Here is a 144179-nt window from a genome sequence, read left to right on the forward strand (position 1 = left end):
ACGGGGAAAAATATTTGACATTTCAAACATGTTTTCTAAGTAAGGTGTGCGTGCGTGTGTGTGTGTGTGTGTGTGTGTGTGTGTGTGTGTGTGTGTGTGTGTGTGTGTGAGGAGAAAAAGAGATGAGCAGTGAAGCAGCATGTGAAAGAGACAAAGATGCCCCACCCCTTGCGTCAAAGGCTCCAAAAGACTGATTTCTCGCCCCCTTTTTAAGTTTACTTTTTTATTTCATATCATTTTCATTTCTCAGAGCCAGCAGTCCCTGCTTAGGTAGCAATCAATATGTATTGTAAAAAAAAAAAAAAAAAAAAAAAAAAAAACATAAATAGAGTGGTGGAAACTTGAGGAAACATGCTTTGGTTGTGCTTTGTTTTTTTGCTGAATGGGACGTTCCATCCATGTAATGCGGGAGCAGATTTAAAATATAACACAGAGTGGATAGCTTGGACAGTTTCATACATACACCACAGCCCATTTTAACCACTAATGGAATGGGCATAGTGTCAATTCACGGCCGGTCCCAGCTGTAGGACTCACTGTGGCTGGTTTTTATATGAGGTGCCTTTGGCCCAGGCCCACGCCAGGCTAACCACACTGCCCTCGCACCACCACTCATATGAGACAAAAATACTGTACATCTCTCAGCAAACAAAGTTATGAAAAAGTATGATTCAAATGAAACAGCAGGGACTAATCTGCGCAGTATTTTTGTTTTTCCCATGGCTCCAGGAAGGATGATTTTTTTTGGAGCGATAACGTCAGCTGAGGAAATGAGAGATAAATCAAATGTCAGTACAATCTCGCTCACACTCCACCCTGAAGGATTTTTTTTAAAACTTGTTGATAGCACCACCTTCCATTCTTTGTACCTCTGGCTTCACCTGCTGCAGCCTCTGCTTTCTGCTGCTGTCACTGGACACATTCATTAGCATATCTGGTCATTTTCCCTCCTTGTTAACATGCACAAGTCTTATTCGTTTGTGCCTCAGTTATCAGCCTGTACCATATGCTGTGTAGGTGGTAGCAAAGAGTCTAGACAGATCCTTTGGCAACTCTATCTGCAGACCCCCTGAGACTTTCCTCTTAGTTGCTTCCCGACACAAGTTTATTCATCCCCTTCTATGTTTGATAACCCTCCCCTCCTGGGTGCTGTGTGTGTTTGTGTGCGTGTGCTTGTATATGAAGGTGCCCGCATGTGTCTGAATAGGGCAATGATGCACAGTCTCCTCTACAGGCATTAATCATTCCCTGGCAAAAATGTGACGTTGGAGCTGAATTCGCGTGTGTTCGGCATTTCTTTTATCTCACCTCTTGTAGGGCTGAATGCATGCGTTAAACCCGTGTCCACCTCTCCACCTGTACAACTCTGTATTTTTGGCTGTGTGATTTTCAGTTAATTTGACTTTATTCTGAGACACACGTCAGCTCTCTTTCTCTTTTTTAATTCTTTAGACACATGAGATACATGGACCCTTTGCCATTAATTGCTTGACAAAACAGCCACAGCAGCAAAGCACAAATCAGGGTAGCAGTCTAACAACATAGTACAAGCATGCTGATTAATTGATTTTCAAGAATAAAGCTTTTCAGTTATATTTGGAAAAAATGATAGCATTTAAAAATCACATAAAAATTAACAAAGAGCTTGTGTTTTTTCCCCAACATGTTATATTTGGTTTAACGTGTTTCCCTGGTTAACTATATAGATGCTGGAGAGTGCAAAATTAACCCCTAGACTGCAAACCCACAGTAGGAAATTCAGAGAAATGAAGTGGAATTGCCTCATTAATAAAGATGCAATAATAATGATAGTTACTGTAAAATCTGATAGAGTGGTTAGAATGAATAGCAGTGTTACATGTTGTTCTATGCAAAGCATCTCCACAGCAGCAGTGTGGATCTCAGGCGCCCTGCAGTGCCTGATGGTGGTTGCTTGGGGAGTGGTCAGTTATGTTCCCATAATTTGCATGGTCGACTGTTTTGGCCAGACAGAAAATGAGACATCCAAATAGGGCCGCAGAGGCCGTTTGACCTCTGGCTGTATTTACAGCATGTTTTAGAAGAGCAGTTTCGCCCAGAAGAAAAGTTCTGTCTGCTCCTGATGCTAGTTGGCTTGCATTTCTATCCTAACCCTCATAAATCCCTGGTGTTAACACACATGTCATTTTAAAGCTATTAAAAATGAATGCGGCGACAGTGGGATTTCTCAAGTTCATCCAGCTTTTTGTTGCCAAATGACCCCCAGACCTTGTGGGTTCCTACATTACGATATACTCAATAATTATTGATTGGTTTCTTTCCTGTGGTTTGTTTTCATAAAAGCCTAAATGGAGCTTGACTTACATGGGAATCAATAGTTAATGACCGACTGACAGATCTTTTCCTTTGTTACACAAAAACACCATATGGAGGATGTAAAAAAGCACTTGTGGTCACATCAGCGTTCTCATTAATTTATCAAAACCTTGTTCTTGACTGTCCTGCGTGTAAGTGCAGATGTAAGTAATTATATGACCACACACATGTAGTCCTCACACCCTATCCTGGTCTTTAGGGGGCAGCAGTTGGAACTCGCCCACCAGCAGAAGCAGCAGAGAAGTTACCACCACGACATCAGATCTCACCTGCAGGGGCACCATGATCTCAGCCGAAGCCAGATTTTGGATAGGGGGAACGGGCTGCCCAAACAGGCTGCTTGGGCTCGGGCCAGCCACGCAAGCTGTGAAAAGGTCCCGCGGCCTCGTTCACATTTCACCAGCACTGCATTTGTTCCAGCTCCTCTCCACTTCCCCTGCCATCTGTGGTCTTAATGAAGCTGTCAAGAAGCTGTCATTCATTCACGAGTGGTGGTCCCATGCAGCATGATTGCAAACATTTAGCCATTGGGGACAGAGTGAAGCCTCAAGCTGCAGCGTAAAGTTCTAGTTTTGCTGAGTAAACGACTTTCACCTCATCCTCGCTCGCGAACAGCTTTTTACCTGTGATGACATGGGGCTTTTTGTGTGTCCTTGTGATCCCCTTTTGAATAAAATCACTGGGTGTTTTATTAACAGAATGAGTAATGACAAATCACAGCATGTCTTAGAAAGTCTTGGATGAGAGTGGGATGTAGTTGTGAAGAACAATAGAGAAAGTCCTACTGTTTGTGGCAGAGGAGTCATAGCAACGATAGACCACTGGGAAGCTGATGAATGACAGAAGGGATTCGTGTTCGCAGAGTGTCACTCATGGCTACTATGGCGCTCGATGTATCCACGCCTTCCTGTTTTTACAGGAGAAGTGGTAACTCCCTCTGTCTTAAGACAATCTGGAGCCTGTGATTAGAGGAGGGCATGAAAACTCGACTCATTTAGGCAAAAGTGATTTTTTTTAAACAACCACAATGTGTTCACTCCAGAGGGAACAAGCTGCTAATCCTCAATCCAGGCACGAAAATGTCAAGAGTTGAAATCAAGCCACTTATTTTCCCCAAGGACCAACAAGATGGCTGTTTTCAGTTAATCTGACAATCATTATTATTATTTTTTATCTTTTCGGACTTGACATCACCCCACTCTCTTTCATGTGTTCATCTAAAGTTTAAAGACATGTTCATATCTCTTTGTTTTACCAACTAGTTTTCATTCCCACTCAAATATCGCAAATTTTGCCTTTTTTTTAGATTTTTTTTAGAGTTCCTGTTGATGCCTTGATTTAACGGCTGCAGTAGTACTGGACACCGAAAGCAGGCTTTTAAATCATGTGGCAGCATCAAAGGTCTAACATAAAGACAAAATCTGCAGTTCCTCTAGTGGCCACCTGAGGGTTTCTCTAAAATCTAGGTAGTCCATATATACTCCCATGTTAAAATGTTTCAGCAGAAATAAACATGTTTATAGTTTGAATGCAAGAAAAGAGTGTGGTTTCATGGGGCAATAGATTTGGTGGGAAACTAAAGGACAGTTTGGCATACAGACTCAACCAGCCAGTGATCGAACCACCAACCTTCCATTCCAAACTATCAGATGCAGCTATAGCTCACTCTTCATAAGTAGAAAGAATGACAGTGTAAGAATGACAGTATTTCTATGAAAAGCTTTAAGTCTTTAAACTACAGTTACAGGTGGTACATTCTTGCAGCCACAACAGTAGTAAAATAATAAGGATGCACTAATGTCATATCTGCTGCTGTTGGTCTTTTACACTACTGTGCTTGTAAATCTCACAAGCTGCTCTATTTATTTATTTATTTTACATCCTGCACTACTTCCGCAATTGTACATAGGTTTACTTTAAATATATTACTTAGTGTCCTTTATTTATTTTCATATTCTTCAGGAAATTAAAGTGTGAGAACCTTTTTTATTCTCCTGTGTGTCCTGTACATGTAGTGGATTGACAATAAAAAAAAAAAACTTTCAATCTTTGATTCTTGAATAAGAAGGCAAATGTGACCATGCTGCCACTGACAGAATTTTATGAGACTGAAAATATCAATAAAAAAATTGAGGATGATGATGACCCAAAATGTGGACCAAATTTTATTCAGAGAAATTCATAAACTAAGATGTAAGAAGTACTTAAACAGCTGGATATTTGCAAAGTTTCGTTTTTGATCTGTTAGACCCAAGAAAACCTTTAAAGGTCAACGGATGTGGTTCTTTCAGAGTCTTGCTGAAGTGCAGTGTTTCACTGTACATGCATACATGTTGACATGTTGACTACCAGCACTGTATACTCTCAGAGACAGGGGTACAGTAAAAGTCCATTTATGTCTCCACAGATACCATGTGCATCAATGTATCCCCAAGGGATTATTAATGGACCTCAGGGTAACTGTGTATACTCTTTTGAGTGTCAACTTACATACATAGTACATGTATGCAGTGAAAGCTTCATAAGCTTCAGTAACAGAGAGTCTGAGTTGTGGCTAATACAAAAAGAAATTTGCTAAAATATTCATTTTCTTATTACAATTCAAAGTTTAACTGTCCCCTAAACTGATTTCATTCATCCTAGTTAAGTAGTACATAAAAAAGCAGTTTTCATGTCGCACTAAAGATGCACCCAAACTGAAAACTGCCTCACTTTGAAGATGATGGTGGGTTGCTCGTGGATATTCCATGCTTCACTTGTCTAGCTAATCCTCTAATGTATTTATTGTCATGTGTCAGTCTTATGTCAATCAATAGTATGCTGTGCTCTCATTGATAGTTCCATCAATAACTCACCTGGATAAAGAGGTTAATCTCAGGTGCCACTCATTTCATGTCACTAGCATTTAGTTCACAGTGCCTTTTCTCTGGTTGTCCTGATTGCTCCCAGTGTGGGTGCAGATTTATAAAAGCACTCCACAAATGTTAGTCTCTTAAAAAATGAATATGTGACCCAATTTTGTATCTTTTTAAAAGGTCATTAAGACCTCCGTCATCTCTGGTCTCTGAGTGAAAATATGTATTTCCTGACCAGTTACTTTGCTACATGGCCTGATGTATGTGTTGTATTATTACCAATTATTAATACAAACCTTAAATCACTCTCCTAATGAGGACACACAGGCAGGCTCTTCTAGTGTTGAAGTTTTAGGCAGAGGGCAGAGCTGACATCCAGCCCAAAGACCATTTGACAGAAAAACATGGCCACTGTGATTCTGTTGTAGAAACATGCACTGGGACATGAATGAAGGCTACAAGGCTGACTGCTTCTCTCTGCTTCTGTTAACTGCTGAAGATCAAGCTTTGGCTGCTTGGCTACATACACTACAGCATACACTCAACTTGAACATCACTCCAGGTTCTTAGCTAGCTTTGTGTTAGCATGCTGTCTGTCCAGATGCTTGCAGAGAGTCTCTGTGTTAGCCAAAGTTTTCTCTGACCTGGCAATAGTTTGCACTTTACTGTTACATTCTTACCCTTTCATGGAATAAAAAGAAAACTAATGTCTATATTTTCACTCCTCAAAACTTGCAGACTGCTCCACTGTTTTCCTACATGCAAACCGTGTGCACAAAAGGAAAAAAAGCTGCATAGGCACAACAGGCACATTTGATGAGTTTGAGGTTGATTAGTGACTGTAATGTGATTACAACATTTTGAACAATCACACACTGAAAAATATAATGTGATTACATTAACATGTTTGACCCACAGGACATGTGGGCTACTGTAGTCCACATGTCCAGTGGTGTCTGACACTGAGATCTCAGCAGTTGATGGGCGAAGCCTCTGGTGATCTGGATGCTTGTTCTGGATGCTCGTTTGAGTTGGGATATCGAGAGTTTGGCAGCTGTTTGCGGGCAAGGGTTGTTCATGTTTAGGCTATGCCAATGTTTAGGTGGGTGGTAAGTATTAAAGTAACATCCGCATGATTGGAAGAACCTGACATTTCCCAGTGCTGGAACAAGATGATCATTGTTCACTTCATCAGCGAGTGGTTTTAATATTGTGGCTGATCATCCAGACTGCTACATAATCACCCTCCTGCAGTCCTCAGATGCTGAACTAAAGAGGAAAACAGAGAAAAAGCCTTGGGTGCGAGTTCAGTGTCCTTGAGGGGGGAATTTTAACCATGAGAAAGTGTCGCTTTTTCCACCAGAGCTTGTTGGGATTGTGAAAGGTGGAGGCAGTGGAGTCTTTTTTGTGAGTGCCAAATGGGGATGAGTAAGCGATCCCAAGAGCCAGAGGTTGTTCTGGGCAATAAGGAGTGTGGCCACACTGACGTTAGCCAGCGCTCTCCTTTTATAGAGGAGAAGGGTAGCATGGAGCCAAAAGAGGCAGACTGAAGCAGCCAAAGCTAGCAGCACATCTTAGCGGCTGTGGCCCATTCTCATCTAAGCCTGGACAGGCACCCACAACCGCAGAGCCTGGAACAAACCGCTTGCTCAGTCCCTTTCATTTAACCCATCACTCTTTCATTTCTCCAGCTTCAGCCTCTCTCCATCTCTGTCAGTTTTTGCCTCCACCTTTGGCTCCTGCTCTATTCGTCATTCTCCTTTGCGCTTTTTTTTTTTTTTTTGGCTGTCCCACTTGTCAATCTGTTAAACCTATCAGGCATTGCTCACAGGGCAAAAATGTGCCATAATGAAATAACATAGGGAATTACAGCATGTTGTGGGTGAAGATGAAACTGGTCTATTTATGAGCGCAGAACAAATAAACTAGCTTTGAGGGTACGTCTGGACAGCGTCCACCACAGAGTAGTGACAGGGCTTCAAAAAGCAGTAAAGCTGGAGGGAAAAACCATTTCACAGCCTAAGTCGGGTCGTTATGAACAAATAACGTAATGGTTGGCTTTAGGTTAGCAATATTTCTGATTTTAGACTGGGTAGAGTTTGATCTTACTCTTAATTAGCCAGTTTTCAGGTAGCATTAGCACACTTAAATCTGCTCAGTGCACCCACTGGATATGATTAGGAGAAAAGAAAAGCAGACACATTCTCACAGTGTATATTTCATTTTCACACAGACAGCTGGCATAAGGTGGTGGAGCTGTGACTACAGCTTGAAAAAAAGCTCTAAGAAAGCTCTAATATGAAAATATTAAAAATAATAGCAACGGCTTCTTAACCAAGCCTTTCACCCCGAGAATGCCTCTGAATAGACAAGAATGCCATGAAGCCAGAAGCATTGCACCTGTTGTTCTTTGCACCTGAAAGCAATGACAGGAAATGTAGCATGAAGTGTTGTTGCTATGGTTTCCTATAAAAACACTGGGTAAAAAGAGTAGTGGGTATAGTAAGTGCAAAGTGGCCTGATATACTGCACTCCACTGAGGCTGAAGTCATCGACCATGAGTCAGTGAATGGCTAGAAAAACATCAAAAAGAGGCGTTCACATTCGACGTTAAACATTCCTTTAGAGGCAGGGAGGGAAGGACTTCAGATACAGATACAAGGCAAAGCATTTCCTTATTGTTTGACTTTCACTATCTTTAAACCTAGCATATGCCCACATATCTGCACAAGTCCCTGACATTTAAGTGAGGACAGAAACAAAATAAGTATTGAAAATTGACCATAAGTAAGTTGACTGTGTTTAACTGAGATGTGTGGCAGCAACAACTCTACTGTACAAATAAAGAAGCAGCTTCCATAACTGTCAAATGAAGCTAATGCTGATGAGCCAAAAACTGCAGTTCCTCTGATTACCGCTCATGGATCTCTCCAGCAGTGAGTCAGTCTCTTAAGTTAAAATGTCCACTACTACAGCAGAAATCAGTATGTTCACAGCCTGATAACAAAACTGTTTTACTCGTTATAGCTAATTTCACCCTTCATAACAGCTGTATAAGAGGTGATCATTATTATAACTGACCCATTCGTATAGAATTAAGGCTTAAAACTAGGGTTTGGTGTCTGTGAATGATGGGTGGATGGTGACACAGGCAGCTGTAGCTTCTAGCTGTCTGCTAGGCCTCACCTCAGCTAATTGGGCTGTTTTGGGGATCCTTTTGTAGCATTTTAATGCAATTATCTGATCAAGAATTTGGCTGATCTGCGGTTAATTGTACTAACAAACTGTTCCAGTTTTGATGAGTGAAATTATCAGATTTTATTTGGATTTTACTAAACTAATCAGGCATCTTTGCACAATGCACTCAAACCTAACTAGCTTGCAAACCAAGGTAATTAGTGTTTGTTGAAAGCTGGCACTTCATCCTCCCACTCAGAATGGTCACTTGGAGACATAAAACAGTGGTAAAGGTTTAAAATTTGGACTATGGTAGAAACTAAACAGCCTCAAGAGCTATAGAAGTATGCCTATAAGATAATGTTACTTAACAATATTTAGCATACATCTGAACCATAGAGTGTGAGGGTTAATATTGCTAACCAAGCCTTTTCGTGACATTAACACGCTCTAATTTCACTTCATAGGAAAGCTTGTTTCGACCGCTGAAAAAAATCAGTTTTTTTAACCAGTCAATAAGTCAACAATAAGTCAAAATTTCAAGTTATTTTCTCAGTTTTAACTGATTTTCTCAAGAGCCTAAGTTAGCAAGCTGGAATTTTGAGACAATAACCTTTTTTTTTGCTCATGAATATTAAAATATGTTTTTATTTTAGTAGCAGGACACAAGCTTCTATACCATTGTACACCATGGTTCAGGTCTGTGCTTCTGTTTGCTGTTCAGCATCATTTTTGCTTTGCAGCCTTTCAGTGTTAACTATTGCTTGTGTGTTAGCATGTTACCTGTGCAGGTCTTTGGAGATATTTAATGCCAAGTTTGCAGCAGTGGTTCGTTGGTCTTAGCTGCCGATTAGCTACTTACACTTCTAATGCTGTCTTTTCCCAAGGTGGATTACTTTCATTAACTTATTAATGAACAAAATGAAGGAAAGCTGCTGTTTCTGGGTTCCAGGTGAAAGTTAACTGACTTTTTTTTTTTTACTATTTTGTACAATGGCAGGCTTTCTTGAGTTTTATGCTAAGCTAAGCTAAACCCATCTACACATCAGGTTAGAACTCAGACATACTTAGCTGTCAATACTTCACCATGATATTTCTTTTCCTTCTGTGTGACAGTGTCCTCACTTGAGCTGCAGGTCTCATAACAGGACAAAAAAAGCACAGCTGTCCTCTGGAGCGATGAGGACAAAGAAGGGGAACAAGCCACCAAAGCGTGCTTTTAGTGACACGGTGAGCGAGATCAGACTCTTTCTCATTACACACCACCCTCACTTTGCTCTAAGGATTCTCTTCCTCTCACACACACAGAGGTCAGTCATCCATCCAGATTACAACACCCGCTGTGGGGGTTGTGGGTGGGTTCCTGCCTGATACTGAAGGGAGCTCTCACTTTGACACTGTTATTTCTGGAGCGCTTTCGCCTGATCGTCATCTGCTTGGAGCACTTTCCACTCAAACCTGCACATTTAGCTCATGTTCACTAAAGCTAACATGCAGCATGACAAGCAGCAAGATGACAATAAAACTGGCTGTAATTCACTGCTGAAACATACTGTATGTACGCTCAATGTTTCCCTTAGTGACACTGTACTGAAAAATTTAATGTATATGAATAAAAGTTGTACATCTAAGGTGGAATGTCAAAACCTTTTTAGTCCTTTTCTATTAATTCCCCCTAAAATGTCTCAATAACTATAAATGTTGAGTTAATAACACTGCACCAATGAATAATACAGCATTTTATAATAAATATAAGACAGATTGAACAAACCACAAATGATTCTAAATCTTTGTGAATCATCCATACAACCAGTAAGTAAATTCAACATGCAATGTTAGCAGTAAATTCAACATGCAATGTTCCATAGTAAATCTTTTAGTTATTCTTTAGCAGTAAATCAAGCTTGAATTTTATCATTTGTAGGTCATGCATAGGTGAAGTAGCTGTGCTGATACATTTGAAAAATCCCTGTTTGGAAAATAGGTCAACATTAATCCAAAATCTTTACAACCATGTTTGGCATGCAACCACAAATCGAGGTCAGAAAATTCCTCTGGCTTGCAAATTCGAAAGCCGTGCTGTTTAACCTTGTCCTGTAGTTACTGTAAGCATGAGGAGTTTGCATGTTCTCTGCTATTTTTCAGCTGCTTCTGGTTGTTTTCACATTGGCCCGAGTGCAGCTCGTCATCTGTTCAATTTGGGTTTTTCATTTCAGTAATAAAGCTAAGCTATCATTAAAATAAATTGTGTGTATTAGATTTTTTTTTCTTTTTCAGGAGGATTTAATTTCAGGCCACTTTTTGTCTTGACCCAGAAGTTGGCCATGTCAGTAAAAGCTTCACCCTCCCTCAGGCTTTGCGAAGAGTGACCAGGAAAAAAAGAGTCGAAAGCTGTGGGGATAAATAGTAATAAAAAAAACACTAATAAAACCTGGGATGAGGCTGTAACAAGCATTAGCTCTACCTCCCGTGTCTGGCATCTCTTGCAGAGCAACAGATGGTAAACTCTGAGTGACTCAGCTGCAGCTCGTTCATGCATGGTCCTCTACTGGCACCTGCAGGTCACATGCAGTAAGGATCGACTGCGCTTTAAGTTACAAATAAGGGGAAAAGTTGCACTATTTGCCATCTTTTTAAATGCTCACTGTGTGCCACTTTTACACATAGCACCACTCTACCCTCAACACGCCCTGGAACTGCTTAATGAATCAACTTAGTGCAATAAGTGAGGTTTCGACAGCTATTGTGAGTGATGATGAAGAGATCTCCGCACAGCCTCGGGCTCTAATCATAAACACATGTGAGTCTTCCCACTATCTGGGCCAATTATAGGCTGCAGACACTAAACAATCTATCACAGGCGTATAGAAAAATGACCCCCCTGATACAAAAGGAGGGATGAAAAATGGCATGGAATGTGAAGAGGTGAGAGCAGATGGATTATGAACTATAAATGTATAACAAATGAACCGAGCAGGGGGCTCAGGACTGCCAGACCTTCTCAATCAATCACCACTCTAACAAGACGGAGGGCAGCGCGCTGTCGTCTCAAAGTGAAAGACTTGCAAGCGGCAAATTCCACGATCGGATGAGAGTGGCACACAAAACACACAAGTCTGCACACAAAAAGAGGAATGAGCAGTTGGAAGGTCTCTCTGCAGGATGTTTATGAGGCTTTGCAAGGTTAAGAACTCATCAAACAGCTCTGTCTGTGTCTGCTGTTCTGCACACCAGTGTTACAGACAGACAGATGCCATGTGGTCACTCCAACGCTTCAGGCCAAAGTCAAGTATCTCAGCAACAACTTCTATAGGTATTGCAGGGATGGGAGAGATGAACTTTTGTAAGTTAAGAGCATTTAATTATATTTGACAACTGAAGCTAAATTTGTCACAAAGTGCCGAAATATGAAATACTTACTTGTAGTAAATATACACCAAAAATAAAACCTGTGTTAGTTAACAAAAAAAAACATTCAACTTTGGAGATACAAATAGCCAACGAATACAAAAATTGGCCATATTCATAAATATGAATAAAACTCAAGTCATTTTTTATTCTGCTCTGTGTGAATGGGTGTAATCAACTCAGGATCACAGCCACACTTTAAACTTTAGCTGAACTACTCGGTCCCCCTCAGCCACAGTTTAGAGTATGATTTTCTTTTCTATTATTGATGTGGATGGAGTGCTGCAGCAATGAGTCCTAAAACTCAGATATAAATTGGGTCATTTCATAAAAAAATCACCTCCCACCTCATGCATGCTTAAATTCCTAGGGCCTTAAATTGTTTGAATTATGTAATGCGTCCAAAATATTTAAAAGAGCATGTAAATGCCAATGTCATCTGGCATACGATGTTAAAATGTAGGTTAGAAAAAGAGTTTCATATGATCTAATGTGCTTTGAATAGTCACCTATGCCCCATCATGATACAAGCCTTGAAAATTTACCCAGAATGCACTTTTCTGATGTTTCCTCCAGCAAATTATTAGAAAACTCATCAAACATCCAGAGTACCAGTGCTGGTTTCTTTTCCTTTGTGTCACAGATATTGAACTGCTGCACGTTATTCAAACTGCGATGTGTCCCATCATATTGATGTTCCCAGCTGGTTATAGAAAGAATCATATTGAACTAAAAACATATTTTGCCTTTAGACTGTAATTTGTTGCCTTTTTAACTGGAGCTTAAATATGGTTATAAGGGTTCAAAAATCCTGGAAAAAGTAACTTGAGCTAATGAACACCAAATTTTGGCTCAGTCCTATGTGCCTGTCATTCTAAAAATATTTACAACTTCATTAAATATGATAAAGTTATTGTACAAAGAAATAAAACAAATTATTGTGAAAAGATCAGGTGGGAATTTGCTTCACATTTGGTTGGTTTTATATGGAAATACCCAGTTACCCTTTTGCGGTTCAAGTTCTCTGTCTTGAAGTAATTGTGTAATTTTTTTTTAACTAGTTGCTAACAAGTAGTTCATTGAGACTGAGGAAGATGTTTGGGGATATCCAGGCTATCGTGCCAAATACAGCAACGTAAAGCCATTGACATTAAAGTCATGGGACCGTGGTATAGTTTGTTTACAGCCTAGCTTCAATATTTTACTTTATGAGTCATACACTTTTTGTTCAGCAGGATAATCTTTTCTGACTCTAAACTTTTATTTCTCACATATCTTATTTTCATTGATAACTCGGAGGCCTAGGAAAACTCTCATTGGCTTCTTGTCAAAGGAATTACAGTGATACTAACTTCCAGCACTTCCAATAATTAAGCGTGGATTTACGTAACGGAGAACACAGCAAATATTTTCTCCCGACCTCTCTCTCTTCAACCTGAACAGCGCTTTGCTCCTTCGCTGTTTACCTCCGCCCGCCCCTCCCTCACTAAACACACTTCTGGCTTTAATCCTCTTTGCTCCTGCAGACAGACTCTCCCTGCTCTGTTTCACTCACTGTCCACACACATATCCACTCTGCCCTCCCCTTCTCAGCCTCCGCCTCATCGTCCCCGCACAGATGACCTTACGGTCCAGCCGGAGCCCCCACCTGCCACTGGCACCATGCAGACTGAGCTCAGGGGCCCGTGTGGGGGTGGGAGCCGGATGGCTAAAGCGCCACATGCAGCCAATAAACACATTGTGCCGTGCTGTCCGAGTCCAACGAGTCACAATGAGCCAACAGTGTGTGTTCTGGGTGCAGTGATGTCCTGTTGTCGGGGCCTTAAAGGGACACAGAGGGAGGAGGAGGAGGGAGGACAGTGCATCCCTCTTCAACCAACCTCCTGAGGTATTTAGAGGTGAAGAATGGAGCTGTTAGCACAAGATATGCATAGCAAGACACATAAGTTCTTTTCTTTTGCAACCACAATACTTTTCCTCAGATTTCATGTGGAAATCGCTGCATTGGTTTGTTCCATACAGGGAATTTGGGGGTTGGAGCTTCATGATACCAAACCTCTCAGTAAACCCTGCAGCAATGAATGTTTTTTAAGACTGGATGACACAAAAGTAAAATGGCTAGTTTGAAAAAAGTGTAAGAAACTGGTAGTTTGATTCATCCCACATATCTGTGGGAGAACTCATGCTGGACATGCAATTGCGTAGCTCAAAACACTCATGTGACCAGCTGATACAAGCCCTATGTTAGTCTGTCTGTGTTGTGTGCCTGTATGTGTTACTATGGAGACACCTAAAGCAGTAGGTGCAACCACAAAGGCTGGTTGAAGTACTTCAGCAGGTGTTTACGTGTCTGTCTGGTGACTAATTTTATCATGTCAATATTACAAGTTCCAGTCAGGAAATTTTACAGGTGTGTAGCTGAGATCAGCTTTCAGTTCGTGCTTCAGTGCATAACTGAGACACACCAGCTTTTGCATTAAGGAGGAGCTGGGGTGGAAGCAGGTTAAAAAGCATTGGTTCATATGAGGTTTATAGAAGCGTATCCAGCTGAAATGAGTGGGACTGTGGCTGTGTTGTGTCATTGTTGCCCACAGGAGCTTCTGTTGTGCATTTTGGTGATGATTTGGTCAATCAGACCGAGTTCAGTGTTTTGATTGATTTTTCTGTCGGCTCTCAGGGTCACCAGTGTTCCTGGAATCAGCAGATAGTGAAGTTAGCTTTTCAGTGTTAAGGCCAAGAACTGTTTTGTGTAAACATGCTGATATAAAATATACACATCACAGTATAAGTATGCATATGTAATAGAAACCAGGATTAGCTGAAGAGTGAAAAAAAGCCTTCATAGAGAGAAAAGGGTAAAGTGTTTATTTAGCTGTGCTACCACAACTGCTCTGTCGTTGACACCTGTCTTTATCCTTGTGTCTCAATAACTCTTTTCTTGCCTGGACAAATGGTACAAGTCCATGCAGGTGAATTTTTGAAATCCCAAACTGGATTTCTTAAGGAACTTTAAGGTGGTTTGGAGCAGAGAAGTCAAAGATAATTCACAGGCCATCACTTGTCATTCAAACCACCAGTGCCTACGTTACTCCATAACTGCATTTGTTCCCCTTTTTTATTGACTTAAGTATCCAGCATTATATTGAGAGTTCATATTGAGAGTTGATCCAGCATTTGAATCCATCTGTTTAGCTTTGTGCAATTCAGCTGGTTACCAAAGTACTTGTGATTTGGCTTATAATATAATTTCACCTCATGAAGTATTGGAATATGTCTGTTTAGGATGAGGCAAGTCAACATCACTTGCTAAGGTTAAGAGATTCAGTCCTGATAATAAAATCTTGAGTTAAGGTTAGGCACTACATTTCTATTTTTTCTCTTTAAATACCTACATTTAAAATCATGCAATGCCACAATATAGGATTTCTTTTGATATGAAGCATCTTTTGAAAATGTGAAAATTAGCATTTAGCATATGGCTAAAACCAAAAACAGCCTCAGACCTAGTCGGTGGGTTTTAAAGGTGAAAATACTGCTTCAAGCACAAATACACTTGCTTTCCACTTTCCTCTCATCTTCCCCCTGGCTCAGATTTTGAGAGGACAGCAGTGTGAAACTGACACAGCCATTATCTTGCTCTGTCTCAGCCCTCCCTCCTCTCCGCTCTCCCATCTCTCACACAACAGGGAGGGGAGTCTCGTACCCGAACAAAAGGACGGCAGCCGCTTTGTCTAAAGATTCTGCTTTAAGGTCACCGGTTTGTTGTAAAGCCATGCAAATATTAGCATGAGCCATGGATTGGTGGATTGTCCGATTAAAGCTTTTTTAAGTTGTATATTTACATTTTCCATAATGAAACCCTTTAATACTCATCCACCCACCATTCACTTTGGAGCCAAAGTTGTGACTTTGACCTCCCTGAGGTGAAGATGCCATCAGTTTTAGTTATGTGGAAGCAGAGTCCTGGGTTTCATTATTTTTATGTTCAGCTACTCGTGTATTTGCCTGTGCGGGTCATCCATGTATCTTCCTTAGACAATTGCAGCCAAGTGGAAACCTTCCTGCCAGCACTCGTGTCACCTCCCAAGGCTCCGGTGTTATAACTCAGAGGAGCTTCTGCAGAGGGCCTTGCTTTACTGCATCACCTTCATTAACCACCATGCTGGAAGCTTCCCTGTCATCCCTGGGTCGATGACTTGCCTCTCAACTCCGGCTTAGCTTCCCCCGAGTTTATTTTTCCACTTATCTGTGGTGAGGACGGAGGGAGGCAGAGACAGAGGCAGAGGAAGGGGAGATACTCGGGGCTTTGGATGCGTTTTTTTAATCTGTTATTCTCCTGTATTGGCACGGGCGTCTCCAGTGTGGGGATTAAGAATCCAGACAGAGTGATGGAGCTCGGCGCTGACCCCGAGGGCGGCTGAGGAGTAGAGGAGGAGGAGGAGGAGAGGGGGAGAAACAAAATAAATCATCTCTGTGGAATGAAAGAGAGAAAGACTGAGACACAAAGAGGATTGTGGGTTTGTGAGTGTGTGACGGACAAAGACTGTAGAGAAGAAGCAATAGGGAGCAGAGAGAGAGAGAGTTAGCTGCTGGCAGTGGTAATGGTCTTGTTGAAGTGGGGAGCAGTCTAAATCCTGAAACATGACCTAATAAATCTGAAGGTTACCTCACAGCGCAGCTCTGTGGGAGGATCACACTTCATTTCCACACTGACAAATGCATCAGATGAATTAACAACAGTTCACAGTTTCTGGATCGAGGCCTATCAGCTCAATGCCATTTACCTCATCTCTCATTTCTTCCACTTTTCCCACGGCAGATAGATCGCTGCGTTGCTCCTGAAGGAACTGGTGTCCTGTGGTTTTTAATTGGTCTCCTATGACTCTGTATATGACCCAGAAAAAGAAATACGGAGTCTGTGCTTGTTGTTTCAGGTGCTATTTATTGTTGGAGCATGCAAACACAAGTAAAACTCCATTTCCCCTTGACCTGAAACAGACTGTAGCATCAACAAATTCTCTGGAATAAGCAGATTAGCTAAAATAAGACAGAAATCTAAACAGAAGGTCAACTCTGAGGCAAAGACAAAATTGTTATACAAATTTCAGGAGATTTTTAACTTTCAGAAGGATAGGTTTGACTCAAATCATCTAAGCTGATATGAAATATAAAACCTAAAATGATCTAACCCTTAAATCACAAGTTTTGGGTATTTTGTTTTGTTTTGTTTTTTACCTACCATCATCTCATCTGTGCACCAAATAATGTAGGTACGGTACAAATAGATAGAATGAAATGCAAAATTAAGCCCAACAAACATGATTCTTGAGCATATCTTCATCCTGCCAGTCTTGACTTAAGAGCTGATCGATGCTCTTTTCAAAACTGGTTTGTAGAGGAGATCGGATAATGGCACACGCTGTCAGATGGTCAGTAGCCAATGTTTTCTTTCTAATTTTTTAGACACTCTGAGGAATTGAACAGCTCTTTTAACTGGGAAATTCCCCAGAAACATTTTAGTGTTAATACCTAAAACACTCAGATTCACACATTTTTTGTTTCTGGCGTCACAGAGGTGATATTCATATTGTGGTCATGTCACAAGTACAGAAGCTCCACCCACCTGCTGGTCTTTTCTTTTTTTTTCTTTTTTTTCTTTTTTTCAAAATCAGCCAATTATAGGAAACCTGAACTAAAGGAGGACAAGCTAATAAAAGCTTGTTTCAGAGAGTGGATGAACTGAAGCCCTCTAATTCTAGTATAATCCGAGAATAAAAACAGGAAGTGAGCAAAATATGACATCTTTAAACTGATTAAAAAGGTTAAAGATTAAAAAGCAAAAAATTAAAGTCCTTCTGGCTGCTCAAGTTTAAATTGTCTTCATGTGAACACTAGATGGTGCTATTTTTTCCATCTGACACTTTTGCTTTTATGAAACACCATCTTATTTTCAGCAGTTAGGGTACATGCCGGTTACAGTATACATGAAAGCAGGCAGATTTAAACCCTCTGACCTCTGCTTTGAGTTTAAACTGAGCAGTGAAACTCGTGTTGCTGAAGGAAGATGTTTGCATGCGTTCTGGATGTGCTTTTTATGTCTTCAGTTGCCAGTTTTAGTCGTCTAGATGCACAGCTTATGCACAGACTCTAATTATTTAATGTAAATCCAGCTTGAACAGATATGCAGGCATCATCCCAAGGGAAAATATAAGAGTTGGAAGCAAAGAGCTCCTTTAAACTTCAAATAATCTGAGTTCATCTGTATTGGGATTCTGGAGAGCCCACAGTCTCTTTACCCTTTAACATCCTCCGTGTTTTGTTTCCCTGGGTTTCCTTCCCAGGCTTTTTATTTGTCGTGATTGCTTCCTGGCTCAAGGTCATTTCTTCTTGCTCAGCCTCCTCTCCTCAACGTATCGATGCCAGGAGAGCCAAGGTTCTTGGCCCGCTAAAGGAAAATCGATATCCCTGAGCGCTCGGAGCTTGTGCTCTAATATCCTCCGAGCGGCGCCTGCCAAAATGTTTATGCTGTGTTCATGGGAGATTTTCAGAGAGACACAGAGAAGAATAAGGAGTGACGAGACCGTATCACAGTAGCTCATGATTTACACTGTTCTCATTAAAGAGGTGCAGCTCCACTCAGTCTTAGCTCAAGTTTGGTGAGGAGGATAAATGTTACTGATCTGCAGGTTACAGGAGGGTGGATGACCTCGTTCTTCTGAGTGTTTATTTAACACAGACAAAGGGAGACATGAGCTTCCTCTCCTCCACGTGCTGACCGCTGGTGAATGGTCTGCCACAGGTGTGAGACCTGACAGCTCCCAGCTCTGCCAGATGGGCAACAGAGCAAACACAGGCCGTGTTAATCTCCAGTTGTCTTTTTGCCCTTGTGGCTGGTGGATGTGACTGTCAAGGGTGTTTGCATGAGGCGTATTGACGGTTTGACCTCCTGACTCGATAAACTCCTCTGTACTTCATCCTATGGAGCAGACAAAAGCAAGGAATGATGGGGAGGGGCGAGCTTTGGTATTCTGGTGGCGCACGTCTCCATTGTGGCCCTGTCACTTCGCTTTGGGAGGAGGCCAAAGGAAAGGTGGGGGTGCCTGGGGGAGGGGGGGGGGGGGGGGGGTTGGCCTTTGCCTGGTTAACATGCAAATGAAGCATTTAATGGGCCTGAAAAGGTCATGGAGGTCGAGCTCTGTGATAATCGAGAAAGAGATTAAAGCGCCATCGAAGCAAATGTGTGGGTGTTTGTGGGTGGCTGCGCAGCGTTGCAGCTGGACTTCTTTCTTTGCTCTCCAATGTTAAATAGAAGCTATTCTGTGCCTTTCCAGCTATTTATGTTTATTTATTTTTTCTTTTTCTTTTTGTATTTGTGAACTAAACGAGATTAGCTTTGCATGATTCACGAATTACTGGAAACTTTTGGACATGTTAAATATGACAAATCACCACTGGAACATATTTTGCATAGATAGAAGCAGAATAGCTTTAAAGCCTAGACGTGGAGAGTAAGATCGTCAGATTGTTTCAGAAACTGCAGATTTTATCTATCCAAAAAAGAACAATTTAAATCAATTACAAGATGAAATCATACATTTACAATTAAATTCAGTGTAATTAATAACAAATTTTAAATGGAACGTAACAACAGTACAAATAAAAAAAACATAAAAATACAATAAAAATGTTTTGTATGAAATATTAAGCGATTAAATAATTTTTTTAAATAAAACACAAAAGAAAATTTTTTATAAAAATATGGAAAAATCAAGTGTATCAAGTGATAGTAGATAAAAATCAGTAATAATTGGACATAAATCAAACCGAACAAAAGGAACAGATGGAGACGCAAAGAGAATTAGTAACACAACGAGTGACGATGGCTTTTCTCAGGCTTGATGGTGTGGGTGTGCAGGTTGTTTGGGGACAATCAATTTTGTATGATATCTCTTTTTTTTATTGATATGCACCCTGGGGAGGTAAAGGCCATCATGGCTCGTGCTATAGATGTCTGCTTGGTGGACGATTGATTGGTCTGGCATTTGATCTTGTGGCTCACAGTGTAGGATGGGGACACAGAGCCATGAGAGCACTCATGGCCACCCTGCTCACCATTCCCCACCTCTGTGGTCCCTCTCATCCCTTTCCCATCATTTATCCCCCTAGACCTGGTTACGTCTGCTTTTAAGATGATATTTAATGTATTTTTAATTCCATACTTAAAGTCTGAATGAAACATGACTTTGTGATAGAAACTAATTGCACTCAAAATGTAAAACTACAAAGGATAACTTGTTTCCAAGCACATCGATTAATCTTTGAATTTTTTCTTTTAAGAATCCTTGTTGTAGCATCACATTAAGGTACAAAATTGTCACGAGAAGTTCAAGAAGGCTCTCTGTGAGGTACAAACCGCAAGGATGGACAGAGAGCCATGCTGACTTATCAAAAGTAAGCAAAGGGACACCCACTCAATCAAAATAAAAATAAAAAACCTTCCAGATGCTATATAAGCATTTAAATGAGCCTGCATTTGCCAGTTGTCTGATATGTGTCACTTCATAAATCACTAAACGCACCGGACTGGGGTTGAGCTAGAGCAGTACAGGCTCATTGCAGTTATTCACCTTTGATGCTCCCTCTTATAGATTTTTTAGGGCGATTTGTGGTTAATGGTTCGAAGACTTCTACCTATGAGTCTCCCCTGCTGCAGATCCCTCTGTGAAATAATAAAATGATAATGTAAGGCAGAGAGGAGCTTTTAATTTGTAAACTGGGCTCCACTTCCTTCTCCGTGTGCCAGACACAGTAAAGGAAGAACCAACCAGTTCCATCTTCTACTTTGATCAGACACTTAATGCAGCTGGATTCCCAGCATATATTTTCTTAAATGGGAGGTAATGAAAAAGCTGCAGGTATTAGCACATAAAAGACTGAAGCACGGGGGGATGTGAGGGCTGTAAGCCGGTGACTGTGAATTAATGTGTTCAGTGAACATACTATGAATCATAAAAGCAGATGGAGCAGCAGGATGGATGTTTAACATATGTGGATGAGTGCTTTCAGCAGTCTGCGCTGCCACCGTGTGGCGAGTGAAGGTATAGATGAGAGCCCCAAAATGTGCCCAACGTTTCCTTCTTGAAATAAAAGTCTGCTTTACAAACCATCGGTCAAAGCTGGGTGAATATGAGAGTATTACAGGAAGGAGGAGAACTGCTCTATTGCCACCATTTCCACATGAAAGTCCATTTCCTTTCGGGAGTCTCAGAGAAGAAGAATGCTGTGGGGGGAGCGAGGCTGGAGTCGCTCTTATCACTGCCACCTCCTATAGGCAAATTTATAGAGACATTTCTCTGGCGTGCTCGGCCTAAACGTCAGATTTCTAATCCTGAGTAATCCTCAGTGAGAGGGTGAGGGAGGATGTATGAGACAGCTCGAGCTGTACCAGGAATGTTTCTGTGCATCAGCGTGAGGAAATCTGAGCGAGGATTCACGCTCATAAATCACCTTTTAATAAGCAGAGTGACGTTAGAGCAGCACGGGGATGGAGATGGAATCATCAGACTCATTTCAGCGTTGCTCATTTAAACCACATGGAAAAATGTTTCATAACATGACATTTTCATGGGAAACAGGATGATGGGCAGCTTGATGGGCCAGCTGCCAGCGTCTGTTCACAAATGTCTCAGTTACAGAAAACAGGGCTGGGATTACTCCCTCCTCCTTTTTCCTCGTGCAGGTTTTCTGAATGGGAGCTGGTATCATCAGCGGGATTTAGAGTGTAAACTGGGCTGTTACAGATCACAGCAGCATTTCAAAAGGAAACACAGATTATCATCATATGCTGTGCCATGTATGATGATAATAATTATAAAGTTTATCTGTGTAGCACTTATCAAAGCCAGTGATATAAAAAGCTGTACAAAGAACAGATAACACACAATAAACTGAAATCATGAACCAGGAACTACATTTTAATTTTTATGACAGGTTATGAAGGACATCCTGGAGTGAAAACTGAAAAACAGTGTGAAAATTAACCACAATAAAAATAAAAACTAGGCACATTTAAATGAAGCAACATTTTGTATAAATTCACTTTAACAGAACAAAATTCAAAACTGAACTGGGTTGAACAATAAATAAATAAATAGACTAAAAGAATAAAAAATAAAAATCATTGAATGATGGTAAAATTTCTAAAATTTGTTCGTCTTTAAGCTTCTTCAATCCAAACTAAGCTAAAATAAAATAATACACACACAAACAAGAACTAGAGACTGCTTTTTATCATCTGTTTCTATCTACTTCATCAGAACAGAATAGAATTGAAGGAGAAATAAAAATAACATTTGCAGAGATCTGGGGACCTTCTATAAACTTTGACTTTCTGTTAAATCCAAATATTTTACAGTCTTAATAATTTGTTCCTGTAAACCAAGCAGTGTTGGTTTACATATGTTTAGTATGAACAAAAATGGTTTTAGTTTCATGATGTTATACTAGGGTGACCGTATTTTGATTTCCAAAAAAGAGGACACTTGGCCCAGTCATGAAGAACTTTAAAAATACTGTTTGCTTAAAGAAAAATTTACCATATTTAAACGATGCCTTCTCTGTACAGTTAATGAATGGTGAAATAAAAAAAAAAAGTCATATAGGCTTTTACAAGTCAAGTGCAAAAAAAATAGGAGAGTTGCTCATCCTATGTTAGACTACATAAACAACCACTGAAATTAATTTGTAATGATGGATAACAATTAGTGAATCCCTAACTAAAAATAAAATGAAATTAAAAAAAGAATCAACAAGTAAAAATATAGATTAAGCAGCCTACACAAAAAGTACAAACTTCAATGTATTACAACAAAGCGTTCTGCATGAAGTGAAACATCTCATTCTGTGAGAAATAAAACAGAATAACAGGATATTTAAAAAATGGTTGTTCGATTGTTTTGTTTTGTTGTTGATTGGGACTTTAAAAAAGTATATCGGTAAAGTTTCTATCGTTGGGGAAAATCGGAATTTTAAACTTGTGTCGCGGAACTGTTGTTGAGCTGTTTCATTCGGATGCATTTGACCGGTGCACGCAACATGGAGGACGGTGTGTAAACAGAAGCGATGGACGCGGCTTAAAGGTTCATTTTCAAAGAAACTCCGCTGCTCTCTGATCGCATGAAGCCGTGAAGGTGAAGGTGGAGGTGTTCGGGTAAGTAATATAAGGAAATGAATGGAGTCACTTTGGACGCTTTTATTCCCCCTGCCCCCCATTAAATATGATCAGAAAAGCTCGCAGAGAACAAGACGAGCCGCAGAATCTGCTCGGACGTTTTCTAATTTACTGTTTTATGAAACATGAAGAGTGAGTGACTGTGTTCCACACTTAAACTACAGAAGTGGAAGTGGGGAGGTTTTTTATGCTGCTGTAGTTCAGGGGGGACTGTACCTGTGCGAAACTGTCAGGTGACCTCCGCGTGTGCATCTCCTCTCAGGGTCTGACTGATCTGAAATCAGCGGGGTAACATGCTTCCTGTCCGGCAGCTCCTGCGGCTCCGGCCTGGGGTTGCTGTCAGCTGTGCCACTGGGCAGAGGATCCATAAACTGGCCTCGGTGCAGAAGGTCACATCACTTACCCCGAAGAAGTTGCGAAGTTTGCTGTACCCCTTCAGCGAGCTGGAGGCTTACCTGCACAGGTGCGTAAAACAGGGCTGGTTCTTAGTCATCAGTAGTGGAGATTTTGTGAACGTGAGCTGGCATCATCTGCTGGAGTTGCACTGATAACTGTGAAAGATAACATCATCAAGTTTATTTGTACAGCACCCATTACAACGAGTAGCACAAAATGCTTCACAGAAACATGTAAGACACAAAAAAATTAAACATTACGACAAATAAAACAGAAATTATGCCACTGTTCTCACAACTAATTTAATTTAATTTAAAATATTTATGTATGTGTAAGTTATGGAAAAATGTACAGATGAAACTAAATCTGTGTGAAAGTTTTCATGAATCAAAATGAAAACAAAGACAATCAAGGCAGCAATACATGTGAACTCACTTTAATTAAATAAAAATACCTGAATGTAAGACAATGATAAATAATAAAGCAATAAAAAGCACTCTGAGAGTGCAAGCCTCCAAAAATCGGAGGGTAACGTGTCAGTTCTTTACTTTAATTACACAAACATAATGTAGGTGTAGGTAATAGATAATGGGTACAAGCCTGTAAATAACTGCACATGAATAACTTTATCTTATTATATAATATTACACTGCAGCATATTTCTAACTAATGAGGCACCTCATTGGTATCATTTTGACAGACTTCATTTTTAGTAAGGTTTTTATTGTAAAAGATTTGGAGGAACTATTTTTACCGTTTAAAAAATATAAATGAGTTTGCCAGTGGCTTCTGTTTCAATCTGTAGCATGTAGCTGTTGATACAGACATTTTCTAATGAAATTGAACCATATTTGTATTTTCAGGTCTGTGGACCGGACACAGTTCCAGCTTTTTGATCCCACTTTGGAGGACATGATTGAGGCAGAGAAGCTCTTCCACTCTTCACCGTCTCATAAGATCGATTACTATATCTCTGCAGAAAGGATGGAGCACGCACCCGATCTCAAACAGCCAGAGGTCAGAGGACAGCATTGCTCAAAACATTGTACATAAATCATGGACATAACTTCTGGTGTTGGGAGTGCCGTAAACATGCATTCTTTCTAATGGCCAGCAGGAGGCAACTCCTCAGCTTTTAAAAAGAAGGTCGTGAGAGAATACGCCTACTCACTGAATCTGTGACCTCATAAAACACTTTTCTGATGAGACCATGGTCTTAGTTGCTAGTGACCTCCATCTCTTATATACAGTCTATGGCCTATATCTATATCGAGTTTAGCTGCGTCCATCATGAATTTCTTTAGCCTGTCATTAATAGTTAATGTAAGGTGATAATTACCCAACAGTACATTGCAGGTTTGTTTAATAGGTAAATACTTGATCAAAGTGGATTACGGGAAGGGTTACGCATATTTCTGTTTGCTCTTAATGATATATTTAATGATAAAAGTGGGCTTTTTCCCCCCATGCATTTGTCATGACAACATGTCTTCTTTGAAACATGTTGATGCTTTGACTATAATTTTCCATTTCTTGTCACTACAATATAATTGTTTCCTTTCTGGTTCATAATTGCCATTTTTCTACTCTTACTGGGCACTCAAAGCACTTTCACAAAGTAAGCCACATTTACTGGACAAAGCCTCTTTGCTAACAGAGTGAGGGTAGCAACATTTCTTGCTGGAAAAGGTTTGAGGTGGAAATTTTGCCTCAAAGTGACAATGAAATCAGCTCAGAAGATGAGTCGGGTTGGATTACTCTTCCTTGCAGAAAAGTGACTCAAAACCACAACTGAATGATAAAGTAAATGTTGTAGGTATGAGGAGCACAAACAACCATTTAAAAAAGGATTCTTGTGTAAAATATGATCACTTTACTCAGTTATTTCAGTGGTCATTTGAGGTTTAACACAAAACACTTGTGCAGAATAATTTCCCTGACTCTGGGTCAGGTAGAATGGCTGTAAAGAAAGAGAATGTGGACTTTAAGTAGCTTATTCGTCCCTCCTCAACCCTAAATGGATGAAAAATGTAACCTAATGTCTCTTCATCCTCATGAATAATGAAGCAGAACTGAACATGGCTAATAAATCATCAGATTTATAACCTCATGGAGAAGAACGTTAAGCTCTGGCAGCGAGTGTTAACAGGACAGAAAAGTTCCGTTACCACTCGGCCTTCTCCAGAAGGCGAAGCGTTCAAAGCTCGATGACAGTGTCCACCTGGCAGGTGTGCCACATGGCTAAATGGCGCTAAAGGCGATATGGTGGCAACTGGAGCAGGAAAAAGATTCCAGGATAAAAATCGCAGAACTGTAAATTACAGCACACAAATCTGCAGCTGACTTCTTGTTGGTGTTTTCCAGGTGTGTTTTATCGGCAGGAGCAACGTGGGCAAGTCGTCTCTCATCAAAGCTCTGTTTTCTCTCACCCCTGAGGTGGAAGTCCGAGTCTCTAAAACTCCAGTGAGTAACTCGTCACTCCAGCTCCACACACTGTTTCCCTTTAAAGTGGTGAACAAACACAAACCTCAGTTATTTCTTTTATAAAATGCTGTGTTTACATTCACACCTGATTGTTGCTGATTTTCTGTTGTTCTTTGGCCGCTCTGGCTGTGAAAATGACTTAAAATGATCTGCTCTATACTATTAGATGGCTTTTTTTTTTTTAAATACTCTTAAAATTATGACCTTTTTTGGAAGTGGAAACTTCAAATTACACTTTGCATATTCAGTTTCTTTCTTACGGCGAGGGAGGAGATGTAAGAATTTCTGACCAACTCACTTAAACACAGACGAGGGTTAGCTTGTAGAAAAAAAATTTCTAAAAATAACATTTTTTTATACCTGCATCTAAGAAATGGAGCAAATTCTGGGAACTACTTCAGGTGGTACACATGAGTATGCCTCACTCAGTTTAACGCCTATTTAAGCTGCAAATTTCCCATCATTCCCTCTGCCATGACATAACGGGAGGTGATGAGTTTGGACCTTGGACAGGAAACTCTAATCTTCCTCTATTATAAATCAGTCATCTCAAACATTAGTTATCTTACTGAAAATGTATTAAAAAGATACTGATGTACTTTCAGTACCCTGCTATCATAAAAAATACTTCTCAGTTTGACAAAACTGAGCATAAAAGTTAAAAACATAAATTTTGCACTATAGAAAGTGTTGGTAATATGATGTGCACATTTTAATTGAATTTGTGTTGGTGTGGGGACCATTCAGTGTGTGTTCTGTAAATGTGTTACATGTAGAAAATAATAAAAGTCACTGTTTTACAAAGAGATTGGCTCAGAAGATGCACATTTGCCACAGGGATAAAAATAAGATAGAAACTGGCAGATAGAAACTTCACAATAAAAAGGCCCTGAGGTCATTTCCACCCTCATGGTCATCATCATTTTTTTTTGTGGAGTTTGCATGCTCTCCCTGTGTTTGTGTTGGTTCTTTCCAGGTATTCCCGCTTCCTCCCACAGTCCAAAGACATGCAGTTAGTGAGCATTGGTTAATTGGTAACTCTAAACTTCCCATAGGTGTGAATGTTAGTGTAAAGGGTTGTCTGTCTCTATGTGTTAAGCCCTGCAACAGACTGGCGATCTGTTTAGGGTGTATATAAAACTGGGCATACACTGTGTGATTATTATTATTATTATTTATTTATTTTTTTTGTCGTCAGTTGCGTTGTTTTGATCGTGATAATTTTGTGAAGCCACATCAAAAATCCTCAGATGAGTTTGCCAAAGTTCTACAAGTTCGCTTGTACCCAGATCACACACTGCACTGACATGCTACTCCATCTTTTCACTTCCATTTCTGTGTTTGCGTTATGAGGGTTGCAAACAATCGGCAAGAATCAGGATTTTTTCTGTTTATTTAAGACTTATCTGAAAATCAAAGTAAGAGTGGAAAAAATAACTAGACAAAAAATATCAATGGTTTTAATTTTACACATAATCAGCCTGATTATAGAGACTATGATGTCTACATGTTTGCATGTTTTCCCCATCTGGAACTTCTTACATGCTGCTCCTCCTTGTGATAAATAAAAAGACTGAAACTAATAAAAACTAAACATTGTAATTTAATGTTACAAAGTTGAAACACACTCACTGATGCTGCAATGACTGAGTTCATCAATATCTGGACATCATAAGCTTTGCCTGTGTCTTACCTTCAGGGTCACACAAAGAAGATGAACTTCTTCAGAGTGGGCAAAGCCTTCACCATCGTGGACATGCCAGGGTATGGACACAAGGCACCCAGAGATTTTGTGGATATGGTAGAGCCTTACCTCTACACACGGAAAAAGTAAGTGATGAAGAGCTGATGAAAGACTTGTTTGTGTTGTTTATTCATGATGTCTATGATGGAGCAATACTGAGGATTGCCTCTGACAGTTAGCCAAAGAAATCATGCTATGAAACTATCCTGAGGGGTTGAGGTAAGTAAGGAAAAGTTGTTTATTGCAGTAAAAAACCAGTTTGGCTAATGCTATCTGCTAATATAAGCCTATTTAGTTTGCTTTGTGGTGATTGGTCATTGCTGTTGTGATGTTTTTGGCAACAAAGACATGTTCACAAAAATCAGCGCTTTTCTTTCCAAGCTCTTTAGAGTACTATGACCTGGATGACTGAGAACTTTCACAGACAATATATACAAAACTTAAAAGGTGGTTGACAACCAACATTTTAAAAAGGAAAATGTTTAACATTAGTAGTCTTAAGCTTTTAAATGCAGTCTCTTATATTAATTTGATCCTTCCCGCTTATTTAGGAGTTCCTAATAAGTATAAACTAACACTGAAACTAATAAAAACTAAATGGATGTTCACCAGGTCTCAGGTGACACATCTAGGTTTGCGGTGAGCTTAAATGTCACTCAGCGTTTGTGCTCCTGTCTTTCTGATGGTGAGCGACCGTGTCTTCCTGGTGCGAACCTGGTGTTCACTAAAAAACCTTGTGTAACATGTCTTCTTTCAGCCTCGTGAGGACCTTCCTGTTGGTCGATGGCAGCGTCGGTCTGCAGAAGGCTGACCTGATTGCCTTGGAGATGTGTGAGGAGACCCGATGTCCGTATGTGGTAGGACTCTGGCTTAATTTCAGTTTTGTAATCATCAGGATGATTTGGTGCGAAAAAAGGTTTTAAGATCTTGCGGTTTGTAGAACAAGTGAAGCCTGGTTAGTTGATTGAAAGTAACTAAATTTAATCAGCTTTCCATCCAACTTCATCCGAGGCCGGGTCGCAGGGGCAGCAGACTAAGCCGGCACACAATGCACCCGACCCCTATGGCGCCTCCTGCGGGAGGATGGGCCCATGTCTCCTCTTCGGGCTGTGCCCGGCCGGGCCCCTTAATCAGCTTTCATGTGGAATATTTTGTGGAGTAAATGGTAAATGGCCTGTATTTATATAGCGCTTTACTAGTCCCTAAGGACCCCAAAGCACTTTACACATCCAGTCATCCACCCATTCACACACACATTCACACACTGGTGATGGCAAGATACATTGTAGCCACAGCCAACCTGGGGCGCACTGACAGAGGCGAGGCTGCCGGACACTGGCGCCACCGGGCCCTCTGACCACCACCAGTAGGCAACGGGTGAAGTGTCTTGCCCAAGGACACAACGACCGAGACTGTCCAAGCCGGGGCTCAAACCGGCAACCTTCCGATTACAAGGCGAACTCCCAACTCTTGAGCCACGATCAAGAGGGTCTCTTTGGGTTTGTGCTCTTTGGTGGAGTTGTTGAGCACTAACCAATCAATCAGCTTTATTCGCCACATGCAGGTTGCCCTGCAGTGGAATGGACCCGCCCCCGACCTTACACACACAACACAGACATCACATGGGGATACAGGTCGGAGATCGGTAACATTACAGAAAACCACTGAAATGTACACTACAATGGGAAAGTACAAGAGGAAAAAAAGAGACCTCTACTCATGCTGGACTCCTATGGGAGGACAGCATGAGAACAGGAAACAAAAAAACTCCTCTGCACAGAAATCACATTGGTTGAGCAAACACAGCAGCCATCCTGCCACTGCGCCACCACTCCAGCGTGGGTCCAGACCCGCCGTGTTCTCCAGGAGGAAACAAGCATCGAAGTGCCTCCCCCTCCGCCTTACATGTGGCTCATTCTTCTTCTCAGTCCTTCATCATTATGTCCACACTGAATTAATGCTGAACGTTCCCACTCAGCTATTTAAAAACTGGCCGTTAAAATGAAGCAGCCCCGCTCGCTGCGCACTCTGCGGTCAATTATTCATGCTCTGAGCTGATTAAACACTGCAACACATTAAGGCTGTGACAGCACAGTCGAAGACAGTTTCAAACTTAAAACTGATATTTCTGTGAAGTTGAAAAAGAAATGGGGAGTGTACACACTTTAAATATGATTACATGGAAGTAGTGGTTGCAAATGATCGGATTCTTTTAATGATTTACAAGGCAAAGGACAGACTTGTCAGTGAAGTTTATTGAGTGTCACATGGTAGTAGGTGGCAGGAGGTCTACGTTCTCTTGCCGATAGATTTTCTGTACAGCTTTTACAGTCAAGGCTGCACCCATTTTAGACTCACCGGGTTCCTCGTTCATTTCTTTGAACTGCAGGAGAACAACAACAAAGTGAATCCTTTAAAATGCTGATCAGGGAGTGCAGTGTTTTTAAGAGACCACCAGGTGTCAGAGCTAGTCTGCTTTGTTAGTTCAGGATGATAGAAGCAAGCATAAAGTGAAACATATCCTTGCTAAGGGAGGGTCCATGTAAGGTACCAGTATTTATATAGTGCTTTTCCAGTCTTACTGGGCACTCAATACAGTTTAGAATAAAAAACTATTCTAACCGTGCTTTCGTGCCATTCCAAGCACTGTAATTTGCCACTTTAAAAGTGCCGGTTAACCTAACGTGCATGCATTTGGCCTGTGTGAGGGTGTCTACATCCAAAGAAAAAAACCACAGGGACATTGGTCAGACTTCACTCCGAGACCACAAGCTGGATTTTAACCCAGGATCCTCTGGTTGAGAGGTGACAGTGCTAACACTTCTGCACTAGCTTAAAAGTTATCAGTGGATCAGGATCATCTGATTCATAACTTATTTATAACCTTGATCACAAAGAAAAGTTTGAAGCCTAATCTTAAAAGAAGAGAAATTAGAGACTGTTTCTGTGTCCTGAATCCAAACTGGGAGCTGGTTCCACAGCAGAGGGCCTTGTCTCCCATTTTAGTTTTAGAAACGATGTAAGTCAAGTAGGCCGACAGACTGAGATAAGTGGAATAATATGGCACAATTAAGTATTTAGAATATGATGGAGCCGGATTCTTCACAACTCTTAGCCCCGTTAGTATTCTTCTTGCAGTTTTGGATTTACTGAAGGCTTTTTGGGGGAGCCACGGGGACATCCTGTCTGTGCGCTTTTCTGAGAGTTGTACTTTATTGTTCAGATGGTGGTGACAAAGATCGACAAATGTGGGAGTGGCACTCTGCTGACAAATTTGCTGAACCTTCAGGATGTGGTAAAGACAGAGACGACGAGCTGCTTCCCTCAACCGTTTCTTATTAGGTAACTGTCTCACTTCCTCTCACAGACCAAGACTCACACAGTGGGTTTCTTAGTGATGAAAAAATATAAACAGAGCCCTCAATGAGTCTTCTTCCTTTGAAGCTTGAGTGATACTTCCTGGATTTCTATTGTTATATTAAACCTGACTCTGACACATATGTTTTCATTAATTATTGTTTTTGTTCAAACTCAGTGCCTGAAAGCTGATAGTTTTACAGTATAACAATACTTCACAGCATAATAAAATGTCTATATTTCTCCCTTTTTGTGTTCTTTGTGAAACAGCTCAATCCAGTTTGGGGGGATTTACCTGCTGAGATGCTTCATCGCTCATGTAACAGGCAGCATCAGGTTAAAGGAGACGTCACAGAGCTGAAAAGAGGCCGACTCGGTCTCGCTGAGAGGGGCAAACGGGCTTCTCTGCTACATTTCTTTAAAAACAACAACAACAACAACAACAAAACCTGATATCCAAAAAACTGCTTCAGAGGCTTTTATTTTCTAATAAAATGTGAAAGACTCTCTGGTTTGCTTATCTTCTTACTTTCTAGTTTGACAGACTGTCAAGTCCAGTTTCAGACACTTTACTGCTCTGAATTTGTGTTTTGTGTCTTTAGATTGGAACTATCAATATTAGGTTGAAAGAAATCTCAGTGCAAGTGAGGAAAGCCACTGTTAGGCTTAATGAAAATAAACATATAGAGATGATGACAATTATTGCCATGGTTATGAAAACCAACTTCACATCATCTAACCAAGTCAGGAACACTATTTAGGAGGTAGTAGGATCACTGTCAAGTTTCCTTCATGATTGCTGTAAACTCTGTTTATTTCTAATGTACAAACCACTGGTTACGCTCAATAATGGGAAGGAGAATTTACTGAAAATTTACTGAGGATATCGCTAGTACTTATGTAATTATTAGGGCTGAAAAATGCTAAAAACAATAATTAAAAAACAAATTTGCACCCACACCTACTGAGGGTCTGCGTCTCAGAAAATGATCATAGTATAAGGGTAATATTCTGCATACAGCTTCATTAAATATACTGAAGCTGTATGCAGAATATCAGAATTCTCAGGGTCAGATTGGAGGCGATTATTTTTTGATGAAATTATTTTTTTTTTTACATTTATTCTTACATGATGCTGCCAGATGTCTCATTACAATCCCACTTCTCTGTACTGCAAGTGTTTTTATTCAGTTTGTTTTTAAAAATTATGTTTTGTCTTATCCAGAGAGTGTTGTCTAATGAGGTTGGCATGTAGACGGATACAAAGGGCGAATGTTTGACGGTGGGACTTAGAGTTTCCATGCTGCACCTTGAATGGGCTTTTGCATGGGAAGGCTTTGGGTTGCGTAAGGACAGATGACCGTTTTGGTTAAATATTGAGTGAACGCCATGTCACAGTTGACTTTCCAGTATAAAACTATGACTAAGACAATGTCATAACTATAGCCAACAATTGTGAAATACTTCTACATATACAATGTTAATGTCAGGAATTCACTGTTAATTCAAACATAATAAAAAAGGAACCTTATATAACGAGTTGAATGCATTATAATGAATTCTATCCTTCACAGAACTTGGCTAAACTTTAATATAGCAAGTAAGTGATTATACAACACCATAAAACAGTGAGACTGGCAGCCATTAAGATAATCCTGGACATAAAAATTTTAAAGGTTTTCCAGTTTAAGCATAGGCCTAACCTCAGGCCTGTTTTTTCTGTTGATTAAAAAAAATAAAAACCTCTTAACTAAAAATAAAAATCTACATGGTTGAAAAAAGAAAACTCATGATGCCTTGATCTCTGTTATACCCTCTTACATTTACCTTTATTTTACCAGGACGTTCCACTGAGATTGAAATCTCTTTTACAAGGCTTGGCAGCTTTGCAAATTTAGATCGTTGGGGTTTAAAATGTCTAAATTTATTGCTGTGTTTCTATTCCTGAAGGTTTTTATCTGTTCCTACTTTTACTCTGACACAGTGAGAAAAGGTGCAAGAACAGACCAATAACTGTTGAACATGTGAATAAAATTTGTTATATTGTTTAAAAAAAATCTAAAAGAATCAAACCTTCTCTCCTAATATCACCCCATTAGAGACCCCCCCTTGTTCTAAAGAAATTATTCAATGACTCATCTTCTAGCTGCTGATGTGATCTTGTCCTTTGGAAAACATACGTCTGAATTTAGAGAGAAGTGTTGCAAAAGCTCATCAAAATAACTTAAAAGAGTTATCCTATGCTCACAACATGTTGCTGAAGTACTGATTACAAGGAGCTGTTTAAGAATGGGAATCATATCAGAGTCCGCAATCTGTTTTCATCAGAAAGCTGAAACTAATGAACTAATTTTGACAAAGATCAGAATGACAATTGCTCAGACTGGTTTGATTTGTATCCACAAGGCCACATGTAAAAATAATAATTAAAAAAAAATACAAATCTTCAGTTTTTAAATGCTGAAATCATAATATGACTGAAAAATTAATAACTATTACAGACAGACTGAACTATTTATTCCCCTTCTTTTTGAGAAAATAGATTATCATTCATTATAATGTGGGAATAGCCCATTGTTCCATTTCATTACGCAAGTTTGTACTCTGATAAAATCGAAACAGTAGTTTCGTCTAATTTGTTTTATGTAACATTTCTAAGATTAAATCAATTCTTTACAGTTAAACCAGTTAAAGTATCACAATAACACAATAACCGTGGGCCAAGGATTGAACTCTGTTTAAAGTAATTAAACAGAGAGGAAGACAGAAGTTCTTTTCTATCATGTGTTTGTTCTAAAAATCCAACAGTCCCAACACAGCACAGAAGTTTTTCTGAACCACACACCTACTACACAATCGAGCTCTGATCCAGTGTTACAAAACTGCTTTAAGCTTCATGAACAAATAAACAACTAACTTACAAAAAGCAAAACAACAACCAATACCCAGAAAGTTGGTTGTGTTCATCTGGACGTAGCATTTTCAGTGGGAGAAACACCGCCTCTCTGTGGCTTTCAAACCCCAAAACATGTTGCGTTAGAAATTGGCCCACCCCAAGGATCCGGTCCCCTGGCACATACAGAATAATATAGTGTGCACTGTTAAGTGCCAGGAGGCTTGCCATGATTTATACATTAGGGAAACCAAACAACCTCTGGCTAAACAGATAGCACAACACATCAGGGTAGGTCTCTGCAGTCTATTTACACCTACAGGCCAGTAGCCACTTTTTCAATGATGAGGATGTACACATCAGGACAGGGAGGAACGCTGGTTTGAGCAATATCTAAAGAATTGGGGAATGGCTGCAATCACAGCATTGTAAGATGGTAAAAGATGTACCATTAGGCCCCCTCCTTAATTCAGAGATGGTCTTTTCCCTTTTCATGTAAATGGTGCTAAAATCCATTTATCATTGGCCATTGACCAAAGGTTGTTGATCAATGGTCATGTCAGTTTGCATATTAATGATCAAGAAAGTGACCTCACAGTCCATTATTTACGGAAATCTGCTGTCTGCTGAGACATCACCTGGATGAGTAACAAAACGTTTCCTCCACTGAAAACACTACGGCCACATGAACAGAATCAACTTTTTGGAAATTCCTTATCTGGATGACTGAGACAACAACAAAATACTTTTGACTGGGAGGTTGAAGATGGCACAACTTGGTACAAATCCGTAAATCCATAAACTTTTCACAGGAACTACTATGCAAAAGACCAGGGCCATAAACTCAACGCAAACTCAACATCTGTTGAGCTAGTTGGCTTCTCCCCAAGCGAGATGAATTCTTATCGCTCTTTTTTCTTTTTTTTAACAGTAGAGCAGTAACTACGGTGTGAATCCTATCAGATTAAATTGTTATCTGCAGACAGATTTGTGGATATATGACCCAACAAGCCTTCACACGCTCGTTCACATCAGGAGAGAAGCCATACTTAAAGTTTACTGCAGTCAGAACGAAGGACAAGTCAGATTGAGCAGAAAAGATAACAGCTGACCCAGATAAAGACTGATAAGACGCCCTCTGAAGACAAACTGTTTTACACTGCAGTGGATGACTATGATCCCCTTCCTCATAGCTGATCTGCACACATACCTTTACACTTTATGAGCCGTGAAAACTTTAAAGGTGCCCTATTAAAGTAGTAGGGCTAAAAAGCAGAAGAGATATTATGTATATTTACATACGCCCACTTTATACAAAAACTCATATTCAGCAACATCATTAGTCAACTATATGTTACAGTTTATTAAAACACTGGTGCGATCAAAAAAATCCTCCCTCACATGGTAACTTTTGGGCAATTTCAGTGGTTTACTGTAAGTGTTCTTTTTTCACGGAGGAATGATTGCACGTCATACATGTGTAATTAACTGAAAAAGTTAGTTTGATTTTAATTTGGGTTTTACCTAATCCACACAGGCTCAAAATTATACATACATGTTTGAGTATATACATATGCGATATAATATATAGATATGTATTTTATTAGGTTGTGTTGAAATTTATACAGTGTCTTTTATCTTGGCATGGCCGAGATCTATTAAATTTTTGTTAGTGATAGCCAAACCTTTTATTTTTTTCCACCAGTTACATTTAAAGTTTGAGCTTCAAAAGAAACGATTAAAGATTTAAATCTTTCAGCTGCTGATGTGATCTTGTCCTTTGGAAAACTAAAGCATAGATTAAGAGAGACGTTTTGTAAAAGCTCATCAACATAACTCTCTCACTAGATCCTGACAAAAAGTTGCTGAAGAAGTGATTACAAAGAGGGGTTTAAGAATGGGTATCATATCAGACTCCATAATCTGTTTTCATTAAAAAGTGGATATTAGAAACTACAACTGGCCAGCATAAAACAGATTTATTTGACAGCAATCACTAAATTGACCAATACTCAGAAAAATGGAAAAGTCCAAGGCACTCAATGATGGTCTAAGAATGAGAATTGAGCTGAGACTCACACAAGTTAGTAAGGTCTCTTGGAGCCATTCCTAGACAACTGACAACATTTTAAAAAACTAAAATAAAATAAAATGTAACTACAAGTTATATCAGACACTGCTTTGTTTTAATAATCAGTGTTTGCTTTGAAGACTCCCAAAAAGTTGATTCTACTCTGGACGTCCTCTTTTCAGTGGGAGAAATGTTTCGTCGCTAATCCAAGTGACTCTTTCAGTCTCAGCAGGTTTCCCCAAAATTATAAACAGTACGTTTGAATAATGACTGAACCCGCTGACAAATAATAGGCTGTGAGGCCAGTTTATCTCTATCAAGAAAAGGAGAAATTAGGTTTTGATTTCATTTGTTTGTTTGTTTCTCTCACTGAAAATTCTACGTCCAGATGAACAGATTAAACTTTTTGTGATTTCCTTACCGGATGATTGAGCATGCATGGAAACTTTGAAAACTGTTTACTCAGTTTTACTTTATGGGTTATTTTTCAGGGAGTCTCATAAAAATTTAACACATCAATAACAACTTCTCTCACTAGCAGTTGCACATTCAGTTTCTCCCTGCTATTTCCAAGAGCTTCCTTTAAAAACAATGGCTAACCGAAGTAAAGGTTTCATGCGTCATTGTATTTTTAATGACTTTAGTCATTAAACTCATTAAACTAAAGTGCCACCTGGAGCTTCACTTTTTGAACGACAGTACAATGACACTAGTCACTGGGTTCACCAGAGCATGCTGGTGATTTTGTACTCAGGTTTTTATCCACCTTATGAGCCCACCACTACAAAACATAATTTATCCATTGATCATTACCGCCATTTACTAGTACATGCTGCAGTACTGTTTGCCTGTTCATGCTATTATCTGTTAAATGAAAATTATACCATACTATAAGCGTCTGGACTTTGTTAAGTTTTTTATATCATGTATTGATGTATTGCCGAGGTCCACTATGGGAAACTGTTGTGGAGAAATGGTTTTCAGGTTCAGTGAGATTCCTGTCTGAAAAGGTCTTCACCCATTTTTCCTGACCGTCATTGGTTGTGAAGTCTTCCTGTTCTTGTCTGTATTGTGTAGATTTTGACTGTGAAGTACAAGTTTTCGTATGCATCCATTGGAGTATGAATGTGTGTGAATGTTAGCTATGAAGCACTTACAAAAGTGTGCTTGTGTGAATGGGTGAATGCACAAGTTGTGTAAAGCGCTTTGAGTGCTCAGATGAGTAGAAAAGCGCTATATAAGAACCAGTTCATTTACCATGAATGAAGCTAGGACAGCCACTGATGTTTCTTCATTAGTGACAGTTTGCTTGCGTCGACATTTTGGCAAATCCATCACTGAACCAGTGTTGGATTTACAGTTAGCAAAACAGTTTGCTAACTGTAGCATGGGAGATGGGGGGTGTCGTAGGGTGTCTTGCATTGAAATCTGCTGCAATGACCCGGTTACTGCGTTCACCAGATATCAACACAATTTTGATCCGCTCCTCACGTGTTAACCTCTTCGACATGTCAATGGCTGTGAACAAAGAGAAACTTGTAAATAACTCAGGAAAGAATAAAGTTAAGTTGAAGCCAAGCACACCATTGTTTTTCTTGTGACATTACCAATAAGTTTGATGTGTCACATGACCCTCTTCCTATTGAAAAAACAAAAGTGGTATCCAAGATGGCCGACTTCTAAATGGCCACCATGGTCACCACCCATCTTGAGGAGTTTGCCCCCTCACCTATACTAATGTGCCACAAACAGAACTTTCACCAACCATTCCCATGTTATAACGATGTATCCATATAAATGGCCCACCCTGTAAATCCGTTGGGCATCTTTCTTTGCCTTTAGACAATAATTCTGATGACAATGGCAAAAGAACCAAACGGGACAGGGGACAGGTGAAGAAAAAGAAAAAGAAAAAAAAGAAATCCCAGCAGTGGCTGGACAAAGCTGGACTGAAGGACAGCACAGAGACACTAATCATGGCAACACAGGAACAAGCTCTAAGTGCAAGATCCAAAGAGGTTGGGGTCTATCACACCAGGCAAGACCCCCGGTGCAGGCTGTGTAAAGATGCCCCTGAGACAATCAGCACATAACAGCAGGGTGCAAGATGCTAGCAGCAGGCCATACATGGAGTGCTATAACCAGAGGTGGAAAGAGTACTCAAAATTTGTACTCAAGTACAAGTACTGTTACAGTGGTTAAATTGTACTCAATTACAAGTAAAAGTACTGGTGTTAAAAATACTTGAGTAAAAGTGCAAAGTACTCTTCTCAAAAACTACTCAGAGTATTAATTACTTGTTAACAGACTGATGTTTTATTCTGTCGTCAATAGCAGGCATTCAACTCGATTCACCAGTATAATGTTCAAAGCACATTTCTCAGATGAACAAGGTATAGAAAGGTAACTTGTTTTGTAAATAAATGTAGATATAAAAGAAGGAATTTTGTTTGTTAAAAGAATGACAAAAATGTTTCTGAACATGCGTCGAACCATTTAAACTTTTCCCCATACACTGAACAACAGGCAGGTAAGTGTCTTAAACTCTTAGCATTTCTGTCACACTTTACTTTCTGAACCTTTTGTTCAGTTTCAGCAAGAGCTGGTTTTCTAAATTAACAGAGGCTATCCGACTTCGTTTGGCTGTGAAGAGTAAACCAGCACAGCTAAAAAATCGTTCACACGCAGCAGAAGCAGGCAGAGCTGTGTTCAGTTTAAGAGAGAGGTTTTTGATTGCTGAGAAGGAGTGCAGCAGCTCCATGGTGTCTGTGGCACAAGCAAGGTAACCATCAAGCTCAACTGTACTTTGCAGCCTTCTGGAGATTGGTCTGGAGAAGAATTCATCTTCATCAGATGACTTTCTTTGCTGATCCTCACTCCCATGCTCTATCGTTTCAAGATGTTGTTTGATGTATGTTAAGGCTGTAATTGCAAGTAGATAATACTTAGAGAGCAAAATATGTGTATTTAGCAAATCTAATTTAAGAAAAGGGATCACATACACAAAAATGCTGCCCATACAGCTAACAAATAAAAACAATCTACATTATGTTCTTTAAAAAAATATATCATATTGGGAAACATATAACCCTACTGATCAAGAGCCATGTCACTATGATAGGCCTATATCAGGCCAATGATACTGATCAACTGATCCATCAATCTGGCTCTGGTACATGTCAGCTGAGAGCTGGAAGATTAATTTGAGATGCAGCTCAGCACTATGTTCCAGTTTTTTTTTTTGTTTTTTTTTTTTAAATATAGGCCAGCTGATTGTAGGCCTGTGAGTTTTAAATGACTACAAATTTAATTTATTGTAATGACGGTGGTTGTCCAAATAATAAGCTAAAACATTCCTACGAATTGTAGCTCATATGCATGTGCACACACACGCACGTTAGCTAGCTCCATCTTATTTTAATATCAGGCTAACCAATGGTGGTGACAATATCTTAGCCAAACTAATAACCTTAACACACATGAAAAATAAGAAAGCAATATTGTACACGTATAGTTGTGAAACCTCTTACCTCAAGTTTTAAATGACTACAAATTAAATTTATTGTAATGATGGTGGTTGTCCAAATAATAAGCTAAAACATTCCTACGAATGAGGTCAAACAAAGTTTGCATTGCATCTGGACGCTGTCCCCTTTTCTCCCTCTGTACATGAAAAATTCCTCCAGGTACAGCCATGGGGGGCACTCGTCCTCCGTCTTTTCTACGTCGTTTTCATGGTTGACAGTGTTTTGATTTGATAAATTTAAATTTGATATACCTTTATTAGTCCCACAAGGGGAAATTTCATAAGGCTGCCGACCTATTGCACGCAATGGCGGCGCCATCTTACCCTCCGACCATACATACATTACACAAAACATCACATGGGGAAGACAGGTCAGAGAGGTATAACAATGGAAAATGCACCACATGAGGAAAGATAAGGAGAAAAAAATAACTCCCCCTAGACTGAGCTCCAACAGGGAGATCAGTTTGAGAACAGAAAAAAAACACCTCTGCACATAGCACATGAAAAAAACTCTTAATACACCAAAGAAACACATGACAAGCGACAGGGGTGGGTAAAGAGTGAAAGACAGCCGAATTAGACAGTACATCCGGGCCTGCATGCGCTGGTCTCCTTGATCCCCGTCAGCATCGGAAGAGAATAAGTGTCGAAGGCGTTTGGAAAGCGAGGGGGGATGAGTGTGTGCATATCAGTGTATATGTGCGTGTCCAGAGTTCAGCTGAGACAGTGTCCTTCGCCCTGCTAGGCTAAGTAAACAGTCTTCCAGCCAACCCAGGTGGCCAGCATGGAATGGGAAGGAACAGACTAAACACAGTCGTTATCAGGGTGTTATTGTTCAGCTCCAGCCTTGAGACCGCAACCGGCGCCAAAGGGGGTATCCGCATAAGTGATAGTGATTTTTACTTTAGTGCGAACAGCTCATATGAATTTCAAAGCAGTTCTACAGTCCAACACTGGTCTTTCAATCTCCCGCAAGCTTCGCCATACTTGTGTTCTGTGATGTTGTCATTTCTTGTGCTCAAGGAGACGATTTCTGAGAACTCACGGCAGTGTGCCTCCCCGAGATGTCATCCAATTTGCGCCCAGAGATGATATTTCGGGCTAGCCCTTCTGAGATGTATCCAGTCTGCAGTCAGAGATCTTATTCAGCAGCCGTAGCCTCTCCAAGATCTTATCAATGAGCCCATTTTGAGAAACTCACACCTCTCCCATCGTTCCAATCCCAGCGGGCAGCCTTGTGGGGGTTTGAACAGCCGGTTCCGCTTTCTTAATTCTTCGATAAGTCAGGGCCAAGCCAGCTCCGATCAGCCAGAACCCTGTTACCATGGTTCCGAATAGGTAGATATCTTCAGCACTAGGGATGGGTATCGTTTAGGTTTTATCCGATACCGGTGCCAAATCTGTACTTTTGAAACGGTGCCGGTGCTTAAACGGTGCTCGAACCGGTGCTTAAAGAATGGAGAACACAAACTTTGTCCAAAAACCTCTCATGTTCAGCTGGGTTTTTTTGTAAAAAGACAACAATGTGTGCCTTTTCTGCAGCTATGTGGCATATATGGCATCACTCTTGGCTGGAAGCAGTGCTTAATCAATGGAAAAAACACAAACTTTGTCCAAAAACCTCTCATGTTTAACTGTTTCCCACTTTTTCTTTGGTCATTTTAGCCTTTTTGGCCAGGGTGAAGGGAGCATCTGCCATCAAACAAGAAGACAGCCGCATGTAGCTATGATGATGTTTGCTAGTTCACCTTACATGCATTCATGTAATAACGTGGTTAGCCTACTCAACGTAAATTACACACGAACAACATGAAGCTACTCACGCAGAGAAGAACGGCTGCTGCTACATCATCATCCGTCATCATTTCTGCTACACTGGCAGGGCTAGGGGCCAGGACTCTATTCTTCGGGTTTTTGGGGGATGTTGCTCCGGGTCCGATAACTGGCAACCCACCCGACGTGCACGGTGTGAGGTCTGGCAGCAAGCTATCAAATACGGCGCATTTCTCGGCTTTTAAAAAAAACGCTATGCGTCGCCAGCTGTTTAATCGGATTCTTGGTGTTACCTCCTTTGACAGTATCACAGTATCAGCTTAAAGCACTTGTTGCAGGCTGCTGAGTTTGCATATTTTGCTGTGAAGTACAGGCAGACTTTTGACCGCTTCGCCTTGGACATTTTTAATCTGTAGCTCTGCTCTAACAGAACGTACGTACCTGGCCCCGCCTACTATCCTCGGAAACGTAAAATGATTGGCTAGAAGTGTATCACAGCTCAGGAAAAAAAAGCACCGAAATAAAGCACCGAAATGTGCGCTGCTTTTCGGTCTGGTTACTACCGTTTATATCAGAACCGGTGCCATCATGGCACCGGACACCGGTACCCATCCCTATTCAGCACTCAGGCTCACCCAAGCTCAAACTTCTCGTTGAGAAAGGGGTGTCGATTGCATTTAGTGACCAGTTGATCCAATCCATAATTCCTCTTTTAGGTTTTAGAGAACAGACTGTGAGAGAATGTTCCAGGGAAAAGTAAGTAAAAACACGATCTATACAATAATGACACATTTATTGACTTCCAACAACTAAAGGAAAAATTTAAACTTCCAGACCAAAATTTTTTTAAATTTCTACAAATAAGAGACTGGATCAAAGAAAAAACCAAAGGAACTTTCCCTGAGATTCCCAAAGAAAGTCCTTTTGAAACGCATCTTTGCACCAAACCATGGAAGTCAATAAAAGGAATAGCATCTTCAATATACACTATTATTAATGAAAAATTACCTGACTACAACAAAACGGCTCTGAAAAGAAAATGGGAGGCAGATCTGGGCTATGTTTATGAAGAGGTAGAAGGGTACCATCTAATGGAACAGGCACAGACCATGTTAATTTCCACAAATCATAGACAAATGCAATTTAATATATTCCACAGGACATATTATACACCTTACAGATTACATAAAATTGATATTAATTACTCTCCCAAATGTTTGAGATGTAAGGTGATAGATGGTGATCTCCTTCATATGCTGTGGAATTGCCCAGTAATAGAGGAGTTCTGGAGACGGACTACTGAAATAATTTCAAGGGTGATTGGGATCCAAGTCGAAATGGACCCAAAACTATGGATTTTAGGTGACATAGATTCTATAAACGTGGATTACCACAAGAAATATTTTATTTTACTTGCAAGTACTGCAGTTAAAAAATGTATTCTGACACATTGGAAATCTGAAAATTCTCCAACACTGAGATATTGGATTAATGAGTTAGCATCCTACTGTACACCTGAGAAGATATCGCATAGTGTAAAAGGGAAATACGGAACCTTTAAAAAAATTTGGGGACCATTTCTTTCAGTATTACCGTCTTTGGACTTGACAGAATATAGAGATGACGTAAATTCCTCTGGGTTTACCCTGAATTTATCCTTGGTTAGGCCCTTCTGATCAGAGTTCTTGAATGTTGTGCTGATTCTTGTGTATAGACGGGTGTAAATATGGGCTGTTTGGATACACGAATGTGATGAAGTTGAGAGCCATACAGGGGTAAAGGGGTGGGGGGATGGTGGGGAAAACAAACAAACAAACAAAAAAAAAACACAAGACAAGACAAGGACATAAGAAGCTAAGCAGGGAAGATAAGGGAGAGGAGGAGGAGGAGAGGAGAAAAGTGCGACCGCCTTCGTCAAGAGCAAGAGCAGGGTCCTCTGTCTTCATTTTGGCTTCTTTGTCTCCAAATCTTCCGTCTATAAAGTAGTTTATACTCCACCATTTAGCACCTCTAGACACCTGTGCCTGCTGCTGCAGCGGAGTTTATTCTTTGCTTACGTCTTAAATTGGCGCGGTCGCTATTGCACAGCGTTATTGGCTGCAAAAATGCAGATGAAAGGTTTGAATATTAATTCAAATTGTGGGTGTACTCAGTAGCGACTTTTGATTTTATAAGTAGCCAAGCAGATTACATGGTGTAAGTTGTACTCAAGTATGAGTAAAATTACACACTTGAAAAATTACTCATAAAAGTACAAGTACCCAAAAAATCTACTTAATTACAGTAACGTGAGTATTTGTAATTCGTTATGTCCACCCCTGGCTATAACGAACTGATCGGCATAGTATACAGGAATATGTCACGGTTCGGGGCAGCAGCCGTGTGAAGAGTGGAAGGAGGACTCAAATGCAGCACTTATTCAGATGTGAAGGGTGATTTATTAACAATACCAGACATAAAGTGGAGATGGCAAACAGAACTAAGGACGAACTAAACTGGGATAAACTACACAAAGGAGTGGCAAACCTGAACATGAAGGGAGAACAGCAGGGAGAGCACGCAGGGGATTTCACAAGGTATGAATACAGACGACGCGACGAGGAACAGAGGCAAACACACACTATAAGTACACAGAGAGACACTGGGAAATCACACACAGGTGGGAGACACAGCTGGACCTGATTAACCTGACGAGACAGGGGAACACTAACACCAGGGACCAATAGAGGGAGCACAAACCCAAAACCCAGTATCTAAAATCCCAAAACACAAACCATCCCAAAACAGCCCAAGAATAATAAAGAGAATAATAACAATAAGGAACACAAACACAAAGTCACTGAGTCATGGCCGCAGGACCATGACAGAATATCTGTATGGCCTGGAAGTCACGAGTTCAAAATAGGACACTCCCCATAGGGTGGTCAATAGATGTAGCTATACTACATATATCATTAGCCTGTGGTAGAGAACCCAAGCTTGAAGGATAGAGTGCCTGAAGGGGCAAGACGGGATTTTTTTGTAATTTTATTTATCATTTTAGCCCATTGCTAGGTAGGAATGTCCTCATGTTTTAGGCAACATGATGGGATTAAAATAAAACATTTATTAATCAGATTTGTAAATATAAACATGGTCTTATTTTGATTAAATTAAACTGATGGGGTGGTGTTGTGGTGCAAAAATGCAAAAACATACTACTTTGGTCCTACTTTTGCTGTCATGCATAAATGAGTTATTGTGGATATAAATTACATTTTACTACCATGAAATGAAAATACCAATGTTGTTTAATAGGATGTTATATGTGCATAAATCATTTTAGTGTCTTGACCTGGCAACCACGTGGCATCCACTCTGTAGATAAGAGCCTTTAGGGGCCTAAAATGTACCTGTGTGCCAAGTTCAGTTGCTCAACTGTGTTAAGGGAGTTGGTGGATAAAGTAGCAAACACACAGACAGACAGACACTTCATGTGTTAAAGTGAGATGCACTAATGTCAGGATTTAGCATGGAAATGCTTAGTTCCTCAATAACCCGCAATATATTTATATGTAAAACATTCAGTTCAGTTCAAGAATGAAAGTTAGACATTGACATGACCATTATGGACTGATATGGGCATCCAGAGAGGATTTAAAAAGGTATTGCGTTGGTGTGTTTTAGGTTTCTAACCTCATGATGACTCATGTACAGTACATTACATAGTGAGTGCTTAAAATGAAGACTTTACTAAAATGAAACAACACATGATCTGATTAATATGAAGGAAACCCCTGTGAAAGAATCATAAATTACATAAACTAGTCTGAAAAATAAATGATAGATGAAAAATAATAATAATGGATTGCATTTATATAGCGCTTTTCGGGACCCTCAAAGCGCTTTACAATACCACTATTCCTTCACTCTCACATTCATACACTGGTGAAGGCAAGCTACAGTTGTAGCCACAGCTGCCCTGGGGCAAGGCTGCCATATCGCCCCATCGGACCCTTTGGCCATCACCAGTAGGCGGTAGGTGAAGTGTCTTGCCCAAGGACACAACGACCCAGACTGCAAAGTTGCATAAAGTCAGTTAGGAAGGCAATAAAATATATCTGGAAAATAAAGCCACCAATTAGAGAACAGCCCAGGGATCTCCTGGTGGGTTTAAACATGCTCATGTGGCAGATTTCTTTTCTTCTTTTATTAGGTAAACTGTTTTTATGTTGATGATGCTGGTACTATCCTTGTGATAGCCCTTAAATTTCTATCAGGACACTTTGACTTTTTATTGTTTCCACACCTGGTATATTGACATGAAGTGCCCGTAAACATTTTCATCCTTTCATGTTTTATTGTTTTACAGCATCTTGATTCTCTATATAATTAGACCTATGGCACATAAAAAAAATGTAAAATCAAAATGCAAAAATGAATGACACCACAGACAAATCACCTCTAGCCCACCCCCCACCCCCAATTTATGTGCTCTTTTCCTATCAATGCAAAAAATATTTCTACACTTTCTTTTATGATTGTGTAAGCTGCATGCCTTTATATTGGGAATGTTATGGGAACTGTGCAAAGAACATGTGCTCTGTGGCTTTTCCTGCATGATGATGCTTGATGACATGAGAGTCCAATAAAAATTTAAAACCCACGTGGCTATAAAAAATGGAGCCAAGGTCCAATGGCATTTCATATTTCATTGGGATTTTCTTTTTTATATGCATGTGTTTTGAACGCTGACCCCATAAAACATAGACTATTGGTTAATTTTTTATCTTTCGGGCAAATTTTATTTGGCTTTGGAACCGTGGGCATAAAGGGCAGTGATCCAAGCTCACTCCTTCTCTTTGTCAGGTCCATTTTCCTGGACAGGGGGAGAAACTGGACTCGTCTCATTTCAAGGACCCTAGCCCCAAAGTGTGTGCAAGTTTTAAGGATCTGCTGATATTCTTCTTCTGCCACAACAATGTCCATGCTGAAGCCAACCACTATGCTGCCAGCTATCTGTGACAATGCTGCCACAGCCTGCTCGGGCACAGACTGCCTTGTTCCTCCCAGTAACTTCAATGCCATCCTGGGAGTAGTGATGAGCACGGTCCTCACCATCATGCTCGCAATGGTCATGTTCTCCATGGGCTGCACAGTGGAAACTGCAAAGCTGTGGGGCCACATTAAGAAGCCATGGGGCATTATCATTGGCTTCCTCTGCCAGTTTGGCATTATGCCTTTCACAGCTTTTGCCTTGTCACTGGCTTTTGGGGTCCAGGCTGTGCAGGCAGTGGTCATCATCATCATGGGCTGCTGTCCAGGTGGCTCAAACTCCAACATCATCTGCTACTGGTTGGAAGGAGACATGGACCTCAGGTGAGACCTTGGGCAGGTTCATTGCTATTTTTTCTTTTTCCCTTTATGTTAAAGAGCAGACTTCTCTGAGCCTTTTTCAGCTGGTGGTTTCTCCCTGTTAAAAAAGGAACCTTCTTTTTTCCCTACTATCACCAAGTGCTGCTCTTAGAGGACCACTATGTTTACTCTATGATAACTATTTGTTTCTCTTGTGTATGTAAACTAAATAGAACATTTTCATGTTTTTTGGATCCCAGAACACTCTTAAGCTATTTTAAGGAAGACTTTCTTGTTGTGTAGCTACCTGGCAGGAGAACAACAGAATTAATGTATTACAAGTTTTTATTGGTCTAGAGTTTTATTTACATTTATTCAATGTTAATGCACTATTTAAATAAAACAAATTGTGTTAGTGTGTATAAGCACAGCTAGGGACAAATGCAGAAAACTCATCAGTGTCCAAATCCTTCGCTCCTCAGTATCAGTATGACAACCTGCTCCTCTCTCCTGGCCTTGGGGATGATGCCTCTCTGTCTTTTAATCTACACCAGTGTATGGACATCCAGTGACACCATCAAGATCCCGTATGACAGTATCGGTAAGGAAAGCTCTCGCAGAACTGAAACACCTGTAAGAATTTCAAACATGTGCCTTTAAGAATGTGTATTATCAGGATGTAACTGTGAATGCTGTTCCTGCCTCTAAGGCAGTGGTTCTCAAAGTGTGTGGAGCACCCCACTGGTGGGGCACAAGTTACCTGGCAGAAAGGTTATGCGGAACTAACATCAGAATCACTTTTATGGTGGAACAAAGACATTTGTGGCAGCTAGGTTAATAATATGCACATCCACTGCATCCCCTGAAAAGCTGCAGCCGCGTGTGCAAGTCTGTCGGCTGTCGACTTACACATGCGGCTGCAGCTTTTTGGCTACAGCCTACACACATCAACAGTACCTAGTTCATTCTGTTTTAAGCTGGTGAGGTGTGTTTGCGGATGGCGCTCAGGTATGTTCACCTGCCCCGCAGACCACGCCCCGCCAAAGCTCTGCTATCAAAAGCAGGCTCACTGCAGCCACCATTAGTGAATAGTATTAAACTCTCATTTAAATGATATATTTTTCATCTCTGTTCACAAGTTTCTGGATTTTGTTTTTTTAACTTAGACTGAACATTATTTTTCCATGTCTGATAATGTTCACATTCTGTTTAACTTGTTGCTTTTTTGAAGAAGTAGTGCAGACTAATGAAGCAGTCTAGTGAAAAAAGTTACAAGTTGTGAAACTGGGTGATTGGGACCCACAACCAGTTTCACACCTTGGCTCAGGCGATTAGAGGATCATCAGGGGGTCCTTTTGTCCCTCTGTGGGGGGATACTCCCACTGGGTTTATATCTGGGACTCCCCACCATTTGACCTTAGAACTGAAGAAGCTTGTCGGATGAGAGGTGAAATGTCTTCAAGTAACTTAAAGAAGTCCAGACGCTTTTCTTTGCAAGCTCATTTGACTACGATGACCTGGATGACTGAGTACCTTCACAGACACAATCTACTATTTTGCATCATCAGGTATCACTCTGGCAGCCCTAATCATCCCGATTGCTGTGGGAATGTACGTAAAGCGCAGGTGGCCTGAGATGGCAAAAAAGATTCTGAAGGTAGGAATACTCTACAGCACAGGTGTCAAACTCCAGGCCACGAGGGCCGGTGTCCTGTAGGCTTTAGATGTTTCCTTGATCCAACTCAGCTGATTTAAATGGCTAAATGACCTCAACATTTCTTGAAGTTCTCCAGAGGCCTGGTAATGAACTAATCATTTGAATCAGATGTGTAGACCCAGGGAGATATCTTAAACCTGCAGGACACCGGCCCTCTAGGCCTGGAGTTTGACACCCCTGCTCTGCAGTTTATTGAATATAATGCTACAGGTTTAATGTTTTCACTTATAACATCTTGTGCCTCTGTGACATGTTTCTTTTTAGAAATAGCATTTCCATCATACATACTGGGGGGATGTGATATTTCCATTTTACAGTGCCGAACCAGTTAAATCACCTGGACTGGGTTTTAATGGAGTGTTTATGTTGTGCACAGGTTGGATCCATTGTTGGCTTGGTTCTCATTATTGTTATAGCTGTGGTTGGAGGAGTCCTCTACCAGTCGTCCTGGACCATTGCTCCCTCCCTGTGGATAATTGGCACCATCTACCCCTTTATTGGATTGAGCCTTGGGTTCTTCCTGGCTCGCTTTGTGGGTCAACCCTGGTACAGGTGAGGTGACAGCAAAATGTTTCTGACACAGCTACATTTAAAATTTGACTTATTGATGAGGTTCGTCATTGTTCCTTTATTTGTTCAGATGTCGAACCATTGCACTGGAGACAGGTTTCCAGAATGCCCAGTTGTGCAGCACTATCGTCCAGCTGTCCTTCAGCCCAGAGGAGCTGGAAATCATGTTTGCCTTCCCCCTCATCTACAGCATCTTCCAGCTCGTGTCAGCACTCGTCTTTGTGGGATGTAAGACCTTAAAACAAACAACACATACATTGGCCATTTTCTCCTGCATCGCTTGACTTTTTTTTAGTTCTTGGTCAGTGAATGCAGCTTCCTTATTTTCCTTCTTTTCGTCCATTGTGATGTTTTTTTGCTGTGTTGAGTCAACAGATTGAGCCAGGTGCTGTGCCATATAAGGATTAAATATTTAACCCAAGTTTAACCAGTAATAGAGTTGCAGCATGCTTCATGCTTCTCTGGTGGTTTATCTGTGTCAGAGATCAAGTATCATGACACCTATGACAGCAGCGGTGATGCCCAACTAGCTGCCACACAAATATCAGCTACAGGTACCCCTTTAAAAAGGGCCAAAGGGGCTGCCATTCCCTGATGGAATGAGCTCTCACTCCCTGGGGCAAAGCAAGACCTTTGGTGCTGTACGCCAGTGAGCTTGCTTCTATAATCCAGTGGGACAGCCTTTGTCTGCTTCACCAATCCAGCCAGAGGTAGAGCTCTGTATAAACATACAGCTGGTAACATAAACACACATTCTGAGTGCTCTCAATGTGGGTACGTAGCACACACACTGGACAAAGAGAATGCATCCTCCTCTGCTCCTCAGATGCAAAAGGAGGGAAGCAAAAGCTCAGCAACTCAAACTCCATTCAGTTATAAGATGCAGGCTTGACCTTGGGAAAATAGGCAGCATTCGGACGCAATACGACCTTATGGCCATCAGGAGAGAACTGTGCAAGAGGGATGCACTGCAACGCATGTAGGTCACCCACTTACTTTGCTGAAGCCAAAGTGAGAACTGATGCAGTCTTATATGAGAGAAATTTCATATCCACAGACTCAATGGGTTCAAAAGAGGGGCTACATATGCCTCCAGCACTAAAGAAAAGTCCCAAGCAGGGACACTGGACTTAAGCACAGGTCTCAGCCAACAAACCCTTTTCAGAAAAGGTATGGTGAGGGGATGTGCACCTGGTGTCACACCGTCAAAGCCAAAATGACAAGCAGATATAGCTGCTAAATAAACCTTAATCGTTGAAAATGAAAGGACCTCATCCAGCAGCTCCTGCAGGAATTTCAAAACATTCACAAAAGAGCACTGGAATGGGACAGTGTGGCGGTCCTGGCATCATTGCTCGAAGGCTCGCCATTTCTAACAGTACAAGCCTCTAGTGGATGAGGCCGTAGTGTTCTGAATTGTCACTATCACACTAGGTAGCAGACCCTTAGCAATCAAGTTTGACCTCTCAGCAGGTAAGCATGAAGACGCCACAGATCCGGGCGCAAATGAATTATTTCTCCTCCCACCTGAGAGAAGAGGTCCCTGCGGAGGCTAAGTTGACTAAGTTGCCAAGGACTCACTGCTAGCAGGCTGATTATCTCTGAATACCAAGACCCTGTGGGCCACCAAGGGGCCACTACAATCAGTCAGAGAGACTGCCGACGCAATCTCTCTAAAATTGGAGATATCATTTCCACTGGGGGAAATGCATACAGGAGCATGACTGGCCATTGGTGCGCTAGCGCGTCCATGCCCAAGGTTGCATTGTGAACGATTATTGAGAAGAACAGGGGGCAGTGAATATTTACCCTGGAGGCAAAAAAAGATCTACCTGTGCATTGCCAAACAGATCCCAAATCTGAGCCACTATCAAAGGGTGCAACCTCCATTCCTTCACCAGAGTACCCCCCTTGGGGGAAATGAACACTGCACCATAACAGCAGAGAGCGAGACAGCTTTAATAGGGGAAGGGAGGGTGTCCCTCCCTGACTGTTTATGTAAGAGACTATTGTTGAATTGTCCTTCCTGTATAAGACATGCTGGCCCTCCAGGACTGGACGGAAATGTTTGAGAGCTAAGAACACTGCTAACAGCTCTAAGTGGTTGATGTGAAGATCACGCAGGGCTGCGGACCAGATCCCTCTCACTGATGCACCCTCGCACAGCGCTCCCCACCCCCTTAGGGAAGCATCTGTGGACACCACCTTGCAAAACAACACCCTCCCATCTGAGAGCCCTGATGCAGTAGCCTGGGCTCCGTCCAGGGATAGAGAACTAGCATGCACGATGCGGTTACCATCAGCCTCCTCCAGAGGTGACGCGATGCACACAGGTGGTGAGAGAGAGTCCAGCATTGAAACACTCTCATCTTTACCAGTCTAAGTGGCACTACAGTGATCATAGATGCCATCGTGCCCAACAAATATAATATCGTCTGGAAACGCAGTCTCTGTCCCAGATGAAACTGAGCGAAGCTGTAATGAAACGCAGCCACGCAGCCAGGTGCAAGCGTGTCACTGAGGCAACTGAGCAGCCAGCTGGCTGACCTGCAGCATCAATGGCGGGGCGTTGTGTGTCTGTGTCTTTAGCACTGATGCACTGATGCTCTAACATCTATGAACAATTTTAAGTGCAACATCTTCATGAGTTTTTATGTCACCCAGGAGTTTTTTTGTTTAGTGGGATGTTTTATTTGCTGTTATTTTTCATCCCTCACTTTTCCTTTCAATTCTACTCTCTTTAGTTTGCAAACCAAAAGGTTCTGTGTTGGGTTTAGGTAATTACAAGTATTTTAAGTAATTTAGAGAGAAAGACTTTGGTTTGGGTTAAAACAAACCCCCTAAAAATAGTAATCCTGCACATTTACCAGTGATGAGATGGACCTAACACAATCTCACTAATGCCATACCCCAGTGCAAATCGGAACACATCGGAAGGAAAGACTTTGCTTAAATTAGCAATGCCTGTGTGTTTGAGAAGATGGGGCTACTTAATGTCACAGAGGTGAGAATAGCCTTGAATAAACATAGGTTTTAATGTGTGAAAATGTGGAGTGAGGGGATTGATGGAAGTTAGAGTTCACATTGTTGAAAATGATATGGAGGCCGTCTTCTGCAGAATACCTTGAAATTTTCACTTTTCTTTCAGTCCTGGGCACCAAACATTTGAGAACAGTGGTTTACAGATTATCATAGATGCTTACTAATTTTGAAACTGAACAGAAAAGAAGACGTAGGATGCTTCAAATTGTCTTGTTATGGCATCTTGCATAGATGCTTTGTCACTGAAGTCCTGTTTATTCCACTTTTAAAGGTTTTGTCCAAAGGTGTTTGCTCACTGGTTCTGAATCTATGGTTTGTTTCCTGTCCAGGCTTCCAGCTTTACAAAAGGTATTGTGGTGGCGGTTCGTCTGCAAACAGTGACACTCCGTACTTGGAAGGTCACAATCCTGATCTAGAAGAACAAAAGTACCGCCCACGGGAAAATGGTGGCTTTGAGGGCGATGAGAGCAACAACACGGATGTGAAGGATAAAAGCACTGACAAAAGCACTGAGCTGTGATGCAGCCCTGAAAACCAGAGATGTTCGGTTGTTGGTATGAGCAATAACAACTGCATCACTGAACACACCATTCAGACCATTCAGACTCTACTGTGAAGACACAATGCACTCTGCAGGCTGTATGTGCACCACACTAAACCATTTGGAAAAGTTTTAGCTGAACAGGGTTGCACAAATTTCTTCCCCGGGACAGTCAGTATCTAACTTCAAGTGGGAACGTGGTGGGGACCAACTGCTGAATTATGTGTTATTTACTTTTATTCATATGTAAATATTTAGAACCACTTTGCCTGTACATTGTTAGTGTCTCTTAATGAGTGCTTCAGTGGTGGAAAACAGGGTGGTTTTTTGTTGTTGTTGTTTTTTGTAATGTGACAGTCATAATTTATTTGATATTACTGTTATTTCAAAAGCAACAAGAACACAGTGATGACAATAAAGAACAAAATGTGATATAATGATGTAGTTACAGCGTAAGAAAAATCTATGTGAGATCCAGTCATGTAAAAGGTGCTGTGGAGTTGTTTTTTTGTTTTTTTCAAAGTGTGTGATTGAAACGACCCTGCCTGATGAAGTGACACTGAGGTACAGTTACCGCAGAAGGATAACTCAGATGTGGGTGGTGATACATACAAATAATCTGAAGAAACACCAATTTAAAAAACTGAGTGCAACTGTACTTGCTTTGGCAGAGGGGTTGGCAGTTAAATAAATGCAATGGACAAGAAGTAGAAATCAAGTAGGATGTAGAAAACCCAAAAGTATACAGATCAGTTTAAGTTACACAAATACAAGAAAAAATGTAAATAGATTGCTATAACATTAAAGAAAAATGTGACATTTCTTATATAAAAAATATGGTTACCAATAAAGCTGTTAGCATGAATTAACTGTGTAACAGCTCCATAAAAGTAGATAAAGATAAACAGATTTTTGTTATTGTTGTTATCTAAAAAAGCATATTTGTTGGATGTTATTTATGCCCTGCCGGGCACACATGGGGCGGCGTAACCGAATGTGCAGCTTAGTATACAGGAACATCTGTGCCAAATATGGCCTAGAAGTCCCGTGGTCAAAATAGGACATACCCCGTAGGGTGGTCGAGAATAACCAAGCCAAGATCCTGTTGGACTTCCAGATACAAACAGACAAAGTGATTACGGCTAACCAATTGGACACAGAAGTGGTGGATAAGCAGATTAAGATGGCTGTAGTGATAGATGTAGCTATCCTAAATGACAGCAACATTAGAAAGACGGAACACAAGAAGCTGGAGAAATACCAAGAGCTGAGAAAAGAACTCAAGGAGATGTGGAGGGTGAAGGCAACATTAACCAGATTTGTAAATCCACCATATAGATAATAACCTGTAGAGGCCTAAAATGTACCTGTGTGCCAAGTTTGGTTGCTCAACTCTTGATTGTGTAGAGGGAGTTGGTGGATAAAGCAGCAAACACACAGATAGACATTTCATGTGTTAATATGAGATGCACCAGATTTAGCATGGAAATGTTTACTTCCTCAAGAATCTGTATTATGTTTATATGTAAAACATTTAATTTAGTTCACAAATGAAAGTTAAATATTGGTATCACCATTATGGACTGATATGGGCATCCAGAGAGGATAAAAAAAGGTATCACGTTGATGTGTTTTAGGTTTCTAAGCTCATGATGACTCATGTACAGTACACTACACAGCAAGTGCTTAAAATGAAAACTTTAATAAAATGAAACAACACGTGATCTGATTAATTTGAAGGAAACCCCTGTGAAGAAATCATGAATTACATAAACTAGTCTGAAAAATAAATGATAGATGATAAATGATAGGTAATGGCAAAGTTGCATAAAGGGAATTAGGAAGGAGATAAAGACTTTAATAAACTAAAACAACACAGGTTGTACTCAGTGGTTAAGAAAAGCGGTAGAAGCACTTAACAGGACAGTCAGAAAAACTCACGACCACACTGGTACTGGGAATTCCACAGTGCTTGTCCTTTAGTGCACATTCTCTACATCTACCTTACAAGGCCCGCTTATCATACATGAAGCACAACCTGTGTTCCTACAACACAGTGTTCCTACAACATTGCAAGTAGTTAAAGAGGTGAAAGACTTAAGGTCCGTCCAGTCCATACGCTCACGTGCAGGTGCATACTTATGAAGTTACTAACCCTTACCTTGCATTGTCTTAAAGAGAAACCACACCATTGTGACTGTTACAACATGTTCTCATTAATTTGAATGAAACCCCTGTGAAAGAATCATAATTTACATAAACCAGTCTGGAAAATGGCAAAGTTGCATAACGTTAGTTAGGAAGAAGATAAAATATATGAAAAATAAAGCCACTAATCAGGGAACAGCCCTGGGATCTCCTGCTGGGTTTAAACACACTCACGTGGTGGATTTGTTTTTTGTTTTTTTAATTAGGGAGGCTGTTTTTATATTAACAGCATTTCAGATTAAAAATTAACTCATGTTCAAAATGGTTGATCATGCAGACTTTGGGGTGTTAATTAAAGATTATGTCACCATGAAATGACGAGCTTTTTCCTCCGTGCCTAGTCTCCTGTACAGAACAGAATGCATTCAGCTTGTCAAATTTACATACGTTTTCGATCGCTACAGTGTGACTCTGCAGTGCTGTGCTGTATGTTTGTAAGTTTTCTCCCCAACAAACACAACAATGGCTACGAAACATTTTGAACCATCAAAGGCAACTGCGGTACCACCCATAAGGCAGAGGAAGGAACCATCGCACAAAAGGTTGGACTTCCGGACATGCTAAAGGAAGGTAGAAGTTACCGTATTTTCCGGATTATAAGGCACACCGGATTATAAGGCACGTTAAGCGAAACAAAACAGATAAGTCAAACTTAACTCATTCTTCTTGCTTTCTCTACTTGATTCATTGATGTTGAATTCTCTGGCAGCCGCTCTATTCACGTTCTGCACCTGAAACAGGGTTTGATCTTTGGTTTCATTCTATAATACTGGACTTATTTTTCTACAAAGGTTTGAACTTTGAGGGTGTTTAAACAAGAGAGAAAAGTGTGAAAATGTTCATGCCTGTCTGAGAAAAGTGTATGAAGTGTGTAGTGAGGGGTTTTTACAGCTTAAAACATCTATAATAATTTTTTTATTTTTTTTTAAAAGCTGACTACTTTGCGGATTTGACCTATCTCAGGTTATTTTTTAGAACATAACTCCTACAATAAACGAAGGACCACACCTTTATTTTGTTTTATGGGCTCTGGGTTACTCATGTTTAAAAGAATGATTAAGAGACCAAAGACGGCCATATATAATTGTGCAAAGGACATGTATTCTGTGGCTGCTGCCTCTTTGAAACTTTTCCTGCATGATGATGCTTGATGACATGTGAGTTCATTAAAACTTTAAACCCACAAGGCTGTAAAAACTGGAGCCATGGTGTAATGGTATTTCATATTTCATTGTGATTTTCTTTTTTATATGCATGTGTTTTGAATGCTGACCCCATAAAACATAGACTATTGGTTATTTTTTTATCTTTCCGCCCAATTTTATTTGGCTTTGAAACCGTGGGCATAAAGGGCAGTGATCCAAGCTCACTCCATCTCTTTGTCACATCCACTTTCCTGGACAGGTGGTGAAACTGGACTTGTCTCACCTCAAGGACTCTAAGAAGCCCCAAAGTGTGTGCAAGTTTTAGTATCTGCTGATATTCTTCTTCTGCCACAACAATGTCCATGCTGAAGCCAACCACCATGCTGCCAGCTATCTGTGACAATGCTGCCACAGCCTGCTCGGGCACAGACTGCCTTGTTCCTCCCAGTAACTTCAATGCCATCCTGGGAGTAGTGGTGAGCACGGTGCTCACCATCGTACTCGCAATGGTCATGTTCGCCATGGGCTGCAGAGTGGAGGCTGCAAAGCTGTGGGGCCACATTAAGAAGCCATGGGGCATTATCATTGGCTTCCTCTGCCAGTTTGGCATTATGCCTTTCACAGCTTTTGCCTTGTCACTGGCTTTTGGGGTCCAGGCTGTGCAGGCAGTGGTCATCATCATCATGGGCTGCTGTCCAGGTGGCTCAAACTCCAACATCATCTGCTACTGGTTGGATGGAGACATGGACCTCAGGTGAGACTTTGGGCAGGTTCATTGCTATTTTTTCTTTTTCCCTTAATGTTAAAGAGCAGACTTCTCTGAGCCTTTTTCAGCTGGTGGTTTCTCCCTGTTAAAAAAGGAACCTTCTTTTTTCCCTACTATCACCAAGTGCTGCTCTTAGAGGACCACTATGTCTACTCTATGATAACTTTGTTTCTCTTGTGTATGTAAACTAAATAGAATATTTTCATGTTTTTTGGATCCCAGAACACTCTTAAGCTATTTTAAGGAAGACTTTCTTGTTGTGTAGCTACCTGGCAGGAGAACAACAGAATTAATGTATTACAAGTTTTTATTGGTCTAGAGTTTTATTTACATTTATTCAATGTTAATGCACTATTTAAATAAAACAGATTGTGTTAGTGTGTATAAGCACAGCTAGGGACAAATGCAGGAAACTCATCAGTGTCCAAATCCTTCGCTCCTCAGTCTCAGTATGACAACCTGCTCCTCTCTCCTGGCCTTGGGGATGATGCCTCTCTGTCTTTTAATCTACACCAGCGTATGGATATCCAGTGACACCATCAAGATCCCGTATGACAGTATCGGTAAGGAAAGCTTTCAAAGAACTGAAACACCTTAAATAATTTCAAACAAGTGCTCTCAATAATGTGTATTATCAGGATGTAACTGTGAATGCTGTTCCTGCCTCTAAGGTAACCTTTTTATAATCTACTTTTTTGCATCCTCAGGTATCACACTGGCAGCCCTTATCATCCCGATCGGTGTGGGAATGTACGTAAAGCACAGGTGGCCTGAGATGGCAAAAAAGATCCTGAAGGTAGGAATGCTCTACAGTTTATTGAATATAATTCTACAGGTTTAATGTTTTCACTTATAACATCTTGTGCCTGTGTGACATGTTCCTTTTTAGAAATAGCATTTCCATCATACTGGGGGGATGTGATATTTTCATTTTACAGTGCCGAACCAGTTAAATCACCTGGACTGGGTTTTAATGGAGTGTTTATGTTGGGCACAGGTTGGATCCATTGTTGGCTTGGTTCTCATTGTTATTATAGCTGTGATTGGAGGAGTCCTCTACCAGTCGTCCTGGACCATTGCTCCCTCCCTGTGGATAATTGGCACCATCTACCCCTTTATTGGATTGAGCCTTGGGTTCTTCCTGGCTCGCTTTGTGGGTCAACCCTGGTACAGGTGAGGTGACAGCAAAATGTTTCTGACACAGCTACATTCAAGTTTGACTTATTGATGAGGTTCGTCATTGTTCCTTTATTTGTTCAGATGTCGAACCATTGCACTGGAGACAGGTTTCCAGAATGTCCAGTTGTGCAGCACTATCGTCCAGCTGTCCTTCACCCCAGAGGAGCTGGAAAAGATGTTTGCCTTCCCCCTCATCTACAGCATCTTCCAGCTCGTGTCAGCACTCGTCTTTGTGGGATGTAAGACCTTAAAACAAACAACACATACATTGGCCATTTTCTCCTGCATCGCTTGACTTTTTTTTAGTTCTTGGTCAGTGAATGCAGCTTCCTTATTTTCCTTCTTTTTGTCCATTGTGATGTTTTTTTGCTGTGTTGAGTCAACAGATTGAGCCAGGTGCTGTGCCATATAAGAATTAAATATTTAACCCAAGTTTAACCAGTAATAGAGTTGCAGCATGCTTCATGCTTCTCTGGTGGTTTATCTGTGTCAGAGATCAAGTATCATGACACCTATGACAGCAGCGGTGATGCCCAACTAGCTGCCACACAAATATCAGCTACAGGTACCCCTTTAAAAAGGGCCAAAGGAGCTGCCATTCCCTGATGGAATGAGCTCTCACTCCCTGGGGCAAAGCAAGACCTTTGGTGCTGTATGCCAGTGAGCTCATCTTTGTGGGATGTAAGACCTTAAAACACACGACATATACATTGGCCATTTTCTCCTGCATCACTGGACTTTTTTCAATTCTTGGTCAGTGAATCCTTATTTTCCTTCTTTTCCTCCATTGTGATGTTTTTTTGCTGTGTCGAGTCAACAGTTTGAGCCAGGTGTTGTGCCATATAAGGATTAAATGTTTAACCCAAGTTTAACCAGTCACAGAATTGCAGCGTGCTTCATGTTGTTTCAGTGGTTTGCCTGTGTCAGCTATAAAGTAGAGTTGGTACGATACCACTTTTTTATGTCCGATACCGATATCATAAATTTGGATATCTGCCGATACCGATATGAATCCGATATAGTGTGTTTTTTAAACAAAAAAACTGTTTTTTAATATCGTGCTGCTTTTTGTATAAGTTCATACTCAAGTTAAAAAACAAACACTAAAGCTATTCTGTTATACCTGCATGCAAAAAATACACTGCACCCAAAACATTTCATAGTTCAGCAAAACTGATCAATCTAACAAACTTAAACCTACTCTATCCTTCCTATTCTGGTATTTTAAAGAGTAAGCAACCTAACTAATAGGGTTCTAAAACTCCCAGCAAAAAATAAATAAATAAATAAATAAAATAGGGAACCACCCACCCTCCACCTCATGATGCTTAATCGACGTAATCAACTTTAATTTGATGCAGTGTGAAAAGAAAATGAAAAATGCACAGAAATAAATTATTTTCCAAAAATAATTAAATAGATTCAACATCTTTCTTCAACAGAATTGCAGACTGCACAGATTGTACCTTCCCAAAAAAAAAAGTACTAGCTTACTGGGGTATATTAGACTTAATAGTTGCTATATATAGTAATGGACTTCTATACATTTTACATCAGATTAAAATAATTATTTATTAAAAGCTAGATATTTTAAATGAGAATAAGAAAGAAAAGTATGTCTTTGTGCCCCGTTTTCCTTGTTAATGCCCTATCGGCCCCCTGGCAAAACTTTGCTAGATCTGCCCCGGCTGCATAGAAAAAGATCCTGGTGTAGAACATAAATAAATTCCAACAACAGCTTATCAAGCTTAAACGTGCTGCTGTTGTTCAGACCCTGGTTTCCTCATTCTCATAACTTCTTGGAGATGAAATGCCGGATTGCTAGCTAGGCTACAAATACACACAGCTGCTCTATCACGTGACAAGCACTGCTGCAACGTGCTACGGTTATGAGCCGAGTTACGCCGTGTGGCAAGTTTTGTGAGGTGCTTTCGTGATATTTAATGGATCGGATTACATTTTTTAAATTTTTCTCCGATATCCGATCCAGTGATTTACGTCAGTATCGGACGGATACCGATACGTAATATCGGATCAGTCCATCTCTACTATAAAGTATCGTAATATCCATGTCAGCACATAGTTTGAATATTTTTTCCACCAGTTTCTTTCGGGAAAATTGGGAAAATGGATGACTTTACCTCACAGTCTTATTACTATTTCTTTGACCATTGAATTGTCTAACTGTGAAAGCAAATTACATAAAGGGGGATGCTGCTTAGAATTCAAGGGCACCAGTCAAGGTTAATTCAAGTGTTTCCCAAGAGGTGTCCAGGTGTGCCAGGGACTTTGTGTAAACCAAGCATCATTTTGTAACAGAAAAAAAAGTAATGTAAGAAATTGAATTTGACTATATTATTGACTGACGCATTTAAAGCTGTGATTGAGGAGAGCATTGGAGAATGGCGGAGAAGATGAAGAAAAGCACCCCCAAAATCAACTACAAAAGCTACCTGTCTTTAGAAACTTCCTCGCATGAAGTAATTAGCAGCAGCTTTACAACCTGAGACTCCTGAATGGCAATGACTTTTCACAACTTCCTGCAACAGTGTGTAAAATAACAGCTCAAATAGACGTTGAGAGGATTAAGTGACATGAGAGGACAATATATATGTTATAGGTTTACCTAGGCAACTGATATCTGAAATATCCAGTAGCAATTAACATCAGAGATGTTAATGGTCATTAGCCCAACTGTGGCATTTGTTGGCAGGAATTAACTAAACATTCTCCTGAGAGAAATACTGGCTTTTGTAAAACAGTGGTGGATTTGAACCAGAAGAAGCAGGAACAATGCACTCTCAATAAGAGGTATTGTTCAACACCGCTTTCTCGGGTCTGCTTACTGTGTCTCGCCATGCATGCAGACATCTTTAGCATTACTTTTTTTTTTTTTTTTGCCTGTCCCATTTGGTTCTTTAGCCATCAGAATTGTTGTATGAAGACCAACGAGGATACCCAATGGATGCATCTTTAGCATTACTGCACTGAAGCTCTAACACCTATGAAAAACTTTAAGAAGTGCAACATCTTCATGAGTTTTTATGTCACCTAGGAGATCTTTTGTTTTGTGGTATTTTTTGCTTGCTGGTTTTTTTTTTTCATCCCTAACTTATTCCTTTCACTTCAGGTTAAAACAAACCTCCTGCACATTTACCAGTGACGAAATGGACCTTCCACAGTCCCACTTATGCCATACCCCAGTGCATCTCGGAACACATTCAAAGGACAGAATTTGCTTAAATTAGCAATTCCTGTGTGTTTGAGAAGATGGTGCTACTTAATGTCACAGACGTGAGAATAGGCTTGCATTAAAATAGGTTTTCGTGTGAAAATGTGCAGTGAGGGAATGAATGAAAGTTATAGTTCACATTGTCTAAAATGACATAGAGGGCATCTTCTGCAGAATACCTTGAAATTTTGAATTCTGTCTGTCCTGTGCACCAAACATTTGAGAACCACTGGTTTACAGTGTATGGAAGATGCTCACTTATACTTGAAACTGAACAGAAAAGAAAACATGGGAGGCTTCAAATTTTCTTGTTATGGCATCTTGCATAGAAGTCCTGTTTATTCCACTTTTAAAGGTTTTGTCCAAAGGTCTTTGCTCACTGGTTCTGAATCTATGGTTTGTTTCCTGTCCAGGCTTCCAGCTTTATAAAAGATTTTGTGGCGGCTCATCTACAAACAGTGACGCTACATACTTGGAAGGTCAGAACGCTGATGTAGAAGAGCAAAAGCACTGCCCACAGGAAAATGGTGGCTTTGAGGGCGATGAGAGCAACAACACGGATGTGAAGGATAAAAGCACTGACAAAAGCACTGCGCTGTGATATTGCAGCTCCGAAAACCAGAGACTTTGGACTGTTGGTATGAGCAATAACAACTGCATCAGTGATCACAGCATTTGGACTCTACTGTGAAGACACACTGCACTCTGCAGGCTGTATGTGCACCACACTAAACCATTTGGAAAAGTTTTAGCTGAACAGGGTTGCACAAATTTCTTCCCTGGGACAGTCAGTATCTAACTTCAAGTGGGAACGTGGTGGGGACCAACTGCTGAATTATGTGTTATTTACTTTTATTCATATCTAAATATTTAGAACCACTTTGCCTGTACATTGTTAGACATGTGTCTTAATCAGTGCTTCAGTGATTGTAAACAGGGTGTTTGGGGTTTTTTGTAAGGTGACAGCCATAATTTATTTCATATTAATGTTATTTCAATAGCAACAAGAACACAGTGATGACAACAAAGAACAAAATGTGATATAATGATGTAGTTACAGCTTAAGAGAAATCTATGTGAGATCCAGTCATGTCAATGTAAAGCTGTTAGCATGAATTAACTGTGTAACAGCTCCATAAAAGTAGCAGTAGTAGTTAAACAGATTTTTATTATTACTATTTTGGTTATTTATTATTAATTATTATTTTATTATTAAAATTGGTCAGTAAATCCTGTGGTTAGTTGTTGAGTGAGGAAGTAGCTAAAAGCCAAGTGTGAATGATTGAAATAATAATTTAATAGTCATACATAAATGGTTAATAAGAATGTAATCAGTCTTTGAAAGTCTGGGGTTTCAGTGATCAGTTTTTCTGTCCATACTCAAGCATCAGACTTTGAAATCAACATATTCACACTTTAATGTATGAGTCTGCTGTACTGCAAAGGGACTTTGTTTAATGAAGCAATTACAGTTTAATTTCATTTACTTGGACATTTTTTTAAATGATGAACACAAACAGTTTTTAATGAATACATTTCTGTTCTCAGTTGTGTAGTTATAAATAAAGATTATTTGCATGTTATTGTTTTTGTGCAGTTGTTCCAATGTCCTTTGTCTTATTTAAAAAAAAAAAAAAGACTAAAGCTTGTCTTTGACCGTAGTGTGGTAAAATGTGAACAGCTGCACGTAGTCTTGGTTCAAGGTCACAATCATAATGTTATGTAAATAGTCACCAAGTTGAACAACAAATGCAACCCATGGAAAACAATAAAGGACAAGATAAGTATGGCTGGAGTTATTGGATTATGTGAAGTTTCATTCATAACAGTGGCACTGTGTCACCCCTGCCATCTAACACCTCAGTTGCTTCAAGCATAGGCTTAGCATCTACAAACATAATATTGGTAATGATGTAGCCATCAGAGATTAGGATTATCAGTCAAATTCAGGGAATTGTTGATGACACGTAAAATAACCTTCAACAAGGCAAAAGGTTAAGTTTAACAGGTCCCTGAATTAAACTTAACTTTCGAGGACCTGACACCTTTACCTTGTTGAAGGTTATTTTATGAGGGCATCCCCCAACTTACATGAAAACTAGTTGTCTAGACAGTGGCCTGCATGGGTTTCTGTGTTGGTCAACTATCCATCCATCCATCCATCCATCCATCTTCATCCGCTTTGTCCGGGGCCGGGTCGCGGGGGCAGCAGCCTAAGCAAAGAGGCCCAGACCTCCCTCTCCCCAGCCACCCCTGTTGGTCAACTATATATTTCATTTTTGGATACTTCCGTTGTAGGCTTGTTATTAGTGAGTGAGGCCTGATTAAGAGGTCAAATCAATGCTGCAGATTAAAGGCACAGCTGTCCACAAACAAAAGTGCAAACTGCTCTGATAAAGCAGGGTCATTGCTGTGACTTAAGTGTATGCCTAATTGTCTTTACAATGATTCCGTGCTTATGTCTGACTGAGTAGTCCTCAAAACACAATTTTGGAGAAGAAGTCACAGTGTCTTTATCCAACTAATTCCACTCCTTTATCAAACACACTAAACCCTATAAACATTCACCACAGGTTTTTGTGAAATTAAAATCTGTAAGAATGCCACAGCAGAGCAACCGGACTGGGATCATTCTGCTGCAATGCTGGAGGCAACCCGTGAATTTGTTTGAATGGCATTCAAATCCTCCATTGACTCAGCAGCAACTTTAGGCAATTCTGACTGAAGAGTGGGCTGCCAACCCACAAAATTACATCTGGAGGTTGTGCCTCTATGTGTCTGAACAGGCATATTACAACAGTGATCAGTGAGGATAGGGTGCACACTAATAACTGATTGTGTATTTTTTTATTTTTGTAATCTGCAGGGTTGTCACTACAACAATATACAGTGCTTATTTTTCTTGTTTTGGTCCTCCTTCTGTTTGTTTTGTCACTGATTAAGTTAGGAAATTCAGTGGTCATTTGCCTGCTACACAAACTACACCAGAGAATTTATTCGTGGTGCATTATTAAATCCTTTGACTGTGTATTTGCTCTCTAAATAGTGTCAAAAACATCAGATAATGTCGGCTAGATCAGTAGAGACTGATTATTAGCTAAAGTTAGCTTTATCTAGTTTCCACCCAATGAACTGTTTTTATTTTGGTACTGTTCTGGTCGAATTGGGCTTCGTTGTTTATTTTAAATTGCCTTTAAGGAGAGTGAACTTAAATAGTGAAAACAGCCCAGACTTATTGGAAATGCACAATGATATACTTGTTTTTGAATCTTTCATCAAAGCTAGTTCCAGGGTTTCAAATGGCTGGAGTACCTTGCTAAGAATGCATCTTTCTGTTTTGTTTATAATAATAATAATAATAATGGATACTTTATTGATCCCCATGGGGAAATTACTTGTTTTTTCTCTGCAGTTGACCCATTCACTCAGTGAAGCAGTGGGCAGCCCACTAAGCAGGCGCCCGGGGAGCAGTGTGTAGGGACGGTACCTTGCTCAGGGGTACCTCAGGGTAGCCGTTAAGTGGATTCGAACCGCCGACCTTCCGATCATGAGGCGACCACTTTACCTACTGAGCTATCCCTGCCCGGGATCAGGTTTTTATCAGGTTTTTAGTAAGAATCTAAATAACAACATTTATGAAAGGCGGAGTTAGGAGTTGGCAGTGTTTACAGCAGATAAAAACAGCACATTTCAAAGTAAAAGTGAAGCAAAAAATACCTGATGAGACTGACGAGAGACCAGATGATGAGACCAGAGATGGAAAGTCAGAACAGTTGGCCTTCTGTGTGAAGGAGGGTGCAGTGAAGGAAAGGTTCATGGCCCAAATTTTGATGCTGCATCTACTGCAATTGAGAAACTACTGGTAGAGAAAGGAACTGATCAACTGAAAGTTGAGTCTGTGCAACATAGAATTACCACAGACTTGCAACAGTCATAGATTGGGGCATTTGGGGGTGTGCAATCCCATTTTAGAAAACAGTAACTTGAACTAATATACACTATATTTTCCCTTCATATCTGCTTTGCTATAAACTGTTTATTAGCATCTGGAAAAAATTCTGATAATCATGATTGAGTCGTTCCGTTTTTCACCCAAGAGCACGTGTATTATATTAAAACGGATTTTTTAAAATCATTCTTATACATCATAGTCACCTAATTAGGTTGCTTTTGAAAATAACATTGTAATGTGTATCTAAAATGAGGTTTCATATCTCATCATACGCAGTACATTTGTTTTTTGCCGTCACGGACGCGTGGCCAATCCAAACAAATTCTTTCACTTCCCAGACCTGCGGTGGGAATTTACGAGGTGAAATCGAACGCACCAGCAGCCCGTTAGCAGTAAAGCAACGACCAAAAAAGAGACACTGCAGCGGAGGACTGTGCGTAAGTAAAACATCATTTTAACGCCAAAACTGGCTGTTTTTTTTTTCACATGAAGTGACCTTTTTATAACTATTTTAGAGCTCAGAGGCTTTTCGGCACTGAAGCTCGGACCTGCTTTGGTTCCGTTTTGATCAAACAGACGAAAAAAAAGTTGATCTCATTTCCTCTTCTCGAGCGTTACCGTTATCATTCCTCTGATAGATTTTCCTCGGGGTTTAATATGTGGGAAACCAGTAAGTTATCTTACTTTAGCCAAGTGGCTTTCCTTCGATTACATAAACTACTGAAAGCACGCGGTGTGTCGCTGCTGGAGATGTGAGCGAGTTGTGGGTTCACGGGTCGCATTCCCCCTGATTAAACTGACGTGTCTAAAGTCACGTTAGGAACGGTTGTACACATCAGACAACTTCACGTTAACAGCCGCCTTGTACAAAAAAGCGCCTGTTGCTACTTATCTAATGTTAAACGGTTAGAAAACACTTTTTGTCCTGAGTATACACCTAAGATAAAGAAAGAGGGCAGTTAGCGTAGCCTTAGTCACCCAGACAACTTCATGTCTTATTATCTGTAACAGTCCGAGAATTTCAGATTCGATAGGAGTGAAAACATCACTAATGTGGCTTCATGGGAATACAGCGGCTCCATTGTGTGTGCTTTATCTGATTGCACCAGCTTGGGAAAAGTAATATATTACACATTTACCCAGAGGATTGGCAGAGACTGGTTGATTTAAATCTTTACCTCATATTTTAAGTTCGGTACCATCTATAAAGTGCATTTCCTTGGAAAGAATATATTACTGAATTTCTGATTAACATCCTCCCTAACAAGTCAGCTACCAGAATACAATGCTGACACTATGTTGGTCCAGTAACTCCACAGATCACTTCCACTGTACTGATGAATGTTTGTAAAGCAGTAATAGCTTACTGCATTTAAAAAGAGGCCATGCAGTCTCTTTTTAAATACTTTTTAATTTGACCCTTTTTAAAAAAAAATCCAAATTATTTGTAGGTGATTATATTAGCTTTTTTTTTGCAACAAGCTAACAGTTACTCTGTGTATAGTCCTGAAGTGGCCTCCACACAGTAGCATCCACACAGGAAGTGATTTGGTTGTTTCCTTCCCATAACATTGTCACTGGCTGTTGGTTGGTAGTGGATAGGATACCAGGCTCTGGTTGCTTAGGTAACACTTGTGTATTTACTCCCCTCGTGTGTCAGTCAATGATATCCTTTGCACTCATTGGTGGTCAGTTCAGTCAGTCAGGACTAAGAAAGGTTTAACTGCCAATAACTTTACTGATCTCTGGTTTCCAGTTTGATTGCAGTTGCTTCCATAGACTCCCGGTCCCACAGAAGTCTGTGGGAAACTAGCCCTGACTTTTGTAAGCACTTTTCAGATTTTGTATCAGGCGACACAGGATAAAATATTTATTTGATCAATTTTGGTCATTTCGTCACGAATTGGTTGCAAAACTCTTCAGTTTGATGCTTCATAACACAACTTGATGAACCTACACCAGAGGTGCCTCTGTCCATCTTTTGCACTGTGTTTTATACTGTATAGAGCAGTGGTCCCCAACCTTTTTTGCGCAATGAGCCGGTTTATGTCAGACAATATTTTCATGGACTGGCCTTTAAGGTGTCGTGGATAAATACAACAAAATAAAACGAGTACCGGTACCCAAAAAAAATTATTCATAACACATGGGAAAAGACCCAGGGAAACCAAAGTTAACAATAAATACCCTGTAAATCATACATTTCACACCGAGCCTCAACTCTTGTGGCCCAGTACCAAACAAAGTATCAAAGTTGTTTGGTACCAGTCCGTGGCCCGGGGGTTGGGGACCGCTGGTATAGAGGACACTCCTTTAAACTAATGGAGATAGTGGATCTGGAGCAGATGCCATGGAGAGTTCAGCAAGGTGATTCACAGGCCTCACTGCACGTACTGTCTGGACTGGACCCAGCTGCGCTCACCAGAAACTGGACTTCGGTATTGAGTTTGTACTGCTGCATGGGCTACAGCATAGAAGAGATCATTTTTTCCCTGATCATTAAACGTGTACATGGAGCAGTCTGAATGATCTAGCATCAAAAAACAATAGGAGGACATTTTTTTCTCTTGCTTTGATTTTAGATTGGAGCTTAAAGTGGCTAAGTTTAAAAAGATCTCCTTTTATCTTGTTCCAACTTTGTTTCAGCAAGTGTGCGTGTTTTATAAAGAGCGGCGTTTATGCAGGTGAGCAGCAGACTGAGTTAGTGGAGCTACGAGGTAAAAATGCAAAGAGGATGCAGATTTTTTTACCTGTTCAGCTGATAGCTATCCACGTATGGTCACAAATTCTGGTCATCTGAATTTTTCATAGTTGCACATGAACATTTCTTCACGCTTGAAGTTTTTTTTTCTCATCAGTACTGTTGTGTTTTGTCTTTGGGCCCCACATGGTTCTTTACGAAGTATAAGGTGGTGCTTTAATAGGTGCATGTTAAACTCGACTGCGATTGGATGATTTATTGGGTCAATGGAGCAGATGGGCTAGCGCTAGTTAGAGTATGCTCACAGTTTCGAAACATTGCAGTTTCTTTAACAGCTCCATCCTGTTTCATTTGTTTGGCTGATATCTTCACATATTGTAAATTCATTAACACAAAGAAATCTATAAGACTTAAATAACCTATGTAAGACAGAAACCAACATAACAACATAGGAACAGTTTTGCTGTGCTATTTTCACCACAGGAGTTGATCATGGTGCTCAAACGTTATTTAAATTCCAGTGGGCAGCATTGCAGCAACCTGAGTTTTCTGCGACTCAGATTTCTGTAATAACATGATTACACATCCTGCTACAATAACAGTATTTGTTGACTGAGTGAGGTTCAGTCACTGCAGGAGAAAACCTCTTCACTGAAAAAATCCTACGACAAATCTGAAGTCTCAGAGTTGGTTAAAAACGACAGTAGAGTTTTTTTTTTAGAGTAACTTGTTGTAATATTTGTTGGAACTGTAATTGAAATCAAAATACACAGTTATTTGCACAGCCTTAATTCGAGCTGCTTCATTATAGCAAATGATTGCTTTCCATAATTGGACCTCGAAAACCACAGATTCTCTGACTGTCATCTCAGCCTGAGCCGTGAGTGAGTTTTGGCTTTTAGAAAACACTTGAACAGAGGTGCATTTGAATTGTAACAGAAAACAAACGAGTAATCACTTTATCCTAATTATCCTGTTTTATTTAGAATCACTGGAAGACAAAATGTAAAAAGGAATTCCGATTAACCTTTCAGTGCTAGTATAATCACATGCCTGAAATGTTAAATTTAAGAATAAACTGTATTTATGCCAAAAGCTGGAACTTCCTGTGTTATAGTATCCAAAATATTAAAGAATGCCTATCACAGATTAGCTCAAATAAAATAGAAAAGTTCAGTAAAATAAAATCCAATAAGGTAAAATTTACAATCAAGAAGGAGTTCATTTACACAGAAAAGGTTAAATAAGATTAAAAAAAACAAGAGCGTCATAAACCAAAATCTATATTAAAAACAGAGCAGGTGCTTTGATTTGTAATAGAGGACAAAAAGAGAGCTTAAAAACAAAAAAGCCATTGTTTTAGCCTGAGGGGTGCTGAGGCGCAAAAGTCCACAAAGGTTGCTAACTTCCTGCATAGTCAGTTGCAACTGACCTCCAAAATAGCGATGGGAATTCCGGCTCTTTTTAGAGAGCCGGCTCTTTTGGCTCGGCTCACTAAAAAGAGCCGGCTCTTTTGGCTCGGCTCACTAAAAAGAGCCGGCTCTTTTGGCTCCCAACTGGCTCTTCAGGTTGTTTTGTTGCTAGAAAGGTAGAAGCCTGGGGGATGCTAGTGTTAATTAATTTATTATCAACAACAATATAAAATTATGCACAAAAGGAATTACTAATGTTTTTTAAAAAATGTGGTTTTATTTATATATGTTTATATATAAATATATACGGTGGCCCCTAGAGACAAAGCACGTACAAACTCTGAAGCATGTACAAACTCCAAAACACATTTCTAGTGTTAACTGAACTTCCAAAACAAAGCTACCTAGATCACTTAAAGTACACAATTGAAAGCATATGTGTATTGTTTGTGTATTTATACACAGGCAGTCATATATATTCAAATAATTTAAAAAAATGTTAATTTACTTGGTACTTCGTGGCTTGTGTAACCACTAGGTAACAAAAGCTCAACACTGCCCCTAGCATCCTGGAGCACTTCCGTTGTGTTTTGTACATGTTTTGGAGTTTGTACGTGCAGACTGCAAACCAGGCTTTGTCATCCAACACAGCGTCTAACCTCACAAATGTGCTTCTGGAAAAATTGTCAGAAATTCCCATAAACACGCTCTTAAACATTATGGAAAGCCTTTCCAGGAAAGCTGAAGCTGTTATAGCAGCAGAGGGTGAGCTGACATCATATTAAACCCTGCGTATTAAGAATTAGATGTGACCCTGAAGTTCACAAGGCAGATGAGCCGATGCTTTAGGAAATATAGAAAAATATGGTGAAAAACAGCTGTTGCTCCATTTGATCCTAGATTTTAAGGACTGCATTCCTGAATATTGCTTTTTTTTCTCCATGAACAACAAAGTTATGGTCCCATTTATTCATGTGACTCTCAAGTATTTGGACAACACTTGGCTAGGTGTGTCACTTAAGTGTTGTGACCTCAGAGCTGTTTGCTCTTGTGACAGCCTGATAAGACAGCGGTCAAGTCCAAACAGAGGAATACTAATGGCTTTGTAAAACTGAGTATACTTCCTCACTTAGAGATGGAAAATTACTGCTCACAGTGAGAAAGAGCAACGCTATTAAAACTCAGCTTACATGTTATGTAAAAGCATCCTTAAATGAGTCACTGGTGCTGTTTAGTGACTTGTAGTAATATAACTGATATAACTAAAGCACCACTGCTTGTTCATGCGTATATTACACAGTAAACCGACCTTATATCCATCTGTGTTCTGGCATTTCACGGAATGATCGATTAGCTGATGAATGATAAAATAATAACAACAACAATAACAAAAGTCAGTAATTTCATTGTCCATTGGAAAAAGAACAGCCCTTAATATTTTTTTATGCTGTAAAACTAAATTACATTTAAAATGAGCCAGTAGTTCACGTTTTAAATTTTGGTCTTTTTTATATTTTCAACTTTTTGAAGGTGGCCTTGGGTTAGAATTCACAGGCTGGCTAGGCAATTTTTCTGTATTGAGTTTCCATGTTCTAAATGTGCCTGTTTTGGTTCTCTTTAGTACTCTAGCTTCGCTGTCTCTGCCACAACAAGTATTTAAATATATGTTTTTGAAATGCCAAACGATCATGTGTGTCATCAGCCATCCAGGACACCATCTATTAAAGCCAGAGAGAACATGCTGAGCGCAGTGTTTCCCATAGCTGTATTAGTTTTTATTTAAGCAGGAAGTGAAACTCTTGAAAAGAAGCTTTATTTCCCTAGAGTGCTATGGGTGTTGGCATGTTTCAGGATACTGGGAGTAACTCCACCTCCAAGAGAATATATGAAGAAGCCATCCGTCAGGGAGAACATGAGGCTATCTAGTTAGCATCAACTGGACTTTCAAAATAAGAGTGAGGAGGATTATTCATTAGTAAAATAGCTAGTAAATGTGGGAACACAGAGACAGACGGCCACTCATACTCACATCCAGCCCTACATGCACTTCTGAATCACTAGTTAACCTCACATGCATCGCTTTGGACTGTGGCAAGAAGCTGTAGTACCCAAGCCACTGGAGGAACATGCAAACTCCAACCAGTAAGTGTCATGGTTGGCTGTGTGGTAGGCGGGCAAGCAGGAGTGGTGGATCCAAAATGCAGGACTCAGACACAGAAGTTCAACTTAAAGCGCAGCTTTAATGCTGGAAAACCTCTTACTAACTAAACTCACCAAAAGACAAACAAAAACGCTGGTGGACTAAAACACTGAAGCACAAAACACTGAACTGGAAACAAAACACTGGCAACACGGAGGCAAAACACACACAGCTTGTTGAGGGTACGACGCAACACTGACTCAGAGAAACACAGGGTCTAAATACACTGGGAAGTAACGAGGAGAATGAGACACAGAAGGAGAGCACAGCTGGGGGAAATTAGAACTGACGAGACAAGCAAAGCAGGACACATTCACATAAGTCACGGACCTTCAAAGTAAAACAGGAAGGATCACACAGAGACGCGAACTTGACACCGTGGAGACAGCAACTAAGAAACACAGAGACATAAACCATAAGGCAGAGGACTCTAAGAACCGAGAGACACAGAGGGGAACCCAAACATGCAGACACAGACTTACACAGAACAGAGGGCACATAGAGAAACATGAAGGGCAAGGGATAGAAACTAGAAACCATAGCATAACTCACACCAAGTACAATAATACAAAACCCACAAAGAACTAAAACGCTGGGTCAGGAGACCCAGGACCCTGACAGTACCCTCCCCCCAAGGGCTGGCTCCCGACAGCCCAACACAAGAAAACGAAAAAAAAAAAAAAAAAAAGAAAACCGCCGAAAACAGAAAACAACCCGACCAGGGCAGGCGGCGGGGGTCCAGGAAGGAGGGCACGAAACAAAAACACAGAAGCATAAGAAAGCCCAAAAACAAAACACGAGTCCAAAACAGAAGAGTTCAGGGGGCCGGCCAGGGGGCCGACAGCACAGGAGTCCAAAACAGAAGAGTTCAGGGGGCCGGCCAGGGGGCTGACAGCACAGGAGTCCAAACAGGTCAGGGGGCCGGCCGTGCGGAAGCCAACGGCGGCGACGACGAAGGAGACGACGGAGCAGGTCCGGGGGCCAGCCACGCGGAAGGCAGTGGCGGCCACTCAGGCGAAGGCGGTCCGGGGGCCGGCCGCGCGGAAGGCAGCGGCGGCCACTCAGGCGATCCGGACCAGGCGAAGCACAGGCAGTAGCTGGGCCAGGCGAAGCACAGGCTGAAGACACGGAGGCTGGGCCAGGCGAGGCTGAAGACTCGGATGAAGCTGGACCAGACGAGGCTGAAGACTCGGATGAAGCTGGGCCAGACGAGGCTGAAGACTCGGATGAAGCTGGACCAGACGAGGCTGATGAAGCTGGACCAGACGAGGATGATGAAGCTGGACCAGACGAGGATGATGAAGCTGCAGCAGGAGGCTGGACGGGCTCCTCGGACCCTCCAGCGGAGACAGGAGACGAAGGCCGGAGCGGTCCCTCGGACCCTCCAGCGGAGACTAGAGACGAAAGCCGGAGCGGTCCCTCGGACCCTCCAGCAGAAGCCACCACTAAGCCAGCAGTCATGGAGTCCTCTGGCAAACACGAAGGCAACTGGCGATGCACTGAGCACTGGCTCTGCCCAGGCAACGCTGACATGGTGCAGTTCTCAGGCGGCTGCATAGACTTCAGGGATCCAGAATCAGCTGGGGACTGAGACCTAGCCTCTGGGGAAGCCCTGGAGCGGCAAACTGTGCCAATGGCGGCTGAACCATGAAAAGCACCTTGAGATGAAATTAAACTTTCTCCCTGCATGGAGTGAATGAGCGAAACCGGTGATACTGGAGCCAGAGCTACGGGTAGCGGGGGCACTGGAGCTACTGGGGCCTGCGCGACAGGCGGCACTGGAGCTACTGGGGCCTGCGCGACAGGCGGCACTGGAGACTGAGCTGAAACAGGCACTGGAGACTGAGCTGAAACAGGCACTGGAGACTGAGCTGAAACAGGCACTGGAGACTGAGCTGAGGGAGGCTGCGGGGCAGGTGACACTGGTGTACTGGGGTGAAGGCAACGAGGATGCAGTCCCTCTCTTAAGGGAGGATGGAATGATTTAGTGATAAGGCTTGATGGGAACAGATGCTGATGCTGAGAATACCAGGCAGCGAGGGCTTCCAGGAGGGTAGCTGACCCTTCCTTGCCTGGACCGCCCATGCCAAACAGTTCGAAGCACATCCTGGCTCTCAGAGCTGTTATTAGTTGTTTTAATCTGTTAATGTCCAAAAAACCAGCTGTGCAGAGGGTGGAAGACAAAAAGTTGTCGAAAAAGACCACCTGAAGGAGTCTCTTGGGGGTGTCCTCAGCGTGGATTACTTCCCGGCAGTAATTCCACAACTGCGCGAAATACTGAAACCGTGAGTCCGCAGGATCCATTTGATGGTTGCGTCGTTCTGTCATGGTTGGCTGTGTGGTAGGCGGGCAAGCAGGAGTGGTGGATCCAAAATGCAGGACTCAGACACAGAAGTTCAACTTAAAGCGCAGCTTTAATGCTGGAAAACCTCTTACTAACTAAACTCACCAAAAGACAAACAAAAACGCTGGTGGACTAAAACACTGAAGCACAAAACACTGAACTGGAAACAAAACACTGGCAACACGGAGGCAAAACACACACAGCTTGTTGAGGGTACGACGCAACACTGACTCAGAGAAACACAGGGTCTAAATACACTGGGAAGTAACGAGGAGAATGAGACACAGAAGGAGAGCACAGCTGGGGGAAATTAGAACTGACGAGACAAGCAAAGCAGGACACATTCACATAAGTCACGGACCTTCAAAGTAAAACAGGAAGGATCACACAGAGACGCGAACTTGACACCGTGGAGACAGCAACTAAGAAACACAGAGACATAAACCATAAGGCAGAGGACTCTAAGAACCGAGAGACACAGAGGGGAACCCAAACATGCAGACACAGACTTACACAGAACAGAGGGCACATAGAGAAACATGAAGGGCAAGGGATAGAAACTAGAAACCATAGCATAACTCACACCAAGTACAATAATACAAAACCCACAAAGAACTAAAACGCTGGGTCAGGAGACCCAGGACCCTGACAGTAAGGCCCCAAACAGCTGTTTGATTCAAATTCAGCACTGTAACTGAGTAACATTAAACTTCTTATAGGCTTGAAATTTCATATTTCAAAACTGCAGGAAATTACTGGATAAATGCTTCCCACAGTAGGGGTTCAGTCTGGATTTAGCCTGCTTTCTTTGTAGATGAGAAGCTTGAGTGTCAGTTTGAAGGTTTCTGCTTTGGCTCCTTGTTCAGATGCTGGGTGCTCTCAGTCGGTACTAAAAAGGTATCCAGTTGGTATCCGGGGCTATGGCTCCCCACGCCCTCTAGCAGATCATTACACGAAGGAACCTTTTAAATACAAGCGCGCTCATGCTCACAGGTGTACACACGGGTGCTCACAGACACAAACTACACCCTTTTTGGCTCCTACTTCTCCTCCTGTGTGCTGTCAATCCTACGTGCTGCACAATAATAATTAATATTTAGTATTTACTGTTATATTCACATAGATCATCGCAATGATGTTGTTTATTATATTGCTCTCTCTTTTTTGCTTGTTTTCTCTTTTGTCTTTCTCAACAGGTGATCCAGGTGATTGATATATGTATTTTTTGTCTGTTTGTTTTGTTGGTTTTTGTTTTTTGCCCTTTATCATCATTCCTCTTCCCCGCTGTTTTTCTTTCCCTCGTTCTTTCTCCCTTTTCTTTCCCCCAGTCATGTCTGTCCCGTGTGTAGTAAGCGAAAATAAAATAAAATAAACAATAAAAGCAAAGGTGAGTCAAATAGACCAATACGGCAAGGCCGGGATGGTCCATTTGGTCAAGTAATTCTGTTGGGCATCTTTCTTTGCCTTTAGATGATAATTCTGATGGCAAAAGAACCAAACGGGACAGGGGAAAAAAAAAAGGTATCCAGTTGTTTTGTGCGTCAGAACAGTTTTCCAAAGGCTGCTGTTGTCACTGGCCATCGGGTAAATGCAGAACAAACAGGATTCATTTGAGGAGTAAAGTTAATGTGCACTCAAACCAAATGTCTTCAGTAAATTAATTCAGGAGAAAAAAATTTGTTCATTTGATAAGAAGTTTATCATTCAACAAGGAAGAAGGAAGAAGAACGGTATAAAATTCTGTCAATGCCACAATGTGCATGTAAATAAAAGTTAATTTTGTCTTTCTCAGGACTCTGCAGGCAGTCGGAAAAAAGATGCAAATGAGGGAAAAGCTCTGATGGGTTCTAAAATGAAAGTTAAATTAGTGTAGTTGCGTGCAGGATCATAAGTACTAGAGTTTTTGGAAAGTTGAGTAAACTATGATTATATTATCGTGTTATATTATTATTATTACACTACAATTCTGGCTCTGTTTGAGGAGCGGTGCTCCAAAAAACTTGGTGTAGTCCCTCTGCTCTTTTAAGATATGAACTCGTGAATCTCCACTCATGTTCTGGTGATACAGACAGTTTTTAAAGCATTTATTGTGTAGTGGTTTGCACATTAGCTTAGAAAGTAAAAGGTTCCAGGGTCAGTTCCAGCCACAGACAGGTTAGGAAGGGCATCTGGCGTAAAACTGCCCAATCAAACATGTGGAGCTTGCTGTGGTGACCCCTCGTGAATACGGAAGCAGCTGTTGCTTGGGTTTTTCATTTGTCCTGTCTCCTGTAGTGCAGCCTTTGTTTCATCCACTTTGATCAGGGCCTGTTCACACGGACGGAGATGAAACTCATCGTTTTGCACCGTTTAACAACTTACAGCATCCAGGTGGAGTCAGTCAGCGGCTCTAGTATCTAAAAAATGTAAACTTTTAACAGAAAGAAGGCTATTTAGTCCTGCATATCATCGCACAATGAAGCTAAAAAGGTGCTACCAGTCTGTAACATTTGTTCTTGGCACTTTTTAGCCATGATAGTGGGTCCATATAACGCACGACTGTATACACTTACTTTCTTTTAGAAGATGTTCCAGTGAGAGTGAGGGCTGCCAGGTATGAGTCAGAACAACCCCTGTTTGTGGAAACAGCTCCCCCTGAGAAGCAGCCTGTCCCCGTGCGACCGCTACAAGCACGCCTGCTGCAGCTACAATGCAAACGTCTACGTCCTGGGAGGCAGAGAGAACAGATGTCTGAGGGACTTCTGGAAATACAACGTGGGTAAGGGCCCCCATCCATTAATAGCCATGCATATATAAAGATGCAGATCTATATAAAGACGGATGACAGAATACTTCCTTAGAAGCGATATCCTTGTGGCTGGTCGCACAAAAACCATGTTCAGGTACTCATTTACATAAAGCCCTCTCTTCAAATGACCAATTAGTCTACTACTTAAAACAGCACAAAAGAAACAGACAAATGTTATGACTTAACACTTTGATCTTCACTAAGATCTGTCCTTTCAGGTATGGTTATGATCACCTCCTGCTTTGCCCTGGTGAAGGCTACAATGCTTCAAATCTCCATCTTTTATATGCAGTCTTTTATTAAAAGATAGCACCAACTATTCCTATGGTATTTGGGCAACGCCTTTGTGCAGATGTAGAAAGTGTTGCAAGTCGTTCAAGTTTATATACACACTGTCATTCATGAAAAAAGATGCAACATTTATTCCACTTAAACTTTGCAAAGGATGTTTTTTGCTGCATTCTTATAAAACAGCCTCCTGTAATATTCTTTTTGTAATCATCAGTTAATATGTTCAATATTTCAGTGTCTGATGAATGGACCGAGTTGAGCTGCAGTGGTGAAGCGGCACCAGAGGAGCTAGAGGGACATTCTATGGTAGCTCACAAGGTACCTTCAATTTCTTTAATCATTGGACATAAAGCAGAGAGACCATCTTATGACAGCGGTGGGCATGCAGAGTATGTTTAACAGCTTTGAACTTTTCAGGGTTTCCTGTACGTGTTTGGAGGCCTGTTGGACTCTGCATACACCACATGCAGATGTGCTCTCTGGGTGTTTGACATCGGTGAGTTTCACTGCAGTGCAGCATGGGCTGGCAGCCAGTCACACTACTGTTGTAGTCAATTCTCAGGCTCAGCAGGTAAAACATGTTGCTGCATGTCGATCCTCCTAATCCCTGTAAAACGTTTCATTCCTCTGTGTCACTAAAGCTGAGAGAGAAACCTGAGAGGGTCTCCATGCTCATAACCTCACGACTCTAAAGACAATTAGAAACAACATAAGAAAAGGTGATTTACCCCAACACATATTTATCAAATGGAGGAAAACTGCAGCTGTGTTCATTTCCTGCTCTAACACTTCCTGTGTTCTTCACTTCAGCTCAGTTTTTATTCTGCTTGTTCCAACATAACCTAAATTCCATCTCATGCACAGTTTTTTTCAATTCTCACCACTTATTGTATATAAAATCATATCACATCTGTAAAAAGCCCCCGAAACGCCCACCCTCAAAATCAATTGGTTCTTTTGTTTTCATAAGAACTACAATATGTTTAATGAAGCAATTGTTTTACACAATTGTTACATTTTACCGAACTTGGATATTTTTAGAAGTATAAGTTCTTGAACTTTTCGTTCCACTCCAAGTGTCACGATGTAAAGAAAAATCTAGTTTTTGTTCAGCATGATGGGATCTGTCATGACTTGCATAAAATGCAGCAGTTTCATTTCTTTGACATAGAGCAACAGAGACAAGCATTGAAAAAGTGCATTCTGGGTAAACTTTCAAGGTTAATATCCTTGGATGGATAGGTCAATGTAGCGATAGCTGTGGAGTGGAGAAACAACACTGGTGTTACCGCAATCTCAATAATAGTTAGGACAGATCACACTGATCAAAGCAAGTTATGGTCCTGAAGATGTTTTTCTAAGTTCGAATCTCAATTGAGTTGAAGGTCAAGGTCAGGGGTCAACTTCTCTTAAAATCACCTATGCTAGGAAGCGGACAGGTAGCACAGGTAGCTGGTGGTATTTTTAAATATGTTATTTATTAAAAATATTTTGCCTGGTTACATTTAAGCATTAAAAACGACAGGATTAGGTTTAAAACTGTCTTGGTTTAGGTTAAAATATAACATTTACCACGTCTTTTAAAGCCTCTCTACTTTGGCCAACTGGACAGTTTGTGTCCCTGTAACAATAGATTTCATAAGACTGGGCTGCACAACAGTGTGTGTCAGTGTATTTCAGAATTATTGCAGAAGTGCCTCTCCTCTTTGTATGTTAGCCTTTACTTACTTTTTTTTGTCTTGGAGTAAGGCTGACAGATGTTGTAAAGATATCATATCCATTTTATTGTACGTCACTCTTTTAGTTTAATTTTCTTGTGTCATTTGTGTTTCAGCAAAGCAGAAGTGGGTGCAGTGGCAGGGAAAGAGGAGCTTGCTTCAGGTACCGAGTGCTTTTCATATCTAAATGATAACATGTTCTCTGTCTATAGAAAACAATCAGATGGTTAGATCTCATTATCAGCTTATAACAGAAATAATTAACCGCTCAGTCCTCGTGTGCTGCCGTTTGTTTTGTGTCACGCAGTCACAACACTTGGAAGCACATCAGTGAACACTGTGCACAGTTCCTGCCATCCTTTGCTTGTTTTAGCTTGTATCAGCAGAACAGAAGTCACACACTACCCACATATTTGTTAGAACTTTAAAGGTCAAATAAATTGATTTGCAGTGTTTCCCCACAGAATGGATATAGCTAAGTAGGAAGAGGATCACCAAAGTAGGAAGAGAAAGGTTAGGGTTAGGTTGAAGAAGCCCAAATTTAATGCATTTTTTGTGACTGTTCAATCAAGGTCATAGAAGTAGTCTAAATGTATTTCTCTCTCTTTCTGTGTGCAGACCCAAATGCCGACCAACAGGAAGGGCCACAGCACCGTGGTGCTCGGCTCTGCCATGCTCATGTACGGAGGATTCATTGACATGAAAGGCACCTCCCAGGATTTCTGGAGTTTGGACTTTAGTGAGTTTAAAACTGACAAAAGGGAGAATTCAGTCAGCTCCTTCCATATAAAACTAACCAAATCTTAAAATTCCCACCTCACACCCTCAAAATCAGCTGACCTTTTATGGTATTTGCCAGAGTTACTATCAAAAGATTAATTGTAGCTTTTGTTCAGCATGATTTTTCTATAAGCAACTTTGAGCATTAATATAATGGGATAGATCATAAGTTCAGTAAACTGCATCAGTTTAGTCCCACTTGATGCCAAGCTCATCTTCTAGCTGTGATTCCATCTTGGTCAATATAATTTTATAAACTGCTCATATTTACCAGTGTGAATGTAGTTTATAGCTGTGAGATGGAGAAACAAATTGACAATTAAACTGAGCTGAACCGTTTCTAGGAGTGAAATCTCACCCATATTCAGTTAGAGGGCAGCATGTGAACATCATCAGCATTGTGACACATGCAAACACAATGTGAGCTGCAGAATGAGCATTAATTATAGATACTTGTTTGTGTGTGTGTTAATGGCAGATACCATGTCTTGGTCCCTGCTGAGTGGCTCTCAGCAGGACTCATTAGGCCCAGGCCCCAGACACAGTCACTCAGCTATAGCCTATCAGGGCTGCGTGTACCTGTTCGGAGGCTTAAAAGGTTTACGGGAGCAGAGAGACTTCTGGAAGTGGAATTCCAGCAGCCAGACATGGAGTTCACTCAAGTAAGTGCGGAGTTTGTCTGTATTTTTGAAAACTGGATGCAGTGAAAAAGATCAGTCTCGACATTAAAACCACTGACAGGTAGTGATGGGCAAACTGAGACATACAAAGTCGTTGTGCCAGCACTGGATCATGGTTTCAAAACAATTTCACAGCCATCTCCACAGCGACACCTGCTGGCTGCTTTTGTGTCAGTACTTGAACAGGCTATTCTGTGAAACAACACAGACAAGCATTGCAGATTTCTAGACAAATCTACATGTTATACCAGACTATCAATAGTTATGATCAATACATGTTTTGGAGAACTTCCTTTACAACAAAATAAGAAATACTTTGGAATGGTTAAAGACAGCGATGACTGCAATGAACTCTGTGTTTCAGCATTTTGCTGTGGTTGTGTTAACGTACATGAGGCTGTTTCAGTTACTTACTAATTCAGTGCAATACAAAACAAGCCAGTTTGTAAATAATGTATACTGAAAATAGCTGCTCTGTTCATCATGATGTCCACACAAGGTCTGTGGATTTGACTGCGGCTCATTTTGTAAATAGGTTAAGTAGAGGCCCCAATATCATTTATTCTCTTTGTGACTGAATATAGCTAATTACACTTATGGAAAATGAATAAAATAAGAGAAAAATGAAGCAATACTGTCTACATTTGTCATATGCAAAGATTTTTATTCACGACATTTTGAGTCTTTTTGGTTTTTCAGCTATTCTTAGGTGAGTCAGATGTTTTTTCATTATTATTAACTGACATCCCTAACCTTGGAAAAAGTCCATTCACGAGGCACACTTATTGCAGGTATACATAAGTCTTTTTTGCCATGATATAAAGGTGTGAATATGTAACACATCACTCCTGTGAATATACTACTGGATCATATGCCCCTTGAAGGAATTCATCTCTGTGGGTTTCACTAACCTGGCTGTCAAAAAGTTCTGTTTTTTTAATCCTGTGCTGTGGTTATTGTTTTTGCTGCTGCTGACTCTTAAGCTTTCTGGGAGTTTTTACTATCATTATATTTGGTCTACACTCTGACAATAAAACCTAGAAGCTGTAGGTAAGCCGCCTGTTGAAACTATAGTTAAATGCACCAGCAATGAACCCAGACCCAGAGTCATTCTAAATTAGCTCACACTGGCTCTTACAGATGGTCAGCCTCTAAAAAACACAACTTTGCTCATTAGCTTTTTCAATTTAGGCCCAGTTTATACAGGGAGTGCAGAATTATTAGGCAAGTTGTATTTTTGAGGGATAATTTTATTATTGAACAACAACCATTTTCTCAATGAACCCAAAAAACTCATTAATATCAAAGCTGAATGTTTTTGGAAGTAGTTTTTAGTTTGTTTTTAGTTTTAGCTATTTTAGGGGGATATCTGTATGTGCAGGTGACTATTACTGTGCATAATTATTAGGCAACTTAACAAAAAACAAATATATACCCATTTCAATTATTTATTTTTACCAGTGAAACCAATATAACATCTCCACATTCACAAATATACATTTCTGACATTCAAAAACAAAACAAAAACAAATGAGCGACCAATATAGCCACCTTTCTTTGCAAGGACACTCAAAAGCCTGCCATCCATGGATTCTGTCAGTGTTTTGATCTGTTCACCATCAACATTGCGTGCAGCAGCAACCACAGCCTCCCAGACACTGTTCAGAGAGGTGTACTGTTTTCCCTCCTTGTAAATCTCACATTTGATGATGGACCACAGGTTCTCAATGGGGTTCAGATCAGGTGAACAAGGAGGCCATGTCATTAGTTTTTCTTCTTTTATACCCTTTCTTGCCAGCCACGCTGTGGAGTACTTGGATGCGTGTGATGGAGCATTGTCCTGCATGAAAATCATGTTTTTCTTGAAGAATGCAGACTTCTTCCTGTACCACTGCTTGAAGAAGGTGTCTTCCAGAAACCGGCAGTAGGACTGGGAGTTGAGCTTGACTCCATCCTCAACCCGAAAAGGCCCCACAAGCTCATCTTTGATGATACCAGCCCAAACCAGTACTCCACCTCCACCTTGCTGGCGTCTGAGTCGGACTGGAGCTCTCTGCCCTTTACCAATCCAGCCACGGGCCCATCCATCTGGCCCATCAAGACTCACTCTCATTTCATCAGTCCATAAAACCTTAGAAAAACCAGTCTTGAGATATTTCTTGGCCCAGTCTTGACGTTTCAGCTTGTGTGTCTTGTTCAGTGGTGGTCGTCTTTCAGCCTTTCTTACCTTGGCCATGTCTCTGAGTATTGCACACCTTGTGCTTTTGGGCACTCCAGTGATGTTGCAGCTCTGAAATATGGCCAAACTGGTGGCAAGTGGCATCTTGGCAGCTGCACGCTTGACTTTTCTCAGTTCATGGGCAGTTATTTTGCGCCTTGGTTTTTCCACACGCTTCTTGCGACCCTGTTGACTATTTTGAATGAAACGCTTGATTGTTCGATGATCACGCTTCAGAAGCTTTGCAATTTTGAGACTGCTGCATCCCTCTGCAAGATATCTCACTATTTTTGACTTTTCTGAGCCTGTTAAGTCCTTCTTTTGACCCATTTTGCCAAAGGAAAGGACGTTGCCTAATAATTATGCACACCTGATATAGGGTGTTGATGTCATTAGACCACACCCCTTCTCATTACAGGGATGCACATCACCTAATATGCTTAATTGGTAGTAGGCTTTCGAGCCTATACAGCTTGGAGTAAGACAACATGCATGAAGGGGATGATGTGGACAAAATACTCATTTGCCTAATAATTCTGCACTCCCTGTAGCTGTATTGTCCTAATCGCTCCAGCAGTTTAGCAAATTACAAGCTTGCTACATTGCTTTTCATTTTTTAAGTTAAAGTACTTTTTGCTTCCTAATGTTTCTTTATTCACATTTTTTTTTACCTGTGTTTTAATTTGTGAAACTATATTTTAGTTGTAATTTATTTATTTTTTTAGTTTTGCTTTTAAAGAACTTTGTGTTTCAAATCAAGAAACTAATTTGCTTCAGATGATTTAAATGATTTATTCCAGATAGAGTGGTGTAATGCAGAGTAATGAGGCGTGGTGTTCATGGCAAATTGTAAAGGGTGAGAAATGAGTCAAACCTTGTAAAACAAATGCAGTTTTTAGCATAAAGAGTAAAGCAAAGAGCAGGAGGAACATAAAGGGAAGGTCAAGACTCACGAGAAAACTTGACAAGCAGTCTGTTGCAGCTCCTCATCTGAATATTCCCACATAACACAACATGGCAGAAGAACCTGATCCAGTTGATGAGACAGAGAATCCTTCAGCAGCGGCTGAAAAGACTGGGATCACTTTTCAGCCGCTGCTGACAGGCTGACATGTGAGGTGGAAACACTGATTGTAGTGTGTCTGTTGAAAAAAAAAAAAAGGAAAGAAAGAGTCCTGAGGAACCGTCTCTTTAATGGTTTAGTAATACGTAAATTTATGTATATAAAGAGCTTCAGATCACTGAGATTTACATCTGGAGACTTGTTTTTCTTTTGTTGTTTTTTTTGTTCTGGATGACTGAATATGTTACATGTAAAGACTTGTGGATTGATTCGTCTGGCGTTATGAACATGAACAGCAGTTTATCAGGACTAATGATTAGCCGGTCAGTAGCATAGTCAGGACTAACGTCACTTGTTTTTGCCCCCTGAGGCACAGGTATCATACAGCAAATGGAAAAAAAAAGACAGACAGTGTGACCCTAATAACACAATGTTACTGGAAGGTCTTGTGATTTCTAATGGTGATAACCTGACTTTGTAGGTTGTAAACCGTTACAGTTACATTTAAGTAAAGTCTGAGAAAAATATGAGAGCTTAAGATGCAGATGTAATTGTTTGTTTCTCACCTCCCCTCCAAACTTTCTCTGGTTGGTTTAGAGGCGTTTTATGGCAGGGTTCCTGAAATGAACTGACTGAGTGCTGCCAACTTACAGTGGGGCAAAAAAGTATTTAGTCAGCCACCGATTGTGCAAGTTCCCCCACCTAAAATGATGACAGAGGTACACTTCAACTGTGAGAGACAGAATGTGAAAAAAAAAAAAAAAAAAAAATCCATGAATCCACATGGTAGGATTTGTAAAGAATTTATTCGTAAATCAGGGTGGAAAATAAGTATTTGGTCAATAACAAAAATACAACTCAATACTTTGTAACATAACCTTTGTTGGCAATAACAGAGGTCAAACGTTTACTATAGGTCTTTACCAGGTTTGCACACACAGTAGCTGGTATTTTGGCCCATTCCTCCATGCAGATCTTCTCGAGAGCAGTGATGTTTTGGGGCTGTCGCCGAGCAACACGGACTTTCAACTCCCGCCACAGATTTTCTATGGGGTTGAGGTCTGGAGACTGGCTAGGCCACTCCAGGACTTTCAAATGCTTCTTACGGAGCCACTCCTTTGTTGCCCGGGCGGTGTGTTTTGGATCATTGTCATGTTGGAAGACCCAGCCTCGTTTCATCTTCAAAGTTCTCACTGATGGAAGGAGGTTTTGGCTCAAAATCTCACGATACATGGCCCCATTCATTCTGTCCTTAACACGGATCAGTCGTCCTGTCCCCTTGGCAGAAAAACAGCCCCATAGCATGATGTTTCCACCCCATGCTTCACAGTAGGTATGGTGTTCTTGGGATGCAACTCAGTATTCTTCTTCCTCCAAACACGACGAGTTGAGTTTATACCAAAAAGTTCTACTTTGGTTTCATCTGACCACATGACATTCTCCCAATCCTCTGCTGTATCATCCATGTGCTCTCTGGCAAACTTCAGACGGGCCTGGACATGCACTGGCTTCAGCAGTGGAACACGTCTGGCACTGCGGGATTTGATTCCCTGCCGTTGTAGTGTGTTACTGATGGTGACCTTTGTTACTTTGGTCCCAGCTCTCTGCAGGTCATTCACCAGGTCCCCCCGTGTGGTTCTGGGATCTTTGCTCACCGTTCTCATGATCATTTTGACCCCACGGGATGAGATCTTGCGTGGAGCCCCAGATCGAGGGAGATTATCAGTGGTCTTGTATGTCTTCCATTTTCTGATGATTGCTCCCACAGTTGATTTTTTCACACCAAGCTGCTTGCCTATTGTAGATTCACTCTTCCCAGTCTGGTGCAGGTCTACAATGCTTTTCCTGGTGTCCTTCGAAAGCTCTTTGGTCTTGGCCATGGCGGCGTTTGGAGTCTGACTGTTTGAGGCTGTGGACAGGTGTCTTTTATACAGATGATGAGTTCAAACAGGTGCCATTCATACAGGTAACGAGTGGGGGACAGAAAAGCTTCTTACAGAAGACGTTACAGGTCTGTGAGAGCCAGAGATTTTCCTTGTTTGAGGTGACCAAATACTTATTTTCCACCCTGATTTACGAATAAATTCTTTACAAATCCTACCATGTGAATTCATGGATTTTTTTTTTTTCACATTCTGTCTCTCACAGTTGAAGTGTACCTCTGGTGCAAATTACTGACCTCTGTCATCATTTTAAGTGGGGGAACTTGCACAATCGGTGGCTGACTAAATACTTTTTTGCCCCACTGTAATTCAAAGACATTATCAGAGGTGCACGTCACAGAAATCACTGCGCATTAGAGCTCTGAAACTGATGAAGGAGACTTGGAAATCAAGTTTGCATCCAGATCAAAGGGAAATTTTACTGTCTGCATATTCTTGGTGACAAACGTACCACAAATAGACTCACTGTTTTTCTAATCTGTGATATATCAGCTTTAATTCCCAAAGTGTGAAAAGAGCTTTGGCAAAAGGAAAGGAAAAAGGGGGCAGGAAGCTTGTAGTGTCTGCTGTGACACACAGATGTATCTGCAGTCAGTTTTTTGGTGTCCTCAAAACACACAAGAGTCAGTATTAAACTCAACACCTCACTTTAAGATGTTTTTCCACAGATCATTTGCCTCACCCCTCTTTTGTGTCCTCAGTTCCTCTCTTAGCGTATTAGTCTTAGCCCCTCCCTACCACAGAGAGCAGAGGAGGCAAGGAAGAGACACAAGGAGAGGAGTCAAGGCAGCTGGTGTTCAACAAAAAGAGATGTCCGTCCTTCAGGGCCTCCTTTAAATACGATGAGTGACACATCTGTCAGAAATAGATTTATCATCCCAGGTTTAACAGTGCAAATGATGTGTTTTATATCCAGGGGTAATTTTAATAAAGTAACATGGCACAACACGCCATATAGAAATATTATCACACATACGATCACACATGGATCAGCAGATTATCGATTACAGCTCCTGGTGCTCCCAGCACTTCCTGTCTGACCGGTCTGTTTAGCTCTGATGTTTTTAGCACTGACTGCTGAACTTATTTGGCATCATTTGGTGTGCTCTTTCCTGCTAACACCACCTGTGGTTGTTTTTCTCAGGTACGGCCCTCCTAAACTCACAGGACACTCAGCTGTCACCTATAAAGACTCAATGCTCCTTTTCGGTGGAGGCGAGACCCAGGACTCTCCAAAGAACTGCCTGTGGAGATACAGCTTCACCACTCAGACCTGGATGCAGCTCACCACACTCCCGGGCTCCAACCCCCCAGACAAGATTCACCATTGCTGCACTGGTCTGGGTCCCAGCTACAAAACCAGTAGCACCAGCAAGAGCTTCTGCTCAGACTCAGGACTCCAGCCCAGGTTACTGGGAGGGAAACTCAAGCCGTTTAAGAACAAGTGCTTCCCAGCACCAGATAACGCTATAGAGCTGGAGACTTTCACTCCAGACAGAGAAGCCAACAGAAGTTCTTCAGAACTGGAGACCAGCAGAGAGGCCTTAATAGAGATAGATGGTCAGCGTATTGGAAGCTGCCTGACATTTGAGAACAAAGCATTCATGAAACAATGGAGCTGCTCAGAGGAGGAGGCGCTGGAGGACAAGGATGGAGACATCACTCAGCATCTGCCCGACCTGCTGCTGGTGCTCGGCGGAAAACCTTGTACGAGAACCAGCCCCATCTCCATGTGGCAGGTGACGATGATTGACTGAATAAACGATTCTGTTCTCTGCGCGAGAAGCAGGTTTTAATAGGTGTTACTAGCTTTCTGTGAAAAAGAAAACAACATGAAATATTTTTATACTTTTGTACAGTTTCAGTGTTTTGATTTTTACATTTTTTGCAACATTCAAGTAAATTTTGGGGAAATGGCATTAGCATGAGCTGTGTCCTGTTAACAGTGAATGTGAAAAAACACAGTATCTGTTCTGTGTATCTGTTTATAGTTTCTGTAAGAACAGGGAAGGTATTGGAATCAGATCTTTAGTGAGCATCAGCCCAGAATTTCACAGTCATTTATTCCTGTATTAATAAAGACAGAATAGTGCATTTTTATTCTTGGTTGTACTCCCATTGTACACTTCATTAGGTACACCATGCTACCACCAGGGTGGACCTACTTTAGTTAATTGTTCATGGCACAGATTCACCCAAGTTTCTGCAAACATTCCTCAGAGATTTTGTTCCACATTGACATGACAGCATCACACAGTGGCTGTACAGTGAACTCATTGTCATCTTCATGATACCAGATACCAGATATGTGGCACATCATGTTATCCTGCTGGAAGCAGCCATCAGAAGATGGATACACTGTGGTCATACAGATAGGCAACAGCTATACTCAGGTATCTAATGAACTGAAAAAAGAGCAAAACAGAAATAAATGAAAAATAAGCATTATTTAATTAACATTAAAATAAGTATTTGCAGTGTCAGAAGGCTTTGGAGTGTCTGTATTTACCATTGGTACTTACTGAGGCAGGGACATCTAAAGAGTGAGTCAGCTCTTTGTGTTGTGATGGATTATTTTATTCTTCTGACCTCCTTAAATCTGTCCACGATCAATACCACACATCACATGAGACAGAACAGCTAATCTAAAGCTGAACACTTTCAAACAAAAAATCAACTGTAATGAGCAAACCTGCTAAGAAATACTCATTCAAAATACACAAACTCCCTTCAGGTGGTGCCAACAAAGGTGAACGTGTGTCTGAGTGAGTTAAGAATATTTCTACTCGAGTAAAAAATATTTGAAATTGTGTTGCATTCGTTCGTCAGCTGAGCTTCTCCCACAGCTCCTTTTAAAATGACCAAAATTGTTTCATTTATGTTCTCATATTTTTATAGAAATATAGCTTCATGACAGAAATTCTTACCTGTTCTATGAAAAGGACATTTAAACAATTCCCATCTGTTACTTCTTACAAAACAACTTCTTTGTTTTAATAAAAGTACAAAAAGTAAACTGAACGTATGTTTGAGTGAATTACAGTATGCTTATATTATTTAAGATGGCGACTGTGCAATACTTTGATAAACAACATATTGCACTGGAGACCTCACAGTCAGACTCTTTGTTACCTCCATGCTTTACTTTCAAACTAAATCCAAACATCTGGGCTGCAGATGTGGAAGATCGGCAAGATTTTTGACAGAAACAGAAAATCTATAGATCACTCAAATATCTGAAGAGTGTCAAAGTCATACCAAATTCTCTAAAAGGATTCTTTTTTTTTCAAATAAAAAGTATTGCAAAAGTACATCGAAATGTCACCTAAAGGTCAGTGAGGAATATTAGTGAGTTGTAAAATAATAGTGTGCTGAGTGCGTCCTTATGCCAGGACACAAACTTAACAAAAACAAAAAGGAAATTGTGATAAAACTTCGAAACACTGAACCTGCCCGCTGATCAGCTCCTCTTACTGACCCCACAGCTGTGACCGTTTGGAAATGTTTTCACCTGCTCAGAAATTTGAACACAGGTCAGCCTGACAATCTTCTAAATCTGTTTGAAGTGCAATCAACGAATGCTTTCACCTAACAGTAATGTCAGCTACACTACACAAGAGGGCGCCACATCTCCACAGACTCCATCAACGAGCTCCAGAAGATGAACTGCTTACCTATGTCTGTTTTCACTTCTGACTAAAAATCCCTTTGGACTCACAGATGGGTTTGATTTCATCTTTTTAAAAAAAACAAAAAACGTGTGTCTGTTTTTAAAAAGAACTGTCGTTTACATCATGAATTCATGGCTGTTTAAAGGGGATTGAGCAGGTCATGAAAATCTGAAGTTTTTATTACATTAGATGCAAATATTGTCACCGAGGGGCTCCCGTACCTTCACTGTAACTGATGTAGTTTGTACAATGGTGCTGTTGTGTCCTGTTTGCTGTCTGTGCTTTATTTTTTGAGTAATGTGTAACACTTTAATGTAACTGCCTCAGAGTTACTGGATGTCTAAAAAGATCTCTATATGACCATTGGCGCTTTATTGCACTGAACTTTTATGACTTTTATGATTTTCTAAATTTAAACATGTTTCATGGCTGACCCTCTTTTTAACCAGAATGTCCTGTTAGAAATGCCAAGGCTTCAAATGTTTTTCTTAATCCACTTCTGTAAATTGTCCCTGTAAAGTGCAACAAATCCTCATGTTTGAGGTTTGCTAAAACCCACTCTTTAAAAATGAAAAGTTACATATTTTTGAAAAATATCTGTGGACTTCAGGCTGGGTTTACCAAAAAAAAGGGAAGTCAGAATGTAAACCTCAGAAACTTTGGATTTCCACTTGATTTTACAGAGAAGTTCAGTGAATTTGAACACTGGGTCTGCCTAGAATCTCAGCATTAATAAAATGCTAAATAGAGTTCATGTGGACCTTTATTGATCCAACTTTTATTTTCTCTCTGAAGTACATCTGTTCTGGGGTTACTCTGGCTTTGCGTGAGTACACCTGTAGGAGAGTAACTTAATCAGCTATTATGCTGCAGACCAGGCTGCTCTAATCCATCGCCGCCGCTGCTGCTCTTCATTTCTTTTGACCTATTGACCTACATTGCTGCTCCACACATGACACACAGACGCTTCTGAAAACTACAACAGGCACTCTTACTGGGACTTAAAGGCTGCACAGTCTAATCTGACTGCTGTGCAACATACTGGCCCTCATTTAGAGCAGCAGGTGCCTTTTCCTTTGGAGATTGTAGTTCTAAAGACCCGATGAAAGCAATCCAACACTGATGTTTTCTTCTTATGTAGTTAAATTGAGAGGTTATTACCAAAAGATCACACACCCCTGTTCTCTGCTGGACATCGGGGCGGGGGGGCTGGGAGGAGGTGTTGGCCGTCCGATTGGGATCTGGGATGCGGGGCCTCCCCGCTGCTGCGGAGCCTGGGGCGGTCTGCTTGCCTCCACCCCGGGGGAAAAGGTAACATCTCCTGGGTCTAGGTGCCGTTTCCCCCTCCAGGGGTGAGGGTACCTGGACCTGGGGTATAGAGTTTGTTTGGGGAGTGTGATTGTGCGTACAGTGTCCATGTATGTCTATCCCTACGTTGAGTGAGTGCTGAGTATTTGTATATGTGTGCATGAGGGTGGGAATGGATGTTTGTGTCTGTGTGTGCCTGTTTGTCTGTGTTTCTATGTCAGGTTGGGTCTTACACTCCACCTCTCTGGGAACTCCCAGGCCCTCCAAAGGCCTATCTCCCCTCACCACACTCCCTGCGGGTAACTGATGCCCTCAGGGGTTGGTGCGTTGGTGGTTTTTGGTGTCCGGGGCTGGGCGCTCAGGTAAAGAACCAAATGGGACAGGCAAAAAAAAAAGAAAAAAAAAAGAGAGTAACTTAATCAGCTATTATGCTGCAGACCAGGCTGCTCTAATCCATCGCCGCCGCTGCTGCTGCTCTTCATTTCTTTTGACCTATTGACCTACATTGCTGCTCCACATATGACACACAGAAGCTTCTGAAAACTACAACAGGCACTCTTACTGGGACTTAAAGACTGCACAGTCTAATCTGACTGCTGTGCAACATACTGGCCCTCATTTAGAGCAGCAGGTGCCTTTTCCTTTGGGGATTGTAGTTCTAAAGACCCGATGAAATCAATCCAACACTGATGTTTTCTTTTTATGTAGTTAAATTGAGAGGTTATTACCAAAAGAGTGAAGTATAAAATATCAAGTGTTATAAGTATTATAACATCCCTTTACAAATGGATTATTACATTTAATCATTATATTAAAAAAAAAACAAAAACAGATGACATTTTTAAAAATCCAGTTTACATATTTTTTTAATGCATTCAGCATTAAAAGCTAAAATTTCAGATGTGATATTCAGACTCTTGGTTTTTTCAAAGCCTGTTTGACAGCAGTTACATTGTGGACATCTTGGTTGAGTGTGTACAGACTCTTGGATTTGGGAAGTTTCTCCCACTCTTCCTAGGAGATCATCTCAAGCTTGGTTGGGCTGGATGGGGAGTCTCCTGTCCCTGGAGAAATCGCTGTTGAACATCTAACCTTCAAACTGTGGATATGCTTGGCTGAAATCACCCTAGCAACCATATCTACTAGTTGAGGAATGCCTCCACAGCATGATGCTGCCTCCACCATGCATCACTGCAACAGTGGGCGTATCAAGTAAAGAGCAGTGCCTGGTGTTTTTCCTGGAGTTCTGCCAGCGGGTATAGTTTTTCTTGCATCAGACATGGCAGTATGTTTCCTTGTGTGCTGCTCATGGACCTTACAGCCGCTGTGATGTCACTCATTGGTTTCAGTCTCTAAGCTCCGAAGTATCCGCCATGTTTTGTTGGAGTAGAATTCCACATATTTTGAGGCCCGAGGCTCCAGAAAGATCATAGACTGTATGGAAGCATCACACAGATTAGTGTGATGCTCAGTAACATGCAATTGAAATTTTAGAGAATCACTCATTTAAACTGAAGTATAAACTTTTAGGATGGTAGGGTAGGTATTCTGGACGATGGCCGAGAGGACACCCTAGTTTGCTATTGAGGCTGCAGATGACTAGATGACTAGAACTATTCTACATACATGCATTGACAGCTGTAGGGCCAAACAGGCATTTCGATAATACTTAACCCCCTGCTGGCCCTGGGACCATTTTTGTACATTGTAGTTTTTCAGTTACAAGCCATTTGCACTGTGTTGAATAGGATATAGCCAAATTCTCTAAAAAAAAGTTTGGCATAATTTTATTTCAAAATTCAAGTCTGACTTCCTTAAATTAGCTTCAGTGGCTAAGCTAACAATACACATCCTCTTAGAGCCCTAGGGGCCGTTTGCAGCCCCATTGACTTCCATTATAAACGCTATTTTTCACTGCAGAATTATTACCGTTAATGTCTTGGTGATTACTTATGTTTCCGTTTCGTTTTGCAGGACGGGCCTTAGAGTTGTAATTTTTTTATTTGTCCACCGGGTGGCGCCCTTGCTCCACATTTGACCCCGGGCTGGAAAACAGTGGGCTGCTTAAACAGACCTGCGGGAAATGAAGCCTCATTTCCGGCGTGCAGCAGCGGCTTCGCCCGCTGATCAGGCGGGACCATTTTCGGCCCCTAGGACCGTGAGAGGGTGCTTTTTTTTTTTAGTCAACAGGAAATGACGTATTTGTTGTCACGTGGTATCGGACGTGTGGGCTGGAAAAAGCAGTCCCCGGTGATCGTGCCCCGGTGATCGTCGCGACTTACCCTGGGACGATGCACTTATTTCGGCCTAGAGGAGGAGCATTTGCCGCCTGGAGACCATTTTCTGGTCCTGAAAAAATAAATAAAAGGCGATCGAAATGAATGTTGGTGCCAATCTTTAGTCCATCTAAAGGCCTAATTATAATAACAATTGAATATTACCTCAAATGTTTTTTTTGGAAAATATTAAAGTTTTATGTTTTTTGGGGCAAAAAAAGCAGTGCGCTCATGTGACGAAACCGGGATATAAAGGGTTAAAATCCGCGAAATGCAATTAAAACTTGACATGAATATTTCAAGGAGTAGGTCTAAAAGATTGGCTAATTTAAAGTGGAATAAAATATTAATATATAAATTTTTTATAGCACTTTTTTGGGCGTGGTCGATTAAGACCGATAGTGTGTGCATTTTATGAAATGCGCTCCTGCAAAAAAAATAAAAGGCGATCGAAATGACTGTTGGTGCCAATCTTTAGTCCATCTAAAGGCCTAATTATAATAACAATCAAATATTACCTCAAATGTTTTTTTTGGAAAATATTTAGTTTTTTTGTTTTTTGGGGCTAAAAAAACAGGGCGCTCATGTAATAAAACTGGGATTTAAAGGGTTAAAACAACGAAAATATAATTAAAACTTCATATGAATATTTCAGGGAGAAGTAGTTTTAAAAGACTGACCAATTTAAAGTGAAAAAAAAATATGAATATATAAAGTTTTTATAGCACTTTTTGGGGCATGTACATTTTTGTACACTAGGGCCTTAAAAGGATGCATTTTTAAGGGCCAGCCACTCACTTGACTTTCATTGGTCACTGGTACACTGGCAGCAGGCATGTCATACTTACTGACAGTGTTGGGAAGGTTACTTTTAAAATGTATTCCGTTACAGAATACAGACTACACTGCCCATGATGCTACATTCTTTAGAGCTATGCTTGTAGCATTCTGCCTGTTAGCTTAGCACAACAACAACAACAAAAAGGCGCTCTCTCACCCAGGAAACACACAGTCGCAGAAAGAGAGAGAGAGCGTCGCCCTGTAACCATGGCAACCGTAACGCTGCCGCCTGGAACGACAGAACGTAGCTGTCAAACAAAACCCAAACAGTCCTGACCCGCGACAAAATGAAACAGGAAAGTACCGCAGTGTAATCCATTTATTTCAACAAAGTAACTGTATTCTGAATACCACCTTTTTAAACGGTAACTGTAACGGAATACAGTTACTCATATTTTGTATTCTAAATACGTAACGGCGGTACATGTATTCCGTTACTCCCCAACACTGCTTACTGAGTCCACTTTTCTCCTAGAAATACTCAAAGGAAGGCGAGGAGAAGATAACTCAACTATGGATTTTATCACAGAACTCTCCAGAGAGCTCCTTGTCCTTCATTTACTGGGAATTGTGAGATAGTCCTAAATTTAGGAGTGTCTTTCTGTTTGTGTATAGCAGCAGTGTGTAATGAGGTCTTTCTGTCGATAGATGGCGCTGTTTGTCTGATAATTTGTGTGGTTATCAGCCCTGCGTTCTCCTCATTTAAGTTCCTGATTTCATTTATGGTTCCATCCACCTTTTTTTAAAGGTTGCAGTGAAATATAAATTCAGTCTTTAATGTATCTGATTAAAACTATTATTTTTTTCTATAGCTCACAAACACAAGTGAATGAATCAAAGATACTGAAAATGGTTCTGTATGGGCTGTAATCTGTGTGAAGTTCGAATCCTGTGTGGAAACACACGTTTGATGCTTTAAACCTAAAACGTTTAAAAATCTTTAGAAAGTAATAATTAAAATGACTAATTTCGGGGGTCTGACTGTGCGCGGTACCTCCGCTAAAGGGGCCGTTATAAAACTTCCTACATTTGGATATCAAGTGATCACCCACACTGAAGGCTGTAAGTCAAATATTGCCAAGACCTGAGGGAGAAAAAAAATTATGCAACCGCTCCGGGGCCTCCGTGTTACCATAATAAAACCATGTCCCACAGTCGTGGATCTTTAGACGTAGTAATAATCCCTTGCGCGCTGTTGGTGGAAATCCCCACGTGGTGTACGAATTCCTGTATAAAAACTTTGGGTGTGCGGAGCCCCTGTTGTCGTGATTGCAAAGAGAGGAAAGGGTCTCACTGAGCATAATCTTGCAGGACGCACGGGAGCTTGCCACCCTCACCCGCGCACGGCGCACACACAAAAAGACTCGGGACTCACGGAGCGCTCGCGTTCTGCTTGAAGCTGCGGGACAGGAGTCTCCGCAGGCTGCTTGAATGGAGAGGAGCCGCCTGTACGGGGTTTTATTCACACTTGTGCTCTTTTGTTTTGGCAGATTACGCGTCTGAACGCAGCGTGGTTTGACAGAAGCGCATCAACAATCAGAACTGTCGTGCGCGCCTCTCGGTTACAGAGATGAACTTTTATTTTGTTGCTGGATAACGAGCTGGAAGCACAATGACTGGAATCGTTTAGTCTCCTGGAATACAAACACATGCTCAGTGGATTTATTCACTGGATGATTTCTCCCGGAACTTTAGTAAATGAAAAGTCGCTTAAATTTCGGTGTGCATTTTTAAAAGATTCACAATTTCTTTCGTAGCGTTTGGACTGTAGAATAAACTTTAAAATGAGCTTTTATAGTGTGGCACTGTCTTGTTTAGTTGCGTGCGTGCTGTGCGTGCGCAGCAGCTCGGTGACCGGGACAGAGACTCAAAGCTCACCCCAGGAGTCGTGCGCGTCCTGCGGCTTCAGGGGGCCGGATCAGTCGGAGCGCATGAACATAGATTTCCTGGAGGCGGTAAAGAGGCACATACTGAACCGGCTACAGATGAGAGAGAGACCCAACATCACCCATCCCATCCCGAAGGCTGCGATGGTGACGGCGCTGAGGAGACTGCACGCCGGCAAAGTACGAGAGGACGGCCGGGTGGAGATCCCCAGCTTCGACGGGCAGGCTGCCTTCAACAACGAGGTTCAGGCGGAGACATCTGAGATCATCAGCTTCGCAGAATCAGGTACTAATCAATAATTCACTGCACATGTCTAATTCGACCCTTGCCTGAACTCTTTCACCCTTTGAGTCTTAACAGGCAGCATGGCACCAGGTGAGTTAATAACTGACAATCCTTAGCAGGTGAATATATATATATATATATATATATATATATATATGTATATATATATATATATATATATATATATATATATATATATATATATACATAAATTTTTTTTATTTTTAAGCGGCAGAGGCACCCACAACAAACAGCCATAAACCAGCCATAAACACGGAATCTGGTGCAGCCGTCATTTTTTCATCATCTTATTACGTCACACTGGCTGCTGATTTAAATCCTCCTGTTCTGGAAATCCAGAAGAAATGAAACCAAAGACAGAGTCCTTAAATTACCCCCTGTGTTGTCTAGGGGATAAAAAAAGCACCTCTGAATCCAGTTTCATCTCAAAGCTGAGCTCACACTCAATACTCCAATGTATAAAGCCCTCTTTTAAATACGGACAAAGTCCCTCAATTGGCCATTTATCCCTTCCTCTAAGAATGTGTATCTAACTAATTCTCAGAAGTCTAAAGAGACACACACACACACACACCCTCCTGTGCGCACACACACCCTGACACACAGCCTCAAAAACACACATACACACACACACATATACACAACAAAATCATCGACAGAATGGAATAATTGTCACTTGGTGCTGTGAGTACCACGTCTCCAGCACAAACTGTTAGTTTAAGAGAAAGGAAACATAAAATTAAACTCACAAAAATAAGATGCTTTGTACACACACACACACACACACACAGGTTTCCCATTGGCTCTGCAGCTACAATTAGCCTGAATGGACTGTGAGCTCCTGCCTTCCATTGGGAATGATCTGAGCGCCCTCATGACAAGGCAACAAAGGCCGGGCAATTATTATAAGAGCTCTGTGTGTTCACATCATGTCAACATGGAGAAGAAAAACAGCAGCGAAAACAAAAGAAATTGCTCAGAATAATGTATGAGACATCTGAGTCCATGCTGGGTTGGATGAGGTGATGGGACTGTTGGTGCTGTTAGTGTGTCTGTGTGTGTGCCCATATTGCAGCGTTGCAAAGCTTTAAAGGTTCGCTGGGCTCCTTTGCTGCTGCTTCTTCTTCTACTTCTGTGTTTTTCCTCGCTCTATTCTTCCTCACACCTTTGAGCCTTTGTGTGGCATTGTACCATGGAGCTGGCTCGGGTCCCTGCTCCCTAGACCCCGTCTGCCTCCCGGCCAGCTGGCTCGAGGCCCCCCAGATCGGATGCTGCCAGCCAGGGCACGGTTTAGAGGCGAGGTCTCCAGAATGCTCTGAAGCCAGGGGAGTTTGTCCCTCCCCAAAGATGAGGAAGCCTGAATTGTTGTTTTAGAACAAGGCGAGATGGGGGGTGAAGTTGGCATCTGTTTAGCCAACAGAGAGCCAGTAAATGGATGCTGATAGGTGTTTGTGTGCTTTGTTTTTCTGTGGGGTCAGCTTGTGTCCCGTCAGCGCAGGGTTAACCGCAGTGCCTTATCTCCGGTAGCACAGTGGTACAGAGTCTGCCAAGTGGCCTCGGGCAGGTGAGGGAGGGGATGCCAATCTCTCTTCTCCCCTGACATGCTCCCGTGGGCCCTCACTGAGGGATTCGGTGTCCCGTATCCACAGGAGCGAAGCGGGGAACACGGGCAGAGAAGAAGGGAGGGCGAGAGAGAAAGCGCTGGATGGAGAAGTTCAGATGGGCGCTTCTCGATTGCTCGCTGCCACTGCTTGGACCCAGTGAACTTGTGACAAGTGGTCCAAAACTCAGAATTAAGACTTCATTATGGGAGGTCACTAAGTAGTTCCTCCACAGGATCAGGTTGGCAGGTTTACTGCAGGACACTGCTCTTTCATGAGGAGCTGTCAGTCATGGCACTCCTGGACCTGCTCCAGCCATTTTCCACATTCACTCAGCGGGGTGTGTTTCAGTCAGTGGGATCGGCTGCTACTGTATAGCTCCTGATCCTATAAATGATTTATGCACAGTGATTAAAAATTCCTCTGTGGTAAAGCTTTAATAGCAGCAGGTCCAGCACATTTGTGGCTTTAACCTCTGGTCAAGAGTCCAGAGTCTCACGTCCACGCCTCCTCGGTCTGTGTGGAATTCCTTGAGAGCTGAGGCCTGAGGGGTGGCGGCCATATGACACGTTAGAGCCACGCCGTGTGGTCTTGTCGACAGCATCTTTGAGTAATGAGCTCTGAAGCTTTCTATCTACCTGCCTACTTGCCTGCCTCCATCCACAGCCTCCTCCCTGGCTCGGCAGCGCAGGTGGAGACACGCTGAAACAGCCCACCCAGGTGTCCTGCCTGCTGATAATCACTAACAACGTTTTTCCACTGTGGGGTCAGGCGAGGCGTGTCCAGGCCAGCTCCAAGCTGCTTGTAACACAGCATGAAAAGAACAGTTCATTCCTCCTAAAGAACCTCAGCTGAAATAAGTCATGCAGTGTTCAGATGTATGCTCTTACAGCGCGAGGATCTATATGGTCCATGACACTGAAGGAGTGATTGTTAATGCTCCACTCAGAGAATCAGACATATGCCACCTGTCTACAGGTAGAAGCTACGTTAGACGCTGTGGTTTCAGGCTTATTTCAGCACTTGAAAACCTTTGATATCAAGCAGAAGTCCATTCATGCCTTTGTAGTGGCAGATTAAACCTGCCAGTTGTCGTGACATTGCCGATTTTTCCTGTGGATTTTAACCCTTTACCATCCACAAAGTCACAGGGCAACCACTTAGGGTTAGGGGTTGGTGGCATTTTAGCTACTTCAGAAACTAGAAGACATGACCTTTCAGATCAGCTCTGTCAAAATGCAGTTTTTTGCAGTTTTTCTGTGAGTTTTATTTCCCTCTAACTATGCAACTAAGTGAAAATTCCATCAAAATAAGTTCATGTAACCATAACCCAGGTAGCTGTTAAAAGCAGGGCTGGATATGGAAAAAAAATCATATCAAGATCATTTTTTTTTCATATCAGTTGAAATTGATCTATATTATGATACAAAACAAATCACTATTTCTGTGAAGCCTAAAGGTTTCTGTTCACTCCAAAGTGTAGATATGAGGCTATTATATAAAATATAATAGATATTGCCCTTGCCCTATGACAGCTGGGATAGGCTCCAGCACCCCCCGCGACCCTGAAAAGGAGAAGCGGAAGCGAATGGATGGATGGATTAATACATATTAATTAATAGATATTAAATGTTTATGATCAGGGAGCCAGATAACAAGGATCCGCTGCTTAAATCCAACATTTTCCACTCTGCTTGCTGCCGTAATGTCTTACAATGTAATGCATTTGTGATGTCACTGTGTCACACTCTTTGGCTTTTGCTGTAAAAGCATGTTACACAGAGAAAGAGTCCTGGTTTGTATACAGTCTTGGATTGTGTGTGCATTTTGAAGGTAAAAGGTCAGCTGTGCACTGATGCCACTGCTTCAGATTGTATAAACGATTCATGGTGTTGCCTGCTTTTGTGGGAACAGTTTGTGGCGCATGCTGCTCTGCTTCTTTGTCAGATTTGAAATGGCCAACATGTCTTCACAGACCACCGGAATCCTCGGATGTTCTAGTGGAAAACGCCCGATGTCTGTGTCGATGACACTGTTTTTGTTAACGTTTGTCATTTTCTCTTTCATGTCACTCACACTCTTGTCATACTGCTGTGTACGGCTGAGTAGCTCAAAGATTAGCTGCTTTTTATCAATTTTATTTTAACCATATCTCAGATTGTGATTAAGGAAATGTTATTATCATTATTTTTATCATTTTCTTGCCCACCCCTAGTTAAGAAGTTAAAAAAAAATAGAACTGTTGTGTTCAGAAAATTGGTTTATTTATGATTTTATTCATCAGTTTTATTACCTACTGTTTCTCCATTTGAGGCAGAACGTCACCATTTAATGAATTAAACACGAACTAACTAGCAGAAAACCGTTAATAATTTAGTACTTAACCATGGTTATCTCAGTTTTGAAGATTCACTTTCCTTACTGGCCAATCTTGGGAAAATGTCTTAGATTGTGATTTGATCATATCACTCTGGGAAATTTGATAAACCAATTTAAAGACAGATTCATGAGTAATGAAATTAAAGCTTAGTCACAGGCTTACTGCAGATCCTGAGCAGCTACAGTATAAAAGCAGCTCAGTGATATCCAGCGTGTAAAAATTCCTCAAACTGTTCTGGCAAAAGATTTCAAATGTGACCTCTGAATACTCCTAAACCTAAACCCCTCTGTGCATACTTTTCCCAACTTGTCCCTAGCCCCGTTTACATCCTAACCTTTAATCCCTTCTCTTTCTCTGTCCCAAACCTTTATAACCCTTCTCTTCCCTCTCCCATTGTTTAGTTGTTCTTTAGTCATAGTACCATATGGTTTGATCATGTAATTAAGTTATTTATTCAAAAAAAAAAAACTGTAACAATACTTGTATAACAAACACAATTTTTATTTTCAAATCTTCTCTGAAGTTTTGTCAGTTAAGGGACAAAGAAAATAACAATTGTAACTCAAACACACGAAAAACTATTTACATTTTCCCCAGAAGAGTCTCTCTAACGTCTCATTATTCCTCTGTAAAACATAGGGGTTAGGGTTATCACCAATGATGACTTAGACCTCAGACCCCAGAGGGTTACCCATCATCAGTGATGATCCCAACACTAACCCTAATTCTCACCCAGGCAATCAAATTATTTATTTATTTTCTTTGCAATTGGTTCAAATATAATTCCAAATTACACACACTGAAGAATAGTCATGCTTTGTTTTTTCCAAATTAAAAAAAAGAAAAAGCACATTTTTACCTTTCTCCAAAATGTGGGGTTTGAGTTACCACCTATATTGCACTTGCATTTCGGAAGGTTAATACATACGACACAAGCCAAATGAAGCAAAAGAATACTGTGTGACAGGAAAATGAGAATACAGTGTTAGGGTTATGTTGGTGTAAGGTATTATGTTGGTGGGTTATGGTTTAGGTTTACTTCTCAATATCAGCAATGACTTGATCTCGGATGTTAACTACACCTGAATTTCATCTCTTTGGGGAATAGGTTGGCCTGGAATCAAAATGGGACATGATCATACAGACGTCTTATTTTGCAGCCTGTCACTGTGTGATGCCCGTCTCTCTCTGAGCTCAGAGCTGTCAAGGCACGTACGGTGATGACTGAGGCGAGGTTAGTTACTTGTAGCCCTGAGGGGTCTTTGCATGAGCTGCTGTTCAGCTGATTCCTTCACGGTGCTGGCTTTGCGTCGATTTGAGTGTGTACTCGTTGTGCACCGTCATATTTTAGCCACAGGCTGATTGTGTGGAGAGTTGCTTACCGTGGGGATGGGTGGGTTTGTGTGAGCAACCAGCTGACGTACTAGAAAGTGGAGAGCTGGTCTGAACAGGCCCCTGTGTGAAGGTAAAGCTGCACTTTAATGGAGGAAAAGGCGCCAGGCGCTTTAAAGAGGAGGCCCGTCTTTGGTGGCCACCTGTTGACACTGACACACACTAATCAGTGGGCAAACAAAGTAATTTAGCTGCTTTCAAAGCTCTGCATGAGCACATTGTGGCAAATCTCCTGAAACAGAAACCTTTCTAGTTACCTCAGGGTAATTTGGAAGACATCATTGGGCTGAAAAAAAAAGTAGTGCCAGAGAGAGCCCAGCGCCACCTTTAGACACCCAGGATCTCTTCATTGTGCTGCTGTAGAAAGTGGCCAGTGTCATGTAAATGGCTTTTATTTTTGCCTCATCATGCTTTTTGCTGGAACGCCACGCGTTTCAATGGTGGGCTGCAGCGCGGCGCTCTCCCACTGCCTCACACAGGGCTTTGTGCTGTCACTCTCAGGGTGCTCCCGCTGGAAGGAGGTGCAAAGGGGTAGCATAGGGTGGGAGGCGGGGCTCGGGTTGGGCACGAACAGCGAACTCAGTGAACCCCCCGCAGGCCTTAGCCATGCCCGCCACCCTCCCAACTTTTCCACTTCTATCCTTCCTCCTTCCCTTCATCTTCCTCCTCCCTTTTCCTTCTTTCGCTCTCTTTTCTTTTTGGTCCTGTCACTTACAAAAATGGACCTAAAGCCAACTGGGCCTGATCCCAGAACTGGCCTGTTACCGCTGGCCTATCAGGAGCTACCACAGAGGTCACCTGATGCAGTCATTGAGAGTTAACAGAGAAAACAAGGGGAAAACAGATCTGTGGAAACAAAGCTGTGCCCTTCTCAGGGGCTTTCTCTGTTTGTGTGTTTGTGTGAGCGTAGAAAACAGTCTGTAGGTCAGTAACCTTTCTCCTCGAGCCACAGAAGTGCGCTTGGTTTAAGCACAACAAAGACCTCCCAGCCTGTCATGGCTTTCAACGACCCATGCTCAATTGTCGAGAAGATGATTAAGCTGTCACATGTTCGCCTATCTCTCTTGGATCAGATGTGATATCACTTACTGAAATTACAAACTACAGCCATGTGATAACTGCTGAAGCATTTTCATAAGCACTGAGCAAACTGAAAACAATATAATGCTGCTGAAAGGTCCTCAGCTTTGGATCCTATGATTTGAGTCAGACATTTATTTTTGTTTTTGCACACTGAACTGACTAAAAGAGACTGTCGTCTACCTTCTTAAAAATTCTACCTCTGTGTAATAAATTCTTCTGTTTATTCTCTTGCTAACAGATGAACAAACACCCTCCAAATCCAACCTGTACTTCCTCATCTCCAACGAGGGAAACCAGAACCTGTACGTGTCCCAGGCCAACATGTGGCTGTATTTCCGTATACTTCCAGGTGGTCCTCAGAAGGGCATCAGGAGGAAAGTGACAGTCAAGATCCACTACCAGGAGGCCACGGCTGTCAGCAGAATGGAAGGAAGCCCAGGAGGTGGAGGCGGTGGAGGGGGAACAGGTCGCTGGGTTCTGGTGGAGAAGCGGGTGGATCTGAAGCGCAGCGGCTGGCATACGTTCCCGCTATCTGAGGCGGTACGGGCAGTGTTTGGGAAGGGCAGCCGGAGACAGGACCTGGAGATCCACTGTGAGGACTGTGAGACAGCTGGAGTGGCTCCTGTTCTGGTGGACCCCGGCGACCCATCCCACCGGCCCTTCCTGGTGGTGCGTGCACGACAGCTGGATGGAAAGCACCGCATTAGAAAGCGGGGGCTTGACTGTGATGGCACCAGCGGGGGCTTGTGTTGTCGACAGCAGTTCTACATAGACTTCCGGCTTATTGGCTGGAACGACTGGATCATTGCACCAGCAGGTTATTACGGTAACTACTGTGAGGGCAGCTGTCCGGCCTACATGGCAGGCGTGCCGGGCTCAGCTTCATCCTTCCACACTGCGGTAGTTAATCAGTACCGCATGCGGGGGATGAGCCCGGGCTCAGTAAACTCCTGCTGTATCCCCACCAAGCTCAGTACTATGTCTTTGCTCTACTTTGACGATGAATACAACATCATCAAGAGGGACGTGCCCAATATGATCGTGGACGAGTGTGGCTGCGCCTGAGTCCACACTGGCCCGTCATTATCTGGACTGTCAGGAAGGCCTTTTGTACAAACAGGATGTTATTGTACGGTACACATATATATCTATACCTACTGTATGTGCAAGCAACACACACTGGTACCATCTAGCAAAAGCAAGTATCACTGTTGTGTCCACGTGTGTTTGCACGTGTCAGCACAGGCGTGTGTATTTATCAGAGTGAGCGACACGCTTGCCGCCCGCATTCTGCCCATTCGTTGGTCAGCGGCGGCACGAGAAGGGAACGCTTATCACCAAATGATACTTTTCTCTAGTTTGCCATTTCTAGTTAAAAAATAATGGCCCGTCATCTCCTCGTAAATGAAGATTTAAAACAAAACAAAACAAGCGCTTAAGGAAAGTGACATGATTGGCTTCACTGCCCACACGCCCCCTGCCCTGCTCCTCCAACCCTCTGAAGTACTCTGAGCACATAACAGACTTGTGTTTTTACAAAGCACTGACAGTTCATCAGCTTATACAATTCAGAACACCAGCACTTCCCTGCCATGCAGACAGACTCAGTCTGGCTGTCCTCTCTGGTGGAGTTAAACTGGCAGCGCTTAATGCCTTGCAGGATTACAGCCTTCACAGCAGCGCAGCGGCAGAACAAAGTCCTCCACTGAGCCCCCACCGCCACCTCTGCAGCCGCCACTGCTGGCGTTATTGTGGCCGTCACTCTTGTGTTGACAGAGAGAGAACTGCTTTCTCCTTCCCCCTGAGGCTCAGCAGAAGCCAGTCTGCAGACTTGGAGACTCTAGTTTTGGCCCAGTGGGTCACCACAGTGCAGTGCAGCACTTGCAGAAACTGAAATGCACACCCTGAATAGCACTTGTATAAATAAATGCCTTCCAAGGGGTACTGAGTGTCCTGTCCTATCGCTGAATAAGTGCCACATGAGCTATGCAATGTATAGTAACCTATACCCATACTCAACATGCTATTAGACTGAATCCTCTCCCCCTCTCTTTCTCTTCTTCTTCTTCTTTCTCTCTTCAGTCCTCAACTCTTTATCAATACTTGAAATGTAATCTTTCGCTTCCTTTCCAAAGCGAATGATTGTTGTGACGTTTGCACTGAAAAGTTGCGGATTTAGCGAAACAAAAACTGCCATTGAAAAGTTATTTTTATAGAAGTAAATTTGAATTTTGTTTCAGATGTATTTTAACTAATTAATGGAACCAAAGAGGCCACGATTTTAGCTGTAGTGCTCGGACGGCAAGGCCGCCGGGTCACTGTGTAAAATACCGTTTGTGATCATTTGTAAAAGGCCTACCACCGCATCAGGGTACGACATTTGATTCTCCTGTCTTAGCTCTATTTTCATTCTCTGTTTTGTACAATGAGCAACATTTCATTTTTCATCTTTAATTCTATTTTTTGTTCCAGTTTTCTATTTAATAAGAAATGCTACTTTAGTTCCTGTCTAAGAAACATTTAGTCCAGTAAATGTCATCTGTACAGTTTATGTAAAATAAAATGTTTTCTTAAATATTTTGTAACTTTAACTTCCTTTCTGCATCATGTTTTAAGTGTGACTGTTTTTGCCTAATGACAACATTCATAATATATTTTATTATTATTATTATTATTATTATTATTATTATTATTATTATTATTATTATTATTATTACTACTACTACTACTATTGTTGCTGTTGTTGTTGCTGTTGTTGCTGTTAAATCTGCTGAGCATTGGGACCAGTCATAAGGTAAAATTCAAAAATAAAGTCAAAATGTCAAGAAAAAAAGTTGAAATGATGAGAATAGAGTCAAAATAGTAATTTTGATTTGATGGACCAGATGTTTTTTTTTCCTCCACATTTCAACTTTATTCTGAAAATTCAAAGTAATAAAAGAAAAACTCTTCCTGTAGAAAAACTTCTTCACCTAAATGTTTCGCTAAAAACACTCTAGTTGTAACAGTTCTATGGTGTGTGTGTGTGTGTGTGTGTGTGTGTGTGTGTGTGTGTGTGTGTGTGTGTGTGTGTGTGGCCCCCTAACTGACTTCACTGTTGTTGGTAATGGGTGGCCCCCTATGGCTCCACCCCTGGGTGAAAGTGTTGGGTTTGTGCTTTAGTCTTTTCTGTGCTTTAGGCTGATATCCACCTAAACAAAAGGGTGAGGCTGAAGTTGCAAGAAAAACATGAGCACATTTCAATCTTTGTCTCCACTGGTTCAAACATAAAACATTTCTCTGCTGTCGCCTGCCAGGACCAAGTGTCTCTCATAAGCTGGAGCTGTAGAACAGTAATTACAAGCATGATTAACAGCTTCAGTGGCATCCACAGCGAGTGCCAGCGGACAAACCTTCAAATACCTGCCCGATTCCTCCTTGGCTGCAGAGTCTGTTGCCGTGCTTATTTGTCATCTGTCTGCACGGCGTGTTGTTTTAGTTTAGGATACTTGTGCACATGCTCATGCAGGCTGTTACATCAGACCTGTTTCCCTCTGCATCACAATGTTTCTATTTCCCAGCGTAGGTCTGCAGTTGCTACAATGTGTCAACACTTTATGCAACAGCACAAGGCTTGCCCGCCTGAATGTCTGTCTGTCTGTGCCAACACCTACCAACGGCAAGATTTCAAATAATGTTTCTGCAGAGCCTCCATCACAACACATCACATGTCCCTGTTAAAACATCAGCCAGATAATTGCTCTAAATGTGTCTATTAGGACCTGCCAGGAAGCGCAATGAGATTTGTTTACCTGCAGGGCAAATAGCACGTTAGGGAGGGATCAGTGTAAGTAACTTTTTTACCTGGAACACCGCGTAGGAGTGAGAATAACCTTGAAGAGCAAGAGAACATTTCTCTATAAAGACAAATTATGAAAACAAATCAGTGTTATGGTGTATGACTGACAGGTGAAGAAGAGAAATGATCTGTCACAGAGTTTTTTTTGTTTAATACTTACTGGAGGAACCTGACAACGTGTGCAGAGAGCAGGGAGGTGCGTAGCTGTCTTGTCATGCTTTCCAGTGCATGCCAAAATCTCCACAGCTGGAATGTTAACGACGCCAAGCTGGAGCTGCAGGCCATTAAAGCAGAGCTGCATTCTGGGCCACACACTCGCGCCCTTAAAATCACATTACAGGTGCGTATTTTGTAGGCTTTTGGCATCGATAATCACTGGAGCTGTACGCACGTTCCCAAAGGCACCTTTAAACAAACATGCACATACACAAGTGCAGCCTCTCCAACCCCCGAGCTATCAGCTTAAACAAATATTGTCCTCCTTGCCCTCCCACATCTAAAACCGTCACAGGTTGAGGTCATGACAGCTGCCAAGTTGACAGGGTCAGCTGGTTTATCGCCGCAATAGCAGCGCTTATTCTTCCAAATCAGCCCTGGCCGCATTCACTAATGAATTTATGATTATTCATCGCCCGGGGCCAGGAATTCCTCTGCTTGTGTTTGTCTCCGTGGTCTGGAGGAATGCATTACATGTGTTGATGGGGATGTACTGATTGCCCACGTACCCTCTACAAAGGGATTGTTGGATGGTAAGGAAGGTTTTATACCCACCATCCTTAGGATGGCTTTAATCTCCATTAGAGGTGATAAAATCCTGACCTTTTTTCCCAGCCTCAAGATATTGTCTAGAGGGACTTTTATTCTACGGAGATATGCCATTAAATCTAAGACAGGAGGCTCATTCTGCCTCTATTTACCTCACCCTACAACCCATAGGGTTGTAGGGTGAGGTAAATAGGTGAATTATGTGGGATCAATAAGATGTTGAGCAGGGGTAGGAATTAATAAGTATGTTCATACTTCTTCCTACTCCTTTTCAGACCAAACATTGTTACATTATGTCAGACGATTTTGTTTTATTTCATTATATATTTTTTGTTTATCTGAACACATACGTGTGTGTGTGTATATCTACATATATATTCGTATCTGTAAATGAAAATATATGTAGTGTGTATATATTGTTTTTTGTTTTATATGTCTGAAACAAATAAAGATACAATACAATACAATACAATAGTGACATTTTGACCTCTGGAGCAACATGGACTGTGCTCCTTGGGAGCTCCTTCTCACAGGAGGATTACGGCAGCCGTGAAAAGGCTTTGCAACTTGAAAGCATATTTGTGATCACTAATGAGCCCAAAAACTTCATTAATCCAGATATTCCAGCCTCGATTTCTTTTTCTTTTCTACTTTTTGCCCCTCTGTTGGGTTAATCAAAATGATGTAATCAGTTTACTGTGCCAAAGGTGACACGGGAACGACCAGTATGGAAGTGCTGGTTAGGATTTAAGTTGACTGACAGGAGCACCAACTCTGACTTTTGGTTTTACAAATGGAAAACAGCATTAACACTGCTTCTAAGTGTTGTTACCAGATCAGTGATTATATTTTCTCTCTTCTGGCTGCTGCTGAGCAGGAGGTGAAGAGGTCAACGCGGCACAGGGCGTGTATTTTTGTGAGTCCACAATGTCATAATGTCAGGGTTGTTTCTTAGCAGATCAGTAGAACAACTGAAGCCTTGTCACCAACTCTCCGCCTGCCCCCCAAACTGTCTCGCTGTCAGCCCCTAAACCTTCTCACCTTCTCACCCCACCTTCCACCATCCCGACCTCCTGACTCCCAGAGTACTGAAGGCAAACTCAGGGGCAACAAAGCCCTCATTTGTTGTTGTCTGTGTTGCCCACCTTAATGATAGAATGGATGGATATGTGAGACTAAAGGGTACAGTCTTAGATTCTGCTATGTTTCCTTTCAGCATAAATTTGTAATAATCTGCAACACAACCTGAAACACAACACCATGAGTAATTTGCAAAAGCAGATTAATATGACCATAGATTGTAGGAAAAGCTAGAAGCAGACAGCGTGGTCTTTGTGTTTTGGAGCCAGAAATGTATTTCGATGAGAGCATGAAGTACTGCACACAGACAAAATAACATCCAAATAAAATCCTAAAATTTCACTCACCAAAACTGCAACCATATTCTTGGTCAGATAATTTACTAAAAATGCTCCAAAGGGCTCCAGCAACACAAACACAGTCCAGAGGTCCAGCAGACAGCTAACAGCTACAGGTGCCTGCTTGCCATCCACCTGTCAGTCAAAGAGGCCACACCTCTAATTTTCAAAATGTTAAGCCTTGAAGGTACAACAAGTATTTTTTTTAACAAAAAAAGAAAAAGAAAAGCATGCTCTCAAATATACATTTATTAGTATGTAATTATGTCTTTCACCAAACTGATGCATGAATCCATTAAAAATACACAGGATATGATCCCCTTCAGTAAAGAAGCAAAAACAAGAGGAAAATGATAATATGACTGGCATCTGGATAAAAATCTCCCTCCTCCTCTTTATCACAAACCTCATCTCCTAAGCTGTTCTCCTAAGTTAGGTCTCTAATACGCAAAAACATGCATAAACATGCTTATTCGTTCCCAAGGTTGTCACAAGTACTTACTGTCAGCAGATCAAACAGGTGACACTCATATTTCCAGACAGCTGACAACAAGCCAGCTAAACAGCCACAACAGCTGGTTATAAGCTAATATTATGGCAGCTAATGTTAGGCCCAGCACTCCTAAAAATCACACTTTCCCTCTGATAACCAGTTCAATAACTCTCTCACATTGTATGACAGTTTATTCAAGTGTCCAAGTTCAACAATGTTAGAGCCATATGAAAGGAAGATTTCTCTACACCGGCTAACAGCAGCTAACAGGGACTGACAGCAGCTAACAGCAGCCAAAATCATTGAAGTAAGAAATAAGCATAACTGACTCATCAACTCATACTGGACTCCTTTCACAAAGTTTTAGCCTCTTCCAGAGGAAATAGATTTTGATACCAGTTAGACTGACAGCCTACACTCACTACAGAGCAATGGTGCCCAGAGCTGTTTGTCCTACAGCAACCGTCAGAGCTAGGATTATGCACTTCAGTTAGCAGGAGTAAGAAAACATAATTCAGTTGACAACCTGCAATCTACTGATATCTAACTTTAAACGGGTCAGTTTTAGTAAGAATGATAGCGATAAAGGGGATGACAAAGAGGAGGAGATTGGGAAGGATAGAAAAACTTTGGACTTGATGGCATTTCTGCGACCTTTAGTGATCCACTGCTGCCTCTCCCCATTTCAGTCCACCAACTTAAAAAGTAAGGGAGTGAAGAGTCAATAGCAATGCAACCAGTCAGTCCATTTCAACCAGGGGCCAATAGAGCTTGTGTTCAGCATAAAAACAATAAACAAACAAGCAATCAAGAAAGAACAAGCCACCTTGATTGCAGTCTAAGTTAAACTGAAACAGAAAGAGAAACCTAGAATTAGAGCATTAAAAAATAAACCAGTGTGGCTTCAAACAAATGTCAGTTAAGATAAGGGGTGTAAACAGTGGTGGTTAGGGTTAATGTTCGGGTCATGACTGAGACCTCACATGCACCCTTTTTTAAAGAATTTTTGCCGAAATGAACCAACGAGATGGTGTTTAATGGAAAACTAGGAAGTGCAAAATATTTTTATTTGACATGTAACATCTAGTTTCTGAAAATTGTCCTTTTCAGTAGGTAGATGAACTGAAACTGGACATATCAAGGTGGCTTAGATTTTATATGTATGTTTATATTAGTAGGATTATTTAAACCTTCTAAGTATATTCATTATGAATCAAATAAAATCATTTACATTAATAATAAATCCATACAAATTTTCTTTAAGTTAAATAACTTTTTGGTCAGCTTAGATATTTTGTATATATTTGTATGTTTTTAATACATTTTTCTATTCTTTTCACTCTCCTTTGATCAGCTGATGGCTTACTGTTAAGTCATGGTAATAGATGATTGCTGTAAAAAAAAATCATAGTAATGATGTAATTACATGATAATTAATTATCTCATTGTTCACTGCGGTACATTTCCAAGTTCAAGAAGTTCACGCTAGAATAAACTGCCTGAAATGTGTTTGGTGTGAACACACCATGTGGCTCAATAACCGGCACCCCCACACTTAGTCTCCATCTATCCATGTCCTCCTCTTCTGCCCCTCATTATTCATGCCTTTGGACATCTTCCTGTCCTTTGTCCCCTGGATTTGTTGGCCAGTTAAATTTAGCTCTCTGATGGTATTTTAGACCGATGAAGGATGCTTTTTAAAACCTTTAAAAGGGAAAGGAATCCATGTGACTAATGTCACATGCACTCCTGGGAGTTAAATGAAGAATCAGTATATAAACAGTCTGGCTTTTGTTTCCAAGAAGCATAGTTTCAGTCCACATTTCAGTGACGTAGTGTTGTGTTTGGCTGATAGACAGGCAGTGATGCTGAACTCACTCACAGAAGGAAACAATTGTACTCATTTTTAACTAACACTGAACAAGGAAAAATATATACATGGAAAATCTATGATAATTTATCTGTAACACTACTTCCTTGTACACCTTTTAGTAGATGTGAGTGTGTGTCAGAGGGGAAATTCCAGCCAAGGGGATGTAAGGTGTGGCTACGGATCATCTCTGACCACTTAAAAGCGAGGCCATCATCAGCGTTCCTGTATGACTCTCAGCCCCAGCTGCATTTCTCTGAGGGCTCATTATTCCGGCAGGTGCCCTATTGTCCCAACTTTGCGGGCCTTTTCATGAGCATACCAAAAACACAACACCAAAATATGCAGGGGGGAGGAGGACGTGAGGGTGAGAGTGGAGGGGGTGGTGGCCTGTGTCAAAGTCAAGAAGACTCAGAAAAAGTATGACATCAAAAGCAGAGAAGAGAGGACCCTTTGTTGCGAGAGAGAACGCCTACCTGAGCTGTTTGGATGTTTGGTGGGATGTGGTGATGGTGGCCATTAGAAAGGAAAAAAGGTAGAGTCAGTGATGTAAGGATTATCAAATGAGCTGCTGGAGTTCATGTAGCAGGGGTCAGCCGGTTCAAGGCATCCTGTGTCTTTTTATTAAGTTTGATTCATCAACCATCTCCCAAATCCTCCTTCAAAAGTTAAAAGAAAAGAATCACAGAAGCTCCACTTAAACACCAAGGTCCAAATTTGTTCAGTTCTTTTAGCATGGCTGTTCTCCAAGGTGTTACAATGAAGTTTAAAAATAGAAGATTTACAAGGTTTAGCTGGGATAGAAGTAAGCACAAATTTAGGTCCCATTAACATGGACCTACATGTGAGTCAGCGACTGGTTGCTGGAAGTTGTTAACATGAAATTGGTCACCAATAGGCATACGGTAGTTCACTGAATACTAGTGAAACAGTGAATACAGTATTCACTGTATGTTTCCCTTCAAAGTAAAAGCTGCACTTTTTGAAATGTGTTGGTTGCAGCAGTAAGGCAAAACTTCATTTCCAGTTTGCTCTTTTTACTTCTAGCACATTGTGAGTGTTAACAAATAAGTCAGCATCTTTTATACAAACTACTGACATCTGTGGGAACCTGCTCATTGCAGAGCAATCACAGGGTTTTTGCTGCAGCACAGTCTTTGCAAACAATTTCACCTGGGAAGACCTTTTATAGTCTTTACAGGAATTGGTCCTGTCATGTGGTGAGGAGAACGCAAAGTTGTGTGAAAAATGTATCTGTTTGTTTGGCTTTTTTTTTTTTTTTTTTTTTTTTTTTACCATTAGAGGCTTTGCTTCGATTCACTCCATTGTGATGTTTTCAGTGAACCATGGCTAAAAGAGCCAACAGAGCATTCCTACTGCAGAGTATTTCTCAACAATCTCATTTGAGATGATCTGTCAGAGATAAAGGAAACATGAAATATTATAAATATTACCCACAGGGAAATATTGCCCATATATTGATACACATTGAACAAGATTATAAGATAAGATAAGATAAGATAAGATAGAACTTTATTAATCCCTCGGGTGGGTTCCTCTGGGAAATTCGACTTCCAAAAAGCACAGCAACGACCGAAGTTACAGTTACAGAATTGTTATATATATATATATATATATATATATATATATATATATATATATATATACACACACACACACACACACACATATATAAATACAGAGACAAATATAAATAAAATATACAAAGGGGATAAATAGAATAAATAGGAATAAAAAATAAAAATACAAGTGAATTGCACATTTCAAGTATTGAGTCTATTGCACTGTTGACTATTTACAAAAAGTATTGCACAAGGTATTGTACAGTGAGGTGAAGAGGCACTACAGCTTAGTTGTTCCCCCCTCCTTTGTCCTCCTGTTTCCCCTCCCTCTCCCCTCCAGAGAGGAGTTAAACAGTTTGATGGCGTGTGGGACAAAGGAGTTTTTAAGTCTGTTAGTTCTTGTCTTGGGGAGAAGCAACCTGTCACTGAACAGACTCTTCTGATTGTTTATGGCCGTGTGCAGAGGATGCCCAGCATTGTTCATAATGTCCATCAGTTTCTTTAATGTCCTTTTCTCTGCCACTGTCACTAGAGTGTCCAGCTTCATGCCGACCACAGAGCTAGCCCTCCTGATCAGTTTCTCCAGCCTGGATGAGTCCTTCTTTGCTGTGCTGCTCCCCCAGCACACCACAGCATAGAAAAGTACTCCAGCAACCACCGACTGGTAAAACATCCTCAGGAGCTTCCTGCAGATGTTAAAAGACCTCAGCCTCCTGAGGAAGTACAGTCAGCTTTGGGCTTTTTTATACAGGTGCTCTGTGTTGCATGACCAGTCAAGATTATTAATCAATAGATAAAATTACTCTTATTCACAGAGGAACCTGTGGAATATTTAAAGGTCCAGTTCACCCACACAACCCCCCAACTATGATCTCACTCCAGGTGAGTTGAAAGTTGGCAACGTTAAATGTGTCATCATTTAAGAAGCCGACAGAACACATGCGATAAAGTCTGCTCAAAGTTTATCAGCTGTCAGTTTTACTGGCTGTTCGGTTAGGTTTGGGAAGAAGCTTTGGTTTAGATTAAAGTTCACCTGTTGCTAACTTTAATTGTGCATGCTGAAAATGATGCCTAACGTCATCCTGTATGTGACAAGCAATGTGCCCGGGGCTTTGGGGCCAGTGTTCAGCTGGCCTCAAATTAACTGTTTTTTGTTTTCTGATGCTGCATTGTCACTGGTTTATGGTTGGATGGATGTCAAGGCACTAACATCCCCTGCTGTGTGTCAGAGATTGTGTGTCTTTGTTGTATTTCTTCCACACTAAAAGGACTTTCCGATGAGGTCGTACAAAGGATCTGTTGACAGATGTTTCAGTAATAGAAAAACAACTGAGGCTTGTGTTTTATTTCCTCAACTGTGTTTGTGTGTTTGTACACCAAAGAGACATTGTGTCACACATATGTTAACACATTTTGGAAACCATACTCGCAGATTATTGATATTTCATCTAATTTAGAACTAAATAAGAGTCATCCAAACTGTATTACAGTCACACACAAAAAAAGAGTATTAATGTTTTAAGAAAATGGGGATGTACTGATTGCCCACGTACCCTCTACAAAGGGATTGTTGGATGGTAAGGAAGGTTTTATACCCACCATGGCTTTAATCTCCATTAGAGGTGATAAAATCCTGACCTTTTTTTCCAGCCTCAAGATATTGTCTAAGAACTTGTTGTGTTATTTATATAAAATCTGAATTTTAATATTAACATTAAGTTTCAATAAACAAAAAGCCACAATATAAATTGATACATTAAGACACATTAAGAAAGAATTATGATAGAATTTATCAAGAAACACAATCATCAATATATTTTTATATTTGTATTTATTGTATTGTATTGCATTTAATTTTAAACCTATAATAAAAGTAATTATTTAATTAATTATATCTATTATTTATATTATTAACGTAATAAAGAAATGAATTTTTTGTGATTTTTGTTGTAAATTGAATCTCAAACTATTTTGACTGAAAGCTTGCAGTGCTTATTTTCAAATATTACACCTTTTGTACTTGTAATACAGATTTTGAGAAGGTATGATTAAGAATTAAGCCTAACTCAGTTGTTACATAGTGAGAGGCGGACTGTAGCAAGACCAATATAGAAACAGCAAATTGTGTTATTTTTAGCCCATAGCTGTTTTTTTCCACATGCTATATAATATATTTTTGGTGGCACGGTGGTACGGTGGTTAGCACTGCTGCCGCACAGCAAGAAGGTCCGGAGTTCAATTCCACCATCAGGCTGGGGTCTTTCTGTATGGAGTTTGCATGTTCTCCCCGTGTTTGCGTGGGTTCTCCTCAGGTACTCTGGCTTCCTCCCACAGTCTGAAGACACACTGTTAGTGGGGATAGGTTAATTGATCAGTCTAAATTACCCATAATGTGTGAGTGTGAATGGTTGTTTGTCTCTGTGTGTCAGCCCTGCGACAGACTGGCGACCTGTCCAGAGTATCATAGATAACACAGACATTAAAGAGTAGCTTGGCTGCTTGACAGTTAATAGGATGAAATATCGCCTGTAAGATTAACCTTCTAAGACCCGAACTCCTTCATGCATGCATTTTTAATTTTTCTTTGCTATTTGGGTTGATTGGGACCTAAAGAATGTAAAAACAAAGAATTACCAGATTTTTGTTTTTGAGAAAAATGAGATCCACATATGAGGGCATTTGCTTCAAATTTTGATAGAACAGTGGCAGTATAATGTCCTCATAAGTGGATATCAAACCCTTGTAGAGAAAAGTATTTTGGTCCCAAAATGTGATGTCCACATATGTGGATGCCACATCCTAGGAGGTTAAACTCACATATGTGTGTCTTAGTAGCAAAAGCACACGCCCAGAGTGCTGGTAACACTGAATACAGGTTTAGTATCATAAGCTTGTCACAGAGACACATTCACACCAGTTAACCCAACGCTATGCATGTCTGTGGGAAGAAACCAGAGTACCTGAGAAAAGCCACCCAAACACAGGGAGAAGCTGCACACAGAAAGGCCCTGGGCTGGATTTGAATGCAGAATCTTCTTGCTGTGAGGCGACATCACCATGCCATCCTAGGTGAACAATGTAATTTGTATTTACATTTTTAAAATTTTATTCATATAGTGCCAAATCCCAACAACAGTCTCCTCAACGCACTTTACATGTAAGGTAAAGACCCTACACTAATAGAGAGAAAACCTCCCTTTTAACTAGAAGAAATAGGAAGAGATAATAATAACTAATATTAAATGCAGAGTGGTGTATAAACTACTGTGTGGACAAATGTTGTATATTTGTGATAATAAATGCCTCCTGCTTTAAACACATTTGACTCCCTGAACCGAACCTGCACCCTTTATCTTCACCTCTTTAAAGTTCTCTTTAAAGTGTGCAAAACACAACAACAACATGAGTGCGCATGAGCGAGCGAGCTGCAGACAGTGAGTGAGAATGTGAGTGCCACGTAACGCTGACAGCTTTCAGGTTGAGACGGCCTCCCCAACGGTGTGAAGGAAAACAATGCAGCACTCTTTCAAACACATTCTTGGCGCCAGCTGCCAGCAGAGATAAAAAAAATGAAAGGTGAAGGAGAAACACAAACGCAAACAACAAAACGGTCATATCTCTGGGCGATGAACAGTCGCAGACAAACGTTTTTCTTGCTGTCGAATGGAACAAGTTCACGTAGCTTTCCACACGTTGGACAGCGAGCTTGATATATTGACATTCCTGCTGACTTAGCTGCCTTGTGAGCGAGCCACTGCACATCGAGCATGAGAAAAGAAGACGAGATGGTTTGGGGTGTGGGGTCTTCTCTCTGGGCGTGGATATCACTCAGATCAAAATTAATTTTCCGGCGCCTTAACTCACGATCTGGGTGAGCGAGTGTGCCACACACAGTCTTTGATGGCTCACATGTTGCAGGAGATACTATCTGAAGTTACCCACCCTCTAAAGTCTTTCTTCTCCCTACACATATTTTCTTTTTTTTTTTTTAATCTCAGATTTCCGTGGTGGAATCGGATCCCTGCCCGCGCTCCTCTGTGGTACACACAACAAAGGCATCTGTTGTACCAGGCAGTCATCGTGTTCAATTTAATGTCTCCTAAATACTTTTATTGGTGAATCTTTCAGGTGCATACTGAACATTCCTTTGGGCTTTTGCCAGAAAGCCACACAGAAAGAGACTATTACTCCTGTGAACAATTTAAAGGAAAAATCCAAGTCTGGGCCTCCTACAGTTAGTGGCTAGAGTGGCTCTGTTATTCTGCAGGGGGCATTTTGGTGGAATTAATTGGGTCTGCTTCCTCCTTGAATATCAATAAAAAGGTGTCTGTACTGTGAAAGCTTATTTTTATTCCAGTTACACAGAAAGAGTCCTTTGACATCAGGGCATGATGCAGAAATGCAAATCTCATATCCAAATTGCCCAATGACCTTCATATCATTTTTAAACACTCTGCGTGAGAGTATTTTTTCACCGTGAAAGGTTATTTGTGTGTTTTAACTCACAACACCTTGATCAGATCTTTTCTAAGATGTAGTTTTTAGTGTCTGAAGCTATCCAGCGAGTAAAAACAAAGCAAAAAACAATGTGAAGCTTTAAATGCTATGTGAACATAGCATTTAAATAAGACCTGAACGCACCGTCACGGGAGCATCTGTATGACACCAGTGGGCGTAAGTATTTTATGCCGTCCGATAGAGTAAGAACTCACTGATTTATCCTTCACTGAATCTTTTCTATTATATGGCATGTGTGGCTGAAACACAAAATGAGGGAAATATCTTTTGAAAGTATGCTCATCCATTCAATGCAGATCCTGAGTCATGTCTTCAAACAGCATTTGTCTGTGAGTAGGAGGAACAAACAAAGGGCAAAACCCCCCCAAAAAACAAACAAACAAGAAAACCCAAAACATACTGATAGTCTGCTATAAAGAAGTTTGATCTCTGTAGCTGTAATCTTCCTTCTTCGTAGCAACTGTACTGGGGTGACATGGGTGACTTTTTGCAATAATGGTTGCCCAAGCCATTCAGAAAACTATAAAAACTAAAACATAGCTATGTAACAGTCTTGAAACACGTGGTCTGTCCATCCTGTTGCTCTGCTGACGCTCTGCTGTCTTCATGCTCGTGCCACTTCTGTACCTGCTCTGTGACTGCCTTCCATCTTTCATGCAGAGTGAGCAGGTGTGAATAATTAATTTTATTACGATGCGGGTAGGAAGTAAAATCATTTCAAAATAAAAGCATATAAAATACATACAAACAGGCAAAAACTATTCTTTTAAAATCAAGATTCAAGGTTTAAAGTTTGCATTATTTTTTCTTTTGATTTGTTTCCAGTCTGCCTACTTTGCACTACTTTGTATCCTCGATACATCTACTAAGACAAATCTGGGTGTGAAATCACCTCATATATTGACACATTTTACGCTTGAACATGAGCAGACATGACTTTTAATTACACCCAAACCTGGCCAACCTCGTAATGTGAAATTATTAGTCATGGTGCTTTCACCCACCACAGCAGACAATCCAAATGACAATGATCCAAGCCCTGCTGCCTAAAATAGGTACCACCTCCAGGGGTGTGTCTGTGTGTGTGCGTGCGTGTGTGTATGTGTGTGTGTGTATTTTTCAATACATAGCCACCACAACAACCCCGTTTTGTAGGCCTGCAGACTGAGGTAATGCCCTATAAGAGATTCCTGATGCCTTACCTCATGCCTGTCTGACTTAAAAACACCTCAGTTATCTCAGCCACTTCCTCCTTCTGACCACATGCATATCAGCTGAGGTAAGGATGAAGTGGCCTGGTCCTGCACCAGCAGGCTGCTTGTAGTGACCTGATTAGATTGGGCCGGTAGAGTCAGATGGCACAGCGGGTGAAGTGGATCACACGGGCAGAGTCAGCATTCTATTTTAAAAATAATATCCTCATTCGCTCCCTGTCTTCTAACCTTATATAAGATGGGAAAGGTTATCAATAGGTAGGGCACTTGTCACGTTTTCAACCACAAATTATACTCCATCACTGCACTGCCATTTTCTGTCTCTAATCTTTCAGTTTAACGGAGAAACCTTTGCCGAAGAGCGGACCCTGCACCAGCGGAAACAACGCCAGGATGAAGAAGAATCTTTCAGTTTAACATCTCCTGTCATCTCTTTGTTTATCACCAAGTTAAAAATAGTCACATCTTCTCTTTCATTTTTACTTTCTTGTTACCCTTCTTTTTTGACTTCCACTATTTTTCTCACTTCTTTTGAGCTTTCTTTCCCACTCGTTATTTCATATGGCTCTTTTGTCTCCTCTCTTCTTCTCATATCTTCCCTTCTGATTTCTGGTGGGGGTTTTTTCATCCAAGTATTCCTTATAAGACTAGCAGGATTATTAACCATGACTAATAGGGCTCTCGTCAGGACAGACCCAGATGCTTTGCATGCTTTCTCAACACCGCTGGGATCAGTGGTAACTGTAGCTCTATCTGAGCTGGGTTCATTGAGAAACCCTTGCAATAACAGGGACGGATTGTGTTTAAGTCTAACCAAGCAGTAGTAAAGCCACGGGGATTTACACAAGGGGTATCGTCAACATATTAAGCAGCAGCAGTAAGCTAACACCCTCCCTCTCTTTTGTTGATCACACTGCAGACCTGTTTGGAATGTGCTCTTTTTGTACTAAATGGTTTCTTTTATTTTTCCACCTCTCTCAGCCAAAAAAACAAAAACAAAAAGCCAACACTTTTAGATGAGCAGAAACACACCGGACTCTCACCACCTCACCATTTTCAGTCACCAGCTCACACTTTAATAAGAATTTGTCATCAGTCACACTTGTGGCCAATAAAAAATAGTGTAGCTAGGACTGAATTCACTTTGGCAGTCTTTCTGTCTGCATAGATCATTCCCAGGATGTGAAATACTGCCTTTTTGTCAAACCACTGGCATCTGACAAGTATACACAAGGTGTCCTTTGATGATATTGTTGTAGTATCACTTATACTAATAATGAGACAGGTCCCACTCTCAAATTGTCACATATGGACATTTGGTTATGACCCCATTTGAACATTGCAGCTATCCTGAAGCACCATGTCATGCATACTATTAACATCCATTAGGTTCCCTGTAACCTATTTATTGTTAGGTTTAGGTTTATATGCAGTTTTTACGAGTTTGGTATCTCCAAGGGGAATTGTTAGCACAGAAGAAGCATGAGGCCAGAGTGCATGTAGGAGTCTTGATTTGGAAAGTCTAGTTTCTAAAACTATGCTTGTTCAACATGTTGATAGAATTCACACTAATTTCACTGGTGACCCAGTGGATGTTAAGAGGTTAATTTAATGAAAAGATGTGTTTTAACTAGGGCTGTCAGCGTTAATCTCGTTAAAATGACGTTAACGCCATAACCGCATTAATGCGGCAAATCTCCGTTAGCGGGTTAGCGCAGATCGCTTCGTATCTGTGGCTGCATGCCGTCGACGCGTTAGCACGGTTAGCTCGTTAACGTGTTAGCGCCATCCAGCCCCACGCACGGGGCGATCTGCGCTAACTCGCTAACGGAGATTTTCCGTGTTAATGCGGTTATGGCATTAACATCATTTTAACGAGATTAACGCTGACAGCACTACTTTTAAACGAGAAATTCCTTGGCAAACCAGCAAGTACAAACAAAGCAAAACTGATGGCTCTCAAATAGGACACAACTGACATTTTGTGTGATTTATTCCACACAAAAAGAACCAGTGAGGGTGGCTGGTACATCTGACGGGGATCCTGCTGGATGTGTACTACACAAGGTGAAAAAAATCCTATCTATTACATCTTTCAGCTGTGTGGTTGATGAAAAGTCTGAGCATCTGCGCTTAGACTGTTGTCCAAAGAGGCATCCCCTTTGTCATGTGATGAGGGACGTGACCAATAGTGGGTCAACCACTCTCTTAAGTGACAACTCCCACTAGAGCTTAAATACCTGGGACTCTCCAACATTTGGACTTACAATTTAAGAAGCTTCTTGGGTGAGACGTGAAATGTCTTCAAGAAACTTAAAGAAGTCCAGTTGCTCTTCTTTCCAAGCTCCTTAGATTAGACAAAGATAATACAAATAAATATATAATGCAGTGTCTAAATTAAGGTGTTTATTACTAAGGAGAAAAAAATCCAGACCTACATGGCCCTGTGTAAAAAAGTGATTGGCCCCTAAACCTTGGGCCACTCTTACCAGCAACAACTGCAATCAAGTATTTGTGATAACTGGCAATGAGTCTTGTACAGTGCTGTGTAAGAATTTTGGCCCACTCATCTTTGCATTTTCGATTTTCGAGCATGAACCACCTTTTTAAGGTCATGCCACAGCATCTCAATCAGATTCAGGTCAGGACTTTGACTAGGCCGCTCCAAAGTCTTCATTTTGTTTTTCTTAAGCTATTTAGAGGTAGACTTGCTTGTGTGTTTTGTTGACTTAAGCTTGAGGTCATGAACAGATGACCAGACATTCTCCTTCAGGATATGTTGGTAGACAGCGGAATTCATGGTCCCATTTACCACAGCAAGTCTTCCAGGCCCTGTGGCAGCAAAACAGCTCCAGACCATCACACTACCACCCCCATATTTTACTGTTGGTATGATGTTCCTTTTCTGAAATGCTGTGTTACTTTTACACCAGATATAATAGAACACAACTTCCAAAAAGTTCAACTTTTGCTACTTTTTACCAAAAGTTTTGGGGATCATCACAATGTTTTCTTGCAAAACTGGGACAATCCTTTATGGTCCTTTTGCTCAGGAGTGGTTTCACCTTGGAACTCTGCCATGCAGGCCATTTTTGCCAAGTCTTTGTTATGGTGGAGTCACGAACATTGACCTTAAGTGAAGCAAGTGGGCCAGGGAACTGGATGTTGTTCTGGTGTTTTTTGTGATGTCTTGGATGAGTTGTTGCTGCACTCTTTAGGTAATTTTGGTTGGCCAGCCACTCCTAGGAAGGTTCACCGCTGTTCCATGTTTTCGTCATTTGTGGATAATGGCTCTCACTGTGGTTCAATGGAGTCCCACAGCTTCACAAATGGTTTTATAGCCTTCTTCCAGACTGAGAGATCCTAATTACGTTGTTTTTCATTTGTTCCTGAATTTCCTTGGATCACAGCATGGTGTCTGGCTTTTATCACTGTATGCAATGCATTAATGTGTCTACAGGACAGGACAAAATTGATGTGTGTCATCAACCAGCAAAATACAGACATTGTAAAAACCTAGGGTAGCACAATTTATAACAAAGGAAGCTTTAACTTTGGCCAATGTTTAGTTATTTAAACTGATACTGTCAATGAGGGAAAAAAATAAACCCAAAAAACTTAAAACTGTAGCTGATTTAAAAATAAAGGCCAAGATTACAGATATGATGCCAATGATAAGTCCAGAGTAACTGAGCCAAAGTCCAGTTAAGTATCAAAACTGTGTCAAGTTGTTAACGTCAAATTCAAATTCAAATTCAAATTCAAATTTTATTTGTCACGTACACAGTCATACACAGTACGATATGTAGTGAAATGCTTGGACAACTGCTCGTGACCTAAAGAAAACAAAAAAGGAAAAGGCTATGAATAAGATAGGAAATAAATATGAAAAATTAAAAAGGGTAAATTTAACTAGGAAGGAATAAAATATAAATTAAGGTTAAAAATGAAATAACTGTACAACACAAATTAGAATGAAGGGTAAATTTAACTGGGAGAATAAGATAAAATATATAAATTAAAGTTGAAAATAAAATAACTGTACAACAAAATACACAATATAGAACTATATAGGTTCAAGGTTCAAGGTTCAAGGTTCTTTATTTGTCACATGCATAGTTATACAAGTATAACACACAGTGAAATGTAGCCTGACACGCTCCTCGACATGTGCATAAATTTGGGGGGGGGTGTAGAGGAAGAACATTATATACATATATATACATACATATAGTATATACACTGGGTGAATGTGCAGTAGTAGCAGCAAGCAGGTGAATTCTGTACATTAATATGAATAGACATCTGACTATTTTACAGGATAGACAATATAAACATATTTAAAGTTAAAGGAATTGAAATGTACATTGTGCCTTGGTTTAGAGTGTCTGGAAGAGAGTCCTGTCTCAGTCAATTATAGATGATGTGAGCGGGCGGGTGTGTGTGTTTAGGGCACGGATGGCTTGGGGATAGAAGCTCCTCTTGAGTCTCTCTGTCCTTGCCCGGAAGATGCGGAACCTTCTACCAGATTGCAGAAGTTGGAACAGTTTGTTGCCTGGATGGGACGGGTCCTTCAGTATCTGCGCTGCTCTAGTCCGGCATCTCCTGGTGTAGGTGTCCTGAAGCGGGGGGAGAGCAATCCTGCAGCAGCGTTCTGCTGTACGGATCACTCTCTGGAGAGCTTTTTGGTCCTTCACACAGCTGTTCCCAAACCACGATGTCATGTTCTGTGTGAGGATGCTCTCCACAGCGCCTGTATAGAAAATCCTGAGGATCTTTGGAGAGACCCTGAACTTCCTCAGTTGTCGTAGGTGATACAGGCGCTGCCTAGCCTTTTTGGTCTGGACCTGAATGTGGGCAGCCCATGTCAGGTCTGAGGAGATGTGGACACCAAGATACTTGAAGGACTGCACCCTCTCCACTGGAGCTCCATTGATGATGATGGGCTTGTAGTCTCTGTGCTGACCCCTTCTGAAGTCCACCACCAGCTCCTTGGTCTTGCTGACGTTCAGCTGGAGGTGGTTGTCCTGGCACCACGATGCCAGATTCTTCACTTCATCCATGTAGGCCGCCTCATCGTTGTTGGAGATGGCACCCAACACCACTGTGTCGTCAGCAAACTTCACAATGGTGTTGGAGCCGTGGGTGGCCACACAGTCTGAAGTATAGAGGGAGTAGAGCAGTGGCGAGAGGACACATCCCTGAGGTGCTCCTGTGTTGATGGTGATGCTGTTGGAGAAGCACCTGCCCACCCTCACCACCTGAGTTCTGCCAGTGAGGAAGTCCAACACCCATGCACACAGACGGCTGTTAAGTCCCAGATCCCTCAGCTTTGTGAACAGTCTGCAGGGCACTATTGTGTTAAACGCTGAACTGTAATCAACAAACTGCATTCGCACATAGTTACCCTGTTTCTTGTCCACGTGGCTGAGAGTGGTGTGTAGGACGTGGGCGATGGCATCCTCTGTGGATCTGTTGGATCTGTAGGCGAACTGCAGTGGATCTGTGGTGTCTGGGATGGAGGAGGAGATGATGTTCTTCAGCAGCCTCTCGAACACCTTCATTACTACCGAGGTCAGTGCAACTGGCCGGTAATCGTTCAGGGATGAGGGTTTGCTGTTCTTGGGCACAGGGATGATGGTGGATCTTTTGAAGCATGTGGGGACCACAGACTTCGCCAGGGACTCGTTGATGATGTAAGTGAACACACCTGCTAGCTGGTCAGCACAGCAGCGCAGCAGACGGCCGGTGATGCCGTCTGGCCCCGCCGCTTTCCTTGTGTTCACTCTCCTCAGTGCCGCTCGGACGTCATGCTCCGCGATGCTGGTCACCGGTCTCTCGCTGATGACGTCACTGTCCTCGGTAGTCAGGTGGTAGATAGCATTAGCCGCCTGGCTAACCTCGAAACGGGCGTAGAACCGATTCAGCTCGTTGGTGAATGCAGAGTCGGCGTTGATCGGCGCAGTGTCCCTGGCTTTGTAGTCCGTAATGGTGCGTAGTCCGTGCCACATACTCCGTGTGTCGCCCTGGTGGAAGCGGGACTCCACACGTTCCCGGTACCGGCGTTTGGCATCTCTCACCGCGCGCCGCACGCCGTATGAGGCCGCTTTGTAGGCGCTCATATCGCCAGTGGCGAGACCCGCGTTGTAGGAGGCGGTCCTGGCGTTTACTGCAGTGCGGATCAATCTGTCCATCCACGGTTTCTGGTTTGGGAATGTGGTGACTCTCGCAGTGGGGATAATCTCCTCCGCTAGCATATTGACGAAGCATACTGCTACTTCCGTAAATAAGAATGTATGTATATATACATGTATGTATATAAGAATGTATGTATATAAGAATGTATGAAGAAATATAAATAAATATATACACAATAACAGCAGCATATACACAATAACAGCAGCGTGATTTAAGTAATGAAGTCAAAGTCAAAGCAAACCTTAAGTAATAATAAAAATAATTTAGTTTAAGTTTCATGATTGTCAGATCTTGAGATTGAAGTGAGGAAGGACATTTGCAAGGCAAATCCTGAACCAGGTCATCCAAGTTTACCTACAGCTCACATTACTAGGAATAAGAAGTCATAGTCAAAGCCACCATGAGGTCACCCATTAGTCTGTGATGTTTGTTATGCTGAGCATTTTAGTACCCACCATCGATTTGAAAACTTCACATTCATAAGGTCACTCTGCCCTAAATCATTTTTATACATTTTTTTTATATGTACACCTTTACTTCAATAGGACTATCATTTATAAAATCAAAATCATTTTGTAATTGATAAGACTTGAAACTAAAGATTGAGACCATAAACTTAGTAGCGGTGGTTTGCGTAGATGAGCTGGAGGAGATGCCCAGGGAGAGGGAGAATCTTTGCTTGGACTGCCCTTGCAACCCAAACCTGGATAAACATTTAAAGCTAGCTGACTGGATGGATTGATGGGTGGATGGAACGCATCAGGAAAGTGTTTATTGAGGGGACAGAGCAAATGAGCAGTGAGCTCACTTTCTCAGAGATTTCTGTTTAGTCTGAGTTCTTCTTGCAAACACTGGAGTTTCCCTCTTCCTGCCATTTGTAAAAATTCAGGTTTAAGGCTCTTCTACAATGTATTTAGACCCAGACATTTCCAATTTTTCACAGTCTGTGGCTTAAAACCACGTGCTGCACTGTATTTGTGCAATAATTAGATTTACTCAGGATGCACATGTCACTGCTTACCATGATGTAGCAATCAAGAAAGCAAACTGAAAGTGGGCTATAAAAAAGTTTCTGAAATCACCTCTTACTGAATGTATCAGTGATTTTTATTATTGTGATGGTTTGACTGATTTATAGAAGACAGCTGGCTGTAATCCCACATCCAGACAAACAGAGATGTGTATAAGCCTTGTGTGTGAATGACTGAGTCAGTATACAGGTGCTCCACCTCATCTCAGGCGGCTGAGGCAATTTGTCTGGTAACACACACACACCCATACACATAGAGCGGATGAGGTTGCAGTTTGGAAACTACTGACTTACTTGAGCAAAAATGAAACAGCTTGGGCTGGGCTTAATTGTTTCTCCCCCTCCTTTTCCCCAGTAAGCTGACAGCTCACAGACAGTCATTTCATAAGTCATACACACAGGAGGTTGGCTGGACCTCACGTTTCAAGTCAGAAGGCTGTAAAGGAAGCAATCCTTATATGGTTATCCTGTAAAACTCACAGGACTAACACACGACTAACAAAAGGTGCAGGTGTGCCTTATTTGGCATCAGCTGGATGTTCTTAACCCAGACACCTTAATCACACCTGTAGCACATACCAGCCTCATCAATGGACCATCATTGTAATGACTGCATGTGTACTGATTCTCACAACAGTAACCACAGACACTTCCATATAATTTTCCATCAGTGGTGGAGACTTTGGTTGATTTTGCCACACTCAAATTCCTATTGTGATTAAATCGGAATGTTGCTTACTGTACAAATAAATAACAATGAATGAATAAGCAGGGAGGACCCTGAGGTAGAATGAGCCACTGTAAAGCTGGGAAAACCCAGACTTTAACCACCCTGGCAGTCAGAAATGATCCTTCCTAAAATGTCCAATAAAGCAGCATTGACTCATGCAAAATACTTCAACTCGGGGGAGGAAAACAGGATGGAGTAGATCAATTAAACCATCACCCGCCCCTTTAAATTTAGGAAAGATTATTTTTGGTGTCTTACTCTTAACAAGTCATTTTGTGGTCTTAGGATCAATCTGCAGTTGCGACTCATCGATAGGAATGAAACCTCTGTGATTCAACATGTTATGTCTTGGCTGATTAAAAATTAATTTGATAAAACAGGCACTATTATGTGACTCGCTGGATTTTATGCCCCATCATGAACCCTTAATGTAATTTTGTAACACCGCTGTAAGTTATTTTGGATCCCAAAGTGAGCATATTTAGATTAGAGTATAGAGGGTTAGGTTTACGGCTCATGCTATGATTTTTTTCTCATAGCTCATGAAAAAAACAGAGACTGATGAGATTTTTAACCGGCTTTTTGTGATGTCTTATCCTTGTTGATGCAGTTAAGGCTGGGAAGCAAGATAAGGGGAAGATATCCTCAGTATGCTGAAGTTGTTTCATGGTACAAACCCCCATTTGGACTCTGTCAAGAGTCACTACCCCTTCACCAAATCTGAAATAATTTAGCTTTCCAGTGAATATTTCAATTTTTAGTCACAAAAAGTTTTTCCTGCCATAGGTTTGTCAAGCTAATTCTATCCTACATCTTCTTTTACCACTGGTGTGGTTAGGATTAATGAAAAGATGTGTGAAATATAGGTGTGATTTCAGCTTTATAGGCTTTGATTTGATTGTAATTTGTTTGTAATAAGACATTTTATAAATGATAAATCACCTTTTTGGCCCTTCTAGATGCTAAAACAGTTTTGTTGCTCAGGCAGGGCTGGACTGGGACAAAAAATCGGCCGGGGCATTTTGACTAGAGACCGGCCCCCCAGGTATTATAGGAAAAGCCACAAAGCCTTTGAATGAAAATAGACGCTGTTGTGACAGTGATATAAACTGTCTTGTTGGTATATGTATGATTTCTATACATTTTACGTCAGATAAAAACTTGTTGTAAGCTTCAGATAATTATTTAATAAAAGCGAGACATTTTAAATGAGAATAAGAAAGAAAGGTATTTCTTTGTGCCCCCCTTTCCCTGTTAATGCCCTACCTGGCCCCCTGCAGCTGTCAGCGTAAAAAAGGATCCTGGTGTTATTTGTCTCTCAGAAACAGTTCATAACTTCCCTTCAACTCATTCATGTCACCTAAAAGGTAAACCTGTTTCTCCATCACCTGTTCAGCTCTGATGGTTCAGTAAGGACATCTCCTGGTTTCATCTTCATGTTTCCCTCTCACCAGATATCCAAACCGATATCATGACCAGCAGCTTTACAGCTGTGGCTCCAACAAACATCAGCTGATACTAGAAATTAATATTAAATAAATTCTAACAACAGCTGATCAAGCTTAAACGTGCAGCTATTGTTTGACGCGACATCCACTGGTTTCTTCTTTCTGGCGCAAAGTGGGCGATAAACAAACAAGAGAGAAAAGACGATCAGCTGATCATTGATCACTTTCATGATTGAAGAAGAAACCGGAGAGGGAGGGGGGAGAATGAGAGAAGAAGAGGCAGCTGTGCAGCGTAAAGACAGAATAAATCCACCTTTGTGTCTTTTTCCATCCTAGCCGAAGTACAGGACAAACTGTGCTCCTTTTCAGCTCAATACGAAACGCGTAATATATTCTCTGAATGCGGGACGATTCCGTCTTTTTACAGGACGGTTGGCAACTCTATTAACCTTATGAATAAAATAAAGTTCACTATCAGTAATATCATAGCACCCACCCAGCTGTATAAAAACTCCGTCATGCTAGCTAGTACGCAGTACGAGTTATTGTAACTGACTGTAAAAAGTCAGCACAACGAAAATAAACTCCACCTAAACTTGGTTTATATCTGACCCAGATAGACTGGAGGTCATAACTTCTTACCCGAAGTTCAGTTCACCTGACACTCGGCCGCCTCGGGTCTCTCCCTCCTCCTGCCTCCCCTTTCTCTCCACCTGCTGGCCTCCACCACTTGCTAATGTTACTGAATATGTGGAAGCTCCGCGATAGCCACCACCAAACAACTGAGTTATTTTTACACAGCAGCCAGCATCTGGCCAATCCACCACCTTTCATTGTTTATACCGTTACCCAAAAAAATAAAAAATCATCGGCCCATAGAAACAAAAAAATCACCATCGGCCCACCGAGCAAATACCCGGTATGCCCAATGGCCAGTCCAGCTATGTGCTCAGGGTTAAAATATCAACTCTTCCAATAAGTTAAATTAAGTTTCAGTAGAACAAACTTTGAATTTTAATTTCACTTTGTTTAAGTTCAGCAAACTCGGTTACACCTGCTGAAAAAAAGAATGAAAACAAGTCAAAAATTTATGCAACAGGGAAGCAAAAGTTATCTGATCTGAAACATCATATAATGAAAAAAGCTGCACACATGGCCACTAGTGTTACAGTACATGCCAGTAGTTTAGGAGGGGTACTCCATCTGATAGGGATAATCGTACCAGTCCCTCTATTTGCTTCTGTTTATACGCGCCAAAGTGAAACGGTCTCCAAGACAAAGAGAAGGGTTAACAGTGCAAAGCCTAAGCTCTGTGTTTATATGCAGCTGGACTCCACGTCAGCAGCAGGGCTTGTTTGTGCCTTCGCAGCGGGGTGCATTAAAATGCCTGCACATTTTTAAAGGGTGGCATTATGTTTCCTTGGGAGCTGTGTTTTTCTAGCCTCAGATGTATTAGCCCAAGAGGTCAGCAATCAGCCCTGGGAAATTAGGCGGTGTGTGTACCAACCACCTGAAGATTATCTTGACATTCTTCATGTTACAGGGGGAGGAGAACCCTCCCACCCAATCCGTACTACTCAAGAAAGAGAGACAAGGTAGGGGAGGAGGGCAGAGGTGAAGAATGGATGGAGGGGAGGATGGTGGGACAGAGAGCTAGAGCTAGCTGCTACATGCCACAGCACGTCCATCATGGGCACATTGCCGGCAACCATTTAGAGGCGGAGGGCTCCTGCTTACTAATCCGCTGGTATGAGTGACTTTGTCACTCAAGGAGGCAAGCATGGGGGCTGAAGGACTGTACAGGGCATTACCATTACGGGGCTTATGCAAACCTGTGGTGGGGAGAATGGTGCTGCCGAATGGTGCTGTGACCCCTACTCCCACCCCCCACCCAACAGGTTGTTTTCATGTTTTTTAAAACTTCCTGTAAGTCAATCTGTCTAAAGCCAGACACTTAAGTATTTAGATAAGGTTGTCAAGGTCTTCACTTGTGAAAAAGTTAGGTGAGAAAGTAACATGTCCTGACACCCGTGAAGGAGGAGCTGCTGGAGAATGCAGTCAATGCCAAGTTTGTGTTGTGTCCCTACAGAGTGTGTGCTTTAGGTTTCTTGGCCAGAAGCTTCCTCATAGTTTCTGGGCTTGGCTTAAGATTGCCAAGCACGATGTCTTGGCCTTGATCCCAGTGGCCTTTTACAGTGGTGTAACATGCAAATGATATATAGTACTATACCTTGAAAAACGCATTGAATGCAAGCTTTGGATAAACTTGAAACTTAAAATATGTTTGACTTCATAGAAGTCTTAATCTTCTTAAGATGTTCTCGTTCAAATAAACTACATACATTAATGGAAACGTTTTGTTGTTGTTGTTAAAAGCATTTTTTTGTTTTTTTCCCCAAATAGGTCAAAATTCAGTGACAATAAGCCCCTCGCCCAAACATTATCCCTAGCCCCAGATAGGTCATCTGCAACCTGACTGGTGTTAAGAGGTTAAATAAACACAACACAACATGAAGTTTCTGACAGCATTAAGGGATAGACACTGAATAGACACTGAAAGTATAAGTGTCATAATCATTTCTCTTGCAGGAAGAACAGCGTATAAACAACAGTGAGAGTTTGAAAGAGTGAAAGGAAGAGTAAAGGAATGTTGCAAGGTTACTTGTGTCTAAAGTAATGGTTAACAGCTCATTCTCATTCACAGGGCATCAAACCCTCGCGTTCTATCAAAGCACCTGGATTCTTGTTTCACGGCAAGGTGAGGGTCTCATTCACGAATCACTTTTTATGGACAGTTACACAGGAGCTTAATGCACCATATTTAAATGCAGCAGATCGGAATGATTGTTCACTGGGCCTCTGTAACTGTGTGTAATTTCTCTAGGATATCCTGGGTCTCACTGAGGTTCCTTTTAGTTTGACATGGCCAAAATACCTTACCTGTGAGACAAGAGACATTCTGGCCAGACACTGAACCAACTGAACTAGCTGTAAATCTATTCTCATTCCATCCTGATCCTATCTCAGTCCTATTCTTTCAGTCACGGCTGATGCTTGTAGATGTAAATAAAGGTAGGAATGCAGATCAACCTGTAAACTGACAGGTCCATCTTCACACTTGGCTCTCTCTTCACCTCAGAATACTTGTGCATTATGTACATCACTGTACATAATGCACCAGTATATCTGTGAATCTCCTGCTCTACACTCTCCTACTCATGAACAAGACCCAAAGATACTTGTCTACTTAGGGCAGAAACTTCTCCAGAATCCGCAGTAGGGAACACTGTTTTTCTAACTGAAAACCATGCCTCACACCTCTGTGTGTTAATTCTGATCCTAGTTGCTTCACACTCTGCTGAAAACCCCCTTTGTGTGAGTTGGAGGTCATTACTGGGTGAAGCCAACAGAACCCGATCATCTGAAAAAAGCGGAGATGTTATCTGGAGAATCTGGCACCATCTCCTCCTTGCTCCACTTAAAGTCTTTTTCTATAAAGCAAAAATTTCATTAATTAACCATTCACTGTGATAAATGGAAGAACCATTTGTGGTGGTTTAGGTTGTGGTGAATGTAAAAGAAATCTCTGATCTCTGAGTAGAGATACAAATAGACTGTTCATGTCAAAGTCACCAATCAACTTTCCAACACGTTTCCTCAGCTTCCTCCCCAAAAGGCTTTTGTATTGCTGTCAAAATGTCATCTTACTTTTTTTTTCTGAAATTTTGCAAGGTGAAAGAAACATCTATATTCTTTCACATAACCAAGTTCAAGTTACTTGGAGGAGACAGTCATCACACAGAAAGTTTGTGCATGGAGGTGGGCTGGGTAGATAGATGGGCCAACATTTTACAGTGTCTGAAAGACAATGTCTTGATTCCATTATTGATTCATTGTTCAATCTTCTCATATAAAGTACTTATTTACCCTAAATCACATTCACAAAACCTAACAATGTCATGTTTATCATCCAGACATTTTTCAACTGTTAGTTTGGTAAATTACAGAAAATATTGACCAGCTCATTTGTGCATTAGATCAAAAAATTCTTCTCTTTGATGTTTTAAAGTAAAAGGCAATTCGGCAGCTTGTTAGTCTATTTAGGTTTTTGAAAAGAAGAGAGATCTTGGCCTGATTTGAGGAACGTCTCCATGAAAAGCACAATCTCTCTGTTTGTTTCTTGACTTGACTGTTTTCCTTTGTATTTGAACCAAGCTCGAACTACAGTAAGCCCTATCAGGAAATTGACTTTAGTACAGTGATGATGCCTGCGTCACAACAACGAGAGCAATCGTGCCTTTATTATGTAATCTACCCGTTCCTTAAAACGTGAGTTTAGTGTATGGGGCCTTGCTGCTGCAGGACACTAGAAACTTTCTTGGCAGTGTGTGTATGTGTGGTCATCTGGACATAAAGAACAGCTCTATTGTCTCCATTCAAAGGTGAGGGGGACGGGGACCTGAAAAGCACCTCTCATCCAAACCCTTCCTTCTAATGGCTACACTTGACATGCAGGGGACAATTCCTGCAGCAAAGAGTGAAAAGGTGCTGGCCAGCTGAGCGGGACACTCAGCAAAAAGGAAAGAGAGAGGCCTGAGAGAGGAAGGGTGAAAGGAGAGGGGAAGAGTGGAATATATGAAAAATTGAAGAATTTGATTAAAACTAATACAATATATAATCTGGGAAGAGCTTCGTCATTTATATTGCTGTGTAATTTCTGTAAATAAACACTGCATCTGCTCAGAGGTGAAAGAGGCAGAAATTCAGTCCGAGGGGTGTCTTTGTTAAAAAGTAAGTATTGTAGAGTTGAGTGAGGCCATTAGGAGGGCCTGGGATCTTTAAAAAGCACATCCTCTAGAGCCTGGGGCATGCTATGAGAGGAATACCAAGCTACAGGAACAATAGGGAGAGGGCCGAGTCACCCCTGCCCACCAGCCTTTCACCGCGCTGGCCACTCAAAGGGCAACTACCAACACTGCACTGCAAGCTACGCGACACAGAGCATGTTTCTCTTTTAGCGTCACACGTGATTCTTTTCCCCTTGAAAAGCTGCAATAATCAACTTTTATCACATCTAGAAAAAGAAAATGTTTATCTTTATTTGATTGATTTTACAGTAATGCTGTTTTATGCCATGGTGGGTGGCTACAAACTACAAGTGCTCGTTTTGAAATGTAATTTCAAGGTAATTACATGTGATTCACAGTAACTCAGAGAGGAAAAATTAAGATTTTAAATGCAATGCTGAGCAGAGATTATGAAGCACAATTTTTTAAAAAAAATGATAACTTCCTTTTTTGTTAGAATGCAACCTGAATGTCACGGTCAGCGAGGTGAGCCGTGTGGAATTTATTGAAGGACGCAAGGTGCAGGCACTTCTGATGTGAGGAAGCTTGGCGAGGGTGGCAAAAAACAGAACTGAGTAAACCTAAACTGGAAAATCTAAGCATAGAAAACAAACCTGAAACCTAAAGACACAGACGGAGATGCAGGGAGAACCACTCAGGACGACAGAGGAGGGGAAAACCGCAGACAACCAGCAACAGGCAGGAGATCACACAGGGCTTAAATACACACAGCAGTAATCAAGGGATGAGAGACAGGAGGGGAACACACCTGGGGGAAATCAGAGCTAACGGGACAGGGGAAACGTAAATTGAACACACTCACATGAGACAGAGACCTTCAGAATAAAACAGGAAGCTCACAGACACAGAGAACCAGACATGACACTGAACTTAACAGACAGATTCACAAGCAGACAGTGTGACACCACGGACAGACAGAGGGAACCCAGAGAAGTGGGAGCAGGCAGGTATAGAAAAAAACAAATGGCAAACCTTAACAAAAGATATAACAGAATAAACAAGAACATAGAATAATATAAAGAAACACAAAACACTGAGTCGTCAGACTCAGGACCATGACACTGAAGTTTTTTAGGTGAAAAAATGTATATCGCAAACTGTATATCAAAGATGTATGGTGTTAAATTTATTCACTGTAAATATCTTGTTAGAGATTTTTAGGTTCAACATCACTGCAACTTCAGTGTTTTCTGATTTTAAATTTCTTTCTCTCAACAGAGTGACTAAGCTATTTTGCTCAAACAGATGATGTTCAAGGTCACCTGCCCACTATGAATGTCGAATTCCTAAAGGAAGCCCGGCCTTTTGAGGACTCCAAAAGACTCCTCAGGTGTTGGACAACATGCATAGATTTTGGTATGTGCTTCTGTGATTCACAAGAGTAAAAAAAGAAAGAAAAGAAAAAAGGAGTCACTTCACCCTGCTTTGGTGAAGTGTAGAGGTAAGTTGCTGCTGCTGCAGTAAAGGAACTATTGAAAGACGGAAAACTGCGAAATGGGTCCATAACACTGAGTATTATTTATAAAATTATCATGAGAGCATTTTTACCAAATATAAATTTAGAATATTTAAATGTCAGGGTTATGATCAGTACTGGTTCATCATCTAGCTTCAAATATAGTGTTCTTTTTGTATCCTGTCATCTGGGTTTGTATTTTATAGCCTATTTGGTTTGTGTTGACAAGCCAAGGAAACAACTCTCTGAAATATGAAGACAAAACTCATGCACTCAATTTCCACTTGAGTCACAGGGGCCACTGGAGTCATTCCCCTTGCAGTTAATTGTACGAACAGACCATTCAAGAAGTCGGAGTTGCAGTTTTGCTGAGTGAAATTCCAGAATTTTCTTCTATTTGCATGTTTCCTATGTGTATGGTTATGTGTGATGCACCAATAGAATCCATGGAAGCAACTTGCTAGATTGCATTAGCTGATGAGTAAACAATGAGTAAACCCAACATGGCAGCCATGAAGCTGTTGACAGTGAAGCATTAAAATGTAGAATATATGCTCCTTGGATCCATCTTTTATATAGCCTCTACCCAGAGTTTGCAGCTAAATCTACCACAAAGCATCTTTTCTATTATGGGAGTGCTTTTGTTACTGTCCCTAAAAAGTAGAGAATAAACCCAAAGTATTTAATAAGTAATTAAGTGGTTTCCTCTCAGATGAAGCATTATTAAACTCTGTGTTTGTGTCTCCTCTGATCCCTTTCTGGATGCCGTATAAACGAGCTTCAGCTAGCTTGTAGTTTGAAAAACATCCCAATGAGTGACAGGGAGGAACAAACCGTCACATGCTGTAGACTCTATGTGGCCTTGACATGATTCCAGATCACCGCTGGGAAAATCTTTTCTCTGACTTGTTTATGTATTGCCGGCAAAGTCAGTCAGATTATTCCGTGATGACTAATCAAACAGGAAAGGTTTTTTTTTTAATCATGCTGCTTTTATGTCTCACATCATTTCACCTTCTTTGTTAACTTTTTTCACCCACTGACTCATTTATTACAATTTCTTTTTCTTTTTTGGATCTTCCTTCCTCTGAAACCAAAGACACCATGAAGGCACGTTAAATTTGATGAATCCCATGCTGTTCGGGATGATAAGAGCCACCGCAGGCGAGACTTTGCACTGCATACCAGTACAAAGGGCTCATATTTACATACAACCCTCTTCATCTCAGCTATGGGCTTGTTTTTTTTTTATTTGTGGTTTGCTCCTCAAAGCCTCCCTCAAGATCCAAGGCTTGTTCAGCATGTACTTAATTACTGTAATTTTCAACATTAAAAGCTTATGGGCTGCCACTGCAATAATAAAAAGCGTGCTTTGTCAGTCAAGCCTTTTGATCTTGACACTTTTAAAAACCAGTCCCCTTGGATACTGAGAATGAATCCAATTGACAGGCCTGTTCGTAGGCCGCGGAGCAAAGAAGATTATTGCTCTTTGTCGACATGACCCCATTTGTCTTTTTGAGAGGTTTGAGCTTTCTTAGAGGACTTTGAGGATGTGAAGTTGTATCCATGCTTTAGATGAAGAAAAAGAAACAACAACAAGCTTTTAAGAGGGAGAAAAGCTGCACAAAACCATGTGGTTTCTTCAGTTTGATGTGATAAAAAAGGGTGGCATTAAACACAAAGTGGAAACACTGCAGGAAGCTCCAATGAGAAAAAAAATCTTATCCATGGATTTGAATTAGTTAAATTTATGAGTTTATGAGTGTTTCTACGATCACGCTTACACATCTCTTCAAGCAACACGGGTAAAGTCTACAGCAAGGAATCTATGGACCAGGCAGCTGTCATTTCGCTCGGTGACATTATGCATGCTTGATATTTGCCATGCTGTTTTTTACCCTCTCCACAGGGGTAATTTGGAGCACAATAAAGCACTCTAGTGGGTAACAGAGCTCTCTTTGTGGCACGGGCCCCTGGGGGCCGCTAATCTCTGCCAACGAAAACAATAGCGTGCTGCTGCAGCAAGGCCCGCTCCTGTCAGTAATGCATCAGGTTCAAACACATGCTCAGATGCACGCACACACTCACATACACACAGGGAACATGGTTGCTGCCCATCCCTACAACCAAAAGCAGCAAATAACTGGATCCCAACCTGAGTGTCAATAAAAAAATGAGCAAATATGGCCAGTTATTTTCCCTGACTGCCTCAACACAACATGTTTCTTCTGTTAAACATGCCACTGCAATTATTACCTAGCAAAGAATATTGTTGATACATGAGCATGCAGTTAATATGTCATCAATAAATAAATCAAACAGTGCTGGGAACCTGATTTACAACACAAATATTCAAAATCAGGTCAACATTAATGAGTGCTGAGAATCAGAGGTTTTCTAAATATCTGTTCTAAATATCTGAAAGTTTAACTTCTTAAATCATTAATTTTTCGTGATAACCTCAGAGCTTAAAGTGTGGGTGTTTGAATGTTGAAAATCCTCAGGCATCCAGACAGCTATTGCAGATGGCTTAGGCAAGAGCGCTAATATCAACAATGAGTCAAGAACAGTCTGAAGCAGCACTCTGCAGAGTCAGGACTGTAAGGTTTTCTGATCTGACTCACTGTTTAATGGCAGTTTGTACCTGCTTCCATTTATGGTATCTTCACTGGACTGCATTCGTAAGCTCTTTTGACTTTTGCGCTGTCCCTCTCTGGTCTCTTCTCCCTTACCTCACCCCCAACTGGTCAAGATGGATGGCTGACCCTCTCTGATCTTTGTTCTGCAGGAGGTTACTTCCTGTTAAAAGTGAGTTACAGCTGAATAGTGTAGTGGTAAGACTACAGACCTTTGGAGCGCGAGTCGCAAGTTAGATTCCTATCCAGTAAGGGTCCTGGCTAGACTCCCCATGCTAAACCAAGCCCTGGAATGGTGCGGCTACGTGCATGGACACAAAAACATTTCACTGCACATTGTACTCTGTATGATATTGTATGTGACAAATAATAAAGCTTGTTTGTTTGTTTTGTTTGTTCCTTCCTACTGTCACCAAGTACTTTTTCACAAGGCTTGTCTGATTGTTGGTGCTTCGTTCTAATATTGTAGTCTTTTACCTTCTAATGTAAAGAGCATTGAGGCAGCTGTAGTCATGATTGGTGCTATATAAATAAAATTGAATTGAACTGAATAATGCAATAATGCTTAAGCCTTAATACAATTTAAACAGTTACAAAAAATCAACTTTTGCACAGTTGTTATGAAGGAAAATTAAATAAAGAGACCAAAACTGTTTTTTGTGATAAGCTGCAAACATGTTTATTTCTGATGTAAAGTTGGACAGCCTCAAGTGGACATTAAGAGAATAACAGCTTTGGTACTAGTGCATTTGCGTCATGAAAGCGTGTTGTGTTCCAGACGTTTTCATTGTTAACACTCTTTCTGCAAAATCATTCAGTTAGAACTGAGTGGCTGGATGGAGACATCATCTTGTTGTGCCAGACTTACAGAAACAAAAAAACTGCAGCAGCATATTTAGCTGCACCTGTCAATTGCTTCAACTTCCTCACTGACTCAAAATTATGTTCAGAGATGTTTCAGTCTAGTCTGGGTGTTTTTCATGAGGTAAATAACTGCCTGTCCAAACAAAAAATGACTAATGGGAACACAATCCCAGACTGGACAGTGACGTCAGAAACTAAAAGGTTATTCGGTCTGAACTCCCTCAGTTTAGAGAGCTTTTTTCACTCTTTTTGTTCCATTAAGTTTTTTCTCGTTAACGCCAAAGAGAGGCAAACTCTCAACATTTAAGTGTGAATACAATACAGTCTTTTGAATTCAGTCAAATGTTCCTCTCCCTCAGAGACCTGACTCAAAGACTGGTGAGGATGATGACTGGCCTGTGTCAAATCAAACACAATTATATTGTTTATAGTCTGACATGAAAACTGTGTTTGTTGTCACACAATATTAAGATTCATGGATGCAGTGAAAGAGGACATGTACATGGTTGGTGTGACAGAGAAGTTTATAAAGCGCAGGGTGAGATGGAGGCAGACGATCTGCTGTGGTGACCCCTAAAGGGAGCAGAAGAAGGAAAAGATTTATCAATTCATTGAAGAAAGTGTGAGAGGGGCTTTTTTCTCCCTTCCCCGCCACCACAACAAATCCAGTCGTATTCTGTGGGAAACACTGGGATGTTGTCACAAATCATGTGATGAAAGTTTCTTATTTATGAGTTACATCACACAAGTCAAATCACTATTTGCGTGTCTGTGTGACCATGTTTTGCGAGATACTTGTGTTTTTCCTGTGCCTGAAGACAGCTCTTAATGACTCTGGTTGCATGTTTGGGCACACTGTCATGTTGCAAAATGAAGTGGGGACGGATCACCTCCCTGATGGTATTGCATGATGGATGGGAATCTAAACATGGGCCTGAACCTTTTGTGAGTTTTTGGCTTTTTTCTTCTCCTGAATGACGTCTTGTAGCAATGCTGCTGTATTCCCAGAGCTCACCACGCCGGTGCACCTTTTTGCACATTTTCCATGTGTGCTGCAAGAGTTTGTCTTGCCATAGCAAAGGTGATAATAATAACATTAGCAATGATTCGGTTCTATTTGATGTTCCAATGAATAGATCCTGACAACCCTTAAAGTGGAATGCATGTAATGCTATAAAGTACACCTGTACTTCTTCTGTTAAGACAAGTTGAAATGTCTGCAGGATTTATAATTAGCAACAAGAGTGTCGATTATGGCTACTGAAATAAAAACTGTCCTCTCACAAAGCCAACTGTTTATTTTCAGCTGCTGTATACCATGAGAAAACTCACTCCGCTTCTGCTATTGGAAACATGAAGGATGACAGAAAACCTCTGGTATACAATAATGACAGGTTGAAAAATATAACTGTCATTTGGAGTCATTTCACCAGCCAATGACAATGCAGTGAGTTGAATTAGAACAGCAACCAAAGCCTATAATCTACATGTTCTCTTTGCATCTGACCTAGATCTGTTCTTTATTGGTTAACCACATGTGCTACAATGGCCAAACCACATGTAAGAGACTGTATCAATAAGAGCAAGTCATCAATCAAGCCTGAACGCTCAGCATCGTGTTTGCTGAGGTTTCCATGCCTTCAAATGAAAGGCGGGATCATTGGCTGACGAGGCAGTGATAGCTTGAAAAACATCAGAGCTTTTTTTTTTCTTCTTAAGTCTGAAAGGGGTGGATGAGCAGTCAACTGTGACACGATATGCCAAACAATACGGCTAATATTTAGAGCAACTCATCTCCCCTGAGGATCACAAAGCGATGTGGCACACTGAAAATAGGTGGGTTTGTATTTCATTCAGCGATCTCTTTTCATATCTGTTGAAATCTGTGTTGTCAAATTTGACAAGATATATGTAAATTCATACCAGTGATATACTAAAGAGTAGAGAACTCCAATGGAGAGCAAAGACGTGATAAAAATATCATTCTCCCCACAGTTTCCTCCCACAGGATTCCCAGTGATAGGTAGTGGATGGGAAGGAAGACTAAATGGACACAAAACAACCACAATAAGACAAAAAAAAAAAACTACATGAAGGTACTGAAGGGCTGTATAGAAATTCAGAATCACCAAACAAATGAAAAATGACCGCATTCAGAGGCAAGACAATCAAAGAGAGATGCAAAATGACCACAAAGAAACACAAACTGTCAAGAAAGAAACAGAAAATTGCCACATTGGGAGAAACAAAAAAACTTGATTTAAAAAAGACCACAAAGAGATCGCAAAACCATACCAAGAAGGAACAAAAAATCGTGTTTTCCTGTCTTAATTTTTAATTATTGATTTATTTTTTAACTTTTAATATCTTGTTTCTATGTGTGAAGGACAAGGAAGACTTTCTTTCGGAGTCTATCCAAATCCATATCCGTATTTGGATCCAGGGATTTTTGGAAGGATTATTTACCATAGCAAAACTGGCCCAAACTTGACAAACACAATGAAACTTAAGTAAGAAAAATAGGGAGTCATCATCTTGAAGTTCTTTTGGAAATATCACAAATGGATCCAGCTGCAGGGCTCCTCATGGAACCGAGACTTAATTCATGCACAGTGTGGAAGGAATTTTCAGCAGCGTTATAATCTCAGCTTGAATCTTTCGAATTTTAATGTTAAAATTTCAAGAATCTATATAGATCAGTGAATTGAACCCTTAATGTGATTCTCCAGCCCCTGAGTTACACCAGCCTTTTATAGCCATATCCTCTACATCCTGATCCAAACACTGAGCTCTGAAGTGTCTGGACAATATTTGTGTATGAAGAACTACCCAGGTTGACGGCTAGATAATAACCTACCCCCATTACCCTCATCGAACACACACTTTAGACCCTCGATGTGTGCTGTCAGCACACATTGAATAGGACGGATTAAACCCCTCTTTCATCCCCTTCTTACGGGTTTTATGTTGGTTCTATGGGTCGCCAGATCCAGCTGGGAGTCTTCACTTTGCCCAGAACGCCTCCCTGTGTTGTGACACAAACAAAGTACACACTGAGGAATCAAACTGCTGAGCTACTTTGAAGATCAGCAGCTATTATTCCTCAAGTACCCACATTGTTCTATGCTTGAATTAGTGCACCTGAATCCACTAATCGATGGCTGTTAGTTCTCTGTGCACATGAATGACATGTGAGGGCTGTTAAGTGATCTTTGAGTGCTTCACAAGGAAAGGCTGTCTGTGTGTCAGTGGACCACGATGCCCATCTGAAGTTAAACAAATCCATGACAATATATTTTGGAAGCCGTGACTTTGGGCTCTCTTATCCTTTTCTTGAGCTAACGAAAACCAAAAACTTTCCAGTGAAGCAGAAATTTTAGTCTGCAAAGTTCCTTCCAACATTTCAGGACTGACTAAAGGCCATTTTACCAGTGTGTATGGAAATACCCAAGAATGGGGGAATTTGTGCTCCTGGCCTCTGTCCAGAGGGATATAAAATTGAGGTCAGAGAACACATCTTTAACATCAAATTACCAGTACACCAATTATTTAGCAATGACTTAAGGTCTCGTTGTTTTCCCTTGGAAAAAATGACTCAAAGGATCTTTGTGTATTATATAGATCTATCCTTTATTTATCCAGCTAAAATGTCTAATTGGAGAGATCTAGCCTAGAGGGCAAGAAGTATAACAAACATAACATAAGAAACAAAAAGCACCCACCATTCAGTACAGGCCAGTGGACACAAACATAGAAATCAAAGATAAACCAATGACAATAATCAATTAATTTGAGATTACACTTTTGCAACAGACCTTCGGTTTTTCACATGAACCTTTTACTTTAACCAAAGCTTTCTCAAACAGTCTCAGTCAATACTATATGGACTACAAGTGGCCCACAAAAGGAAGATTAGTCCTTTTTTTTTTTTTGCTCTTCAGCCTAAATGAGCTTGGTGAAACATGAAAAGCTCTCCCCCTGCTGCAGGATCCAGCTGGATCGAGCAGCAAGTTAAAGGTTTGAAGATCTGGAGTCTTAGTACTGCTGGCTTGCATGTTTACAGTGTTTAAAGATTCAAGATTCAAGAGCTTTATTGTCAATACAGTAGTATACACAGTATACAGTGTACCGAAATGCTGTTTCAAAGTTTATCATTGTAGAGATCTAAGACTCCTGAGGCTAGCCTTTGCAGAAACAGCCGTGAAACTGCAGTTTCACAGAACTCAAAGCTACTATGAAAAATATCTGAAACCCAAGCAAATCATTCACTGACAGTTTGATGGGTGTTCTTCCCGTGAAGCAGAATGCCACACACGTCTTTTCTTCTAAAACAAGTGTGAGGAAAAAAGGGATCATCTTCAAGCCACCTGTCACATCTACTAAATTTAGCACATGTAGCAGCAGAAAACAACTTTTACCAGAAAATGCAGTCCTGCTCATTCTAACTAATATACTTACAGAATTTTGAATGTTAATGTAATTTTTACTCAAATAAAGAGACACAGTTCTGTTGTACACAACAAACTATAAAAGAGCCCCAGCATACTGAACATGGCCACAGATGAGTGTTTGCTTGGGTTATTTGTTACGTCCACTAAGCGTGTTTTCTGCAGGATAAGGCAAAGTTTCTGGCAGGTCAGAAAACACGTTTAGTAAAGGTAAAAAAAAATACTTTAATGTAAAAAAAAAAAGCATTGACACATACCTCGGTCTGTATAAAAGTTGCACACTTTGCTGACAGACCGCACTGACTTCTGTGTGTTATGTCATGTAATTTCTGCCTTCAGGAGGACAGTAATTACCATTATGACAGTCAGAGGGTGTTTTCAGGAAAGCGTCAACACACTGTCGCTCATATTATGTGTTTGAACAAATGACTGGTGTGGCTGTTTTTGTCTGTGAACAACTGAGCTCATAACGTTAACGTTACATTAGAGCTTGAGGGTTTTTCCTATCACACTTTGCAGAAATATTTCAGAAGGAAACTAAAAATTTAATGAACTATCAGGTCAGGTTTGGAGTTCATGCTAACATATGGCAGGAACAATGCTGGTGAATGTTAAATAAATATCCTTGGCCAGTAAAGGCTTTGGAGAGATCAGCAGGCAGGACCCTGCGGCCCCGCTGAGTAATGGACAGTTACAAATCTTTTCCATGGGGATCGAGTGAGGAAGGGCTAGAGACAGACATATACTGGGGAAAGTGTGGGGGAATCATTTGGTCGCACACCTGCACCAAGACTGGGTTGTGGTTTGTGATCCCTCCTGAGGGGACGATGAAAACCGAGGACTCCCAGTGAGATGTATGATAAACTGTTTCATGGTACTGTTCAATGATATGGGAAATTATGAGGTGACAGCGGCGCAGCGTGAGAAAGGTCAGGCAAACTAATTTTCCCTTGCGAGTTCTTTTCCTCTTCTTTTACTAATTCATCCTTGCAGTTTTGTTGCATCACTGCCCAGAAAGTAATAACATATCAGACCTTTGAACAATGAAATGTCTGTTTTGCTTTCGCTGATTCAGCCTACATCATGAAAGTGTTCCTCAGAAATGCAGTGGCGCATTTAAAGAAGATATCCATGTCTTTGCAAGGGATTTAAGTGGCATTACTTACCTAAAAACAGCCACAGATCAGTACAGGTTTTTCAGCATAAGTCTGTAATCAGTCATTTTGCTTTGTGGTTTTTACGATACTCTGCAGACTTTTGTTCACTGACTTCAGCCTTTAAGGCAGTGCCTTCTCCCAAGGCAACTGATGTACCCCTAAGAATCACAGCTCTTGCGGAAAATATCTCCTCTTTCAATTATCTCAACCGAGAGATACCCCAGTGCAATTTTGAGGTTGGAGGGTTTTAGCTGGATAACTCAGAGGTTAGAGAAATTTATGTTTAGCTTCACTCTTGCTATTTTACTTTCAGTTTCACTCACTGGCTGGGTTTATGTACTAATAAAATAAAAATTCAAAAAACATGGATGGATAGTGCTGTCTAGTTAATCGTATTAAAATGATGTTAACGCCATAACCGCATTAACATGGTAAATCTCTATTAACGAGTTAACGCGGCGCTAACGTGTTAACTGTGCCAACGGGTCGGTGAAGCTGATCAATGAATGATCTGATAAACAGAGTGAAGATGACCCGTCAGTCGTATAGATGTATGTGAGGATCCGAGGAGGCATCATACCAGCAATCGTGGGTTTGTGAACGAACTCATTTTCTGTCACATGACTTTTTTTTCCAATCTAATACAAGAGTAACTCACACCTGAAATGAACAAATGATAAATGAGCTCTCTTCAAAATCTCCCTGCTCAAAACTGGTTTATAATAAAAAAAAATGATGAACTGACTCATTTGTTGACATCAGAAGTAAGGCCTAAATTATTTTTTCCAGTCTTGTTACGACACGTTGTAAATGAGGTCATGTTAAGGATCGCCTTTTTTCCACAGAAGGAAACGTGAGACACAATCATCTCTTCCCTAAATGCATTTGCACTGGCGATGTCTAACAAAACAACTATTGTAGGCTACCTCCTGCACTTAAAATAAAAAGCTAATAGAGGCAGCAAGAGATAAAACGCATAGATTGTTTATTCATTTCTTGAAAGGTGATGTAGCAGAGTGAGGACTGTATGGCAGGCTCCATGAAAAGTGTAATCTCATAAAATAACATTTAAGGATTAGCTTTAATGTGAGGTTATGCCCAGCACACAGCAGCGTCTGTCATCAGAGGCTTGACTAGTGTTGGCTTGAAGGCAGCTTTGGATGATCCACACTATTAGATGATGATACAAGCGTGATTTAAGGTTCTAGAAAAATCTGATTCCTTTAAAAAAATTCAGAATTCTTTTCTGAAACATTTGTACACATTTTTTTATATATTCACTTCAAGTGAACATAATGTCTGCTCTTGTGTACCAAAATGCTTTGGCTATGTTAGATTTTTATGAAACTGGTAGCAGCCTTTTAGTTTAAAGAGGAGCTCATTTCAAAGACTTTCTTTCTCACGAACCCTCTGAGGTTTAAGTCATCATCTGTGACCCCAACCTGAGCCACGAATCCTCACCATATGTTTTGGAGACAAGCAAAAAGAACTTTACGGGGGGGGACGACGACATGTAAACAAGTTTTTTATGTATGTAACTTAAAACTATATTTTTTCTCCCTGATTGCCACAACTTGGGTTGACTTTCTAATTTTGGAATTGAGCCAAACTCAAATACAACATCTTATTGTTTGAAAGTCAAGACAACATATAGTTTGTTTGGTTTAAGACGCTTTCCAACAATGGAGAAATTCCGCAATGCAAGAAAACATTCTTGCATTGTTTTCCACATAACACTGTCAGAAATTAAGCCTCTATTAACCTATTTGGCTTTCATCCATTTTGCATCCTTGTCAGAGCTACGA

The 144179-nt window shown here is 41.1% G+C and overlaps 5 protein-coding genes across 9 annotated transcripts; all 5 read left to right on the forward strand.

The window, feature by feature from the left end:
- The first annotated feature begins 22798 nt into the window (after window positions 1-22798).
- On the forward strand, window positions 22799-32542 carry gtpbp8 (GTP binding protein 8). The gene is given in 9 exon segments (XM_082508364.1): window positions 22799-23004; window positions 23288-23488; window positions 24285-24438; window positions 25786-25884; window positions 27605-27735; window positions 28407-28506; window positions 30873-30991; window positions 31277-31343; window positions 31349-32542. Coding segments are annotated over 8 exon segments (951 nt in total). The 5' UTR covers window positions 22799-23004; window positions 23288-23318; the 3' UTR covers window positions 31460-32542.
- A 9376-nt stretch (window positions 32543-41918) lies between these two features.
- On the forward strand, window positions 41919-52980 carry slc10a2 (solute carrier family 10 member 2). 3 transcript variants are annotated; one of them, XM_082508355.1, is made up of 7 exons: window positions 41919-42028; window positions 46121-46630; window positions 47089-47207; window positions 48175-48263; window positions 48700-48875; window positions 48964-49121; window positions 52265-52980. In XM_082508355.1, exons 2-7 carry the CDS (start codon window positions 46233-46235, stop codon window positions 52453-52455), a joined length of 1131 nt encoding a protein of 376 aa, XP_082364481.1. In that variant the 5' UTR covers window positions 41919-42028; window positions 46121-46232; the 3' UTR covers window positions 52456-52980. The 3 variants fall into 3 exon arrangements, with proteins under 3 accessions (XP_082364481.1, XP_082364483.1, XP_082364482.1); XM_082508357.1 differs by having other exon boundaries at window positions 51808-52334; XM_082508356.1 differs by lacking the exon at window positions 41919-42028 and adding an exon at window positions 43831-43848.
- Window positions 52981-55308: 2328 nt separating this feature from the next.
- On the forward strand, window positions 55309-62600 carry LOC309690906 (ileal sodium/bile acid cotransporter-like). 2 transcript variants are annotated; one of them, XM_082508359.1, is made up of 7 exons: window positions 55309-55841; window positions 56089-56583; window positions 57040-57158; window positions 57303-57391; window positions 57593-57768; window positions 57856-58013; window positions 61420-62600. In XM_082508359.1, the coding sequence occupies exons 2-7, from the start codon at window positions 56186-56188 to the stop codon at window positions 61605-61607; spliced, it is 1128 nt and encodes a 375-aa protein (XP_082364485.1). In that variant the 5' UTR covers window positions 55309-55841; window positions 56089-56185; the 3' UTR covers window positions 61608-62600. The 2 variants fall into 2 exon arrangements, with proteins under 2 accessions (XP_082364485.1, XP_082364484.1); XM_082508358.1 differs by having other exon boundaries at window positions 55309-56583.
- Window positions 62601-64980: 2380 nt separating this feature from the next.
- On the forward strand, window positions 64981-87196 carry klhdc3l (kelch domain containing 3-like). 2 transcript variants are annotated; one of them, XM_082508347.1, is made up of 8 exons: window positions 64981-65395; window positions 76181-76373; window positions 76930-77012; window positions 77112-77190; window positions 78529-78575; window positions 79031-79151; window positions 79671-79854; window positions 86241-87196. In XM_082508347.1, the coding sequence occupies exons 2-8, from the start codon at window positions 76211-76213 to the stop codon at window positions 86851-86853; spliced, it is 1290 nt and encodes a 429-aa protein (XP_082364473.1). In that variant the 5' UTR covers window positions 64981-65395; window positions 76181-76210; the 3' UTR covers window positions 86854-87196. The 2 variants fall into 2 exon arrangements, with proteins under 2 accessions (XP_082364473.1, XP_082364472.1); XM_082508346.1 differs by having other exon boundaries at window positions 64984-65395; window positions 76178-76373.
- A 6065-nt stretch (window positions 87197-93261) lies between these two features.
- On the forward strand, window positions 93262-104431 carry inhbb (inhibin subunit beta B). The gene is made up of 2 exons (XM_082507997.1): window positions 93262-95363; window positions 102079-104431. The coding sequence occupies exons 1-2, from the start codon at window positions 94976-94978 to the stop codon at window positions 102903-102905; spliced, it is 1215 nt and encodes a 404-aa protein (XP_082364123.1). The 5' UTR covers window positions 93262-94975; the 3' UTR covers window positions 102906-104431.
- The last annotated feature ends 39748 nt before the right edge of the window (window positions 104432-144179 follow it).

The sequence above is a fragment of the Aulonocara stuartgranti genome (assembly GCF_965226115.1).
Source record: "Aulonocara stuartgranti genome assembly, chromosome: 16".
NCBI lineage: Eukaryota > Metazoa > Chordata > Actinopteri > Cichliformes > Cichlidae > Aulonocara > Aulonocara stuartgranti.

Coding starts and splice junctions, on each gene's coding strand:
- slc10a2 (XM_082508355.1), top strand. CDS start 46,233: ATGTCCATGCTGAAGCCAACCACTATGCTGCCAGCTATCTGTGACAAT. Junction 46,631..47,088: donor GAAGGAGACATGGACCTCAG/GTGAGACCTTGG, acceptor TTCGCTCCTCAG/TATCAGTATGACAACCTGCT. Junction 49,122..52,264: donor AGCACTCGTCTTTGTGGGAT/GTAAGACCTTAA, acceptor TTTCCTGTCCAG/GCTTCCAGCTTTACAAAAGG.
- LOC309690906 (XM_082508358.1), top strand. CDS start 56,186: ATGTCCATGCTGAAGCCAACCACCATGCTGCCAGCTATCTGTGACAAT. Junction 57,159..57,302: donor GATCCCGTATGACAGTATCG/GTAAGGAAAGCT, acceptor TTGCATCCTCAG/GTATCACACTGGCAGCCCTT. Junction 57,392..57,592: donor TGGCAAAAAAGATCCTGAAG/GTAGGAATGCTC, acceptor TGTTGGGCACAG/GTTGGATCCATTGTTGGCTT.
- klhdc3l (XM_082508347.1), top strand. CDS start 76,211: ATGAGTCAGAACAACCCCTGTTTGTGGAAACAGCTCCCCCTGAGAAGC. Junction 77,191..78,528: donor TCTCTGGGTGTTTGACATCG/GTGAGTTTCACT, acceptor TTTGTGTTTCAG/CAAAGCAGAAGTGGGTGCAG. Junction 79,152..79,670: donor TTTCTGGAGTTTGGACTTTA/GTGAGTTTAAAA, acceptor TGTTAATGGCAG/ATACCATGTCTTGGTCCCTG.
- inhbb (XM_082507997.1), top strand. CDS start 94,976: ATGAGCTTTTATAGTGTGGCACTGTCTTGTTTAGTTGCGTGCGTGCTG. Junction 95,364..102,078: donor CATCAGCTTCGCAGAATCAG/GTACTAATCAAT, acceptor TCTTGCTAACAG/ATGAACAAACACCCTCCAAA.